Raw genomic sequence first — 144,179 nt, 5'->3', positions numbered from 1 at the left:
CACCTACCACCTCTTCACACCAGCACCTACCGCCTCTCTTCACCCGTTCACCACAGCACCTACCACCTCTCTTCACCCCAGCACCTGCCACCTCTCTTCACCCCAAGTACCTACCACCTCTCTTCACCCCAAGTACCTACCACCTCTCTTCACCCCAGCACCTACCACCTCTCTTCACCCCAGTACCTACCACTTCCCTTCACCCCAGCACCTACCACCTCTCTTCACCCAGCACCTACCACCTCTTCACACCAGCACCTACCGCCTCTCTTCACCCGTTCACCACAGCACCTACCACCTCTCAACACCCCAGCACCTACACCTCTCTTCACCCCAGCACCTACCGCCTCTCTTCACCCCAGCACCTAGTGCCTCTCTTCACCCCAGCACCTACCCCCTTTCTTCACCCGTTCACCCCAGCACCTGCCACCTCCCTTCTCCCCAGCACCTACCACCTCTCTTCACCCAGCACCTACAGCCTCTCTTCACCCGTTCACCCTAGCACCTACCACCTCTCTTCACCCCAGCACCTACCACCTCTCTTCACCCCAGCACCTACAACCTCTCTTCACCCCAGCACCTACAACCTCTCTTCACCCCAGCACCTACAACCTCTCTTCACCCCAGCACCTACAACCTTTCTTTACCCCAGCACCTAACGCCTCTCTTCACTCGTTCACCCCAGCACCTACCACCTCTCTTCACCCCAGCACCTACCACCTCTCTTCACCCCAGCACCTACCACCTCTCTTCACCCCAACACCGCCTATCTTCACCCCAGCACCTACCGCCTCTCTTCACCCCAGCACCTACCGCCTCTCTTCAACCTAGCACCTACCGCCTCTCTTCACCCGTTCACCCCAGCACCTACCACCTCCCTTCACCCCAGCACCTACCACCACCCATTCACCCCAGCACCTACCACCTCTCTTCACCCAGCACCTACCGCCTCTCTTTACTCCAGCACCTACTGCCTCTCTTTACTCCAGCACCTACCGCCTCACTTCACCCCAGCACCTACCACCTCTCTTCACCCCAGCACCAACCTCCTCTCTTCACCCGTTAACCCCAGCACCTACCACCTCGCTTCACCCCAGCAACTACCACCCCAGAACCTACCACCCCTCATCAACCCAGCAACTACCGCCTCTCTTCACTCTTTCACCCCAGCACCTACCGCCTCTCTTCACTCGTTCACCCCAGCACCTACCAGCTCTCTTCTCCCCAGCACCTACCACCCTCCTTCACCCCAGCACCTGCCACCTCTTTTCACCCCAACACCAACAACTCTCTTCACCCCAGCACCTACCGCCTCTCTTCAACCCAGCACCTACCGCCTCTCTTCAACCTAGCACCTACCGCCTCTCTTCACCCGTTCACCCCAGCACCTACCACCTCCCTTCACCCCAGCACCTACCCCCTCCCTTCACCCCAGCACCTACCACCTCCCTTCACCCCAGCACCTACCACCTCTCTTCACCCCAGCACCTACCACATATCTTCACCCCAGCACCTACCACCTCTCTTCACCCCAGCACCTACCACCTCTCTTCACCCCAGATCCTACCACCTCTCTTCACCCCAGCACCTACCACCTCTCTTCACCCCAGCACCTACAACCTCTCTTCACCCCAGCACCTACCTCCTCTCTTCACTCGTTCACCCCAGAACCTACCACATCTCTTCACCCCAGCACCTACCACCTGTCTTCACCCTAGCACCTCTCTTCAACCCAGCACCTACCACCTCTCCTCACCCCAGCACCTACTGCCTCTCTTCACCCATTCACTCCAACAACTATCAGCTCTCAACACCCCAGCACCTACCACCTCTCAACACCCCAGCAGCTACCACCTCTCTTCACCCCAAGTACCTACCACCTCTCTTCACCCCAGCACCTACTGACTCTCTTCACCCCAGCACCTTCCGCCTCTCATCACCCCAGCACATATCACCTCTCTTCACCCCAGCACCTACCGCCTCTCTTCACCCCAGCACCTACCGCCTCTCTTTACCCCAACACCTGCCGCCTCTCTTTACCCCAACACATACCGCCTCTCTTCACCCCAGCAACTACCACCTCTCTTCACCCCAGCAACTACCACCTCTCTTCACCCCAGCAACTACCACCTCTCTTCACGCTAGCACCTACCGCCTCTCTTCCCCCAGCACCTACTGCCTCTCATCACCCCAGCACCTACTGCCTCTCTTCACCCGTTCACCCCAACACCTACCACCTCCCTTCACCCCAGCACCTACCACCTCTCTTCACCCAGCACCTACCGCCTCTCTTCACCCCAATACCTACCGCCTCTCTTCACCCGTTCACCCCAGCACCTACCACCTCTCCTCACGCCAGCACCTACCACCTCTCTTCACCTCAGCACCTACCACCTCTCTTCACCCCAAGTACCTACCACCTCTCTTCACCTCAGCACCTACCAACTCTCTTCACCCCAGCACCTACCACCTCTCTTCACCCCAGCACCTACAACCTCCCTTCACCCCAGCACCTACAACCTATCTTTACCCCAGCACCTACCACCTCTCTTCACTCGTTCACCCCAGCACCTACCACCTCTCTTCACCCCAGCATCTACCACCTCTCTTCACCCCAGCACCTACCACCTCTCTTCACCCCAACACCTACCACCTCTTCACACCAGCACCTACCGCCTCTCTTCACCCGTTCACCCCAGCACCTACCACCTCTCTTCACCCCAGCACCTACCACCTCTCTTCACCCCAGCACCTACCACCTCTCTTCACCCCAGCACCTACCACCTCTCTTCACCCCAGTACCTACCACTTCCCTTCACCCCAGCACCTACCACCTCTCTTCACCCAGCACCTACCACCTCTTCACACCAGCACCTACCGCCTCTCTTCACCCGTTCACCACAGCACCTACCACCTCTCTTCACCCCAGCACCTACCACCTCTCTTCACCCCAGTACCTACTGCCTCTCTTCACTCAGTCACCCCAACACCTACCACCTCTCTTCACCCCAGCACCTACCACCTCCCTTCACCCCAGCACCTACCACCTTTCTTCACCCGGCACCTACCACCTCTTCACACCAGCACCTACCGCCTCTCTTCACCCGTTCACCACAGCACCTACCACCTCTCTTCACCCCAGCACCTGCCACCTCTCTTCACCCCAAGTACCTACCACCTCTCTTCACCCCAAGTACCTACCACCTCTCTTCACCCCAGCACCTACCACCTCTCTTCACCCCAGTACCTACCACTTCCCTTCACCCCAGCACCTACCACCTCTCTTCACCCAGCACCTACCACCTCTTCACACCAGCACCTACCGCCTCTCTTCACCCGTTCACCACAGCACCTACCACCTCTCTTCACCCCAGCACCTACCACCTCTCTTCACCCCAGTACCTACTGCCTCTCTTCACCCATTCACCCCAACACCTACCACCTCTCAACACCCCAGCACCTACCACCTCTCAACACCCCAGCACCTACACCTCTCTTCACCCCAGCACCTACCGCCTCTCTTCACCCCAGCACCTACCGCCTCTCTTCACCCCAGCACCTAGTGCCTCTCTTCACCCCAGCACCTACCCCCTTTCTTCACCCGTTCACCCCAGCACCTGCCACCTCCCTTCTCCCCAGCACCTACCACCTCTCTTCACCCAGCACCTACAGCCTCTCTTCACCCGTTCACCCTAGCACCTACCACCTCTCTTCACCCCAGCACCTACCACCTCTCTTCACCCCAGCACCTACAACCTCTCTTCACCCCAGCACCTACAACCTCTCTTCACCCCAGCACCTACAACCTTTCTTTACCCCAGCACCTAACGCCTCTCTTCACTCGTTCACCCCAGCACCTACCACCTCTCTTCACCCCAGCACCTACCACCTCTCTTCACCCCAGCACCTACCACCTCTCTTCACCCCAACACCGCCTCTCTTCACCCCAGCACCTACCGCCTCTCTTCACCCCAGCACCTACCGCCTCTCTTCAACCTAGCACCTACCGCCTCTCTTCACCCGTTCACCCCAGCACCTACCACCTCCCTTCACCCCAGCACCTACCACCACCCATTCACCCCAGCACCTACCACCTCTCTTCACCCAGCACCTACCGCCTCTCTTTACTCCAGCACCTACTGCCTCTCTTTACTCCAGCACCTACCGCCTCACTTCACCCCAGCACCTACCACCTCTCTTTACCCCAGCACCAACCTCCTCTCTTCACCCGTTAACCCCAGCACCTTCCACCTCGCTTCACCCCAGCAACTACCACCCCAGAACCTACCACCCCTCATCAACCCAGCAACTACCGCCTCTCTTCACTCTTTCACCCCAGCACCTACCGCCTCTCTTCACTCGTTCACCCCAGCACCTACCACCTCTCTTCTCCCCAGCACCTACCACCTCTCTTCACCCCAGCACCTGCCACCTCTTTTCACCCCAACACCAACAACTCTCTTCACCCCAGCACCTACCGCCTCTCTTCAACCCAGCACCTACCGCCTCTCTTCAACCTAGCACCTACCGCCTCTCTTCACCCGTTCACCCCAGCACCTACCACCTCCCTTCACCCCAGCACCTACCCCCTCCCTTCACCCCAGCACCTCTCTTCAACCCAGCACCTACCACCTCTCCTCACCCCAGCACCTACTGCCTCTCTTCACCCATTCACTCCAACACCTATCAGCTCTCAACACTCCAGCACCTACCACATCTCAACACCCCAGCAGCTACCACCTCTTTTCACCCCAGCACCTACCACCTCTCTTCACCCCAGCACCTACCACCTCTCTTCACCCCAGCACCTACCACCTCTCTTCACCCCAACACCTACCGCCTCTCTTCACTCCAGCACCTACCGCCTCTCTTAACCCCAGCACCTACCGCCTCTCTTCATCCCAGCACCTACTGCCTCTCTTCACCCGTTCACCCCAGAACCTACCACCTCTCTTCACCCCAGCACCTACCACCTCTCTTCACCCAGCACCTTCCGCCTCTCTTCACCCCAGCACCTACCGCCTCTCTTCATCCGTTCACCCCAGCACCTACCACCTCTCCTCACCCCAGCACCTACCACCTCTCTTCACCTCAGCACCTACCACCTCTCTTCACCCCAAGTACCTACCACCTCTTTTCACCCCAGCACCTACCGCCTCTCTTCACTCGTTCACCCCAGCACCTACCACCTCTCTTCACCCCAGCACCTACCACCTCTCTTCACTCCAGCACCTACCACCTGTCTTCACCCCAACGCCTCTCTTCACCCCAGCACCTACCGCCTCTCTTCACCCCAGCACCTACCGCCTCTCTTCAACCTAGCACCTACCGCCTCTCTTCACCCGTTCACCCCAGCACCTACCACCTCCCTTCACCCCAGTACCTACCACCACCCATTCACCCCAGCACCTACCACCTCTCTTCACCCAGCACCTACCCCCTCTCTTTACTCCAGCACCTACTGCCTCTCTTTACTCCAGCACCTACCACCTCTCTTCACCCCAGCACCAACCTCCTCTCTTCACCCGTTAACCCCAGCACCTACCAGCTCGCTTCACCCCAGCATCTACCACCCCAGAACCTACCACCCCTCATCAACCCAGCACCTACCGCCTCTCTTCACTCTTTCACCCCAGCACCTACCGCCTCTCTTCACTCGTTCACCCCAGCACCTACCACCTCTCTTTACCCCAGCACCTACCACCTCTCTTCACCCCAGCACCTACCACCTCTTTTCACCCCAACACCAACGCCTCTCTTCACCCCAGCACCTACCGCCTCTCTTCACCCCAGCATCTACCGCCTCTCTTCAACCTAGCACCTACCGCCTCTCTTCACCCGTTCACCCCAGCACCTACCACCTCCCTTCACCCCAGCACCTACCACCTCTCTTCACCCCAGCACCTACCACCTCTCTTCACCCCAGCACCTACGGCCTCTCTTCACTCGTTCACCCCAGCACCTACCACATCTCTTCACCCCAGCACCTACCACCTCTCTTCACTCCTGCACCGACCGCCTCTCTTTACTCCAGCACCTACCGCCTCTCTTCACCCCAGCACCTACCACCTCTCTTCCCCCCAACATCTACCACCCCTCATCACCCCAGCACCTACTGCCTCTCTTCACTCTTTCACCCAAGCACCTACCGCCTCTCTTCAGTTGTTCACCCCAGCACCTACGAACTCTCTTAACCCCAGCACCTACCACCTCTCTTCACACTAGCACCTCTCTTCACCCCAGCACCTCTCTTCACCCCAGCACCTACCACCTCTCTTCACCCCAGCACCTACTGCCTATCTTCACCCATTCACACCAACACCTACCAACTCTCAACACCCCATCACCTACCACCTCTCTTCACCCCAAGTACCTACCACCTCTCTGCACCCCAAGTACCTACCACCTTTCTTCACCCCAGCACCTACCGCCTCTCTTCACACCAGCACCTATCACCTCTCCTCACCCTAGCACCTATCACCTACCACCTCTCTTCACCGCAGAACCTACCACATACCTTCACCCCAGCACCTACCACCTCTCTTCACCCCAGTACCTACCACCTCTCTTCACCCCTGCACCTACCACCTCTCTTCACCCCAGAACCTACCACCTCTCTTCACCCCAGCACCTACCACCTCTCTTTACCCCAGCACCTACAACCTCTCTTCACCCCAGCACCTACCTCCTCTCTTCACTCGTTCACCCCAGAACCTACCACATCTCTTCACCCCAGCACCTACCACCTGTTTTCACCCTAGCACCTCTCTTCAACCCAGCACCTACCACCTTTTCTCACCCCAGCAGCTACTGCCTCTCTTCACCCATTCACTCCAACACCTACCAGCTCTCAACACCCCAGCACCTACCACCTCTCAGCACCCCAGCAGCTACCACCTCTCTTCACCCGAAGGACCTACCACCTCTCTTCACCCCAGCACCTACCGCCTCTCTTCACCCCAGCACCTACCGCCTCTCATCACCCCAGCACATATCACCTCTCTTCAAACCAGCACCTATCGCCTCTCTTCACCCCAGCACCTACCACCTCTCTTCACCCCAGCACCTACCGCCTCTCTTCACCCCAGCACCTACTGCCTCTCTTTACCCCAACACCTGCCGCCTCTCTTTACCCCAACACGTACCGCCTCTCTTCACCCCAGCACCTACTGCCTCTCTTCACCCCAGCACCTACTGCCTCTCTTCACCCCAGCACCTACCGCCTCTCTTTACCCCAACACCTGCCGCCTCTCTTTACCCCAGCACCTACAGCCTCTCTTCACCCCAGCACCTACTGCCTCTCTTCACCCGTTCACCCCAGCACCTACCACCTCCCTTCACCCCAGCACCTACCACCTCTCTTCACCCAGCACCTACCGCCTTTCACCCCAGCACCTACCGCCTCTCTTCATCTGTTCACCCCAGCACCTACCACCTCTCCTCACCCCAGCACCTACCACCTCTCTTCACCTCAGCACCTACCACCTCTCTTCACCCCAAGTACCTACCACCACTCTTCACCCCAGCACCTACCAACTCTCTTCACCCCAGCACCTACCACCTCTCTTCACCTCAGCACCTACCACCTCTCTTCACCCCAGCACCTACAACCTCTCTTCACCCCAGCACCTACAACCTCTCTTTACCCCAGCACCTACCGCCTCTCTTCACTCGTTCACTCCAGCACCTACCACCTCTCTTCACCCCAGCACCTACCACCTCTCTTCACCCCAGCACCTACCACCTCTCTTCACCCCAACACCAACGCCCCTTCACCCCAGCACCTACCGCCTCTCTTCACCCCAGCACCTACCGCCACTCTTCAACCTAGCACCTACCGCCTCGCTTCACCCATTCACCCCAGCACCTACCACTTCCCTTCACCCCAGCACCTTCCACCACCCATTCACCCCAGCACCTACCACCTCTCTTCACCCAGCACCTACCGCCTCTCTTTACTCCAGCACCTACTGCCTCTCTTTACTCCAGCACCTACCGCCTCACTTCACCCCAGCACCTACCACCTCTCTTCACCCCAGCACCAACCTCCTCTCTTCACCCGTTAACCCCAGAACCTACCACCCCTCATCAACCCAGCACCTACCGCCACTCTTCACTCTTTCACCCCAGCACCTACCGCCTCTCTTCACTCGTTCACCCCAGCACCGACCACCTCTCTTCACCCCAGCACCTACCACCTCTCTTCACCCCAGCACCTACCACCTCTTTTCACCCCAACACCAACGCCTCTCTTCACCCCAGCACCTACCGCCTCTCTTCACCCCAGCACCTACCGCCTCTCTTCAACCTAGCACCTACCGCCTCTCTTCACCCGTTCACCCCAGCACCTACCACCTCCCTTCATCCCAGCACCTACCACCTCCCTTCACCCCAACACCTACCACCTCTCTTCACCCCAGCACCTACCACATATCTTCACCCCAGCACCTACCACCTCTCTTCACCCCAGCACCTACCACCTCTCTTCACCCCAACACCAACGCCTCTCTTCACCCCAGCACCTACCGCCTCTCTTCACCCCAGCACCTACCGCCACTCTTCAACCTAGCACCTACCGCCTCTCTTCACCCATTCACCCCAGCACCTACCACCTCCCTTCACCCCAGCACCTACCACCACCCATTCACCCCAGCACCTACCACCTCTCTTCACCCAGCACCTACCGCCTCTCTTTACTCCAGCACCTACTGCCTCTCTTTACTCCAGCACCTACCGCCTCACTTCACCCCAGCACCTACCACCTCTCTTCACCCCAGCACCAACCTCCTCTCTTCACCCGTTAACCCCAGCACCTACCACCTCGCTTCACCCCAGCATCTACCACCCCAGAACCTACCACCCCTCATCAACCCAGCACCTATCGCCTCTCTTCACTCTTTCACCCCAGCACCTACCGCCTCTCTTCACTCGTTCACCCCAGCACCGACCACCTCTCTTCACCCCAGCACCTACCACCTCTCTTCACCCCAGCACCTACCACCTCTTTTCACCCCAACACCAACGCCTCTCTTCACCCCAGCACCTACCGCCTCTCTTCAACCTAGCACCTACTGCCTCTCTTCACCCGTTCACCCCAGCACCTACCACCTCCCTTCATCCCAGCACCTACCACCTCCCTTCACCCCAGCACCTACAACCTCTCTTCACCCCAGCACCTACCTCCTCTCTTCACTCGTTCACCCCAGAACCTACCACATCTCTTCACCCCAGCACCTACCACCTATCTTCACCCTAGCACCTCTCTTCAACCCAGCACCTACCACCTCTCCTCACCCCAGCACCTACTGCCTCTCTTCACCCATTCACTCCAACACCTACCAGCTCTCAACACCCCAGCACCTACCACCTCTCTTCACCCCAAGTACCTACCACCTCTCTTCACCCCAGCACCTACCGCCTCTCTTCACCCCAGCACCTACCGCCTCTCATCACCCCAGCACATATCACCTCTCTTCACCCCAGCACCTACCGCCTCTCTTCACCCCAGCACCTATCGCCTCTCGTCACCCCAGCACCTACCACCTCTCTTCACCCAGCACCTACCGCCTCTCTTTACTCCAGCACTTACTGCCTCTCTTTACTCCAGCACCTACCGCCTCAGTTCACCCCAGCACCTACCACCTCTCTTCACCCCAGCACCAACCTCCTCTCTTCACCCGTTCACCCCAGCACCTACCACCTCGCTTCACCCCAGCAGCTACCACCCCAGAACCTACCACCCCTCATCAACCCAGCAACTACCGCCTCTCTTCACTCTTTCACCCCAGCACCTACCGCCTCTCTTCACTCGTTCACCCCAGCACCTACCACCTCTCTTCACCCCAGCACCTACCACCTCTCTTCACCCCAGCACCTACCACCTCTTTTCACCCCAACACCAACGACTCTCTTCACCCCAGCACCTACCCCCTCTCTTCACCCCAGCACCTACCGCCTCTCTTCAACCTAGCACCTACCGCCTCTCTTCACCCGTTCACCCCAGCACCTACCACCTCCCTTCACCCCAGCACCTACCACCTCCCTTCACCCCAGCACCTACCACCTCTCTTCACCCCAGCACCTACCACATATCTTCACCCCAGCACCTACCACCTCTCTTCACCCCAGCACCTACCACCTCTCTTCACCCCAGAACCTACCACCTCTCTTCACCCCAGCACCTACCACCTCTCTTCACCCCAGCAACTACAACCTCTCTTCACCCCAGCACCTACCTCCTCTCTTCATTCGTTCACCCCAGAACCTACCACATCTCTTCACCCCAGCACCTACCACCTGTCTTCACCCTAGCACCTCTCTTCAACCCAGCACCTACCACCTCTCCTCACCCCAGCACCTACTGCCTCTCTTCACCCATTCACTCTAACACCTATCAGCTCTCAACACTCCAGCACCTACCACCTCTCAACACCCCAGCAGCTACCACCTCTTTTCACCCCAAGTACCTACCACCTCTCTTCATCCCAGCACCTACCGCCTCTCTTCACCCCAGCACCTACCGCCTCTCATCACCCCAGCACATATCACCTCTCTTCACCCCAGCACCTACCGCCTCTCTTCACCCCAGCACCTATCGCCTCTCTTCACCTCAGCACTTACCGCCTCTCTTCACTCGTTCACCCCAGCACCTACCACATCTCTTCACCCCAGCACCTACCACATCTCTTCACCCCAGCACCTACCACCTCTCTTCACCCCAGCACCTACCACCTCTCTTCACCCCCGCACCTACCACCTCTCTTCACCCTAGCACCTACCGCCTCTCTTCACCCGTTCACCCCAGCACCTACCACCTCCCTTCACCCCAGCACCTACCACCTCCCTTCACCCCAGCACCTACCACCTTTCTTCACCCAGCACCTACCACCTCTTCACACCAGCACCTACCGCCTCTCTTCACCCGTTCACCCCAGCACCTACCACCTCTCTTCACCCCAGCACCTACCACCTCTCTTCACCCCAAGTACCTACCACCTCTCTTCACCCCAGCACCTACCACCTCTCTTCACCCCAGCACCTACCACCTCTCTTCACCCCAGTACCTACCACTTCCCTTCACCCCAGCACCTACCACCTCTCTTCACCCAGCACCTACCACCTCTTCACATCAGCACCTACCGCCTCTCTTCACCCGTTCACCACAGCACCTACCACCTCTCTTCACCCCAGTACCTACTGCCTCTCTTCACCCATTCACCCCAGCACCTACCACCTCTCTTCACCCAGCACCTACCGCCTCTCTTTACTCCAGCACCTACTGCCTCTCTTTACTCCAGCACCTACCGCCTCACTTCACCCCAGCACCTACCACCTCTCTTCACCCCAGCACCAACCTCCTCTCTTCACCCGTTAACCCCAGCACCTACCACCTCGCTTCACCCCAGCATCTACCACCCCAGAACCTACCACCCCTCATCAACCCAGCACCTATCGCCTCTCTTCACTCTTTCACCCCAGCACCTACCGCCTCTCTTCACTCGTTCACCCCAGCACCGACCACCTCTCTTCACCCCAGCACCTACCACCTCTCTTCACCCCAGCACCTACCACCTCTTTTCACCCCAACACCAACGCCTCTCTTCACCCCAGCACCTACCGCCTCTCTTCAACCTAGCACCTACTGCCTCTCTTCACCCGTTCACCCCAGCACCTACCACCTCCCTTCATCCCAGCACCTACCACCTCCCTTCACCCCAGCACCTACAACCTCTCTTCACCCCAGCACCTACCTCCTCTCTTCACTCGTTCACCCCAGAACCTACCACATCTCTTCACCCCAGCACCTACCACCTATCTTCACCCTAGCACCTCTCTTCAACCCAGCACCTACCACCTCTCCTCACCCCAGCACCTACTGCCTCTCTTCACCCATTCACTCCAACACCTACCAGCTCTCAACACCCCAGCACCTACCACCTCTCTTCACCCCAAGTACCTACCACCTCTCTTCACCCCAGCACCTACCGCCTCTCTTCACCCCAGCACCTACCGCCTCTCATCACCCCAGCACATATCACCTCTCTTCACCCCAGCACCTACCGCCTCTCTTCACCCCAGCACCTATCGCCTCTCGTCACCCCAGCACCTACCACCTCTCTTCACCCAGCACCTACCGCCTCTCTTTACTCCAGCACTTACTGCCTCTCTTTACTCCAGCACCTACCGCCTCAGTTCACCCCAGCACCTACCACCTCTCTTCACCCCAGCACCAACCTCCTCTCTTCACCCGTTCACCCCAGCACCTACCACCTCGCTTCACCCCAGCAGCTACCACCCCAGAACCTACCACCCCTCATCAACCCAGCAACTACCGCCTCTCTTCACTCTTTCACCCCAGCACCTACCGCCTCTCTTCACTCGTTCACCCCAGCACCTACCACCTCTCTTCACCCCAGCACCTACCACCTCTCTTCACCCCAGCACCTACCACCTCTTTTCACCCCAACACCAACGACTCTCTTCACCCCAGCACCTACCGCCTCTCTTCACCCCAGCACCTACCGCCTCTCTTCAACCTAGCACCTACCGCCTCTCTTCACCCGTTCACCCCAGCACCTACCACCTCCCTTCACCCCAGCACCTACCACCTCCCTTCACCCCAGCACCTACCACCTCTCTTCACCCCAGCACCTACCACATATCTTCACCCCAGCACCTACCACCTCTCTTCACCCCAGCACCTACCACCTCTCTTCACCCCAGAACCTACCACCTCTCTTCACCCCAGCACCTACCACCTCTCTTCACCCCAGCAACTACAACCTCTCTTCACCCCAGCACCTACCTCCTCTCTTCACTCGTTCACCCCAGAACCTACCACATCTCTTCACCCCAGCACCTACCACCTGTCTTCACCCTAGCACCTCTCTTCAACCCAGCACCTACCACCTCTCCTCACCCCAGCACCTACTGCCTCTCTTCACCCATTCACTCTAACACCTATCAGCTCTCAACACTCCAGCACCTACCACCTCTCAACACCCCAGCAGCTACCACCTCTTTTCACCCCAAGTACCTACCACCTCTCTTCACCCCAGCACCTACCGCCTCTCTTCACCCCAGCACCTACCGCCTCTCATCACCCCAGCACATATCACCTCTCTTCACCCCAGCACCTACCGCCTCTCTTCACCCCAGCACCTATCGCCTCTCTTCACCTCAGCACTTACCGCCTCTCTTCACTCGTTCACCCCAGCACCTACCACATCTCTTCACCCCAGCACCTACCACATCTCTTCACCCCAGCACCTACCACCTCTCTTCACCCCAGCACCTACCACCTCTCTTCACCCCCGCACCTACCACCTCTCTTCACCCTAGCACCTACCGCCTCTCTTCACCCGTTCACCCCAGCACCTACCACCTCCCTTCACCCCAGCACCTACCACCTCCCTTCACCCCAGCACCTACCACCTTTCTTCACCCAGCACCTACCACCTCTTCACACCAGCACCTACCGCCTCTCTTCACCCGTTCACCCCAGCACCTACCACCTCTCTTCACCCCAGCACCTACCACCTCTATTCACCCCAAGTACCTACCACCTCTCTTCACCCCAGCACCTACCACCTCTCTTCACCCCAGCACCTACCACCTCTCTTCACCCCAGTACCTACCACTTCCCTTCACCCCAGCACCTACCACCTCTCTTCACCCAGCACCTACCACCTCTTCACATCAGCACCTACCGCCTCTCTTCACCCGTTCACCACAGCACCTACCACCTCTCTTCACCCCAGTACCTACTGCCTCTCTTCACCCATTCACCCCAGCACCTACCACCTCTCAACACACCAGCACCTACCACCTCTCAACACCCCAGCACCTACACCTCTCTTCACCCCAGCACCTACCGCCTCTCTTCACCCCAGCACCTACCGCCTCTCTTCACCCCAGCACCTACCGCCTCTCTTCACCCCAGCACCTACTGCCTTTCTTCACCCGTTCACCCCAGCACCTGCCACCTCCCTTCTCCCCTGCACCTACCACCTCTCTTCACCCAGCACCTACCGCCTCTCTTCATCCCAGCACCTACCACCTCTCTTCACCCGTTCACCCTAGCACCTACCACCTCTCTTCACCCCAGCACCTACCACCTCTCTTCACCCCAGCACCTACAACCTCTCTTCACCCCAGCACCTACAACCTCTCTTTGCCCCAGCACCTACCGCCTCTCTTCACTCATTCGCCCCAGGACCTACCGCCTCTCTTCACTCGTTCACCCCAGCACCTACCACCTCTCTTCACCCCAGCACCTACTACCTCTCTTCACCCCAGCACCTACCACCTCTCTGCACCCCAACACCAACGCCTCTCTTCACCCCAGCACCTACCGCCTCTCTTCACCCCAGCACCTACCGCCACTCTTCAACCTAGCACCTACCGCCTCTCTTCACCCATTCACCCCAGCACCCACCACCTCCCTTCACCCCAGCACCTACCACCACCCATTCACCCCAGCACCTACCACCTCTCTTCACCCAGCACCTACCGCCTCTCTTTACTCCAGCACCTACTGCCTCTCTTTACTCCAGCACCTACCGCCTCACTTCACCCCAGCACCTACCGCCTCACTTCACCCCAGCACCTACCACCTCTCTTCACCCCAGCACCAACCTCCTCTCTTCACCCGTTAACCCCAGCACCTACCACCTTGCTTCACCCCAGCATCTACCACCCCAGAACCTACCACCCCTCATCAACCCAGCACCTATCGCCTCTCTTTCACCCCAGCACCTACCGCCTCTCTTCACTCGTTCACCCCAGCACCGACCACCTCTCTTCACCCCAGCACCTACCACCTCTCTTCACCCCAGCACCTACCACCTCTTTTCACCCCAACACCAACGCCTCTCTTCACCCCAGCACCTACCGCCTCTCTTCAACCTAGCACCTACCGCCTCTCTTCACCCGTTCACCCCAGCACCTACCACCTCCCTTCATCCCAGCACCTACCACCTCCCTTCACCCCAGCACCTACAACCTCTCTTCACCCCAGCACCTACCTCCTCTCTTCACTCGTTCACCCCAGAACCTACCACATCTCTTCACCCCAGCACCTACCACCTGTCTTCACCCTAGCACCTCTCTTCAACCCAGCACCTACCACCTCTCCTCACCCCAGCACCTACTGCCTCTCTTCACCCATTCACTCCAACACCTACCAGCTCTCAACACCCCAGCACCTACCACCTCTCTTCACCCCAAGTACCTACCACCTCTCTTCACCCCAGCACCTACCGCCTCTCTTCACCCCAGCACCTACCGCCTCTCATCACCCCAGCACATTTCACCTCTCTTCACCCCAGCACCTACCGCCTCTCTTCACCCCAGCACCTATCGCCTCTCGTCACCCCAGCACCTACCACCTCTCTTCACCCAGCACCTACCGCCTCTCTTTACTCCACCACTTACTGCCTCTCTTTACTCCAGCACCTACCGCCTCAGTTCACCCCAGCACCTACCACGTCTCTTCACCCCAGCACCAACCTCCTCTCTTCACCCGTTCACCCCAGCACCTACCACCTCGCTTCACCCCAGCACCTACCACATCTCTTCACCCCAGCACCTACCACCTCTCTTCACCCCAGCACCTACCACCTCTCTTCACCCCCGCACCTACCACCTCTCTTCACCCTAGCACCTACCGCCTCTCTTCACCCGTTCACCCCAGCACCTACCACCTCCCTTCACCCCAGCACCTACCACCTCCCTTCACCCCAGCACCTACCACCTTTCTTCACCCAGCACCTACCACCTCTTCACACCAGCACCTACCGCCTCTCTTCACCCGTTCACCCCAGCACCTACCACCTCTCTTCACCCCAGCACCTACCACCTCTCTTCACCCCAAGTACCTACCACCTCTCTTCACCCCAGCACCTACCACCTCTCTTCACCCCAGCACCTACCACCTCTCTTCACCCCAGTACCTACCACTTCCCTTCACCCCAGCACCTACCACCTCTCTTCACCCAGCACCTACCACCTCTTCACATCAGCACCTACCGCCTCTCTTCACCCGTTCACCACAGCACCTACCACCTCTCTTCACCCCAGTACCTACTGCCTCTCTTCACCCATTCACCCCAACACCTACCACCTCTCAACACACCAGCACCTACCACCTCTCAACACCCCAGCACCTACACCTCTCTTCACCCCAGCACCTACCGCCTCTCTTCACCCCAGCACCTACCGCCTCTCTTCACCCCAGCACCTAGTGCCTCTCTTCACCCCAGCACCTACTGCCTTTCTTCACCCGTTCACCCCAGCACCTGCCACCTCCCTTCTCCCCTGCACCTACCACCTCTCTTCACCCAGCACCTACCGCCTCTCTTCATCCCAGCACCTACCACCTCTCTTCACCCGTTCACCCTAGCACCTACCACCTCTCTTCACCCCAGCACCTACCACCTCTCTTCACCCCAGCACCTACAACCTCTCTTCACCCCAGCACCTACAACCTCTCTTTACCCCAGCACCTACCGCCTCTCTTCACTCGTTCACCCCAGCACCTACCACCTCTCTTCACCCCAGCACCTACCACCTCTCTTCACCCCAGCACCTACCACCTCTCTTCACCCCAACACCAACGCCTCTCTTCGCCCCAGCACCTACCGACTCTCTTCACCCCAGCACCTACCGCCACTCTTCAACCTAGCACCTACCGCCTCTCTTCACCCATTCACCCCAGCACCTACCACCTCCCTTCACCCCAGCACCTACCACCACCCATTCACCCCAGCACCTACCACCTCTCTTCACCCAGCACCTACCGCCTCTCTTTACTCCAGCACCTACTGCCTCTCTTTACTCGAGCACCTACCGCCTCACTTCACCCCAGCACCTACCGCCTCACTTCACCCCAGCACCTACCACCTCTCTTCACCCCAGCACCAACCTCCTCTCTTTACCCGTTAACCCCAGCACCTACCACCTCGCTTCACCCCAGCATCTACCACCCCAGAACCTACCACCCCTCATCAACCCAGCACCTATCGCCTCTCTTTCACCCCAGCACCTACCGCCTCTCTTCACTCGTTCACCCCAGCACCGACCACCTCTCTTCACCCCAGCACCTACCACCTCTCTTCACCCCAGCACCTACCACCTCTTTTCACCCCAACACCAACGCCTCTCTTCACCCCAGCACCTACCGCCTCTCTTCAACCTAGCACCTACCGCCTCTCTTCACCCGTTCACCCCAGCACCTACCACCTCCCTTCATCCCAGCACCTACCACCTCCCTTCACCCCAGCACCTACAACCTCTCTTCACCCCAGCACCTACCTCCTCTCTTCACTCGTTCACCCCAGAACCTACCACATCTCTTCACCCCAGCACCTACCACCTGTCTTCACCCTAGCACCTCTCTTCAACCCAGCACCTACCACCTCTCCTCACCCCAGCACCTACTGCCTCTCTTCACCCATTCACTCCAACACCTACCAGCTCTCTTCACCCCAAGTACCTACCAACTCTCTTCACCCCAGCACCTACCGCCTCTCTTCACCCCAGCACCTACCGCCTCTCATCACCCCAGCACATATCACCTCTCTTCACCCCAGCACCTACCGCCTCTCTTCACCCCAGCACCTATCGCCTCTCGTCACCCCAGCACCTACCACCTCTCTTCACCCAGCACCTACCGCCTCTCTTTACTCCAGCACTTACTGCCTCTCTTTACTCCAGCACCTACCGCCTCAGTTCACCCCAGCACCTACCACCTCTCTTCACCCCAGCACCAACCTCCTCTCTTCACCCGTTCACCCCAGCACCTACCACCTCGCTTCACCCCAGCAGCTACCACCCCAGAACCTACCACCCCTCATCAACCCAGCAACTACCGCCTCTCTTCACTCTTTCACCCCAGCACCTACCGCCGCTCTTCACTCGTTCACCCCAGCACCTACCACCTCTCTTCACCCCAGCACCTACCACCTCTCTTCACCCCAGCACCTACCACCTCTTTTCACCCCAACACCAACGACTCTCTTCACCCCAGCACCTACCGCCTCTCTTCACCCCAGCACCTACCGCCTCTCTTCAACCTAGCACCTACCGCCTCTCTTCACCCGTTCACCCCAGCACCTACCACCTCCCTTCACCCCAGCACCTACCACCTCTCTTCACCCCAGAACCTACCACCTCTCTTCACCCCAGCACCTACCACCTCTCTTCACCCCAGCACCTACAACCTCTCTTCACCCCAGCACCTACCTCCTCTCTTCACTCGTTCACCCCAGAACCTACCACATCTCTTCACCCCAGCACCTACCACCTGTCTTCACCCTAGCACCTCTCTTCAACCCAGCACCTACCACCTCTCCTCACCCCAGCACCTACTGCCTCTCTTCACCCATTCACTCTAACACCTATCAGCTCTCAACACTCCAGCACCTACCACCTCTCAACACCCCAGCAGCTACCACCTCTTTTCACCCCAAGTACCTACCACCTCTCTTCACCCCAGCACCTACCGCCTCTCTTCACCCCAGCACCTACCGCCTCTCATCACCCCAGCACATATCATCTCTCTTCACCCCAGCACCTACCGCCTCTCTTCACCCCAGCACCTATCGCCTCTCTTCACCCCAGCACCTACCACCTCTCTTCACCCCAGCACCTACCGCCTCTCTTTACCCCAGCACCTACCACCTCTCTTCACCCCAGAACCTACAACCAATCTTCAGCCCAGCACCTACAACCTCTCTTCACCTCAGCACTTACCGCCTCTCTTCACTCGTTCACCCCAGCACCTACCACATCTCTTCACCCCAGCACCTACCACATCTCTTCACCCCAGCACCTACCACCTCTCTTCACCCCAGCACCTACCACCTCTCTTCACCCCAGCACCTACCACCTCTCTTCACCCCCGCACCTACCACCTCTCTTCACCCTAGCACCTACCGCCTCTCTTCACCCGTTCACCCCAGCACCTACCACCTCCCTTCACCCCAGCACCTACCACCTCCCTTCACCCCAGCACCTACCACCTTTCTTCACCCAGCACCTACCACCTCTTCACACCAGCACCTACCGCCTCTCTTCACCCATTCACCCCAGCACCTACCACCTCTCTTCACCCCAGCACCTACCACCTCTCTTCACCCCAGCACCTACCACCTCTCTTCACCCCAAGTACCTACCACCTCTCTTCACCCCAGCACCTACCACCTCTCTTCACCCCAGTACCTACCACTTCCCTTCACCCCAGCACCTACCACCTCTCTTCACCCAGCACCTACCACCTCTTCACATCAGCACCTACCGCCTCTCTTCACCCGTTCACCACAGCACCTACCACCTCTCTTCACCCCAGTACCTACTGCCTCTCTTCACCCATTCACCCCAACACCTACCACCTCTCAACACACCAGCACCTACCACCTCTCAACACCCCAGCACCTACACCTCTCTTCACCCCAGCACCTACCGCCTCTCTTCACCCCAGCACCTACCGCCTCTCTTCACCCCAGCACCAAGTGCCTCTCTTCACCCCAGCACCTACTGCCTTTCTTCACCCGTTCACCCCAGCACCTGCCACCTCCCTTCTCCCCTGCACCTACCACCTCTCTTCACCCAGCACCTACCGCCTCTCTTCATCCCAGCACCTACCACCTCTCTTCACCCGTTCACCCTAGCACCTACCACCTCTCTTCACCCCAGCACCTACCACCTCTCTTCACCCCAGCACCTACAACCTCTCTTCACCCCAGCACCTACAACCTCTCTTTACCCCAGCACCTACCGCCTCTCTTCACTCATTCACCCCAGCACCTACCACCTCTCTTCACCCCAGCACCTACCACCTCTCTTCACCCCAGCACCTACCACCTCTCTTCACCCCAGCACCTACCACCTCTCTTCACCCCAGCACCTACCGCCTCTCTTCAACCTAGCACCTACCGCCTCTCTTCACGCATTCACCCCAGCACCTACCACCTCCCTTCACCCCAGCACCTACAACCTCTCTTCACCCCAGCACCTACCTCCTCTCTTCACTCGTTCACCCCAGAACCTACCACATCTCTTCACCCCAGCACCTACCACCTGTCTTCACCCTAGCACCTCTCTTCAACCCAGCACCTACCACCTCTCCTCACCCCAGCACCTACTGCCTCTCTTCACCCATTCACTCCAACACCTACCAGCTCTCAACACCCCAGCACCTACCACCTCTCTTCACCCCAAGTACCTACCACCTCTCTTCACCCCAGCACCTACCGCCTCTCTTCACCCCAGCACCTACCGCCTCTCATCACCCCAGCACATTTCACCTCTCTTCACCCCAGCACCTACCGCCTCTCTTCACCCCAGCACCTATCGCCTCTCGTCACCCCAGCACCTACCACCTCTCTTCACCCAGCACCTACCGCCTCTCTTTACTCCACCACTTACTGCCTCTCTTTACTCCAGCACCTACCGCCTCAGTTCACCCCAGCACCTACCACGTCTCTTCACCCCAGCACCAACCTCCTCTCTTCACCCGTTCACCCCAGCACCTACCACCTCGCTTCACCCCAGCACCTACCACATCTCTTCACCCCAGCACCTACCACCTCTCTTCACCCCAGCACCTACCACCTCTCTTCACCCCCGCACCTACCACCTCTCTTCACCCTAGCACCTACCGCCTCTCTTCACCCGTTCACCCCAGCACCTACCACCTCCCTTCACCCCAGCACCTACCACCTCCCTTCACCCCAGCACCTACCACCTTTCTTCACCCAGCACCTACCACCTCTTCACACCAGCACCTACCGCCTCTCTTCACCCGTTCACCCCAGCACCTACCACCTCTCTTCACCCCAGCACCTACCACCTCTCTTCACCCCAAGTACCTACCACCTCTCTTCACCCCAGCACCTACCACCTCTCTTCACCCCAGCACCTACCACCTCTCTTCACCCCAGTACCTACCACTTCCCTTCACCCCAGCACCTACCACCTCTCTTCACCCAGCACCTACCACCTCTTCACATCAGCACCTACCGCCTCTCTTCACCCGTTCACCACAGCACCTACCACCTCTCTTCACCCCAGTACCTACTGCCTCTCTTCACCCATTCACCCCAACACCTACCACCTCTCAACACACCAGCACCTACCACCTCTCAACACCCCAGCACCTACACCTCTCTTCACCCCAGCACCTACCGCCTCTCTTCACCCCAGCACCTACCGCCTCTCTTCACCCCAGCACCTAGTGCCTCTCTTCACCCCAGCACCTACTGCCTTTCTTCACCCGTTCACCCCAGCACCTGCCACCTCCCTTCTCCCCTGCACCTACCACCTCTCTTCACCCAGCACCTACCGCCTCTCTTCATCCCAGCACCTACCACCTCTCTTCACCCGTTCACCCTAGCACCTACCACCTCTCTTCACCCCAGCACCTACCACCTCTCTTCACCCCAGCACCTACAACCTCTCTTCACCCCAGCACCTACAACCTCTCTTTACCCCAGCACCTACCGCCTCTCTTCACTCGTTCACCCCAGCACCTACCACCTCTCTTCACCCCAGCACCTACCACCTCTCTTCACCCCAGCACCTACCACCTCTCTTCACCCCAACACCAACGCCTCTCTTCGCCCCAGCACCTACCGACTCTCTTCACCCCAGCACCTACCGCCTCTCTTCAACCTAGCACCTACCGCCTCTCTTCACCCATTCACCCCAGCACCTACCACCTCCCTTCACCCCAGCACCTACCACCACCCATTCACCCCAGCACCTACCACCTCTCTTCACCCAGCACCTACCGCCTCTCTTTACTCCAGCACCTACTGCCTCTCTTTACTCGAGCACCTACCGCCTCACTTCACCCCAGCACCTACCGCCTCACTTCACCCCAGCACCTACCACCTCTCTTCACCCCAGCACCAACCTCCTCTCTTTACCCGTTAACCCCAGCACCTACCACCTCGCTTCACCCCAGCATCTACCACCCCAGAACCTACCACCCCTCATCAACCCAGCACCTATCGCCTCTCTTTCACCCCAGCACCTACCGCCTCTCTTCACTCGTTCACCCCAGCACCGACCACCTCTCTTCACCCCAGCACCTACCACCTCTCTTCACCCCAGCACCTACCACCTCTTTTCACCCCAACACCAACGCCTCTCTTCACCCCAGCACCTACCGCCTCTCTTCAACCTAGCACCTACCGCCTCTCTTCACCCGTTCACCCCAGCACCTACCACCTCCCTTCATCCCAGCACCTACCACCTCCCTTCACCCCAGCACCTACAACCTCTCTTCACCCCAGCACCTACCTCCTCTCTTCACTCGTTCACCCCAGAACCTACCACATCTCTTCACCCCAGCACCTACCACCTGTCTTCACCCTAGCACCTCTCTTCAACCCAGCACCTACCACCTCTCCTCACCCCAGCACCTACTGCCTCTCTTCACCCATTCACTCCAACACCTACCAGCTCTCTTCACCCCAAGTACCTACCAACTCTCTTCACCCCAGCACCTACCGCCTCTCTTCACCCCAGCACCTACCGCCTCTCATCACCCCAGCACATATCACCTCTCTTCACCCCAGCACCTACCGCCTCTCTTCACCCCAGCACCTATCGCCTCTCGTCACCCCAGCACCTACCACCTCTCTTCACCCAGCACCTACCGCCTCTCTTTACTCCAGCACTTACTGCCTCTCTTTACTCCAGCACCTACCGCCTCAGTTCACCCCAGCACCTACCACCTCTCTTCACCCCAGCACCAACCTCCTCTCTTCACCCGTTCACCCCAGCACCTACCACCTCGCTTCACCCCAGCAGCTACCACCCCAGAACCTACCACCCCTCATCAACCCAGCAACTACCGCCTCTCTTCACTCTTTCACCCCAGCACCTACCGCCGCTCTTCACTCGTTCACCCCAGCACCTACCACCTCTCTTCACCCCAGCACCTACCACCTCTCTTCACCCCAGCACCTACCACCTCTTTTCACCCCAACACCAACGACTCTCTTCACCCCAGCACCTACCGCCTCTCTTCACCCCAGCACCTACCGCCTCTCTTCAACCTAGCACCTACCGCCTCTCTTCACCCGTTCACCCCAGCACCTACCACCTCCCTTCACCCCAGCACCTACCACCTTTCTTCACCCCAGAACCTACCACCTCTCTTCACCCCAGCACCTACCACCTCTCTTCACCCCAGCACCTACAACCTCTCTTCACCCCAGCACCTACCTCCTCTCTTCACTCGTTCACCCCAGAACCTACCACATCTCTTCACCCCAGCACCTACCACCTGTCTTCACCCTAGCACCTCTCTTCAACCCAGCACCTACCACCTCTCCTCACCCCAGCACCTACTGCCTCTCTTCACCCATTCACTCTAACACCTATCAGCTCTCAACACTCCAGCACCTACCACCTCTCAACACCCCAGCAGCTACCACCTCTTTTCACCCCAAGTACCTACCACCTCTCTTCACCCCAGCACCTACCGCCTCTCTTCACCCCAGCACCTACCGCCTCTCATCACCCCAGCACATATCATCTCTCTTCACCCCAGCACCTACCGCCTCTCTTCACCCCAGCACCTATCCTCCTCTTCACCCCAGCACCTACCACCTCTCTTCACCCCAGCACCTACCGCCTCTCTTTACCCCAGCACCTACCACCTCTCTTCACCCCAGAACCTACAACCAATCTTCAGCCCAGCACCTACAACCTCTCTTCACCTCAGCACTTACCGCCTCTCTTCACTCGTTCACCCCAGCACCTACCACATCTCTTCACCCCAGCACCTACCACATCTCTTCACCCCAGCACCTACCACCTCTCTTCACCCCAGCACCTACCACCTCTCTTCACCCCAGCACCTACCACCTCTCTTCACCCCCGCACCTACCACCTCTCTTCACCCTAGCACCTACCGCCTCTCTTCACCCGTTCACCCCAGCACCTACCACCTCCCTTCACCCCAGCACCTACCACCTCCCTTCACCCCAGCACCTACCACCTTTCTTCACCCAGCACCTACCACCTCTTCACACCAGCACCTACCGCCTCTCTTCACCCATTCACCCCAGCACCTACCACCTCTCTTCACCCCAGCACCTACCACCTCTCTTCACCCCAGCACCTACCACCTCTCTTCACCCCAAGTACCTACCACCTCTCTTCACCCCAGCACCTACCACCTCTCTTCACCCCAGTACCTACCACTTCCCTTCACCCCAGCACCTACCACCTCTCTTCACCCAGCACCTACCACCTCTTCACATCAGCACCTACCGCCTCTCTTCACCCGTTCACCACAGCACCTACCACCTCTCTTCACCCCAGTACCTACTGCCTCTCTTCACCCATTCACCCCAACACCTACCACCTCTCAACACACCAGCACCTACCACCTCTCAACACCCCAGCACCTACACCTCTCTTCACCCCAGCACCTACCGCCTCTCTTCACCCCAGCACCTACCGCCTCTCTTCACCCCAGCACCAAGTGCCTCTCTTCACCCCAGCACCTACTGCCTTTCTTCACCCGTTCACCCCAGCACCTGCCACCTCCCTTCTCCCCTGCACCTACCACCTCTCTTCACCCAGCACCTACCGCCTCTCTTCATCCCAGCACCTACCACCTCTCTTCACCCGTTCACCCTAGCACCTACCACCTCTCTTCACCCCAGCACCTACCACCTCTCTTCACCCCAGCACCTACAACCTCTCTTCACCCCAGCACCTACAACCTCTCTTTACCCCAGCACCTACCGCCTCTCTTCACTCATTCACCCCAGCACCTACCACCTCTCTTCACCCCAGCACCTACCACCTCTCTTCACCCCAGCACCTACCACCTCTCTTCACCCCAGCACCTACCACCTCTCTTCACCCCAGCACCTACCGCCTCTCTTCAACCTAGCACCTACCGCCTCTCTTCACGCATTCACCCCAGCACCTACCACCTCCCTTCACCCCAGCACCTACCACCACCCATTCACCCCAGCACCAACCACCCCTCTTCACCCACCACCTACCGCCTCTCTTTACTCCAGCACCTACCGCCTCACTTCACCCCAGCACCTACCACCTCTCTTCACCCCAGCACCAACCTCCTCTCTTCACCCGTTAACCCCAGCACCTACCACCTCGCTTCACCCCAGCATCTACCACCCCAGAACCTACCACCCCTCATCAACCCAGCAACTACCGCCTCTCTTCACTCTTTCACCCCAGCACCTACCGCCTCTCTTCACTCGTTCACCCCAGCACCTACCACCTCTCTTCTCCCCAGCACCTACCACCTCTCTTCACCCCAGCACCTACCACCTCTTTTCACCCCAACACCAACGACTCTCTTCACCCCAGCACCTACCGCCTCTCTTCACCCCAGCACCTACCGCCTCTCTTCAACCTAGCACCTACCGCCTCTCTTCACCCGTTCACCCCAGCACCTACCACCTCCCTTCACCCCAGCACCTACCACCTCCCTTCACCCCAGCACCTACCACCTTCCTTCACCCCAGCACCTACCACCTCTCTTCACCCCAGCACCTACCACCTCTCTTCACCCCAGCACCTACCACATATCTTCACCCCAGCACCTACCACCTCTCTACACCCCAGCACCTACCACCTCTCTTCACCCCAGATCCTACCACCTCTCTTCACCCCAGCACCTACCACCTCTCTTCACCACAGCACCTACAACCTCTCTTCACCCCAGCACCTACCTCCTCTCTTCACTCGTTCACCCCAGAACCTACCACATCTCTTCACCCCAGCACCTACCACCTGTCCTCACCCTAGCACCTCTCTTCAACCCAGCACCTACTACCTCTCCTCACCCCAGCACCTACCGCCTCTCTTCACCCCAGCACCTACCGCCTCTCTTCACCCCAGCACCTACTGCCTATCTTCACCCCAGCACCTACTGCCTCTCTTCACCCCAGCACCTACCGCCTCTCTTTACCCCAACACCTGCCGCCTCTCTTTACCCCAACACCTGCCGCCTCTCTTTACCCCAACACATACCGCCTCTCTTCACCCCAGCACCTACTGCCTCTCTTCACCCCAGCACCTACTGCCTATCTTCACCCCAGCACCTACTGCCTCTCTTGACCCCAGCACCTACCGCCTCTCTTTACCCCAACACCTGCCGCCTCTCTTTACCCCAACACCTACCGCCTCTCTTCTCCCCAGCACCTACCACCTCACTTCACCCCAGCAACTACCACCTCTGTTCACCCCAGCAACTACCACCTCTCTTCACCCCAGCAACTACCGCATCTCTTAACCCCAGCACCTACGGCCTCTCCTCACACTAGCATCGATCACCTACCACCTCTCTTCACCGCTGAACCTTCCACATATTTTCACCCCAGCACCTACCACCTCTCTTCACGCTAGCACCTACCGCCTCTCTTCCCCCCAGCACCTACCGCCTCTCTTCACCCCAGCACCTACTGCCTCTCTTCACCCGTTCACCCCAACACCTACCACCTCCCTTCACCCCAGCACCTACCACCTCTCTTCACCCAGCACCTACTGCCTCTCTTCACCCCAGCACCTACCGCCTCTCTTCACCCGTTCACCCCAGCACCTACCACCTCTCCTCACACCAGCACCTACCACCTCTCTTCACCTCAGCACCTACCACCTCTCTTCACCCCAAGTACCTACCACCTCTCTTCACCCCAGCACCTACCAACTCTCCTCACCCCAGCACCTACCACCTCTCTTCACCCCAGCACCTACAACCTCCCTTCACCCCAGCACCTACAACCTATCTTTACCCCAGCACCTACCACCTCTCTTCACTCGTTCACCCCAGCACCTACCACCTCTCTTCACCCCAGCATCTACCACCTCTCTTCACCCCAGCACCTACCACCTCTCTTCACCCCAACACCTACCACCTCTTCACACCAGCACCTACCGCCTCTCTTCACCCGTTCACCCCAGCACCTACCCCCTCTCTTCACCCCAGCACCTACCACCTCTCTTCACCCCAAGTACCTACCACCTCTCTTCACCCCAGCACCTACCACCTCTCTTCACCCCAGCACCTACCACCTCTCTTCACCCCAGTACCTACCACTTCCCTTCACCCCAGCACCTACCACCTCTCTTCACCCAGCACCTACCACCTCTTCACACCAGCACCTACCGCCTCTCTTCACCCGTTCACCACAGCACCTACCACCTCTCTTCACCCCAGCACCTACCACCTCTCTTCACCCCAGTACCTACTGCCTCTCTTCACTCAGTCACCCCAACACCTACCACCTCTCTTCACCCCAGCACCTACCACCTCCCTTCACCCCAGCACCTACCACCTTTCTTCACCCGGCACCTACCACCTCTTCACACCAGCACCTACCGCCTCTCTTCACCCGTTCACCACAGCACCTACCACCTCTCTTCACCCCAGCACCTGCCACCTCTCTTTACCCCAAGTACCCACCACCTCTCTTCACCCCAAGTACCTACTACCTCTCTTCACCCCAGCACCTACCACCTCTCTTCACCCCAGTACCTACCACTTCCCTTCACCCCAGCACCTACCACCTCTCTTCACCCAGCACCTACCACCTCTTCACACCAGCACCTACCGCCTCTCTTCACCCGTTCACCACAGCACCTACCACCTCTCAACACCCCAGCACCTACACCTCTCTTCACCCCAGCACCTACCGCCTCTCTTCACCCCAGCACCTAGTGCCTCTCTTCACCCCAGCACCTACCCCCTTTCTTCACCCGTTCACCCCAGCACCTGCCACCTCCCTTCTCCCCAGCACCTACCACCTCTCTTCACCCAGCACCTACAGCCTCTCTTCACCCGTTCACCCTAGCACCTACCACCTCTCTTCACCCCAGCACCTACCACCTCTCTTCACCCCAGCACCTACAACCTCTCTTCACCCCAGCACCTACAACCTCTCTTCACCCCAGCACCTACAACCTCTCTTCACCCCAGCACCTACAACCTTTCTTTACCCCAGCACCTAACGCCTCTCTTCACTCGTTCACCCCAGCACCTACCACCTCTCTTCACCCCAGCACCTACCACCTCTCTTCACCCCAGCACCTACCACCTCTCTTCACCCCAACACCGCCTATCTTCACCCCAGCACCTACCGCCTCTCTTCACCCCAGCACCTACCGCCTCTCTTCAACCTAGCACCTACCGCCTCTCTTCACCCGTTCACCCCAGCACCTACCACCTCCCTTCACCCCAGCACCTACCACCACCCATTCACCCCAGCACCTACCACCTCTCTTCACCCAGCACCTACCGCCTCTCTTTACTCCAGCACCTACTGCCTCTCTTTACTCCAGCACCTACCGCCTCACTTCACCCCAGCACCTACCACCTCTCTTCACCCCAGCACCAACCTCCTCTCTTCACCCGTTAACCCCAGCACCTACCACCTCGCTTCACCCCAGCAACTACCACCCCAGAACCTACCACCCCTCATCAACCCAGCAACTACCGCCTCTCTTCACTCTTTCACCCCAGCACCTACCGCCTCTCTTCACTCGTTCACCCCAGCACCTACCACCTCTCTTCTCCCCAGCACCTACCACCCTCCTTCACCCCAGCACCTGCCACCTCTTTTCACCCCAACACCAACAACTCTCTTCACCCCAGCACCTACCGCCTCTCTTCAACCCAGCACCTACCGCCTCTCTTCAACCTAGCACCTACCGCCTCTCTTCACCCGTTCACCCCAGCACCTACCACCTCCCTTCACCCCAGCACCTACCCCCTCCCTTCACCCCAGCACCTACCACCTCCCTTCACCCCAGCACCTACCACCTCCCTTCACCCCAGCACCTACCACCTCTCTTCACCCCAGCACCTACCACATATCTTCACCCCAGCACCTACCACCTCTCTTCACCCCAGCACCTACCACCTCTCTTCACCCCAGATCCTACCACCTCTCTTCACCCCAGCACCTACCACCTCTCTTCACCCCAGCACCTACAACCTCTCTTCACCCCAGCACCTACCTCCTCTCTTCACTCGTTCACCCCAGAACCTACCACATCTCTTCACCCCAGCACCTACCACCTGTCTTCACCCTAGCACCTCTCTTCAACCCAGCACCTACCACCTCTCCTCACCCCAGCACCTACTGCCTCTCTTCACCCATTCACTCCAACAACTATCAGCTCTCAACACCCCAGCACCTACCACCTCTCAACACCCCAGCAGCTACCACCTCTCTTCACCCCAAGTACCTACCACCTCTCTTCACCCCAGCACCTACTGACTCTCTTCACCCCAGCACCTTCCGCCTCTCATCACCCCAGCACATATCACCTCTCTTCACCCCAGCACCTACCGCCTCTCTTCACCCCAGCACCTACCGCCTCTCTTTACCCCAACACCTGCCGCCTCTCTTTACCCCAACACATACCGCCTCTCTTCACCCCAGCAACTACCACCTCTCTTCACCCCAGCAACTACCACCTCTCTTCACCCCAGCAACTACCACCTCTCTTCACCCCAGCAACTACGGCCTCTCCTCACACTAGCATTGATCACCTACCAGCTCTCTTCACCGCTGAACCTTCCACATATTTTCACCCCAGCACCTACCACCTCTCTTCACGCTAGCACCTACCGCCTCTCTTCCCCCAGCACCTACTGCCTCTCATCACCCCAGCACCTACTGCCTCTCTTCACCCGTTCACCCCAACACCTACCACCTCCCTTCACCCCAGCACCTACCACCTCTCTTCACCCAGCACCTACCGCCTCTCTTCACCCCAGCACCTACCGCCTCTCTTCACCCGTTCACCCCAGCACCTACCACCTCTCCTCACGCCAGCACCTACCACCTCTCTTCACCTCAGCACCTACCACCTCTCTTCACCCCAAGTACCTACCACCTCTCTTCACCTCAGCACCTACCAACTCTCTTCACCCCAGCACCTACCACCTCTCTTCACCCCAGCACCTACAACCTCCCTTCACCCCAGCACCTACAACCTATCTTTACCCCAGCACCTACCACCTCTCTTCACTCGTTCACCCCAGCACCTACCACCTCTCTTCACCCCAGCATCTACCACCTCTCTTCACCCCAGCACCTACCACCTCTCTTCACCCCAACACCTACCACCTCTTCACACCAGCACCTACCGCCTCTCTTCACCCGTTCACCCCAGCACCTACCACCTCTCTTCACCCCAGCACCTACCACCTCTCTTCACCCCAGCACCTACCACCTCTCTTCACCCCAGCACCTACCACCTCTATTCACCCCAGTACCTACCACTTCCCTTCACCCCAGCACCTACCACCTCTCTTCACCCAGCACCTACCACCTCTTCACACCAGCACCTACCGCCTCTCTTCACCCGTTCACCACAGCACCTACCACCTCTCTTCACCCCAGCACCTACCACCTCTCTTCACCCCAGTACCTATTGCCTCTCTTCACTCAGTCACCCCAACACCTACCACCTCTCTTCACCCCAGCACCTACCACCTCCCTTCACCCCAGCACCTACCACCTTTCTTCACCCGGCACCTACCACCTCTTCACACCAGCACCTACCGCCTCTCTTCACCCGTTCACCACAGCACCTACCACCTCTCTTAACCCCAGCACCTGCCACCTCTCTTCACCCCAAGTACCTACCACCTCTCTTCACCCCAAGTACCTACCACCTCTCTTCACCCCAGCACCTACCACCTCTCTTCACCCCAGTACCTACCACTTCCCTTCACCCCAGCACCTACCACCTCTCTTCACCCAGCACCTACCACCTCTTCACACCAGCACCTACCGCCTCTCTTCACCTGTTCACCACAGCACCTACCACCTCTCTTCACCCCAGCACCTACCACCTCTCTTCACCCCAGTACCTACTGCCTCTCTTCACCCATTCACCCCAACACCTACCACCTCTCAACACCCCAGCACCTACCACCTCTCAACACCCCAGCACCTACACCTCTCTTCACCCCAGCACCTACCGCCTCTCTTCACCCCAGCACCTACCGCCTCTCTTCACCCCAGCACCTAGTGCCTCTCTTCACCCCAGCACCTACCCCCTTTCTTCACCCGTTCACCCCAGCACCTGCCACCTCCCTTCTCCCCAGCACCTACCACCTCTCTTCACCCAGCACCTACAGCCTCTCTTCACCCGTTCACCCTAGCACCTACCACCTCTCTTCACCCCAGCACCTACCACCTCTCTTCACCCCAGCACCTACAACCTCTCTTCACCCCAGCACCTACAACCTCTCTTCACCCCAGCACCTACAACCTTTCTTTACCCCAGCACCTAACGCCTCTCTTCACTCGTTCACCCCAGCACCTACCACCTCTCTTCACCCCAGCACCTACCACCTCTCTTCACCCCAGCACCTACCACCTCTCTTCACCCCAACACCGCCTCTCTTCACCCCAGCACCTACCGCCTCTCTTCACCCCAGCACCTACCGCCTCTCTTCAACCTAGCACCTACCGCCTCTCTTCACCCGTTCACCCCAGCACCTACCACCTCCCTTCACCCCAGCACCTACCACCACCCATTCACCCCAGCACCTACCACCTCTCTTCACCCAGCACCTACCGCCTCTCTTTACTCCAGCACCTACTGCCTCTCTTTACTCCAGCACCTACCGCCTCACTTCACCCCAGCACCTACCACCTCTCTTCACCCCAGCACCAACCTCCTCTCTTCACCCGTTAACCCCAGCACCTACCACCTCGCTTCACCCCAGCAACTACCACCCCAGAACCTACCACCCCTCATCAACCCAGCAACTACCGCCTCTCTTCACTCTTTCACCCCAGCACCTACCGCCTCTCTTCACTCGTTCACCCCAGCACCTACCACCTCTCTTCTCCCCAGCACCTACCACCTCTCTTCACCCCAGCACCTGCCACCTCTTTTCACCCCAACACCAACAACTCTCTTCACCCCAGCACCTACCGCCTCTCTTCAACCCAGCACCTACCGCCTCTCTTCAACCTAGCACCTACCGCCTCTCTTCACCCGTTCACCCCAGCACCTACCACCTCCCTTCACCCCAGCACCTACCCCCTCTCTTCACCCCAGCACCTACCACCTCCCTTCACCCCAGCACCTACCACCTCTCTTCACCCCAGCACCTACCACATATCTTCACCCCCCAGTACCTACCACCTCTCTTCACCCCAGCACCTACCACCTCTCTTCACCCCAGATCCTACCACCTCTCTTCACCCCAGCACCTACCACCTCTCTTCACCCCAGCACCTACAACCTCTCTTCACCCCAGCACCTACCTCCTCTCTTCACTCGTTCACCCCAGAACCTACAACATCTCTTCACCCCAGCACCTACCACCTGTCTTCACCCTAGCACCTCTCTTCAACCCAGCACCTACCACCTCTCCTCACCCCAGCACCTACTGCCTCTCTTCACCCATTCACTCCAACACCTATCAGCTCTCAACACCCCAGCACCTACCACCTCTCAACACCCCAGCAGCTACCACCTCTCTTCACCCCAAGTACCTACCACCTCTCTTCACCCCAGCACCTACTGACTCTCTTCACCCCAGCACCTTCCGCCTCTCATCACCCCAGCACATATCACCTCTCTTCACCCCAGCACCTACCGCCTCTCTTCACCCCAGCACCTATCGCCTCTCTTCACCCCAGCACCTACCGCCTCTCTTCACCCCAGAACCTACCGCCTCTCTTCACCCCAGCACCTACCGCCTCTCTTTACCCCAACACCTGCCGCCTCTCTTTACCCCAACACATACCGCCTCTCTTCACCCCAGCAACTACCACCTCTCTTCACCCCAGCAACTACCACCTCTCTTCACCCCAGCAACTACCACCTCTCTTCACCCCAGCAACTACGGCCTCTCCTCACACTAGCATTGATCACCTACCACCTCTCTTCACCGCTGAACCTTCCACATATTTTCACCCCAGCACCTACCACCTCTCTTCACGCTAGCACCTACCGCCTCTCTTCCCCCCAGCACCTACTGCCTCTCTTCACCCCAGCACCTACTGCCTCTCTTCACCCGTTCACCCCAACACCTACCACCTCTCTTCACCCCAGCAACTACGGCCTCTCCTCACACTAGCATTGATCACCTACCACCTCTCTTCACCGCTGAACCTTCCACATATTTTCACCCCAGCACCTACCACCTCTCTTCACCCCAGCACCTACCGCCTCTCTTCACCCGTTCACCCCAGCACCTACCACCTCTCCTCACGCCAGCACCTACCACCTCTCTTCACCTCAGCACCTCCCACCTCTCTTCACCCCAAGTACCTACCACCTCTCTTCACCCCAGCACCTACCAACTCTCTTCACCCCAGCACCTACCACCTCTCTTCACCCCAGCACCTACCACCTCTCTTCACCACAGCACCTACAACCTCTCTTCACCCCAGAACCTACAACCTATCTTTACCCCAGCACCTACCACCTCTCTTCACTCGTTCACCCCAGCACCTACCACCTCTCTTCACCCAAGAATCTACCACCTCTCTTCACCCCAGCACCTACCACCTCTCTTCACCCCAACACCTACCACCTCTTCACACCAGCACCTACCGCCTCTCTTCACCCGTTCACCCCAGCACCTACCACCTCTCTTCACCCCAGCACCTACCACCTCTCTTCACCCCAGTACCTACCACTTCCCTTCACCCCAGCACCTACCACCTCTCTTCACCCAGCACCTACCACCTCTTCACACCAGCACCTACCGCCTCTCTTCACCCGTTCACCACAGCACCTACCACCTCTCTTCACCCCAGCACCTACCACCTCTCTTCACCCCAGTACCTACTGCCTCTCTTCACTCATTCACCCCAACACCTACCACCTCTCTTCACCCCAGCACCTACCACCTCCCTTCACCCCAGCACCTTGTTGCAGGGATTCTGCTTTTGCACAGAACTATGCGCAGGAGACCAGGACCTCAGAGAATTGTGGTGTACCAGAAAATCCTCCTCAGAACCCAGAACCCCTTATCCGACTAGCTTAGTATCTCATTCGTTAACCTAGATCTAGCTAGGTGGTCCCAATGTATAGACAAACCAGAACAAGCGACTTAGATATTTCTCAGGAGTGGTGGGAAGCTGAAATACCTGTTCGTACTTATTTATTAGTCCACAACTGAATAATACAGACACGGTAAAGTTTAAAGAGTTTATTTTATAAACCTCGCGTCCTAAGATGCAGTACTTTGGCTAACACCAGCAGACTAACAATACAGATCAGAATCATGAACATTATTACAATACCATATATAATGAAAGGAGCAATCATACTATTAATGACAGTGGTATATGGCCACACTCCTTTCACTATAATCTAATACATTATTATTATTAGACTATTAGAAGGTCTCTTAGGCTAAAAGGGGGGACCCCATACCGTATAGATCAGCTTAGTCGAATCACATCAAAGGATCAGCTCTCACAGCATGCATCAGCTCTTCTTGTTCGAATGAATGTAAAACCAAACTGTTCTGCAATATTAAAGACGCTCGTCCTTCAAACATTGGCAGCTGTATGCATGATATGTCTAACAAGTGGTACGATCAATCTAAACACAACACTCTGTACCTTCTAGTGACCCAGACGCGTTCTTTGCATGATGTACAGACCAAGGGCACATTTCACGGTTAAGAATGTGTAACAACCGTTTGTTATTCTGTAGGGCAAAGACGAGTCAGCATTTTACAAAATGAATAACACATAACAACAGTGTCGTGTGCAGCGCAGCAGAAACGACAAGCTTGCTTGTTAACCATGATCTCGGTTATGCTAACTTAGTGTTGTAAATAGGGCGTGGCTTAGTCCATCTCACACCCCCCCATGATCGGAGCACTAACCAATAGGGATACATTTATCAAGAACGCAGAGTTCAAATGACTTAGAACGGACTCAAGGACATACAAGATAAATGTAAAGTCCGATAATAAAAAATGTTTGTTTAAAAAAAATGAAAAAATATCGTGGCAAAAAGTAAGCCAAATTATTGTAGAAATTTTACAATTCTGGATGCAAGCTGCATTGACAATGTCAATCAGTCAATCCATGAAGGTATATGCACCGTAAGTTGCGACTGCTTCCAAGAGGAAATCATTGGAGCGCCCCGCAAAAGTATCAGCCATCCAGTTGAGCAAGTGAAAGGAGCATACATGTTCGTCAACCATCGGAGCATCCAGCACCATGATAGGACAACTGCCCGTCTCCTCAATATAACTCCTTTCAAGGAAATCAATAGCTGCCTCTCCGATATCCCAATTTCCACGGACTCCGTGTGCCGCACCCAAAGCCATAAACGCGACACCAGAACAGTCGAATTCATGAGCCACTAAGGGACACATTAGTTCATCAAAATCCGGGTCAGGCGACGCCAAGTTTGACAGGCACAAGTCCAGAGCCCATTGGAAGGGACAATCTAGGCAATGAAAAACAGGTTGCACACACGTAAAAAAGGGAAACCGGAAAGACAATCCATACTTCACGCTTAATACCGCCAATGGTAAGGTGCCATAGAAATCAAGCATCCGGCTACGAAGATGGAGCAAGCGCAGCATTCTGTCTTGCAGCTCCCGGTGTGCAGCCATAGCGAAGAGCGCAAATCAACAAAAGGATCCCAGCCACCAAAGCGAGGAGCAAGGGTAACCCTCCGAAGACACTCGAAAAAATAGAATGTAAAAATGCGGGGATCACACCAAAAACAGACTGGAAAGATGTCACGAGGCCGGAGCCCACAATTTTAAAAAAATGAACAAGGCCAGTCGTAGACGAAGCATTAAAGATAGTTTGAATCAAAGTTCCAAAATGGAGGGGGAGGTCTGTATTTAAAAGAGCTTGTACCTCAGTTCGTGTGTTTGCAACATTAAGAAGAAATGTTTCACGGGATGAAGTTAACGCAACCTCCTTTTTAGACAAAAGAGCCCTTATTCTGCTCATCCTATTGAACTCTGCGTTCAAGGTTGGAATCGCTGGCCAGATGGATATATCGAGTCGGCCTTGCGGGGGTGGGAAAATGACGTTATTACAGCAAACTACTTTTTGTGTAACAGTCACTATGTAAGGAATACCCACTAGCATCCCACAGCAAGCTTCATTATTTAAAAGCAAATAACTACTGTTGGCAAGCAGCTTAAAAGAAGACGTTATAACTGGCATTGGAATCCCCTTTAAGACACAAGCTAAATTAGGAGCGTGTATATTGCAAGCGCCATGTAATTGTATATGTCTGCAAACAACAGAGTGATCAGGAGCGGAACTGCATTCTTCACCTTTTAAGTAAACTTCCTTGCCATCCCTTACGCATCTGTAAGTGAACGGAAGTGACCAAACTTCATGCAGAAACGCATCACCAAGTTGTTCGTATCTGCCGATAGCTTAATGTTTCATACACGAACTAAACCTAAACAAACTGAACGGTAAAGTTACTAATCCGTGTACTAGCCACACGGCTGAATTTAACTCAGCTATAGAAAAAGGTAAAGGTTCTAATTTTTCAATGTGCAGCAATGCATAAGTAGCATCTTTCATGGACATGAACTGCTGCTTGTCAGTCAAATTAAATGGAAGGAACAACGAAGAAATATTCATGTAATCCCAAGGGACTTTCCCTGCTTTTAACGTTTGCAATGTCCATGCAAACTGCATAATTGAACGCAATTGATTTTGACCATGATACATAACAGATACATCATCGTGCACAATGTCTACAACAGAAGAAACGATATTATCTAATGTATAAATTCTTGAAGACAACGTATTAATACTATTATCTATCACAGCCAATACTTTTTCCATATTGGCCTGGTCAATAGCACGTAGTCTAGAAGCAGCCTCAATTTGCGACAACTTCCAAACTTCATTGTAAATAGCATAAGCCCATCGTTTAGATCTACCATTAACAGGACCCTTAATGAAATCATTCAAATCTATTTTTTCATTTAAGCGTGACAAATGAAGTTTAACTGAAGTTAAGGTGGAATGTTGCAACCATGACTGACATAACTTACCTACAGAGTAGGTAGTCACTGTTAGAGTCGGGGATCTCTGGTTGGCGCAAGGTTGCCCTTGTGTCAAGCAGGAACCCTCTCCTCTACGTCAGGGCGCAGGATAACCCCTCGTGAATGACCCTTGCTCACCCTCTAGGTGCGTGGCGTGAGCAGCCAAGGCGATTCCTCAGACGTTGTTGGTTAAGCACTTACCATCATACACACAGTAAATACATCAATCCCCCCAGAAACGGACACCAGACTTGGATATGTAGAAAAATACGCTTCTTTATGTAAAAATAGGTATATATATCTCAGCAGACTTATCACAAGACCAATAACGTTTTCGCTATGCCACCAGGTTGTAAAGCAGGCAAATGTTCTTTGTTCGTAGCTTCAAATGGATACTTTGTAGTCTCTTGCAAATGTTACTTGTGGTTCCAGTACTTACAGAGATCGACTCCTGTGAACGGGGAAATAAGGCGTTGCGGGCCCCGAGCCCGATACTGGAACTTCTTCAGTGATGTGGAGAGTCACAGGTCGGTGCGACTCTCAGCTTGGGAAGTGGTCTTGGGTCCTCGATCAGCGGGTGTGGGCAGGTAGGCAGGCGCGGCCAGCGACCCTCAGCACGGCGGTGCAGGGGCGGTCTCCACAGCGGGGGCGGCGCGGCCTGAGGTTTCCGGGGATAGCGAAGCAGGGTCACAGGGCACGGTCAGTGCAGCTGGATGACCCGGCGTAGATCACAGTCGTCGGACGGTTTCCGGCGGGAGGGGTGATAGCGCGTTCAGCGCGCTCCAGTGGCAGGCAGTGACAGGGGCGCAGGCGGCCTAGCCCGGGGACAGAGAGCGGCTCCGGACGGAGCGGGGCTCTCACGGGGTTGCGGCAGGCAAGCTCCTGAGTGTCACGGCCCTTAGGAGGGGCGATGAGGGGCGCAGTCTCTTTCCAGCGGGATGCACACACGGCTCGAATCGGAGGACGAGCAAAAGCACAGAGAACCCACTGGTCCTGGGGTTCAGTTCAGGGGGCAAGCTCAGATCAAGCCCTTGGAGAATGTTTAAAGCACAAAGTAGCAAAGTCTTTTCAGTAGTCTCTTCCTCTCCTTTCTCAGCAAGGCAAGCAGCAGGCCAGCTCCTCCAGCGTCTTCTTCTCCTTCTAGTCGGGCAGAGGTTCTTTGTGGTAAAACAGGATTCTGATTTCTTAGGAGCCAGGCTCCTACTTTTATACCATGATTCTTTTGTTCTTTAGCGCCAGCAGGCCTGGGCCTGGCTCAGTCCAGTTCTGGAGCACTTTGTTATGGTGACTCTGCTCTTTCCTTTCAGCAGCAGGGCAGAGACATCAGCCGCTCCACAGGGGGCGGCGCCGGCTTTGTGGTGGCAGAGCACAGGTCTATTCAAGAGTCAAGGTGTACTCCTCCCACCCATCCTGGTGTCACCTCTCTACCCACCACCTGGCAGCCAACCTGTCTCTGGGGATTCCCCAACCCTGCTCCTTACTGTTGCTAGGCAGAACACACACAGCAGAGGCGGACTGAAATGGCCAGGTCAGTAAATACTAACTTTCTAAAAGTAGTATTTACAAACCCAGGATATTAAAATAAACTTGACTACAAGAAGTATTTTATTATTCTGAGTTCAGGCATACTAAACTTGACATTCTACCATGCTCTCTGAGTCCACTGGGGTCACAGCGTGTAGTGACTCCAGCAGCCCATTCTGGACTATGGAGAGCAGGTAGCCTACAATAGTGAAAAACGAAAATGGCTGTAATTCACTACTAAGACATGCCACACACATCAGGGCATGTCCTACCTTAGGCCTACAATGCACCCTGCCCTTGGGCCTACCAGAGGGGTGGCTAATATGTAGGTAAGGGAAGGTTTAGAGACTGGCAAGTGGGGGCACTTGCGCAGTCAGCGCGACGGTCCCAGACCACGCACAGGGTCTGCGGTGGCAGACCCTAGACACATTTTACAAGGCCGCTTTCTGTGGGTGGCGCAACCAGCGCTGCAAGCCCACCAGCAGCATTGGCATTCACAAGCCCTGGCACCCCTGGTGCACTTTACTGGGGACTGACAGTGAATCCAATAAACCAATCATGAACGTCAATTACAGGTACACTTTACCTAGGGAGCACTTGCACTGCGGCACGGATTAGCCGTGGCGCAGTGCCCTGAGCGGACAACACCAGAAAAACAATCGAGGCACACCATCAAAAAGTGGAAGGGAAACTCACGCCAAGGTGCCAGGTCTAACACGTGTCCCCTCCAGCTGAAATGTGGGGAGAACTACCCTTGCCCAGGGGGTTCCTCGTCACTAAGGCGGAAATACCTGGACAGACCGTCAGCGTTGGCGTGATCTGTACCAGGACGGTGTTCCACCGTAAAGTCCATACCCTGTAGGGAGATGGACCACCTCAACAGCTTCGGGTTCTCACCCCTCATTTGCATCAACCATCTGAGGGGCCTGTGGTCCGTCTGAACCCGGAAGTGAGTCCCAAACAAGTAAGGTCTTAGCTTCTTCAGCGCCCAGACCACAGCAAATGCTTCTCGCTCAATTGCACTCCACCTACTTTCCCGTGGAAGTAACCTCCTACTGATGAAGGCTACGGGTTGGTCCCAGCCCTCCTCAGTCATCTGTGAGAGAACAGCCCCTACACCATGCTCTGAAGCGTCTGTCTGCACTAGGAATTCCTTGGAGAAGTCAGGGGCCAAGAGCACGGGCGCCGTGCACATGGCAGTCTTCAGGGTGTCGAAAGCTTTCTGACAGGTGTCAGTCCAGATCATGTTCCTGGGCTGCTTCTTAGAAGTCAGCTCTGTCAAGGGGGCAACGATCGTTCCATAGCCCTTGACAAACCTTCTGTAGTACCCAGTGAGCCCCAGGAAGGCCCTCACTGCGGTCTGCGTCTTGGGGGGTTCCCAAGCCAGGATGGTCTCAATTTTGGGTTGCAAGGGTGCCACCTTGCCACTCCCCACTTGGTGTCCCAAGTACACCACGGAACCCTGCCCGATCTGGCACTTGCTTGCCTTGATCGTGAGGCCTGCTCGGCGCAGAGCCATCAACACTTCCCAGAGGTGGCGCAGGTGTTCGGGCCAGGTGGCACTGAACACTGCGATGTCATCCAGGTAGGCGGCACTGAACGCATCCAGCCCAACCAGTACCTGGTTGACCAACCTCTGAAAGGTGGCAGGGGCATTCTTCATTCCAAATGGCATGACTCGGAACTGGAAGTGCCCATCTGGTGTAGAGAATGCTGACCTCTCTTTGGCCCCATCGGTCAAGGCGATCTGCCAGTACCCAGACGTTAAATCAAACGTGCTGAGGAACCGGGCAGCCCCCAGCCGATCAATGAGCTCATCAGCTCTGGAGATGGGGTGCGCGTCAGTCTTAGTTACTGAATTGAGTCCTCTGTAGTCCACACAGAACCGGAGTTCAGGTGTGGCTCCCGGCGCAGCAGCTTTGGGGACCAAGACCACGGGGCTGGACCAAGGACTGCTGGAGGACTCAACCACCCCTAGCGCAAGCATTTTGGAGACCTCCTCCTTGATGCAAGCTCTGACCCTGTCAGTTACCGTGTAGGCCTTGTGCTTCACAGGTAAGCTGTCTCCTGTGTCCACATCATGGACGCACCAATCTGTGACACCAGGCACCAGGGAGAACCTATCGGGAAACTGCCCCAGCAAGTGGCGGCAATCTTCCTGTTGTTCGGGCGTCAGGGTGGGTGAGAGGTTAACTCCATCCACTGACCCATCTTTCTCAGAGGCTACTAAGAGGTCAGGAAGAGGCTCGGTCTCCTCTTCCATTCCATCATCAGTGGCCAGCAGCATGCCCACTTCGGTCCTCTCTAAGTGGGGCTTAAGGCGGTTAACATGTAGGACCCTCAAAGGGTTCCTGGGAGACTGCATGTCCACCAAGTAGGTGATAGGACTTTTGCGCTCCACAACCTCAAATGGACCTGTCCACTTATCCTGAAGTGCACAAGGCTCCACTGGGGCCAAGACCCACACCTTTTGTCCAGGTTGAAGCTCTACCAGAGTGGCATTCTGGTCGCACCACCGCTTCATCTCCTCCTGGCTGGCTTCCAGATTACCTCAGCAAGTTGCCTGAAACGCCTAGTCTGGTTTCGGAAGGCCAGCATGTAACTGTATACATTCTGGGGAGGTTTCCTGGGAGATTGCTCCCAGCCTTCCTTTACCAAACTCAGAGGTCCTCTTACCGGGTGACCATACAGAAGCTCAAAGGGGCTGAACCCTAGAGACTTCTGTGGCACCTCTCGGTAAGCGAAGAGCAGGCATGGCAAGAGGACGTCCCACTTACGCCTCATTGGACCGTCCAGGCCCATGATCATGCCTTTGAGGGTTCGGTTGAATCTTTCAACCAACCCATTTCCTTGGGGGTGGTAAGGAGTGGTGAACTTGTAAGTTACCCCACACTCCTTCCACAGGGATTTCATATATGTGGATATGAAATTGGTCCCCCTGTCGCTCACCACCTCTAGAGGGAATCCCACTCGGGAGAAAATTCCCATCAGTGCTCGTCCCACCACGGGGGCCGTCACTGTCCTCAGAGGGATGGCTTCAGGGTACCGGGTGGCATGGTCCACCAAGACCAGGATGAACCTGTTGCCCAGGGCTGTCTTGGGGTCCAGAGGCCCCACAATATCAATACCCACTCGCTGGAATGGCGTACAGACCACGGGGAAGGGCTGCAGAGGAGCCTTGTGCTTCCCTCCGCTCTTACCACTTGCCTGGCAAGTCTGACAGGTTCTGCAGTAGGAATCTGAATTCTTGTGCATTTGGGGCCAGTAAAAGTGGGTGACAAGCCTGTCATAGGTCTTGTCCATCCCCAAATGTCCTGCTAAAGGCACATCATGAGCCAGCCCCAGTAGGAAGGTTCTGAACTTCTGGGGTACCACCAGCACACGGGCTGACCCAGGTTCAGCAGCCTTAGGCTCGGAATACAGGAGGTCACTCTCCCAGTACACGTAGTGTGTTTTGGCCTGAACACCATTGGCCTGGTCTGCAGCCTGCTGCCGCATACCCACGAGAGAAGGGCATTCTTTCTGCTCCCTGCAGAATTCCTCCCTGGAGGGACCTCCTTCTTGCTGCCAATGGGTCAGCTCAGGCAGGTCTCCCAGTTCGGCAATCTGTTCCCCGGTAGGCTCCAGAGCATCCCCCTCAGGGTCCGCTTCCTCCTGGGCCGTGGGAACTTCGGGGGCCGGTTTCCCACGCCTCCTGCGCCTTCTCCCTAAGGCCGGTTCCTGGACCTCTCCCTCAGGCTCCAGGACCCTCTCAACACCCCTACTGGCTGCCATGGACCGGGTGGTCACGCATGCCCAGTCGGGTAGACCCACCATCCTCAGATGCGTGGTCTTCTCCACCTTTTCCCAAGGGGAGCTCTCCGGGTCGTTCCCTAGCAGACAGTCTACAGGCATGTCAGTTCTCACAGCGACTTGTAGAGTACCAGAGACCTCCCCCCACTCAAAGGGAACTTGAGCCATTGGACAACGACTCTCTATGTTGTCAGCATTGACAACCCTACAGTAGGCATTGGGTACAATCTGCTCTTGAGACACCAGGTGTTGCCTCACCGAGGTCACGCTGGCTCCTGTATCTCTAAGAGCCTCAACCTTCTTTCCATTGATGGTCACTACTTGCCCATATTTCTTAGTGTTAGAGGGTAAGTAGGTTTCAGGGACCATCTCACTGTCTCCTAGCGAGACTAGGGTCATATGCGTGGGACCCCCACCCCCCTGGGCTGCTACCTCCTCCCCAAAATTAACATTAGCTACTTGCCGGGGTGGAGCACCAGTGGGTGCTGTCTTACCAAACAGGCGACACTTAGGATCAGAGGCAATGTGACCCGGGTCACCACACCTGTAACAATTGAAGGGCCCCTTTGGAACAGGTCTACCTGTCGGGGCCCCGTTCTGCTGCGGGGGTGGGGGAGGCTGAGAACCCTTCTGTTGGTTCCCTTGGGGATTACTTTGGGGGCCTTTTTGGAACCCTTTCTGTTTACCCCTGTCCCCCCCACTCTTCTGCTGGGGACCCTGCCCACCTTTGGCGGAGTCTCCCACTTGACCCTTGTGGACCCTGGTGCTGAGCCAGCGGTCCGCCTCCTCAGCAAGCTTCCTCGGGTTGGACAGCTTGCTATCAATCAGGTGCTGGCGTAGCTCAGGAAAACATTGACTGGACAAGTGCTCCCATGCAATTAAATCAAGCAGCCCTTGATAATCATTCACCTTGCTACCCTTCACCCAACCATCCAGTGCTCTGCAGAAAAAAGTTACATACTCCACATACGTACTCTCAGGGATCTTCTTAGTCTCCCTGAACCTCTGTCTATATAGCTCAGGAGTTAACCCATACCTGGTCATTAAAGCTTCCTTCATATGGGGGTATGAGGCTTGGAGATCTAAGGGTAAATCTAACAGTGTGTCACGCCCTTCAGCAAGGAACCTTCCCCACAACCCCGCTCCCCAGTCTTTCTCAGGGACCCGGTGTGAAGACATGGCCACCTCATAGGCTCTAAACCACTGCCCTATGTCATCCTTTCTAAAATACTCCTTTACTACATCTTTGGGGATGTACACCTTGGACTCTACCTGCACCGGTGGAGTGCTGCCACCAGAAGGAGCGGTGTCCAAACTTTTCGCCTTCAGCTCCAACTCCTTCAATCTTATATCATGATCCATTTGGCGTTGTTGTGCCTCCAAGGCCAACTTCTGCTTTTCCATTTCCATTTGTCCTGCCAACTTTGCCATCTCCATTGCATGCGCCCTGTCTGCCAGCTCCTCTGGCGACAGGACTCTGCTGGGCTCTCCAAGGTTGTCGGGTGGAACGATGTCCCCCGCATTCTGTGGGTCTCTTGACTCCTTCCAGGCTCTCAACGCCTTGTTGTACTGGATCTTCTTCTTGAATCCAGCATGGGGAACTCTGAATTTTACACTGTAGCCTTTCAATTGCTCCGCTGTGTAACCTTCCAGTCTCTCCCAATCCACCTCATCTATTCCAGAAATCACAGAGAGTGCTCTTCCAGCAGGGAGTGAGCCAGGCATGGTTGCAGTAATGGTCGATGTCTCAACACTTCAAAAATGAAAACCTGGTGGCTGCGTTACTTGGTCTGCTCTCACTATCTGGTGATTAATAATTCACTGTATGCAAATTACGAATGCAAATCCGAAATCCCAGCTGCTGCCAACAATGTTACAGTCGGGGATCTCTGGTTGGCGCAAGGTTGCCCTTGTGTCAAGCAGGAACCCTCTCCTCTACGTCAGGGCGCAGGATAACCCCTCGTGAATGACCCTTGCTCACCCTCTAGGTGCGTGGCGTGAGCAGCCAAGGCGATTCCTCAGGCGTTGTTGGTTAAGCACTTACCATCATACACACAGTAAATACATCAATCCCCCCAGAAACGGACACCAGACTTGGATATGTAGAAAAATACGCTTCTTTATGTAAAAATAGGTATATATATCTCAGCAGACTTATCACAAGACCAATAACGTTTTCGCTATGCCACCAGGTTGTAAAGCAGGCAAATGTTCTTTGTTCGTAGCTTCAAATGGATACTTTGTAGTCTCTTGCAAATGTTACTTGTGGTTCCAGTACTTACAGAGATCGACTCCTGCGAACGGGGAAATAAGGCGTTGCGGGCCCCGAGCCCGATACTGGAACTTCTTCAGTGATGTGGAGAGTCGGCACAGGTCGGTGCGACTCTCAGCTTGGGAAGTGGTCTTGGGTCCTCGATCAGTGGGTGTGGGCAGGTAGGCAGGCGCGGCCAGCGACCCTCAGCACGGCGGTGCAGGGGGGGTCTCCACAGCGGGGGCGGCGCGGCCTGAGGTGTCCGGGGATAGCGAAGCGGGGTCACAGGGCACGGTCAGTGCAGCTGGATGACCCAGCGTAGATCACAGTCGTCGGACGGTTTCCGGCGGGAGGGGTGATAGCGCGTTCAGCGCGCTCCAGTGGCAGGCGGTGACAGGGGCGCAGGCGGCCTAGCCCGGGGACAGAGAGCGGCTCCGGACGGAGCGGGGCTCTCACAGGGTTGCGGCAGGCAAGCTCCTGAGTGTCATGGCCCTAGGAGGGGCGATGAGGGGCGCAGTCTCTTTCCAGCGGGATGCACACACGGCTCGAATCGGAGGACGAGCCGTGTTAAGTTCAGGGGGCAAGCTCAGATCAAGCCCTTGGAGAATGTTTAAAGCACAAAGTAGCAAAGTCTTTTCAGTAGTCTCTTCCTCTCCTTTGTCAGCAAGGCAAGCAGCAGGCCAGCTCCTCCAGCGTCTTCTTCTCCTTCTAGTCGGGCAGAGGTTCTTTGTGGTAAAACAGGATTCTGATTTCTTAGGAGCCAGGCTCCTACTTTTATACCATGATTCTTTTGTTCTTTAGCGCCAGGAGGCCTGGGCCTGGCTCGGTCCAGTTCTGGAGCACTTGTTATGGTGACTCTGCTCTTTCCTTTCAGCAGCAGGGCAGAGACATCAGCCGCTCCACAGGGGGCGGCGCCGGCTTTGTGGTGGCAGAGCACAGGTCTATTCAAGAGTCAAGGTGTACTCCTCCCACCCATCCTGGTGTCACCTCTCTACCCACCACCTGGCAGCCAACCTGTCTCTGGGGATTCCCCAACCCTGCTCCTTACTGTTGCTAGGCAGAACACACACACACAGCAGAGGCGGACTGAAATGGCCAGGTCAGTAAATACTAACTTTCTAAAAGTAGTATTTACAAACCCAGGATATTAAAATAAACTTGACTACAAGAAGTATTTTATTATTCTGAGTTCAGGCATACTAAACTTGACATTCTACCATGCTCTCTGAGTCCACTGGGGTCACAGCGTGTAGTGACTCCAGCAGCCCATTCTGGCCTATGGAGAGCAGGTAGCCTTCAATAGTGAAAAACGAAAATGGCTGTAATTCACTACTAAGACATGCCACACACATCAGGGCATGTCCTACCTTAGGCCTACAATGCACCCTGCCCTTGGGCCTACCAGAGGGGTGGCTAATATGTAGGTAAGGGAAGGTTTAGGGACTGGCAAGTGGGGGCACTTGCGCAGTCAGCGCGACGGTCCCAGACCGCGCACAGGGTCTGCGGTGGCAGACCCTAGACACATTTTACAAGGCCGCTTTCTGTGGGTGGCGCAACCAGCGCTGCAAGCCCACCAGCTGCATTGGCATTCACAAGCTCTGGCACCCCTGGTGCACTTTACTGGGGACTGACAGTGAATCCAATAAACCAATCATGAACGTCAATTACAGGTACACTTTACCTAGGGAGCACTTGCACTGCGGCACGGATTAGCTGTGGCGCAGTGCCCTGAGCGGACAACACCAGAAAAACAATCGAGGCACACCATCAAAAAGTGGAAGGGAAACTCACGCCAAGGTGCCAGGTCTAACAGTCACCGTGTGTGAAGATGTGAAACGAGGGTCAACCCTAAGTTGTGTATACCCCGGGGTCAAATCCAGAAACCAACGTTGACAGGAATCTGAGCTTGTTTGCCATACTAGCCAACCCTCAGGATTCAATGTTGAAATATTGAAGGTGCCATTGGAAACAAGCGACTGCAACCCAGTAAGGGACAGACCTGAGTGATTTTCCCAACCAGGATAAGCGCCCAGATCAGGGATCGAGGGGGAAATTATTTTTTTAGATATAGCCAATCCAAAACAGGTTGTCTGAAAAATAGATGAATTTAAAAATAAAATATGGTTAGGGATAAGACAGGCACGATGTAAAGCTTCTGTTCCTTGTACCTGCCACGGTTTAGTTCCCCAAACCGATTTAAGATCGATAGTAGCTTTCCATACGTCATAACCTCCAATAGCCAATTCCTCCATAAAGGATTTGGAATATAATAATTTTGTGTGTGTCAGTCTGACTTTAGAAGAGGGTTCTCCCGCCACCTTAAAGTAAAAAGACTCAGGGTTTGACACACTAAAATCTGAAAAATATGTGAATTTTTTCAATAAAGTGGCCGAGCTGCCAGGCACAGGGGCAGGACAATGTTCCCATTAGGTGTAATTAACAAAATTTCTGAAAGTATTCGCTCTGTGTAGGAAATGTGTGCCATAATGTTGAAAACAATACTGCTCATCATAGTTTGCAGTATTTAAATACAGATCCTCAGCATCAAATGCAGCATAATATGTTAAATCAGAAAACAGTGCTTCTATTGCTTGTACATCCCAATCATCTGAGCGGATGTTTTGTTTAACTACATCACCCATAGAAACACGAAAAACAGTTGGCACATTAATAACTTCGGTGGGACCATGAATTTGAAAGTTCACTGCATCCCAAGCAATCCCATCACGTACAGGCCAGGCGGTGATGTTCACAAACGTCTGGTCTCTTTTCATGATGTGCGATGAGGAATGGGGGGCCAAAGTTCCATCAATTAATTGAATTGTAGAACGCTCATTCAGGTAGTGTCCATTGATAAGTCTAAAAAACACTACCACAAAGCCAATTGTCATGAATAAAAAAATACAAATCAGCACCAACCAGATGTAAGTCCAAGGTGCAACCAAAAAATGTCTCTTGAACCAGGCAAAAAATATAGAGATTTTGGAAGGGACAGTGGAAGTCAATGATTCAGTTTCAAAGGAAGACTGGGACTGGGCAAGTGTTGTTGTATTTAAAAGGGGCAAAGCAACTTCTGTAGGATAAGCATACTCAGGATCAGCGGGCAAACCACCAGCAGTAGGTGGCGGACCATTAACTGTTATCATCTCAATGTAAACATCAGGCACGATGACAGAGGGTGGCACCACAGCAGAGTTTCTCAGCATTGAAGGGCACGAAACCGAAGGTGTCATACTATGGAGAATCGGCCACCCTGTGTAGCTTGACATTTTCAATTGAAATGTACCTTTTTTCTTTGCGACCAGGAAGTGGTGGTAAAACAACTGTACGTGTACCCAATACTCCTAGCACTGGGACCGGTGCACGATAAGAGGGGCCAAACTCCTTCTTGTTCTCCACCTTCTCACGGACCAGATCACCAACTCGAGGCAGCCAGCCGACCACCGGAATCAGGAACGCTTCTTCTGATGCAGAGGGCACGTGTTCTTTTGCCAGAGTGTCTCTTGCTTCTTGTAGATTCTGCAATACAGCACAGTGGTCATCGAGGTCAAAAGGGGCGGCAGCCGCCGCCATGTCTAGACCATCAAGGTCCGGAACAAACATTCTCACTCCAAAGAGCATCATGTAAGGGGTCCTCCCACCCAGAGACCTTCTAGGGAGATTATTAAGTGCACGTTGGACGTCATACAAGTGGGCAAGCCAGTTCCGGCCTGTACCTAACACCTTGGCTGTCAACGATTGCTTTAGGTCACGGTTCATCCGTTCCACAACACTATTGCCCTCAGGCCGGTATGGAGACGAAAATTTGACTTGGACCCCCAAACTTCTCATAGCCTCTTTGTAAGCCTTAGAGGCGAACGCCGGGCCCTGATCAGAGTGAAGGGTACCACACGCAAAACTCCCTATAAAGACACGCAATGCTTTGATGACAGTCCTGGCATCAGCACTCCTTTGTGGCCACACCCACAGAAAACGTGTGCACGAATCCACTGCAACCAAGATGTACTTGTACGCAGTATCAGAGGTAAAAGGACCGCAGTGATCTAAATAAACACACGCTAGTGGTTGATTAGATATATGCAGCTGCGTTGGAGGTGGACGCGCAACAGAAGAAGGTTTGATCTGCTGGCAAATGTCACAATCAAGTACATAGGCCCGCGCTTGTTTATACAAACCATACCACCAGTAACGTTGCTGCAAAAAAGAAACAGTCGCTGACACTCCAGCGTGCGCAGACGCAACACCTTCGTGAGCAGCTGTTATCAGATTTGGTCTGCAGTCCACGTTGGGAATCAATCTATCACCAACGTCGTTAATCCTCACTAACGGGACGTTATCAGGACTTAAGTGATAATGGTATTGAGACGGGAAACCTCTAGGGAAGTTTTTCCCTGTCTCTGTTGCCGCAATAGCTGCTAAGATGTCTGCATCTATCTTTGATTTTGATCTTGTAACTGCTGCTACTAAATATGTTGCCACTGCTGTTTTAGCTGCCTCGTCAGCCAAACTGTTACCGACAGCATGGACACCAACTCGTTGGTGACCCAGAGTGTGAATTACATCCACTAGTGGCAAACTCCCTTTGAGTTCTGACACTCGTGCCCAAATTGTTTTATGCTTTACTGAGCAACCTTTGGAGTCACGAAAACCATTCATAATCCAAAAAAGTATATTTTCGTTGTAAGATTGAACACAGTAGTAAGAGTCACTCACTATAAGAGTAGTGACTCGGTGATCAGCAAACTCCAGTGCAAGCACCAGAGCACGTAGCTCCGCCAGTTGCGCGGTACAATCACCCAATGACTGCGTATGCACTGCATCAGATTTGAACTCTCCATTCACGAAAGTACCGACTACAATTGCGCAAGCCGCTGAATAAGCGTGCCTTGATCCAGTTGCGGGTTGCGCCGACCCGTCAGTGTATATGACACAATGGTATTCCTCGATAGGGCGCAACGACTGTGGAGCTGGATGAACGAATTCATACTCCAAACTCTCTTGAGTCTGCAACGCTGCGTCAAAGATATATTCGACGTCAGGCGAAGCCAAGGAGGTCGCCCATTGTATCCACCTCGGATGCAAAGACTTAGAATTTGGTACACTAGCCTTAGTGACTGCTTCGAGAGCAGGAAACGGTGTTACCACCAGCATGCGCTTTCCTTGCGATAGCGCTCGTTCTTTCAGGATCGCCATCTGAACTGCTGTCAAAACTTTTTCAACAGTGGAAAATCTCAGCTCAGCCGAAGTGTACAGATGAGATTTGTAAGCAATGGGGACTGTGTCACCCTCATTGAACGTTAAGTCCGTGAAACCTTCCGCGCCTGGAACAATTCTAATGACCAGGTTGGTGTGATTGTCACGAGTTTTGAGATATTTAGCTGTAAGAAGATCAGTTTGCAAAGTATATAATGCCAACGAGTGCTCTGGCAGCCAGCAAGACCTGGTATAAGTTGGTTGTATCAAGGCATAAAGTGTCTTGATATGCTGGGCATAATCAGGAATGTAGGATCGACCGAAATTCAGAAAACCCAGCAAGGATTGTAATTTTTTCAGTGTCGTAGGGATACGAAGGTTTGCGCATTTCTCAAGGAACTGCGGTGCCAAGCCTCGACCTTCATTATTGAGTTCGTACCCCAAGAACAACACTGTAAATTCAGCAATGTGCGACTTCTTAAAGTTAAACTTGTAACCAAAGTCTGCAAACATAGTCACTATGTTATCCACACGAGCAAGGTGTGGAAGCAACTCGTCGTCTGTCAGATAGATGTCATCGACATACGAGTATGCTTCCGGGTCTACCATCTCTAAGAGAGAGACCACGCGAGCGGCAAAAACTCCAGGGCTGTTCTTATAGCCCATCGGGAGCCTCTTGAACAATTTTTGTTTACCACCCGAGGTAAATGCTGTCCACTCATAACTGAGAGGGGACAGATTATGGCAATAAAAGCCATTGGATAAGTCGAGCGTAGTTTTGAAACGTTTTCTCACAAGACTATCTACGAGAGCCGAACTATGAGTATTCTGTACCGCACACGTCCGGCAATGTGAGTTTAACTGCCGGTAATCCAAAACTAGGCGGTACGATCCGTCAGGCTTCGTTACAGTGAATAAAGGATTATTCATGGGTGACACACATGTCTCAATTACTCCTTGATACTCCAATTGCTCAAGGATTGACGCGACGTGAGGTCTAGCCTCGCGACGCATGGGATATTGGGGTTGTGGCTGGGGATCGGATCGCAATGGAATCTCATGATTGGGAGAGCATTTGTCCCAGCCAACCTGATTACGATATAACGCAGGCGCAAGCACCTGCGCCCACTCCCCGGCCAACCTAGTAGACTCCTCCGTGGGCACTACGTGCCCAAAGGAAGGAAGTATAACTTCCTCTCCCCTAGGGGCGTCTAAAATGAAAGCCGGAGGCCAATCTTTCTCCGCCAAAAGAATGGTAAGATTATCCCAAAAAACCGCTTTAATTTTGCGCTGTATGTCACCCTCAATATTAAGGTCTATTTCAAATAATCTTTCTGGGGGGGCTACGCGAGTATCAGCAGTTTCGACTGTCACATAAATGTCAGTTGCTGTCGCCTCCAGAAATGGACGCAATGCTTCCCGCACTACTGTAACTTCCGCCGCGCTGTCGAGCAGCGTTAGTGCCCATGTCAGGTTCCGAAGCTGTGTCCTGACCATCTGAGGCATATCTCGCTGAGATAGCAGCAACTTTCTTTTTCTGAAACGGTGGACGTGGTCTGGCAGCGTCTTCCTGCTTGCCTTTACCGTCAGTCTGGCGGGGCTGGTCTCGACTTTGAGTGCCCCGTCCTCTTCCACGTTCTCCACCACCAGAGTGCGAAATTGATGTTTCCTGTGAAGAACGAGGAGAGCGTTGTTCAGAAACCTGAAACCTATCAGGTGACTTAATACGAGTACGATCGCGCAAATCATAAGTGTGTTCACTATACGACTGAACTGGTGAGGCAGGACGAGAAACCTGTTTGTTGCTGCTTCTCTTGTTTTTTGGCTCGCCAACTTTGTTTAGGAAAGTTGGGCTTTTCGTCTTTTGTAGACGAACTCACCTTAGTTTGTTGTACTACATCAGGAATTTTGATGGTGGGCTTTACTCCTAAGGCACTACGTCCAACCATCCTGTAGGCTTTCGCAATAATTTTTGCGAATTGCCGAGGCTTGTCTTCATCCGCCAGACGCTCCAGCATATTGCCAACTTGGAACTGCATGGCATCTCCTTTGAGGTTGCCCATTACCATGGAACATACCACATCGAAACTGTCGACAAGCCTCATTCCCAACTCAATAGCTGCCTCCGCACCATGACTTTCTTGAACTTTCTTGATGACGGAGGGTAGTACAGCCATAGACGGAGTGCCGTAGCACTTCGAATTTGTCGCCGCAAACATCTTGCCCCAATTGTCACAATCAACAAGCTCAGGGACCAGGTCTTTGGGCAAAGTAATGGTGAGTATCCTGTGTTTATCCACAGGTGTAGTGTTTGGAAACACGGCTTCTAATTGATCAAATTTTCTGCAAGCCAGTAAGGAAATTCATCCTTACTGAGGGGGCGCTTGCCGACAACCGCGTTAACCATAACAGGGCTTATCACCACCGCGTGATGGTGATCCGCCCCGTGTCCAGCAACCGCAGGTGTTCCCACCTGAACTGTGCGTGACACATACTGCACTAAAGCCCTATGGACCGTAATCAGGGCAGTGTGTAGTATTCTTAAATCACCCACTCCCACCGTCAGGTAGCGTGGGTGTGGAGTATATCCGGCCAGTACCGGCCATGTAGCTCCCGCAATTGATAACGGGCCCATTCTCGCCGGTACGACCTCATGGGGGAGGGCGCCATTAAACCAAATTGTATGCTGCCAGGCTGTAATAGGAATTTCCAGAGTCCGATATGGGGCATAAGCCGCAGGCACAGCCGAGGCTGTATATTCGTGGAACAAATTATCGTCTGCATCCACCTCCGCAAAGATCACCCATGAGTAAAACAACTCATACGGGTAGGTGGTATCAGCACTGACCACAAAAACTACGGACATCCCGTCATCAGGTACCCCATACGCCCTCAGATGAGTGCGCAAAGGAACCCGACTATGAGCGGGAATATTAACCGCCATAAGGACTCCTAAAAGAAGAACAACGATCTACTCAGTAGCACTTGGGCTCAAAATTTATAACCTTTTTAATTTTCAAGCTTGATAGAACCTTTAGTCTAAACCTAGGTAGGTTAAACCGTCACCCAAGTTTTCCGGAAACGAGAGCGAGGGTTGTTGTGGACTAAAATCAGCACTACTAAAGCGTCTCAGACGTTAAGACCAAACGTTTGGTGCGCCATGTTGCAGGGATTCTGCTTTTGCACAGAACTATGCGCAGGAGACCAGGACCTCAGAGAATTGTGGTGTACCAGAAAATCCTCCTCAGAACCCAGAACCCCTTATCCGACTAGCTTAGTATCTCATTCGTTAACCTAGATCTAGCTAGGTGGTCTCAATGTATAGACAAACCAGAACAAGCGACTTAGATATTTCTCAGGAGTGGTGGGAAGCTGAAATACCTGTTCGTACTTATTTATTAGTCCACAACTGAATAATACAGACACGGTAAAGTTTAAAGAGTTTATTTTATAAACCTCGCGTCCTAAGATGCAGTACTTTGGCTAACACCAGCAGACTAACAATACAGATCAGAATCATGAACATTATTACAATACCATATATAATGAAAGGAGCAATCATACTATTAATGACAGTGGTATATGGCCACACTCCTTTCACTATAATCTAATACATTATTATTATTAGACTATTAGAAGGTCTCTTAGGCTAACAGGGGGGACCCCATACCGTATAGATCAGCTTAGTCGAATCACATCAAAGGATCAGCTCTCACAGCATGCATCAGCTCTTCTTGTTCGAATGAATGTAAAACCAAACTGTTCTGCAATATTAAAGACGCTCGTCCTTCAAACATTGGCAGCTGTATGCATGATATGTCTAACAAGTGGTACGATCAATCTAAACACAACACTCTGTACCTTCTAGTGACCCAGACGCGTTCTTTGCATGATGTACAGACCAAGGGCACATTTCACGGTTAAGAATGTGTAACAACCGTTTGTTATTCTGTAGGGCAAAGACGAATCAGCATTTTACAAAATGAATAACACATAACAACAGTGTCGTGTGGAGCGCAGCAGAAACGACAAGCTTGCTTGTTAACCATGATCTCGGTTATGCTAACTTAGTGTTGTAAATAGGGCGTGGCTTAGTCCATCTCACAACCTACCACCTTTCTTCACCCAGCACCTACCACCTCTTCACACCAGCACCTACCGCCTCTCTTCACCCGTTCATCCCAGCACCTACCACCTCTCTTCACCCCAGCACCTGCCACCTCTCTTCACCCCAAGTACCTACCACCTTTCTTCACCCCAAGTACCTACCACCTCTCTTCACCCCAGCACCTACCACCTCTCTTCACCCCAGCACCTACCACCTCTCTTCACCCCAGTACCTACCACTTCCCTTCACCCCAGCACCTACCACCTCTCTTAGCCCAGCACCTACCACCTCTTCACACCAGCACCTACCGCCTCTCTTCACCCGTTCACCACAGCACCTACCACCTCTCTTCACTCCAGCACCTACCACCTCTCTTCACACCAGTACCTACTGCCTCTCTTCACTCATTCACCCCAACACCTACCACCTCTCAACACCCCAGCACCTACCACCTCTCAACACCCCAGCACCTACCGCCTCTCTTCACCCCAGCACCTACCGCCTCTCTTCAACCCAGCACCTACCGCCTCTCTTCACCCCAGCACCTAGTGCCTCTCTTCACCCCAGCACCTACCGCCTTTCTTCACCCGTTCACCCCAGCACCTGCCACCTCCCTTCTCCCCAGCACCTACCACCTCTCTTCACCCAGCACCTACCGCCTCTCTTCATCCCAGCACCTACCGCCTCTCTTCGCCCGTTCACCCTAGCACCTACCACCTCTCTTCTCCCCAGCACCTACCACCTCTCTTCACCCCAGCACCTACAACCTCTCTTCACCCCAGCACCTACAACCTCTCTTCACCCCAGCACCTACAACCTCTCTTTACCCCAGCACCTACCGCCTCTCTTCACTCGTTCACCCCAGCACCTACCACCTCTCTTCACCCCAGCACCTACCACCTCTCTTCACCCCAACACCAACGCCTCTCTTCACCCCAGCACCTACCGCCTCTCTTCACCCCAGCACCTACCGCCTCTCTTCAACCTAGCACCTACCGCCTCTCTTCACCCGTTCACCCCAGCACCTACCACCTCCCTTCACCCCAGCACCTACCACCACCCATTCACCCCAGCACCTACCACCTCTCTTCACCCAGCACCTACCGCCTCTCTTTACTCCAGCACCTACTGCCTCTCTTTACTCCAGCACCTACCGCCTCACTTCACCCCAGCACCTACCACCTCTCTTCACCCCAGCACCAACCTCCTCTCTTCACCCGTTAACCCCAGCACCTACCACCTCGCTTCACCCCAGCAACTACCACCCCAGAACCTACCACCCCTCATCAACCCAGCAACTACCGCCTCTCTTCACTCTTTCACCCCAGCACCTACCGCCTCTCTTCACTCGTTCACCCCAGCACCTACCACCTCTCTTCTCCCCAGCACCTACCACCTCTCTTCAACCCAGCACCTACCACCTCTTTTCACCCCAACACCAACGACTCTCTTCACCCCAGCACCTACCGCCTCTCTTAACCCCAGCACCTACCGCCTCTCTTCAACCTAGCACCTACCGCCTCTCTTCACCCCAGCACCTCTAGCATCTGCCACCTCTCTTCACCCCAGAACCAACCCCCTCTGTTCACCCCAGCACCTACCGCCTCTCTTTACCCCAGCACCTACCGCCTCTCTTCACCCCAGCACCTCTAGCATCTGCCACCTCTCTTCACCCCAGCACCTACCACCTCTGTTCACCCCAGCACCTACCACCTCTCTTCACCCCAGCACCTACCACATTTCTTCACTCCAGCACCTACCAACTCTTGTGACCCCAGCACCTACCACCTCTCTTCACCCCAACACCTACCACATCTCTTCACACCAGCACCTGCAACCTCTCTTCACCATAGCACCTACCACGAACCACCTCTCTTCATGGCACCACCTACCACCTCTTTTCACCCCAGCGCCTACCACCTCTCTTTACCCCAGCACTTACCACATTTTTTCACCCCAGCACTACCCACCTCTCTTCACCCCAGCACCTACCACCTCTCTGCACCCCAGCACCAGCCACATCTCTTCACACCAGCACCTGCCAACTCTCTTCACCCTAGCACCTGTCTTCATCCCAGCACCTACCACCTCTCCTCACACAAGCACCTAACGCCTCTCTTCACCCCAGCACCTACCATCTCTCTTTACCCCAGCACCTACCACTTCTCTTTACCCCAACACCTACCGCCTCTCATGACCCCAGCAACTACCGCCTCTCTTCACTGCAGCACCAACCACCTCTTTTCACCCCAGCACCTACAACCTCTCCTCGCCCTATCACCTACCACCTCTCTTTACCCCAGCACCTACCACTTCTCTTTACCCCATCAACTACCACCTCCTTCCCCAGGCACCTACCGCCTCTCTACACCTCAGCACCTACCACCTCTCTTCTCCCCAGCACCTACCGCCTCTCTTCACCCCAGCACCTACCGCCTCTCTTCACCCCAGCACCTCTAGCATCTGCCACCTCTCTTCACCCCAGCACCTACCACCTCTGTTCACCCCAGCACCTACCACCTCTCTTCACCCCAGCACCTACCACATTTCTTCACTCCAGCACCTTCCAACTCTTGTGACCCCAGCACCTACCACCTCTCTTCACCCCAACACCTACCACATCTCTTCACACCAGCACCTGCAAACTCTCTTCACCCTAGCACCTGTCTTCATCCCAGCACCTACCACCTCTCCTAACACAAGCACCTTACGCCTCTCTTCACCCCAGCACCTACCACCTCTGTTCACCGCAGCACCTATAACCTCCTTTCACCCCAGCACCTACAACCTCTACACCTCAGCACCTACCACCTCTCTTCTCCCCAGCACCTACCGCCTCTCTTCACCCCAGCACCTACCGCCACTCCTTACCCGTTCAACCCAGCATCTACCACCTCTCTTCACCCCAGCACCTACCACCTCTCTTCACCCCAGCACTTACTGCTTCTCTTCACCCATTCACCCCAACACCTACCACCACTCTTCTCCCCAGCACCTACCACCTCTCTTCACCCCAGCACCTACAACCCCTCTTCACCCCAGCACCTACAACCTCTCTTCACCCCAGCACCTACCACCTCTCTTCACCCTAGCACCTACCACTTCTCTTCACTGCAGCACCTACAACCTCTCTTCACCCCAGCACCTACCACCTCTCCTCGCCCTAGCACCTATCTCCTCTCTTTACCCCAGCACCTACCACTTCTCTTTACCCTAGCACCTACCGCCTCTCATGACCTCAGCAACTACCGCCCCTCTTCACCCAAGCACCAACCACCTCTCTTCACCTCAGCTCCTACCACCTCTCCTCACCCTAGCACCTACCACCTCTCTTTACCCCAGCACCTACCACCTCTCTTTACCCCAGCACCTACCACCTCTTACCCCAGGCACCTACGGCCTCTCTTCACCCCAGCACCTACCCCCTCTCTTCACCCCAGCACCTACCGCCTCCCTTCACCCCAGCACCTACCGCCTTTCTTCACCCCATCACCTACCGCCTCTCTTTACCCCAGCACCTACCGCCTCTCTTCACACCAGCACCTCCAGCATCTACCACCTCTCTTCACTCCAGCACCTACCACCTCTCTTCACTCCAGCACCTACCACCTCTCTTCACCCCAGCACCTACCACCTCTCTTCACCCTAACACCTACCACCTACCACTTCTCTTCACCGCAGCACCTACCACTTCTCTTCACCCTAGCACCTACCACCTCTCCTCGCCCTAGCACCTACCATCTCTCTTTACCCCAGCACCTACGACTTCTCTTTACCCCAGCACCTACCACCTCTTATGACCCCAGCAACTACCGCCTCTCTTCACTGCAGCACCAACCACCTCTCTTCACCCCAGCACCTACCGCCTCTCTTCACCCCAGCACCTCCAGCATCTACCACCTCTCTTCACTCCAGCACCTACCACCTCTCTTCACCCCAGCACCTACCACCTCTCTTTACCCCAGCACCTACCACCTCTTTCCCCAGGCACCTACCACCTCTCTTCAACCCAGCACCTACCCCCTCTCTTCACCCCAGCACCTACCGCCTCTCTTCACCCCAGCACCTACCGCCTCTCTTTACCCCAGCACCTACCACCTCTCATGACCACAGCAACTACCGCCTCTCTTCACCCCAGCTCCTACCACCTCTCCTCGCCCTAGCACCTACCCCCTCTCTTTACCCCAGCACCTACCACCTCTCTTTACCCCAGCACCTACCACCTCTTTCCGCAGGAACCTACCGCCTCTCTTCACCCCAGCACCTACCCCCTCTCTTCACCCCAGCACCTACCACCTCTCTTCACCCCAGGACCTACCGCCTCTCTTCACCCCAGCGCCTACCGCCTCTCTTTACCCCAGCATCTACCACCTCTCTTCACTACAGCACCTACCACCTCTCTTCACCCCAGCACCTACCACCTCTCTTCACCCTAGCACATATAACCTACCACTTCTCTTCACCGCAGCACCTACCACCTCTCTTCACCCCAGCACCTACCACCTCTCCTCGCCCTAGCACCTACCATCTCTCTTTACCCCAGCACCTACCACTTCTCTTTGCCCCAGCACCTACCGCCTCTCATGACCCCAGCAACTACCGCCTCTCTTCACCGCAGCGCCAACCACCTCTCTTCACCCCAGCACCTACCACCTCTCCTCGCCCTAGCACCTACCACCTCTCTTTACCCCAGCACCTACCACCTCTCTTTACCCCAGCACCTACCACCTCCATCCCCAGGCACCTACCGCCTCTCTTCCCCCAGCACCTACCCCCTCTCTTCACCCCAGCACCTACCGCCTCTCTTCACCCCAGCACCTACCACCTCTCTTCACTCCAGCACCTACTGCCTCTCTTCACCCCAGCACCTCCAGCATCTGCCACCTCTCTTCACCCCAGCAGCTACCACATCTGTTCACCCCAGCACCTACCACCTCTCTTCACCCCAGCACCCACCACATTTCTTCACTCCAGCACCTACCAACTCTCGTGACCCCAGCACCTACCACCTCTCTTCACACCAGCACCTACCACATCTCTTCACACCAGCATCTGCCACCTCTCTTCACCCCAGCACCTACCACCTTTTTTCACCCCAGCGACTACCACCTCTCTTTACCCCAGCACTTACCACATTTTTTCACCCCAGCACTACCCACCTCTCTTCAGCCCAGCACCTACCCCCTCTCTTCACCCCAGCACCTACCACCTCTCTTCACCCCAGCACCAGCCACATCTCTTCACACCAGCACCAGCCACATCTCTTCACACCAGCACCTGCCAACTCTCTGCACCCTAGCACCTGACTTCATCCCAGCACCTACCACCTCTACTCACACAAGCACCTACCGCCTCTCTTCACCCCAGCACCTACCACCTCTCCTCGCCCTAGCACCTACCACCTCTCTTTACCCCAGCCCCTACCGCCTCTCATGACCACAGCAACTACCGCCTCTCTTTACCCCAGCACCTACCGCCTCTCTTCACCCCAGCACCTCCAGCATCTACCACCTCTCTTCACTCCACCACCTACCACCTCTCTTCACCCCAGCACCTACCACCTCTATTCACCCTAGCACATACCACCTACCACTTCTCTTCACCGCAGCACCTACCACCTCTCTTCACCCCAGCACCTACCACCTCTCCTCGCCCTAGCACCTACCATCTCTCTTTACCCCAGCACGTACCACTTCTCTTTACCCCAGCACCTACCGCCTCTCATGACCCCAGCAACTACCGCCTCTCTTCACCGCAGCGCCAACCACCTCTCTTCATCCCAGCACCTACCACCTCTCCTCGCCCTGGCACCTACCACCTCTCTTTACCCCAGCACCTACCACCTCTCTTTACCCCAGCACCTACCACCTCCTTCCCCTGGCACCTACCGCCTCTCTTCACCCAGCACCTACCCCCTCTCTTCACCCCAGCACCTACCGCCTCTCTTCACCCTAGCACCTACATCCTCTCTTCACTCCAGCACCTACTGCCTCTCTTTACCCCAGCACCTCCAGCATCTGCCACCTCTCTTCACCCCAGCACCTACCACCTCTGTTCACCCCAGCACCTACCACCTCTGTTCACCCCAGCACCTACCACATGTTTTCTCTCCAGCACCTACCAACTCTCGTGACCCCAGCACCTACCACCTCTCTTCACCCCAGCACCTACCACCTCTCTTCGCCCCAGCACCTACCACATCTCTTCACACCAGCATCTGCCACCTCTCTTCACCCCAGCACCTACCACCTCTCTGCAGCCTAGCACCTGTCTTCATCCCAGCACCTACCACCTCTCCTCACACAAGCACCTACTGCCTCTCTTCACCCCAGAACCTACCACCTCTGTTCACCCCAGCACCTACAACCTCTCTTCACCTCAGCACCTATAACCTCTATTCACCCCAGCAACCAACAACCTCTACACCTCAGCACCTACCACCTCTCTTCTCCCCAGCACCTACCGCCTCTCTTCACCCCAGCACCTACCGCCACTCCTTACCCGTTCAACCCAGCATCTACCACCTGTCTTCACCCCAGCACCTACCACCTCTCTTCACCTCAGCACTTACTGCTTCTCTTCACCCATTCACCCCAACAGCTACCACCACTCTTCACCCCAGCACCTACCACCTCTCTTCACCCCAGCACCTACCACCTCTCCTTGCCCTAGCACCTCTCTTTGCCCTAGCACCTAGCACCTCTCTTTACCCCAGCACCTACCACCTCTCTTTACCCCAGCACCTACCACCTCTTTCCCCAGGCACCTACCGCCTCTCTTCACCCCAGCACCTACCCCCTCTCTTCACCCCAGCACCTACCCCCTCTCTTCACCCCAGCACCTACCGCCTCTCTTTACCCCAGCACCTACCGCCTCTCTTTACCCCAGCACCTACGGCCTCTCTTCACCCCAGCACCTCCAGCATCTACCACCTCTCTTCACTCCAGCACCTACCACCTCTCTTCACCCCTGCACCTACCACCGCTCTTCACCCTAGCACCTAGCACCTACCACTTCTCTTCACCGCAGCACCTACCACCTCTCTTCACCCCAGCACCTACCACCTCTCCTCGCCCTAGCACCTACCATCTCTCTTTACCCCAGCACCTACCACTTCTCTTTACCCCAACACCTACTGCCTCTCATGACCCCAGCAACTACCGCCTCTCTTCACCGCAGCACCAACCACCTCTTTTCACCCCAGCACCTACCACCTCTCCTCGCCCTACCACCTACCACCTCTCTTTACCCCAGCACCTACCACCTCTCTTTACCCCAGCACCTACCACCTCCTTCCCCAGGCACCTACCCCCTCTCTTCACCCCAGCACCTACCGCCTCTCTTCACCCAAGCACCTACCGCCTCTCTTCACCCAAGCACCTACCGCCTCTCTTCAACCCAGCACCTACTGCCTCTTCACCCCAGCACCTCTAGCATCTGCCACCTCTCTTCACCCCAGAACCAACCACCTCTGTTCACCCCAGCACCTACCACCTCTCTTCACCCCAGCACCTACCACATTTCTTCACTCCAGCACCTACCAACTCTTGTGACCCCAGCACCTACCACCTCTCTTCACCCCAGCACCTACCACCTCTCTTCACCCCAGCACCTACCACATCTCTTCACACCAGCACCTGCAACCTCTCTTCACCATAGCACCTACCACCAACCACCTCTCTTCATGGCACCACCTACCACCTCTTTTCACCCCAGCGCCTACCACCTCTCTTTACTCCAGCACTTATCAAATTTTTTCACCCCAGCACTACCCACCTCTCTTCACACCAGCACCTACCACCTCTCTTCACCCTAGCACCTACCACCTCTCTGCACCCCAGCACCAGCCACATCTCTTCACACCTGCACCTGCCAACTCTCTTCACCCTAGCACCTGTCTTCATCCCAGCACCTACCACCTCTCCTCACACAAGCACCTAACGCCTCTCTTCACCCCAACACCTACTACCACTCTTCACCCCAGCACCTACCACCTCTCTTCACCACAGCACCTACAACCTCTCTTCACCCCAGCACCTACCACCTCTCTTCACCTTAGCACCTACCACTTCTCTTCACCGCAGCACCTACCACCTCTCTTCACCCCAGCACCTACCACCTCTCCTCGTCCTAGCACCTACCACCTCTCTTTACCCCAGCACCTACCACTTCTCTTTACCCCAGCACCTACCGCCTCTCTTCACCCCAGCACCAACCACATCTCTTCACCCCAGGTCGTACTACCTCTCCTCGCCCTTGCACCTACCACCTCTCTTTACCACAGCACCTACCACCTCTCTTTACCCCAGCACCTACCACCTCTTTCCCCAGGCACCTACCGCCTCTCTTCACCACAGCACCTACCCCCTCTCTTCACCCCAGCACCTACCGCCTCTCTTCACCCCAACACCTATCGCCTCTCTTCACCCCAGCACCTCCAGTATCTACAACCTCTCTTCACTCCAGCACCTACCACCTCTCTTCACCCCAGCACCTACTACCTCTCTTCACCCTAGCACCTACCACTTCTCTTCACCGCAGCATCTACCACCTCTCTTCACCCCAGCACTTACCACCTCTCTTTACCCCAGCACTTACTGCTTCTCTTCACCCATTCACCCCAACACCTAAAACCACTCTGTACCCCAGCACCTACCACCTCTCTTCACCCCAGCACCTACAACCTCTCTTCACCGCAGCACCTACCACCTCTCTTCACCCCAGCACCTACCACCTCTCCTCGCCCTAGCACCTACCACCTCTCTTTACCCCAGCACCTACCACTTCTTTTTACCCCAGCAACTACCGCCTCTCATGACCCCAGCAACTACCGCCTCTCTTCACCCCAGCACCAACCACCTCTCTTCACCCCAGCTCCTACCACCTCTCCTCGCCCTAGCACCTACCACCTCTCTTTGCCCCAGCACCTACCACCTCTCTTCACCCCAGCACCTACCACCTCTTTCCCCAGGCACCTACCGCCTCTCTTCACCCCAGCACCTACCCTCTCTCTTCATCCCAGCACCTACCGCCTCTCTTCACCCCAGCACCTACCGCCTCTCTTTACCCCAGCACCTACCACTTCTCTTTACCCCAGCACCTACCGCCTCTCATGACCACAGCAACTACCGCCTCTCTTTACCCCAGCACCTACCGCCTCTCTTCACCTCAGCACCTACTGACTCTGTTCACCCCAGCACCTACCGCCTCTCTTTACCCCAGCACCTACCGCCTCTCTTCACCCCAGCACCTCCAGAATCTACCACCTCTCTTCACTCCAGCACCTACCACCTCTCTTCACCCCAGCACCTACCACCTCTCTTCACCCTAGCACCTACCACCTACCACTTCTCTTCACCGCAGCATCTACCACCTCTCTTCACCCCAGCACCTACCACCTCTCTTTACCCCAGCAGTTACTGCTTCTCTTCACCCATTCACCCCAACACCTACCACCACTCTGTACCCCAGCACCTACTACCTCTCTTCACCCCAGCACCTACAACATCTCTTCACCCCAGCACCTATAACCTCCCTTCCCCCAGCACCTACAACCTCTACACCTCAGCACCTACCACCTCTCTTCTCCCCAACACCTACCGCCTCTCTTCACCCTAGCACCTACCACCTACTATCTCTCTTCACCCTAGCACCTACCACCTACCACTTCTCTTCACCGCAGCATCTACCACCTCTCTTCACCCCAGCACCTACCACCTCTCTTTACCCCAGCACCTACAACCTCTCTTCACCCCAGCACCTACAACCTCTCTTCACCCCAGCACCTACCACCTCTCCTCGCCCTAGCACCTACCACCTCTCTTTACCCCAGCAACTACCACTTCTTTTTACCCCAGCACCTACCGCCTCCCATGACCGCAGCAACTACCGCCTCTCTTCACCCCAGCACCAACCACCTCTCTTCACCCCAGCTCCTACCACCTCTCCTCGCCCTAGCACCTACCACCTCTCTTTGCCCCAGCACCTACCACCTCTCTTTACCCCAGCACCTACCACCTCTTTCCCCAGGCACCTACCGCCTCTCTTCACCCCAGCACCTACCCCCTCTCTTCACCCCAGCACCTACCGCCTCTCTTCACCCCAGCACCTACCGCCTCTCTTTACCCCAGCACCTACCACTTCTCTTTACCCCAGCACCTACCGCCTATCATGACCACAGCAACTACCGCCTCTCTTTACCCCAGCACCTACCGCCTCTCTTCACCCCAGCACCTCCAGCATCTACCACCTCTCTTCACTCCAGCACCTACCACCTCTCTTCACCCCAGCACCTACCACCTCTCTTCACCCTAGCACATACCACCTACCACTTCTCTTCACCGCAGCACCTACCACCTCTCTTCACCCCAGCACCTACCACCTCTCCTCGCCCTAGCACCTACCATCTCTCTTTACCCCAGCACATACCACCTCCTTCCCCTGGCACCTACCACCTCTGTTCACCCCAGCACGTACCACCTCTCTTCACCCCAGCACCTACCACCTCTCCTCGCCCCAGCACCTACCACTTCTCTTTACCCCAGCACCTACCACCTCTCATGACCCCAGCAACTACCGCCTCTCTTCACCGCAGCGCCAACCACCTCTCTTCATCCCAGCACCTACCACCTCTCCTCGCCCTAGCACCTACCACCTCTCTTTACCCCAGCACCTACCACCTCTCTTTACCCCAGCACATACCACCTCCTTCCCCTGGCACCTACCGCCTCTCTTCACCCCAGCACCTACCGCCTCTCTTCACTCCAGCACCTACTGCCTCTCTTTACCCCAGCACCTCCAGCACCTACCACCTCTCTTTACCCCAGCACATACCACCTCCTTCCCCTGGCACCTACCACCTCTGTTCACCCCAGCAAGTACCACCTCTCTTCACCCCAGCACCTACCACATTTCTTCACTCCAGCACCTACCAACTCTTGTGACCCCAGCACCTACCACCTCTCTTCACCCCAGCACCTACCACATCTCTTCACACCAGCATCTGCCACCTCTCTTCACCCCAGCACCTACCACCTCTCTGCAGCCTAGCACCTGTCTTCATCCCAGCACCTACCACCTCTCCTCACACAAGCACCTACTGCCTCTCTTCACCCCAGCACCTACCACCTCTGTTCACCCCAGCACCTACAACCTCTCTTCACCTCAGCACCTATAACCTCTATTCACCCCAGCAACCAACAACCTCTACACCTCAGCACCTACCACCTCTCTTCTCCCCAGCACCTACCGCCTCTCTTCACCCCAGCACCTACCGCCACTCCTTACCCGTTCAACCCAGCATCTACCACCTGTCTTCACCCCAGCACCTACCACCTCTCTTCACCTCAGCACTTACTGCTTCTCTTCACCCATTCACCCCAACAGCTACCACCACTTTTCACCCCAGCACCTACCACCTCTTCACCCCAGCACCTACCACCTCTCTTCACCCCAGCACCTACCACCTCTCCTTGCCCTAGCACCTAGCACCTCTCTTTGCCCTAGCACCTAGCACCTCTCTTTACCCCAGCTTACCCCAGCACCTACCGTCTCTCATGACCCCAGCAACTACCGCCTCTCTTCACCCCAGCACCAACCACCTCTCCTCGCCCTCGCACCTACCACCTCTCTTTACCCCAGCACCTACCACCTCTCTTTACCCCAGCACCTACCACCTCTTTCCCCAGGCACCTACCGCCTCTCTTCACCCCAGCACCTACCCCCTCTCTTCACCCCAGCACCTATCGCCTCTCTTCACCCCAGCACCTACCACCTCTCTTCACCCCAGCACCTACAACCTCTCTTCACCTCAGCACCTATAACCTCTATTCACCCCAGCAACCAACAACCTCTACACCTCAGCACCTACCCCCTCTCTTCACCCCAGCACCTACCGCCTCTCTTTACCCCAGCACCTACCACTTCTCTTTACCCCAGCACCTACCGCCTCTCATGACCACAGCAACTACCGCCTCTCTTTACCCCAGCACCTACCGCCTCTCTTCACCTCAGCACCTACTGACTCTGTTCACCCCAGCACCTACCTCCTCTCTTTACCCCAGCACCTACCGCCTCTTTCCCCAGGCACCTACCGCCTCTCCAGCATCTACCACCCCTCTTCACTCCAGCACCTACCACCTCTCTTCACCCCAGCACCTACCACATCTCTTCACCCTAGCACCTACCACCTACCACTTCTCTTCACCGCAGCATCTACCACCTCTCTTCACCCCAGCACCTACCACCTCTCTTTACCCCAGCACTTACTGCTTCTCTTCACCCATTCACCCCAACACCTACCACCTCTCTTTACCCCAGCACCTACCAATTCTTTTTACCCCAGCACCTACCGCCTCCCATGACCGCAGCAACTACCGCCTCTCTTCACCCCAGCACCAACCACCTCTCTTCACCCCAGCTCCTACCACCTCTCCTCGCCCTAGCACCTACCACCTCTCCTTGCCCCAGCACCTACCACCTCTCTTTACCCCAGCACCTACCACCTCTTTCCCCAGGCACCTACCGCCTCTCTTCACCCCAGCACCTACCCCCTCTCTTCACCCCAGCACCTACCGCCTCTCTTCACCCCAGCACCTACCGCCTCTCTTTACCCCAGCACCTACCACTTCTCTTTACCCCAGCACCTACCGCCTCTCATGACCACAGCAACTACCGCCTCTCTTTACCCCAGCACCTACCGCCTCTCTTCACCCCAGCACCTCCAGCATCTACCACTTCTCTTCACCCCAGCACCTACCACCTCTCTTCACCCTAGCACATACCACCTACCACTTCTCTTCACCGCAGCTACCACCTCTCTTCACCCCAGCACCTATCACCTCTCCTCGCCCTAGCACCTACCATCTCTCTTTAACCCAGCACCTACCACTTCTCTTTACCCCAGCACCTACCGCCTCTCATGACCCCAGCAACTACCGCCTCTCTTCACCGCAGCTCCAACCACCTCTCTTCATCCCAGCACCTACCACCTCTCCTCGCCCTAGCACCTACCACCTCTCTTTACCCCAGCACCTACCACCTCTCTTTACCCCAGCACCTACCACCTCCTTCCCCTGGCACCTACCGCCTCTCTTCACCCAGCACCTACCCCCTCTCTTCACCCCAGCACCTACCGCCTCTCTTCACCCTAGCACCTACCGCCTCTCTTCACTCCAGCACCTACTGCCTCTCTTTACCCCAGCACCTCCAGCATCTGCCATCTCTCTTCACCCCAGCACCTACCACCTCTGTTCACCCCAGCACCTACCACCTCTCTTCACCCCAGCACCTACCACATTTCTTCACTCCAGCACCTACCAACTCTCGTGACCCCAGCACCTACCACCTCTCTTCACCCCAGCAGCTACCACATCTCTTCACACCAGCATCTGCCACCTCTCTTCACCCCAGCACCTACCACCTCTCTGCAGCCTAGCACCTGTCTTCATCCCAGCACCTACCACCTCTCCTCACACAAGCACCTACTGCCTCTCTTCACCCCAGAACCTACCACCTCTGTTCACCCCAGCACCTACAACCTCTCTTCACCTCAGCACCTATAACCTCTATTCACCCCAGCAACCAACAACCTCTACACCTCAGCACCTACCACCTCTCTTCTCCCCAGCACCTACCGCCTCTCTTCACCCCAACACCTACCGCCACTCCTTACCCGTTCAACCCAGCATCTACCACCTGTCTTCACCCCAGCACCTACCACCTCTCTTCACTCCAGCACCTACCACCTCTCTTCACCCCAGCACCTACCACCTCTCCTTGCCCTAGCACCTAGCACCTCTCTTTGCCCTAGCACCTAGCACCTCTCTTTACCCCAGCACCTACCACTTCTCTTTACCCCAGCACCTACTGTCTCTCATGACCCCAGCAACTACCGCCTCTCTTCACCCCAGCACCAACCACCTCTCCTCGCCCTCGCACCTACCACCTCTCTTTACCCCAGCACCTACCACCTCTCTTTACGCCAGCACCTACCACCTCTTTCCCCAGGCACCTACCACCTCTCTTCACCCCAGCACCTACCCCCTCTCTTCACCCCAGCACCTACCGCCTCTCTTCACCCCAGCACCTACCACCTCTCTTCACCCCAGCACCTACCGCCTCTCTTCACCCCAGCACCTACCGCCTCTCTTTACCCCAGCACCTATCGCCTCTCTTTACCCCAGCACCTACCGCCTCTCTTCATCCCAGCACCTCCAGCATCTACCACCTCTCTTCACTCCAGCACCTACCACCTCTCTTCACCCCAGCACCTACCACCTCTCTTCACCCTAGCACCTACCACCTACCACTTCTCTTCACCGCAGCACCTACCACCTCTCTTCACCCCAGCACCTACCACCTCTCCTCGCCCTAGCACCTACCATCTCTCTTTACCCCAGCACCTACCACTTCTCTTTACCCCAACACCTACTGCCTCTCATGACCCCAGCAACTACCGCCTCTCTTCACCGCAGCACCAACCACCTCTTTTCAATCCAGCACCTACCACCTCTCCTCGCCCTACCACCTACCACCTCTCTTTACCCCAGCACCTACCACCTCTCTTTACCCCAGCACCTACCACCTCCTTCCCCAGGCACCTACCCCCTCTCTTCACCCCAGCACCTACTGCCTCTCTTCACCCAAGCACCTACCGCCTCTCTTCACCCCAGCACCTACTGCCTCTTCACCCCAGCACCTCTAGCATCTGCCACCTCTCTTCACCCCAGAACCAACCACCTCTGTTCACCCCAGCACCTACCACCTCTCTTCACCCCAGCACCTACCACATTTCTTCACTCCAGCACCTACCAACTCTTGTGACCCCAGCACCTACCACCTCTCTTCACCCCAGCAAATACCACCTCTCTTCACCCCAGCACCTACCACATCTCTTCACACCAGCACCTGCAACCTCTCTTCACCATAGCACCTACCACCAACCACCTCTCTTCATGGCACCACCTACCACCTCTTTTCACCCCAGCGCCTACCACCTCTCTACCCCAGCACTTATCAAATTTTTTCACCCCAGCACTACCCACCTCTCTTCACACCAGCACCTACCACCTCTCTTCACCCTAGCACCTACCACCTCTCTGCACCCCAGCACCAGCCACATCTCTTCACACCAGCACCTGGCAACTCTCTTCACCCTAGCACCTGTCTTCATCCCAGCACCTACCACCTCTCCTCACACAAGCACCTAACGCCTCTCTTCACCCCAGCACCTACCACCTCTGTTCACCCCAGCACCTACAACCTCTCTTCACCCCAGCACCTATAACCTCCCTTCACCCCAGCACCTACAACCTCTACACCTCAGCACCTACCACCTCTCTTCTCCCCAGCACCTACCGTCTCTCTTCACCCCAGCACCTACCGCCAATCCTTACCCGTTCAACCCAGCATCTACCACCTGTCTTTACCCCAGCACCTACCACCTCTCTTCACCCCAGCACTTTGCTTCTCCTCACCCATTCACCCCAACACCTACTACCACTCTTCACCCCAGCACCTACCACCTCTCTTCACCCCAGCACCTACAACCTCTCTTCACCCCAGCACCTACCAACTCTCTTCACCTTAGCACCTACCACTTCTTTTCACCGCAGCACCTACCACCTCTCTTCACCCCAGCACCTACCACCTCTCCTCGTCCTAGCACCTACCACCTCTCTTTACCCCAGCACCTACCACTTCTCTTTACCCCAGCACCTACCGCCTCTCATGACCCCAGCAACTACCGCCTCTCTTCACCTCAGCACCAACCACATCTCTTCACCCCAGGTCGTACCACCTCTCCTCGCCCTTGCACCTACCACCTCTCTTTACCCCAGCACCTACCACCTCTCTTTACCCCAGCACCTACCACCTCTTTCCCCAGGCACCTACCGCCTCTCTTCACCACAGCACCTACCCCCTCTCTTCACCCCAGCACCTACCACCTCTCTTCACCCCAACACCTATTGCCTCTCTTCAACCTAGCACCTACCACCTACCACTTCTCTTCACCGCAGCACCTACCACCTCTCTTCACCCCAGCATCTACCACCTCTCCTCGCCCTAGCACCTACCATCTCTCTTTACCCCAGCACCTACCACTTCTCTTTACCCCAACACCTACCGCCTCTCATGACCCCAGCAACTACCGCCTCTCTTCACTGCAGCACCAACCACCTCTTTTCACCCCAGCACCTACAACCTCTCCTCGCCCTATCACCTACCACTTCTCTTTACCCCAGCACCTACCACTTCTCTTTACCCCATCAACTACCACCTCCTTCCCCAGGCACCTACCGCCTCTCTTCACCCCAGCACCTACCCCCTCTCTTCACCCCAGCACCTACCGCCTCTCTTCACCCCAGCACCTACCGCCTCTCTTCACCCCAGCACCTCTAGCATCTGCCACCTCTCTTCACCCCAGCACCTACCACCTCTGTTCACCCCAGCACCTACCACCTCTCTTCACCCCAGCACCTACCACATTTCTTCACTCCAGCACCTACCAACTCTTGTGACCCCAGCACCTACCACCTCTCTTCACCCCAACACCTACCACATCTCTTCACACCAGCACCTGCAACCTCTCTTCACCATAGCACCTACCACGAACCACCTCTCTTCATGGCACCACCTGCCACCTCTTTTCACCCCAGCGCCTACCACCTCTCTTTACCCCAGCACTTACCACATTTTTTCACCCCAGCACTACCCACCTCTCTTCACCCCAGCACCTACCACCTCTCTGCACCCCAGCACCAGCCACATCTCTTCACACCAGCACCTGCCAACTCTCTTCACCCTAGCACCTGTCTTCATCCCAGCACCTACCACCTCTCCTCACACAAGCACTACCCACCTCTCTTCACCCCAGCACCTACCACCTCTCTGCACCCCAGCACCAGCCACATCTCTTCACACCAGCACCTGCCAACTCTCTTCACCCTAGCACCTGTCTTCATCCCAGCACCTACCACCTCTCCTCACACAAGCACCTAACGCCTCTCTTCACCCCAGCACCTACCACTTCTCTTTACCCCAGCACCTACCACTTCTCTTTACCCCAACACCTACCGCCTCTCATGACCCCAGCAACTACCGCCTCTCTTCACTGCAGCACCAACCACCTCTTTTCACCCCAGCACCTACAACCTCTCCTCGCCCTATCACCTACCACCTCTCTTTACCCCAGCACCTACCACTTCTCTTTACCCCATCAACTACCACATCCTTCGCCAGGCACCTACCGCCTCTCTACACCTCAGCACCTACCACCTCTCTTCTCCCCAGCACCTACCGCCTCTCTTCACCCCAGCACCTACCGCCTCTCTTCACCCCAGCACCTCTAGCATCTGCCACCTCTCTTCACCCCAGCACCTACCACCTCTGTTCACCCCAGCACCTACCACCTCTCTTCACCCCAGCACCTACCACCTCTCTTCACCCCAGCACCCACCACATTTCTTCACCCCAGCACCTACCGCCTTTCTTCACCCCATCACCTACCGCCTCTCTTTACCCCAGCACCTACCGCCTCTCTTCACACCAGCACCTACCGCCTCTCTTCACCCCAGCACCTACCGCCTTTCTTCACCCCATCACCTACCGCCTCTCTTTACCCCAGCACCTACCGCCTCTCTTCACACCAGCACCTCCAGCATCTACCACCTCTCTTCACTCCAGCACCTACCACCTCTCTTCACTCCAGCACCTACCACCTCTCTTCACCCCAGCACCTACCACATCTCTTCACACCAGCACCTGCAACCTCTCTTCACCATAGCACCTACCACGAACCACCTCTCTTCATAGCACCACCTACCACCTCTTTTCACCCCAGCGCCTACCACCTCTCTTTACCCCAGCACTTACCACATTTTTTCACCCCAGCACTACCCACCTCTCTTCACCCCAGCACCTACCACCTCTCTGCACCCCAGCACCAGCCACATCTATTCACACCAACACCTGCCAACTCTCTTCACCCTAGCACCTGTCTTCATCCCAGCACCTACCACCTCTCCTCACACAAGCACCTAACGCCTCTCTTCACCCCAGCACCTACCACCTCTCTTCACCCCAGCACCTACAACCTCTCTTCACACCAGCACCTACAACCTCTCTTCACCCCAGCACCTACCGCCTCTCTTCACTCGTTCACCCCAGCACCTACCACCTCTCTTCACCCCAGCACCTACCTCCTCTCTTCACCCCAGCACCTACCACCTCTCTTCACCCCAACTGTTACCGCCTCTCTTCACCCCAGCACCTACCGCCTCTCTTCAACCTAGCACCTACCACCTCTCTTCACCCCAAGTACCTACCACCTCTCTTCACCCCAGCACCTCCCACCTCTCTTCAACCCAGCACCTACCGCCTCTCTTCACACCAGCACCTACCACCTCTCTTCACCCCAGCACCTACAACCTAACTTCACCCCAGCACCTACTGCCTCTCTTCACTCGTTCACCCCAGAACCTACTAAATCTCTTCACCCCAGCACCTACCACCTCTCTTCACCCCAGCACCTACCACCTCTCCTCGCCCTAGCACCTACCACTTCTCTTCACCGCAGCACCTACCACCTCTCTTCACCCCAGCACCTACCACCTCTCCTCGCCCTAGCACCTACCATCCCTCTTTACCCCAGCACCTACCACTTCTCTTTACCCCAGCACCTACCGCCTCTCATGACCCCAGCAACTACCGCCTCTCTTCACTGCAACGCCAACCACCTCTCTTCACCACAGCACCTACCACCTCTCCTCGCCCTAGCACCTACCACCTCTCTTTACCCCAGCACCTACCACCTCCTTCCCCAGGCACCTACCGCCTCTCTTCACCCCAGCACCTACCCCCTCTCTTCACCCCAGCACCTACCGCCTCTCTTCACCCCAGCACCTACCACATCTCTTCACACCAGCATCTGCCACCTCTCTTTACCCCAGCACCTACCACCTTTTTTCACCCCAGCGACTACCACCTCTCTTTACCCCAGCACTTACCACATTTTTTCACCCCAGCACTACCGACCTCTCTTCACCCCAGCACCTACCCCCTCTCTTCACCCCAGCACCTACCACCTCTCTTCACCCCAGCACCAGCCACATCTCTTCACACCAGCACCTGCCAACTCTCTGCACCCTAGCACCTGACTTCATCCCAGCACCTACCACCTCTACTCACACAAGCACCTACCGCCTCTCTATACCCCAGCACCTACCGCCTCTCATGACCACAGCAACTACTGCCTCTCTTCACCCCAGCTCCTACCACCTCTCCTCGCCCTAGCACCTACCACCTCTCTTTACCCCAGCACCTACCGCCTCTCATGACCACAGCAACTACCGCCTCTCTTTACCCCAGCACCTACCGCCTCTCTTCACCCCAGCACCTCCAGCACCTACCACCTCTCTTCACCCCAGCACCTACCACCTCTCTTCACCCTAGCACATACCACCTACCACTTCTCTTCACCGCAGCACCTACCACCTCTCTTCACCCCAGCACCTACCACCTCTCCTTGCCCTAGCACCTACCATCTCTTTACCCCAGCACCTACCACTTCTCTTTACCCCAGCACCTACCGCCTCTCATGACCCCAGCAACTACCGCCTCTCTTCACCGCAGCGCCAACCACCTCTCTTCATCCCAGCACCTACCACCTCTCCTCGCCCTAGCACCTACCACCTCTCTTTACCCCAGCACCTACGACCTCTCTTTACCCCAGCACCTACCACCTCCTTCCCCTGGCACCTACCGCCTCTCTTCACCCAGCACCTACCCCCTCTCTTCACCCCAGCACCTACCGCCTCTCTTCACCCTAGCACCTACCGCCTCTCTTCACTCCAGCACCTACTGCCTCTCTTTACCCCAGCACCTCCAGCATCTACCACCTCTCTTCACTCCAGCACCTACCACCTCTCTTCACCCCAGCACCTACCACCTCTCTTTACCCCAGCACCTACCACCTCTTTCCCCAGGCACCTACCCCCTCTCTTCACCCCAGCACCTACCCCCTCTCTTCACCCCAGCACCTACCGCCTCTCTTCACCCCAGCACCTACCGCCTCTCTTCACCCCAGCACCTACCGCCTCTCTTTACCCCAGCACCTACCACCTCTCATGACCACAGCAACTACCGCCTCTCTTCACCCCAGCTCCTACCACCTCTCCTCGCCCTAGCACCTACCCCCTCTCTTTACCCCAGCACCTACCCCCTCTCTTTACCCCAGCACCTACCACCTCTCTTTACCCCAGCACCTACCCCCTCTTTCCGCAGGAACCTACCGCCTCTCTTCACCCCAGCACCTACCCCCTCTCTTCACCCCAGCACCTACCACCTCTCTTCACCCCAGCACCTACCGCCTCTCTTCACCCCAGCGCCTACCGCCTCTCTTTACCCCAGCACCTCCAGCATCTACCACCTCTCTTCATTCCAGCACCTACCACCTCTCTTCACCCCAGCACCTACCACCTCTCTTCACCCTAGCACATACCACCTACCACTTCTCTTCACCGCAGCACCTACCACCTCTCTTCACCCCAGCACCTACCACCTCTCCTTGCCCTAGCACCTACCATCTCTCTTTACCCCAGCACCTACCACTTCTCTTTACCCCAGCACCTACCGCCTCTCATGACCCCAGCAACTACCGCCTCTCTTCACTGCAGCGCCAACCACCTCTCTTCACCCCAGCACCTACCACCTCTCCTCGCCCTAGCACCTACCACCTCTCTTTACCCCAGCACCTACCACCTCTCTTTACCCCAGCACCTACCACCTCCTTCCCCAGGCACCTACCGCCTCTCTTCACCCCAGCACCTACCCCCTCTCTTCACCCCAGCACCTACCGCCTACCGAAATGGATTACCATCTGGCTTAACCCGGATTTACACTTGAACCACACCATCTTGAGAGATTGTCTCTCGCTCGATCATGGTTTGTATATACCCTGGTTGAAATACATTTGGACCCTGGCCAAAAATCTCGGGAGACCAGAGCTGTATCTTTCTCCCGAGACCCTGGTAAAAGGGGACATCAACTGGTGCAAAGAAACTTATAGTTGCATATCCACTTTGGCAAGGGAAGAGAAGGAGTTGGTTAAGGGTTCCGTTAGGAGCCACCAGCTCTGTAAAACAACACCTCTTATGGAACCTTATCTTGGATATGTAACAAATCCAAATCACCGTTTTCTTTTAACCAGATCTAGATAGCACCGTCTCTCATGACCCCAGCAACTACCGCCTCTCTTCACCCCAGCACCAACCACCTCTCCTCGCCCTCGCACCTACCACCTCTCTTTACCCCAGCACCTACCACCTCTCTTTACCCCAGCACCTACCACCTCTTTCCACAGGCACCTACCGCCTCTCTTCACCCCAGCACCTACCCCCTCTCTTCACCCCAGCACCTACCGCCTCTCTTCACCCCAGCACCTACCGCCTCTCTTCACCCCAGCACCTACCGCCTCTCTTTACCCCAGCACCTACCGCCTCTCTTTACCCCAGCACCTACTGCCTCTCTTCACCCCAGCACCTCCAGCATCTACCACCTCTCTTCACTCCAGCACCTACCACCTCTCTTCACCCCAGCACCTACCACCTCTCTTCACCCTAGCACCTACCACCTACCACTTCTCTTCACCGCAGCACCTACCACCTCTCTTCACCCCAGCACCTACCACCTCTCCTCGCCCTAGCACCTACCATCTCTCTTTACCCCAGCACCTACCACTTCTCTTTACCCCAACACCTACTGCCTCTCATGACCCCAGCAACTACCGCCTCTCTTCACCGCAGCACCAACCACCTCTTTTCACCCCAGCACCTACCACCTCTCCTCGCCCTACCACCTACCACCTCTCTTTACCCCAGCACCTACCACCTCTCTTTACCCCAGCACCTACCACCTCCTTCCCCAGGCACCTACCCCCTCTCTTCACCCCCAGCACCTACCGCCTCTCTTCACCCAAGCACCTACCGCCTCTCTTCACCCAAGCACCTACCGCCCCTCTTCACCCCAGCACCTACTGCCTCTTCACCCCAGCACCTCTAGCATCTGCCACCTCTCTTCACCCCAGAACCAACCACCTCTGTTCACCCCAGCACCTACCACCTCTCTTCACCCCAGCACCTACCACATTTCTTCTCTCCAGCACCTACCAACTATTGTGACCCCAGCACCTACCACCTCTCTTCACCCCAGCACCTACCACCTCTCTTCACCCCAGCACCTACCACATCTATTCACACCAGCACCTGCAACCTCTCTTCACCATAGCACCTACCACCAACCACCTCTCTTCATGGCACCACCTACCACCTCTTTTCACCCCAGCGCCTACCACCTCTCTTTACCCCAGCACTTATCAAATTTTTTCACCCCAGCACTACTCACCTCTCTTCACACCAGCACCTACCACCTCTCTTCACCCTAGCACCTACCACCTCTCTGCACCCCAGCACCAGCCACATCTCTTCACACTAGCACCTCCCAACTCTCTTCACCCTAGCACCTGTCTTCATCCCAGCACCTACCACCTCTCCTCACACAAGCACCTAACGCCTCTCTTCACCCCAGCACCTACCACCTCTGTTCACCCCAGCACCTACAACCTCTCTTCACCCCAGCACCTATAACCTCCCTTCACACCAGCACCTACAACCTCTACACCTCAGCACCTACCACCTCTCTTCTCCCCAGCACCTACCGTCTCTCTTCACCCCAGCACCTACCGCCAATCCTTACCCATTCAACCCAGCATCTACCACCTGTCTTCACCCCAGCACCTACCACCTCTCTTCACCCCAGCACTTTGCTTCTCTTCACCCATTCACCCCAACACCTACTACCACTCTTCACGCCAGCACCTACCACCTCTCTTCACCCCAGCACCTACAACCTCTCTTCACCCCAGCACCTACCACCTCTCTTCACCTTAGCACCTACCACTTCTCTTCACCGCAGCACCTACCACCTCTCTTCACCCCAGCACCTACCACCTCTCCTCGTCCTAGCACCTACCACCTCTCTTTACCCCAGCACCTACCACTTCTCTTTACCCCAGCACCTACCGCCTCTCATGACCCCAGCAACTACCGCCTCTCTTCACCCCAGCACCAACCACATCTCTTCACCCCAGGTCGTACCACCTCTCCTCGCCCTTGCACCTACCACCTCTCTTTACCCCAGCACCTACCACCTCTCTTTACCCCAGCACCTACCACCTCTTTCCCTAGGCACCTACCGCCTCTCTTCACCACAGCACCTACCCCCTCTCTTCACCCCAGCACCTACCGCCTCTCTTCACCCCAACACCTATCGCCTCTCTTCACCCTAGCACCTACCACCTACCACTTCTCTTCACCGCAGCACCTACCACCTCTCTTCACCCCAGCACCTACCACCTCTCCTCGCCCTAGCACCTACCATCTCTCTTTACCCCAGCAACTACCACTTCTCTTAACCCCAACACCTACCGCCTCTCATGACCCCAGCAACTACCGCCTCTCTTCACTGCAGCACCAACCACCTCTTTTCACCCCAGCACCTACAACCTCTCCTCGCCCTATCACCTACCACCTCTCTTTACCCCAGCACCTACCACTTCTCTTTACCCCATCAACTACCACCTCCTTCCCCAGGCACCTACCTTCAGTCTCTGCATCCGGGGTGTGTGCCACCCCTCGTCCAGGGCATCCGGGGCTTTATCCAATGAAAGGGTCATGACGTTGTTGGTAGGCGGGGCCTCAGGCTGATTCTGGTTCGGGTTAAAGGGACCGCGTTGACTCTCATGGGGAAATGCCGTCTCCCATTCGTCTGGGCTTTCTTTCCAGGCGTCCTGGTGAGGAGAACACAGAGGGGCGAAAGGGGAACATGCTGACCACCAGTCGGTAGAGCCCGTAGTACTAAGGCCTGACGAGGCCTCCTTGCTACACACCTCTCTTCACCCCAGCACCTACCACATTTCTTCACTCCAGCACCTACCAACTCTTGTGACCCCAGCACCTACCACCTCTCTTCACCCCAACACCTACCACATCTCTTCACACCAGCACCTGCAACCTCTCTTCACCATAGCACCTACCACGAACCACCTCTCTTGATGGCACCACCTACCACCTCTTTTCACCCCAGCGCCTACCACCTCTCTTTACCCCAGCACTTACCACATTTTTTCACCCCAGCACTCTTCACCTCTCTTCACCCCAGCACCTACCACCTCTCTGCACCCCAGCACCAGCCACATCTCTTCACACCAGCACCTGCCAACTCTCTTCACCCTAGCACCTGTCTTCATCCCAGCACCTACCACCTCTCCTCACACAAGCACTACCCACCTCTCTTCACCCCAGCACCTACCACCTCTCTGCACCCCAGCACCAGCCACATCTCTTCACACCAGCACCTGCCAACTCTCTTCACCCTAGCACCTGTCTTCATCCCAGCACCTACCACCTCTCCTCACACAAGCACCTAACGCCTCTCTTCACCCCAGCACCTACCATCTCTCTTTACCCCAGCACCTACCACTTCTCTTTACCCCAACACCTACCGCTTCTCATGACCCCAGCAACTACCGCCTCTCTTCACTGCAGCACCAACCACCTCTTTTCACCCCCCTCACCTACAACCTCTCCTCGCCCCAACACCTACCACATCTCTTCACACCAGCGCCTACCACCTCTCTTTACCCCAGCACTTACCACATTTTTTCACCCCAGCACTACCCACCTATCTTCACCCCAGCACCTACCCCCTCTCTGCACCCCAGCACCTACCACCTCTCTGCACCCCAGCACCAGCCACATCTCTTCACACCAGCACCTGCCAACTCTCTTCACCCTAGCACATGTCTTCATCCCAGCACCTACCACCTCTCCGCACACAAGCACCTAACGCCTCTCTTCACCCCAGCACCTACCACCTCTGTTCACCGCAGCACCTATAACCTCCTTTCACCCCAGCACCTACAACCTCTACACCTCAGCACCTACCACCTCTCTTCTCCCCAGCACCTACCGCCTCTCTTCACCCCAGCACCTACCGCCACTCCTTACCCGTTCAACCCAGCATCTACGACCTCTCTTCACCCCAGCACCTACCACCTCTCTTCACCCCAGCACTTACTGCTTCTCTTCACCCATTCACCCCAACACCTACCACCACTCTTCTCCCCAGCACCTACCACCTCTCTTCACCCCAGCACCTACAACCCCTCTTCACCCCAGCACCTACAACCTCTCTTCACCCCAGCACCTACCACCTCTCTTCACCCTAGCACCTACCACTTCTCTTCACTGCAGCACCTACAACCTCTCTTCACCCCAGCACCTACCACCTCTCCTCGCCCTAGCACCTATCTCCTCTCTTTACCCCAGCACCTACCACTTCTCTTTACCCTAGCACCTACCGCCTCTCATGACCCCAGCAACTACCGCCCCTCTTCACCCAAGCACCAACCACCTCTCTTCACCTCAGCTCCTACCACCTCTCCTCGCCCTAGCACCTACCACCTCTCTTTACCCCAGCACCTACCACCTCTCTTTACCCCAGCACCTACCACCTCTTTCCCCAGGCACCTACGGCCTCTCTTCATCCCAGCACCTAACCCCTCTCTTCACCCCAGCACCTACCTCCTCTCTTCACCCCAGCACCTACCGCCTTTCTTCACCCCATCACCTACCACCTCTCTTTACCCCAGCACCTACCGCCTCTCTTCACACCAGCACCTCCAGCATCTACCACCTCTCTTCACTCCAGCACCTACCACCTCTCTTCACTCCAGCACCTACCACCTCTCTTCACCCCAGCACCTACCACCTCTCTTCACCCTAACACCTACCACCTACCACTTCTCTTCACCACAGCACCTACCAACTCTCTTCACCCTAGCACCTACCACCTCTCCATGCCCTAGCACCTACCATCTCTCTTTACCCCAGCACCTACCACTTCTCTTTACCCCAGCACCCACCACCTCTCATGACCCCAGCAACTACCGCCTCTCTTCACCGCAGCACCAACCACCTCTATTCACCCCAGCACCTACCGCCTCTCTTCACCCCAGCACCTCCAGCATCTACCACCTCTCTTCACTCCAGCACCTACCACCTCTCTTCACCCCAGCACCTACCACCTCTCTTTACCCCAGCACCTACCACCTCTTTCCCCAGGCACCTACCACCTCTCTTCAACCCAGCACCTACCCCCTCTCTTCACCCCAGCACCTACCGCCTCTCTTCACCTCAGCACCTACCGCCTCTCTTTACCACAGCACCTACCACCTCTCATGACCACAGCAACAACCGCCTCTCTTCACCCCAGCTCCTACCACCTCTCCTCGCACTAGCACCTACCCCCTCTCTTTACCCCAGCACCTACCACCTCTCTTTACCCCAGCACCTACCACCTCTTTCCGCAGGAACCTACCTTCTCTCTTCACCCCAGCACCTACCCCCTCTCTTCACCCCAGCACCTACCACCTCTCTTCACCCCAGGACCTACCGCCTCTCTTCACCCCAGCGCCTACCGCCTCTCTTTACCCCAGCACCTCCAGCATCTACCACCTCTCTTCACTCCAGCACCTACCACCTCTCTTCACCCCAGCACCTACCACCTCTCTTCACCCTAGCACATACCACCTACCACTTCTCTTCACCGCACCACCTATCACCTCTCTTCACCCCAGCACCTACCACCTCTCCTCGCCCTAGCACCTACCATCTTTCTTTACCCCAGCACCTACCACTTCTCTTTACCCCAGCACCTACCGCCTCTCATGACCCCAGCAACTACCGCCTCTTTTCACCGCAGCGCCATCCACCTCTCTTCACCCCAGCACCTACCACCTCTCCTCGCCCTAGCACCTACCACCTCTCTTTACCCCAGCACCTACCCCCTCTCTTCACCCCAGCACCTACCGCCTCTCTTCAGCCCAGCACCTACCGCCTCTCTTCACTCCAGCACCTACTGCCTCTCTTCACCCCAGCACCTCCAGCATCTGCCACCTCTCTTCACCCCAGCACCTACCACATCTGTTCACCCCAGCACCTACCACCTCTCTTCACCCCAGCACCCACCACATTTCTTCACTCCAGCACCTACCAACTCTCGTGACCCCAGCACCTACCACCTCTCTTCACCCCAGCACCTACCACATCTCTTCACACCAGCATCTGCCACCTCTCTTCACCCCAGCACCTACCACCTTTTTTCACCCCAGCGACTACCACCTCTCTTTACCCCAGCACTTACCACATTTTTTCACCGCAGCACTACCCACCTCTCTTCACCCCAGCACCTACCCCCTCTCTTCACCCCAGCACCTACCACCTCTCTTCACCCCAGCACCAGCCACATCTCTTCACACCAGCACCTGCACACTCTCTGCACCCCAGCACCTGACTTCATCCCAGCACCTACCACCTCTACTCACACAAGCACCTACCGCCTCTCTATACCCCAGCACCTACCGCCTCTCATGACCACAGCAACTACTGCCTCTCTTCACCCCAGCTCCTACCACCTCTCCTCGCCCTAGCACCTACCACCTCTCTTTACCCCAGCACCTACCACCTCTCTTTACTCCAGCACCTACCACCTCTTTCCGCAGGAACCTACCGCCTCTCTTCACCCCAGCACCTACCCCCTCTCTTCACCCCAGCACCTACCACCTCTCTTCACCCCAGCACCTACCGCCTCTCTTCACCCCAGCACCTACCACCTCTCTTCACCCCAGCACCTACCACCTCTCTTCACCCCAGCACCTACCACCTCTCTTCCCACCAGCACCTGCCAACTCTCTGCACCCTAGCACTAGTCTTCATCCCAGCACCTACCACCTCTCCTCACACAAGCACCTACCGCCTCTCTTCACCCCAGCACCTACCGCCTCTCATGACCACAGCAACTACCGCCTCTCTTCACCCCAGCTCCTACCACCTCTCCTCGCCCTAGCATCTACCACCTCTCTTTACCCCAGCACCTACCACCTCTCTTTACCCCAGCACCTACCACCTCCTTCCCCAGTCACCTACCGCCTCTCTTCACCCCAGCACCTACCCCCTCTCTTCACCCCAGCACCTACCGCCGCTCTTCACCCCAGCACGTACCGCCTCTCTTCACTCCAGCACCTACTGCCTCTCTTCACCCCAGCACCTCCAGCATCTGCCACTTCTTTTCACTCCAGCACCTACCACCTCTCTTCACCCCAGCACCTACCACCTCTCTTCACCCCAGCACCTACCACATTTCTTCACTCCAGCACCTACTAACTCTCATGACCACAGCACCTACCACCTCTCTTCACCCCAGCACCTACCACATCTCTTCACACCAGCATCTGCCACCTCTCTTCACCCCAGCACCTACCCCCTCTCTTCACCCCAGCACCTACCACCTCTCTTCACCCCAGCACCAGCCACATCTCTTCACACCAGCACCTGCCAACTCTCTGCACCCTAGCACCTGTCTTCATCCCAGCACCTACCACCTCTCCTCACACAAGCACCTACTGCCTCTCTTCACCCCAGCACCTACCACTTCTGTTCACCCCAGCGCCTACAACCTCTCTTCACCTCAGCACCTATAACCTCTATTCACCCCAGCAACCAACAACCTCTACACCTCAGCACCTACCACCTCTCTTCTACCGAGCACCTACCGCCTCTCTTCACCCCAGCACCTACCGCCACTCCTTACCCGTTCAACCCAGCATTTACCACCTCTCTTCACCCCAGCACTTACTGCTTCTCTTCACCCATTCACCCCAACACCTACCACCACTCTTCACCCCAGCACCTTCCACCTCTCTTCACCCCAGGACCTACAACCTCTCTTCACCCCAGCACCTACAACCTCTCTTCACCCCAGCACCTACCACCTCTCCTCGCCCTAACACCTACCTCCTCTCTTTACCCCAGCACCTACCACTTCTCTTTAGCCCAGCACCTACCGCCTCTCATGACCCCAGCAACTACCGCCTCTCTTCACCCCAGCACCAACCACCTCTCTTCACCCCAGCTCCTACCACCTCTCCTCGCCCTAGCACCTACCACCTCTCTTTACCCCAGCACCTACCAACTCTCTTTACCCCAGCACCTACCACCTCTTTCCCCAGGCACCTACCGCCTCTCTTCACCCCAGCACCTACCCCCTTTCTTCACCCCAGCACCTACCGCCTTTCTTCACCCCAGCACCTACCGCCTTTCTTCACCCCAGCACCTACCGCCTTTCTTCACCCCAGCACCTACCGCCTCTCTTTACCCCAGCACCTACTGCCTCTCTTCACCCCAGCACCTCCAGCATATTCCACCTCTCTTCACTCCAGCACCTACCACCTCTCTTCACCCCAGCACCTACCACCTCTCTTCACCCTAGCACCTAGCCCCTACCACTTCTCTTCACCGCAGCACCTACCACCTCTCTTCACCCCAGCACCTACCACCTCTCCTCGCCCTAGCACCTACCATCTCTCTTTACCCCAGCACCTACCACTTATCTTTGCCCCTTCACCTACCGCCTCTCATGACCCCAGCAACTACCGCCTCTCTTCACCGCAGCACCAACCACCTCTCTTCACCCCAGCACCTACCACCTCTCCTCGCCCTAGCACCTACCGCCTCCCTTTACCCCAGCACCTACTGCCTCTCTTCACCCCAGCACCTCCAGCATCTACCACCTCTCTTCACTCCAGCACCTACCACCTCTCTTCAACCCAGCACCTACCACCTCTCTTTACCCCAGCACCTACTACCTTTTTCCCCAGGCACCTACCACCTCTCTTCAACCCAGCACCTACCCCCTCTCTTCACCCCAGCACCTACCGCCTCTCTTCACCCCAGCACCTACCGCCTCTCTTCACCCCAGCACCTACTGCCTCTCTTTACCCCAGCACCTACCGCCTCTCTTCACCCCAGCACCTCCAGCATCTACCACCCCTCTTCACTCCAGCACTTACCACCTCTCTTCACCCCAGCACCTACCACCTCTCTTCACCCCAGCACCTACCACATCTCTTCACCCCAGCACCTACCACATCTCTTCACACCAGCACCTGCAACCTCTCTTCACCATAGCACCAACCACCTCTCTTCATGGCACCACCTACCACCTCTTTTCACCCCAGCGCCTACCACCTCCATTTACCCCAGCACTTACCACATTTTTTCACCCCAGCACTACCCACCTCTCTTCACCCCAGCACCTGCCACCTCTCTTCACCCCAGCACCTACCACCTCTCTTCACCCCAGCACCAGCCACATCTCTTCACACCAGCACCTGCCAACTCTCTTCACCCTAGCACCTGTCTTCATCCCAGCACCTACCACCTCTCGTCACACAAGCACCTACTGCCTCTCTTCAGCCCAGCACCTACCACCTCTGTTCACCCCAGCACCTACAACCTCTCTTCAACCCAGCACCTACAACCTCTCTTCACCCCAGCACCTACCGCCTCTCTTCAACCCAGCACCTACCGCCTCTATTCAACCCAGCACCTACCACCTCTCTTCAACCCAGCACCTACCACCTCTGTTCAACCCAGCCCCTACCACCTCTCTTCAAACCAGCCCCTACCACCTCTCTTCATCCCAGCACCTACCACCTCTCTTCAACCAGGCACTTGCCACCTCTGTTCACCCCAGCACCTACCACCTCTCTTCAACCCAGCACCTACCACCTCTCTTCAACCAGGCACTTACCACCTCTCTTCACCCCAGCACCTACCACTTCTCATCGCCCCAACACCTACCACCTCACTTCACCCCAGCACTGTTAGAATCCGGGGTCTCTGGTTGGCGCAGGTATGCACTTGCGACAAGCAGGGACCCTTTCCTCTAAGTCAGGGCAAAGGATTACTCTGGGAAAATAACCCCTGATCACCCTCTAGGTAACGTGGCGCGAACAGTCAGGCTAGATTCGAGAGGGCATTAGGTTAAGCATTCAAGATGTCCCACCCAACAACCACCAACCCACCACACAGAGACACAAGGCTGTATTTTGTAAAAATAAACTCTTTATATAAAAGGTTTCTTCAAGCAGGCTTTAAAAATACAGTTCTTCACTTCAAATGAGGTTCCAGTTACTTGTAATGACTTTTCAGGGGTCCACAGTTCTTAAAATGGCAATTCTTGGTTCAAAATGCGCTTCTTTGAGGTCTGTGCGCTTCGTGGCGCTTTCCGTACGCTTTGTACCGCTATTTGGACGCGTCGTGCCGTTTTTCACGCTTCTCGCGTGAGCACGCGTACGAGGACTTGAGCCGTACGGACCGTACCCTCGTAGGTACGCGTCGTACAAGTCCGGTACGCCTCTTGCCAAACCTCACGCTTCCCGCGTGAGCAACGTCTATATATTCTCAATTGTACGAACCGTACCTTCGCTGGGACGCTCCGTACAGCTGAGGTAAACCGTACCAAAGCTCACGCTTCACGCGTGAATAGCGTAGCGCGACGCCAGCGCTGGTACGGACCGTACGAAGGCAAGTATGGTTCGTACGAGGGCGCTCTCAATTCACGGTACCTTGGGTCTTTGTAGGGAGTTCGTGGCGGCCTCAGCAGTCCCGCAAAGGGCGTCCCGCGTCGCGCTGCAGTCCCGGCTCTTCAGTGGACGGCGATGCTTCGGCGGCGCTCGGCGATGTCTCAGCACACCACGGAGGTCAGGAGGAGGAGGGGCCGCTCGGGGGTGATTCTCAGCGCGTCGCACTGTCGGCAGACACCAGGTTCGCCGAACAGTGCACCTTGGGTCCTTACAGTGGTCTCAGCGGCTCAGGGTCGCAGAGGCTCGGCGCTTGGACGCAGGTCGTCTCCCTTCACATTGCGAGCTACGGCTCGAGGGGGCAGTTGTTTGCTTTGGTCAGGCCAGGCGGGCTGGTCTTCACGGTGCTCACAGCAGCCCGGGCAGCCAGAGGTCACGGTGCTCAGCGAGATGGGGGCACACAGGTTCTCTGGGGTCAGCGTTGCAGGGTCACCCACAGCAGCTTCCTCTTCTTCCAGGGAAAGGTAGCTCCCACTGTTCCTGGGGCGCAGTTCAGGGGGCAAGTTCACACGCAAGCCCTTGGAGATTGTTTGTAAAGCACAGGTTGAATAAAGGTCTTTTCTTCAGTCTTCTCCTCTCCTTTCAGCAGCAAGGCACCCACCACAGGCCAGTCTCTCAGGCTTAGAGACAGTACTCCTCCATGCAGCTTTCCCAGGTCCTTTTCTTCAGGCAGAGTTTCTTCTTGGCGCAAACAGGATCTGATTTCTTAGGAGCAGGGCTCCTTCTTTTATACAGCAATTCTTTTGTTCTTTGTCGCCAGGGGGCCTGGCTCAGTCCGGTTTTGGAGCACTTTGTTGTGGTGACTCTGCTCTTTCCTTTCAGCAGCAGGGCAGGGACATCAGCCGCTCCACAGGGGGCGGAGCCGGCATTGTGGTGGCAGAGCACAGGTCTATTCAGAGTCAAGGTGTAATCCTCCCACCCATCCTGGTGTAATCTCTCTACCCACCACCTGGCAGCCAGCCTGTCTCCGTGAATTCCCCAGCCCTGCCCCTCACTGAAACTAGGCAGCACACACACACAGCAGAGGCGGACTGACATGGCTAAGCAAGTAAATACTAACTTTCTAAAAGTAGTATTTACAAACACAGGATATTAAAATAAACTTTACTAAAAGAAGTATTTTATTATTCTGAGTTCAGGCATACTAAACTTGACTTTCTACCATGCTCTATGAGTCCACTGGGATTACAGCGTGTAGTAATTCCAGTAGCCCATTCTGGCCTATGGAGAGCAGGTAGCCTTAAATAGTGAAAAACGAAAATGGCTGTAATTCACTATTAAGACATGCCACACACATCAGGGCATGTCCTACCTTATGCCTACAATGCACCCTGCCCATGGGCCTACCAGAGGGGTGACTAATATGTAGTTAAGGGAAGTGTTGGACTTGGCCCTTTTTGCAGGGTCATCCCTAAACTTTTTGCCTTCCTCCTGTATTTTTTCTGACCTGGTGTTGGCTGTTTTATGACTCTGGGCACCTTACCACTGCTGACCAGTGCTAAGGTGCATATGCTTTCCCTATGGGAAAATGTATTATGTGAATTGACTTCCATGTTTGGCTTATTTGGTTTACTATCAGTCCCTAGTAGAGTGCACCAGGGGTGCCAAGGGCTTGTATATCCAAATGCTGCTAGTGGGCTTGCAGCACCGGTTGTGCCACCCACAGAAGCAGCGGGGTAAAAGGTGTCTAAGGTCTGCCATTGCAGAACCTGCATGCAGTCTGGTACTGTCATGCTGACTGGGCAAGTGTCCCCACTTGCCAGTCCCTAAACCTTCCCTTACCTTCATGTTAGTCACCCCTAAGGTAGGCCCTAGGGCAGGGTGCATTGTAAGGATAAGGTGGGACATGCCCTGAGGTGTGTGGCATGTCCTAATAGTGAATTACAGTCATTTTCGTTTTTCACTATTGTAAGGCTACCTGCTCTCCATAGGCCAGAATGGGCTGCTAGGTTATAACACTCTATAATCCTAGCAGGCTCAGGAAGCATGGTAGAAATTCATGTTTAGTATGCCTGAACTCAGAATAATAGAATACATCTTTTAGTAAAGGTTATTTTAATATCCTGGGTTTGCAAATGCTACTTTTAGAAGTTAGCCTTTGCGTGCCTAACCATTTCAGTCCGCCTCTGGAGGGGAGGGCTATCTTCTTTGTGTGTAGCTTGAGTGACAGGGCTGGGAAGTTCCAGGAGACAGGCTGGGGCTGCCAGGTGGTGAATAGAGAGATTACACCAGGATGGGTGGGAGGAGTGCACCTTGACTCTGAATAGGGCAGTGCTCTGCCTCCACAATGCTGGCTCCACCCCCTGGAGAGCGTCTGATGTCTCTGCCCTGCCTGCTGAAAGAAGAAGCCAGAGTCCCAACAACAAATTGCTCCTCACTGAAAAGAACTGGACTGGTATTATGTAAAGGCCCCCCTGGCCTGTAAAGACAAAAGAAACTTGGTATAAATGTAGGAGCCCTGCTCCTAAGAAATCAGATCCTGATTGAACCACGAAGGAACTCTGCCTGACTAGAAGGACCTGGAAGAAGCTGAAGGAGGAGTAACTTTCCCTGACCTGGGGGATTGGCCTGCAGTTGGTGCCTTGCTGAGAAAGGAGAGGAAAAGACTGAAAGAGACTTTGCACTTTGTTTTTCAACTATCTAAAAGGGCCGTGACACCCAGAAGCCTGGCCGCCTCCACTCGCCGAGAGCCCCGCTCTACCTGAGTCGCTCTTGATCCATCGGGTCTGGCCGCCCCGCTTCCCTGTCACCTGCCTGCTACTGGAGCGTGCTTGGTGCCCCCTCGCCCTCCCGCCGGATTTCTACTCGGAACGCGAGTTCAAGCCCCGGACGGCCACCCGTACGTCGTAACGTATCCGGCCGCCCCGCTTCGCCTCCAAGAAAGATTCAGACCGCGCCACCCCCTGAAGTGACCTCCCGCACAGTCCGTGTCGGAGGCCCTGGGCCACGCCTGTCTACCGAAAGCCGCCCACTGGTTCTAGATCCGGAGTCCCTCGAGGTGCAGAACCTGCACCCCCCACCGAAGACTCGTCCAACACATCGTACGCTCCCAGGTACAGTGAACTCTCTCTCGGACTCGGGGTCCGCAACGCTCTGATTTCCCCGCATCACTGTACCTCGGGTGCGCTGCGCGTCCCCGTGACTGGACAAACTCGAAAGAGCGCTACGAAGCGCCAGTAACAGAAGAGCCTACCAAAAAAGAGAACAGTGCCTAACTATCATCTTGTGGCTCCCATTCCGCAACCGTTATTTATGGTCTTGTACTAAGCCTGCATAACAAAGAAGCTTTTATATAAAGTATACGTATTTTTGATACAACTTACGCCTGTTGTCCATTTGTGGGGGATCTTTGTGATTTACTGTGTGTCATCATAAATGCTTAACTGACGTAGCGCCCTGAAGTTTAGCCCTGACTGCTCGCGCCACACTACCTATAGGGTGAGCAGGGGTTGTTCTGAAGGGGTAATTCTCTTGCCCTAAATGGAAGAAGGGACCACTGCATGTCACAAGTAACCACCTGTGCCAACCAGAGGTTCCCCATTCTAACAGGAAAGTTTAGGGACTGGCAAGTGGGTGCACTTGTGCAGTCAGCGCGACAGTACCAGACTGCACGCACGTTCTGCAGTGGCAGACCTTAGACACATTTTACTAGGCCGCTTCTGTGGGTGGCACAACCAGTGCTGCAAGCCCACCAGCAGCATTTGTATTTACAAGCCCTGGCACTCCTGGTGCACTTTACTAGGGGCTGATAGTAAACCAAATAAGCCAAACATGGACACCAATCAATGTATACATTTTTCATAAGGGAGCACTTGCACTGTGGCACTGATTGGCAGTGGCACAGTGCTCTGAGCAGCCAACACCAACAAAACACATAACTCACATCAGCAAAAAGTGGAAGGGAAACTCACGCCAAGGTGCCAGGTCTAACAAGCACCTACCACATCTCTTCACACCAGCACCTGCCACATTTCTTCACTCCAGCACCTACTGCCTCTCTTCACCCCAGCACATACCACCTCTCTTCACCCCAGCACCTACCACCTCTCTTCACTCCAGCACCTACCGCCTCTCTTCACCCCAGCACCTACCGCCTCTCTTCACCCCAGCACCTACCCCCTTTCTTCACCCCAGCACCTACCACCTTTCTTCACCCCACCAATTCCAGCATCTACCACCTCCCTTCACCATAGCACCTCTCTTCACCCCAGTACCGATCACCTTTCCTCACACCAGCACCTACTGCCTATCTTTACCCCAGCACCTACCACCTCTCCTCACCCTAGCACCTACCACCTCTGTTTACCCAAGCACCTACCACCTCTCTTCACCCTAGAACCTACCAACTCTCTTCGCCCCTGCACCTACCAACTCTGTTCACCCCAGCACCTACCAACTCTCTTCACCCCAGCACCTACCAACACTCTTCACCCCAGAACCTACCACCTTTCTTCACCCTAGCACCTCCAGCATCTACCACCTTTCTTCACCCCAGCACCTCCATCTTTTACCACCTCTCTTCACCCCAGCACCTACAACCTCTCTTCACCCCAGCACCTACCACCTCTCTTCACCCTAGCACCTACCACCTACCACTTCTCTTCACCGCAGCACCTACCACCTCTCCTCGCCCTAGCACCTACCACCTCTCTTTACCCCAGCACCTACCACTTCTTTTTACCACTGCCCCTACCGCCTCTCATGACCCCAGCAACTACCGCCTCTCTTCACCCCAGCACCAACCACCTCTCTTCACCCCAGCTCCTACCACCTCTCCTCGCCCTAGCAACTACCACCTCTCCTCGCCCTAGCACCTACCACCTCTCTTTGCCCCAGCACCTACCACCTCTCTTTACCCAAGCACCTACCACCTCTTTCCCCAGGCACCTACCGCCTCTCTTCACCCCAGCACCTACCCCCTCTCTTCACCCCAGCACCTACCGCCTCTCTTCACCCCAGCACCTACCGCCTCTCTTTACCCCAGCACCTACCACCTCTCTTTACCCAAGCACCTACCACCTCTTTCCCCAGGCACCTACCGCCTCTCTTCACCCCAGCACCTACCCCCTCTCTTCACCCCAGCACCTACCGCCTCTCTTCACCCCAGCACCTACCGCCTCTCTTTACCCCAGCACCTACCACTTCTCTTTACCCCAGCACCTACCGCCTCTCATGACCACAGCAACTACCGCCTCTCTTTACCCCAGCACCTACCGCCTCTCTTCACCTCAGCACCTACTGACTCTGTTCACCCCAGCACCTACCGCCTCTCTTTACCCCAGCACCTACCGCCTCTCTTCACCCCAGCACCTCCAGAATCTACCACCTCTCTTCACTCCAGCACCTACCACCTCTCTTCACCCCAGCACCTACCACCTCTCTTCACCCTAGCACCTACCACCTACCACTTCTCTTCACCGCAGCATCCACCACCTCTCTTCACCCCAGCACCTACCACCTCTCTTTACCCCAGCACTTACTGCTTCTCTTCACCCATTCACCCCAACACCTACCACCACTCTGTACCCCAGCACCTACTACCTCTCTTCACCCCAGCACCTACAACATCTCTTCACCCCACCACCTATAACCTCCCTTCACCCCAGCACCTACAACCTCTACACCTCAGCACCTACCACCTCTCTTCTCCCCAACACCTACCGCCTCTCTTCACCCTAGCACCTACCACCTACTATCTCTCTTCACCCTAGCACCTACCACCTACCACTTCTCTTCACCGCAGCATCTACCACCTCTCTTCACCCCAGCACCTACCACCTCTCATTACCCCAGCACTTACTGCTTCTCTTCACCCATTCACCCATTCACCCCAACACCTACCACCACTCTGTACCCCAGCACCTACTACCTCTCTTCACCCCAGCACCTACAACCTCTCTTCACCCCAGCACCTTCAACCTCTCTTCACCCCAGCACCTACCACCTCTCCTCGCCCTAGCACCTACCACCTATCTTTACCCCAGCACCTACCACTTCTTTTTACCCCAGCACCTACCGCCTCCCATGACCGCAGCAACTACCGCCTCTCTTCACCCCAGCACCAACCACCTCTCTTCACCCCAGCTCCTACCACCTCTCCTCGCCCTAGCACCTACCACCTCTCTTTGCCCCAGCACCTACCACCTCTCTTTACCCCAGCACCTACCACCTCTTTCCCCAGGCACCTACCGCCTCTCTTCACCCAAGCACCTACCCCCTCTCTTCACCCCAGCACCTACCGCCTCTCTTCACCCCAGCACCTACCGCCTCTCTTTACCCCAGCACCTACCACTTCTCTTTACCCCAGCACCTACCGCCTATCATGACCACAGCAACTACCGCCTCTCTTTACCCCAGCACCTACCGCCTCTCTTCACCCCAGCACCTCCAGCATCTACCACCTCTCTTCACTCCAGCACCTACCACCTCTCTTCACCCCAGCACCTACCACCTCTCTTCACCCTAGCACATACCACCTACCACTTCTCTTCACCGCAGCACCTACCACCTCTCTTCACCCCAGCACCTACCACTTCTCTTTACCCCAGCACCTACCGCCTCTCATGACCCCAGCAACTACCGCCTCTCTTCACCGCAGCGCCAACCACCTCTCTTCATCCCAGCACCTACCACCTCTCCTCGCCCTAGCACCTACCACCTCTCTTTACCCCAGCACCTACCACCTCTCTTTACCCCAGCACATACCACCTCCTTCCCCTGGCACCTACCGCCTCTCTTCACCCCAGCACCTACCCCCTCTCTTCACCCCAGCACCTACCGCCTCTTTTCACTCCAGCACCTACTGCCTCTCTTTACCCCAGCACCTCCAGCATCTGCCACCTCTCTTCACCCCAGCACCTACCACCTCTGTTCACCCCAGCACCTACCACCTCTCTTCACCCCAGCACCTACCACATTTCTTCACTCCAGCACCTACCAACTCTTGTGACCCCAGCACCTACCACCTCTCTTCACCCCAGCACCTATCACATCTCTTCACACCAGCATCTGCCACCTCTCTTCACCCCAGCACCTACCACCTCTCTGCAGCCTAGCACCTGTCTTCATCCCAGCACCTACCACCTCTCCTCACACAAGCACCTACTGCCTCTCTTCACCCCAGCACCTACCACCTCTGTTCACCCCAGCACCTACAACCTCTCTTCACCTCAGCACCTATAACCTCTATTCACCCCAGCAACCAACAACCTCTACACCTCAGCACCTACCACCTCTCTTCTCCCCAACACCTACCGCCTCTCTTCACCCCAGCACCTACCGCCACTCCTTACCCATTCAACCCAGCATCTACCACCTGTCTTCACCCCAGCACCTACCACCTCTCTTCACCTCAGCACTTACTGCTTCTCTTCACCCATTCACCCCAACAGCTACCACCACTCTTCACCCCAGCACCTACCACCTCTTCACCCCAGCACCTACCACCTCTCTTCACCCCAGCACCTACCACCTCTCCTTGCCCTAGCACCTAGCACCTCTCTTTGCCCTAGCACCTAGCACCTCTCTTTACCCCAGCACCTACCACTTCTCTTTACCCCAGCACCTACCGTCTCTCATGACCCCAGCAACTACCGCCTCTCTTCACCCCAGCACCAACCACCTCTCCTCGCCCTCGCACCTACCACCTCTCTTTACCCCAGCACCTACCACCTCTCTTTACCCCAGCAACTACCACCTCTTTCCCCAGGCACCAACCGCCTCTCTTCACCCCAGCACCTACCACCTCTCTTCACCCCATCACGTACCGCCTCTCTTCACCCCAGCACCTACCACCTCTCTTCACCCCAGCACCTACAACCTCTCTTCACCTCAGCACCTATAACCTCTATTCACCCCAGCAACCAACAACCTCTACACCTCAGCACCTACCACCTCTCTTCTCCCCAGCACCTACCGCCTCTGTTCACCCCAGCACCTACCACCACTCCTTACCCATTCAACCCAGCATCTACCACCTGTCTTCACCCCAGCACCTACCACCTCTCTTCACCCCAGCACTTACTGCTTCTCTTCACCCATTCACCCCAACAGCTACCACCACTCTTCACCCCAGCACCTACCACCTCTGTTCACCCCGGCACCTACCACCTCTGTTCACCCCGGCACCTACCACCTCTCTTTAACCCAGCACCTACCACCTCTGTTTACCCAAGCACCTACCACCTCTCTTCACCCTAGAACCAACCAACTCTCTTCGCCCCTGCACCTACCAACTCTGTTCACCCCACCACCTACCAACTCTCTTCACCCCAGCACCTACCAACACTCTTCACCCCAGAACCTACCACCTTTCTTCACCCTAGCACCTCCAGCATCTACCACCTTTCTTCACCACAGCACCTCCATCTTTTACCACCTCTCTTCACCCCAGCACCTACAACCTCTCTTCACCCCAGCACCTACCACCTCTCTTCACCCTAGCACCTACCACCTACCACTTCTCTTCACCGCAGCACCTACCACCTCTCTTCACCCCAGCACCTACCACCTGTCTTCACCCTAGCACATACCACCTACCACTTCTCTTCACCGCAGCACCTACCACCTACCATCTCTCTTTACCCCAGCACCTACCACTTCTCTTTACCCCAGCACCTACCGCCTCTCATGACCCCAGCAACTACCGCCTCTCTTCACCGCAGCGCCAACCACCTCTCTTCATCCCAGCACCTACCACCTCTCCTCGCCCTAGCACCTACCACCTCTCTTTACCCCAGCACCTACCACCTCTCTTTACCCCAGCACATACCACCGCCTTCCCCTGGCACCTACCGCCTCTCTTCACCCCAGCACCTACCCCCTCTCTTCACCCCAGCACCTACCGCCTCTCTTCACTCCAGCACCTACTGCCTCTCTTTACCCCAGCACCTCCAGCATCTGCCACCTCTCTTCACCCCAGCACCTACCACCTCTCTTTACCCCAGTACATACCACCTCCTTCCCCTGGCACCTACCGCCTCTCATGACCCCAGCAACTACCGCCTCTCTTCACCCCAGCTCCTACCACCTCTCCTCGCCCTAGCACCTACCACCTCTCTTTGCCCCAGCACCTACCACCTCTCTTTACCCCAGCACCTACCACCTCTTTCCCCAGGCACCTACTGCCTCTCTTCACCCCAGCACCTACCCCCTCTCTTCACCCCAGCACCTACCGCCTCTCTTCAGCCCAGCACCTACCGCCTCTCTTCACCCCAGCACCTACCGCCTCTCTTTACCCCAGCACCTACCACTTCTCTTTACCCCAGCACCTACCGCCTCTCATGACCACAGCAACTACCGCCTCTCTTTACCCCAGCACCTACCGCCTCTCTTCACCTCAGCACCTACTGACTCTGTTCACCCCAGCACCTACCGCCTCTCTTTACCCCAGCACCTACCGCCTCTCTTCACCCCAGCACCTCCAGCATCTACCACCCCTCTTCACTCCAGCACCTACCACCTCTCTTCACCCCAGCACCTACCACCTCTCTTCACCCTAGCACCTACCACCTACCACTTCTCTTCACCGCAGCATCTACCACCTCTCTTCACCCCAGCACCTACTACCTCTCTTTACCCCAGCACTTACTGCTTCTCTTCACCCATTCACCCCAACACCTACCACCTCTCTTTACCCCAGCACCTACCACCTCTCTTTACCCCAGCACCTACCACCTCTTTCCCCAGGCACCTACCGCCTCTCTTCACCCCAGCACCTACCCCCTCTCTTCACCCCAGCACCTACCGCCTCTCTTCACCCCAGCACCTACCGCCTCTCTTTACCCCAGCACCTACCACTTCTCTTTACCCCAGCACCTACCGCCTCTCTTCACCCAGCACCTCCAGCATCTACCACCTCTCTTCACCCCAGCACCTACCACCTCTCTTCACCCTAGCACATACCACCTACCACTTCTCTTCACCGCAGCTACCACCTCTCTTCACCCCAGCACCTACCACCTCTCCTCGCCCTAGCACCTACCATCTCTCTTTAACCCAGCACCTACCACTTCTCTTTACCCCAGCACCTACCGCCTCTCATGACCCCAGCAACTACCGCCTCTCTTCACCGCAGTGCCAACCACCTCTCTTCATCCCAGCACCTACCACCTCTCCTCGCCCTAGCACCTACCACCTCTCTTTACCCCAGCACCTACCACCTCTCTTTACCCCAGCACCTACCACCTCCTTCCCCTGGCACCTACCGCCTCTCTTCACCCAGCACCTACCCCCTCTCTTCACCCCAGCACCTACCGCCTCTCTTCACCCTAGCACCTACCGCCTCTCTTCACTCCAGCACCTACTGCCTCTCTTTACCCCAGCACCTCCAGCATCTGCCACCTCTCTTCACCCCAGCACCTACCACCTCTGTTCACCCCAGCACCTACCACCTCTCTTCACCCCAGCACCTACCACATTTCTTCACTCCAGCACCTACCAACTCTCGTGACCCCAGCACCTACCACCTCTCTTCACCCCAGCAGCTACCACATCTCTTCAAACCAGCATCTGCCACCTCTCTTCACCCCAGCACCTACCACCTCTCTGCAGCCTAGCACCTGTCTTCATCCCAGCACCTACCACCTCTCCTCACACAAGCACCTACTGCCTCTCTTCACCCCAGAACCTACCACCTCTGTTCACCCCAGCACCTACAACCTCTCTTCACCTCAGCACCTATAACCTCTATTCACCCCAGCAACCAACAACCTCTACACCTCAGCACCTACCACCTCTCTTCTCCCCAGCACCTACCGCCTCTCTTCACCCCAGCACCTACCGCCACTCCTTACCCGTTCAACCCAGCATCTACCACCTGTCTTCACCCCAGCACCTACCACCTCTCTTCACCTCAGCACTTACTGCTTCTCTTCACCCATTCACCCCAACAGCTACCACCACTCTTCACCCCAGCACCTACCACCTCTTCACCCAAGCACCTACCACCTCTCTTCACCCCAGCACCTACCACCTCTCCTTGCCCTAGCACCTCTCTTTGCCCTAGCACCTAGCACCTCTCTTTACCCCAGCACCTACCACTTCTCTTTACCCCAGCACCTACCGTCTCTCATGACCCAGCAACTACCGCCTCTCTTCACCCCAGCACCAACCACCTCTCCTCGCCCCGCACCTACCACCTCTCTTTACCCCAGCACCTACCACCTCTCTTTACCCCAGCACCTACCACCTCTTTCCCCAGGCACCTACCGCCTCTCTTCACCCCAGCACCTACCCCCTCTCTTCACCCCAGCACCTACCGCCTCTCTTCACCCCAGCACCTACCACCTCTCTTGACCCCAGCACCTACAACCTCTCTTCACCTCAGCACCTATAACCTCTATTCACCCCAGCAACCAACAACCTCTACACCTCAGCACCTACCACCTCTCTTCTCCCCAGCACCTACCGCCTCTGTTCACCCCAGCACCTACCGCCACTCCTTACCCATTCAACCCAGCATCTACCACCTGTCTTCACCCCAGCACCTACCACCTCTCTTCACCCCAGCACTTACTGCTTCTCTTCACCCATTCACCCCAACAGCTACCACCACTCTTCACCCCAGCACCTACCACCTCTCTTTACCCCAGCACCTACCACTTCTCTTTAACCCAGCACCTACCGCCTCTCATGACCCCAGCAACTACCGCCTCTCTTCACCCCAGCACCTACCACCTCTCTTTACCCCAGCACCTACCACCTCTTTCCCCAGGCACCTACCGCCTCTCTTCACCCCAGCACCTACCCCCTCTCTTCACCCCAGCACCTACCGCCTCTCTTCACCCCAGCACCTACTGACTCTGTTCACCCCAGCACCTACCGCCTCTCTTTACCCCAGCACCTACCACCTCTCTTTACCCCAGCACCTACCACCTCTTTCCCCAGGCACCTACCGCCTCTCTTCACCCCAGCACCTACCCCCTCTCTTCACCCCAGCACCTACCGCCTCTCTTCACCCCAGCACCTACTGACTCTGTTCACCCCAGCACCTACCGCCTCTCTTTACCCCAGCACCTACCGCCTCTCTTCACCCCAGCACCTCCAGTATCTACAACCTCTCTTCACTCCAGCAACTACCGCCTCTCTTCACCCCAGCACCAACCAACTCTCCTCGCCCCCGCACCTACCACCTCTCTTTACCCCAGCACCTACCACCTCTCTTTACCCCAGCACCTACCACCTCTTTCCCCAGGCACCTACCGCCTCTCTTCACCCCAGCACCTACCCCCTCTCTTCACCCCAGCACCTACCGCCTCTCTTCACCCCAGCACCTACCACCTCTCTTGACCCCAGCACCTACAACCTCTCTTCACCGCAGCACCTATAACCTCTATTCACCCCAGCAACCAACAACCTCTACACCTCAGCACCTACCACCTCTCTTCTCCCCAGCACCTACCGCCTCTGTTCACCCCAGCGCCTACCGCCACTCCTTACCCATTCAACCCAGCATCTACCACCTGTCTTCACCCCAGCACCTACCACCTCTCTTCACCCCAGCACTTACTGCTTCTCTTCACCCATTCACCCCAACAGCTACCACCACTCTTCACCCCAGCACCTACCACCTCTCTTTACCCCAGCACCTACCACTTCTCTTTAACCCAGCACCTACCGCCTCTCATGACCCCAGCAACTACCGCCTCTCTTCACCCCAGCACCAACCACTTCTCCTCGCCCTCGCACCTACCACCTCTCTTTACCCCAGCACCTACCACCTCTCTTTACCCCAGCACCTACCACCTCTTTCCCCAGGCACCTACCGCCTCTCTTCACCCCAGCACCTACCCCCTCTCTTCACCCCAGCACCTACCGCCTCTCTTCACCCCAGCACCTACTGACTCTGTTCACCCCAGCACCTACCGCCTCTCTTTACCCCAGCACCTACCGCCTCTCTTCACCCCAGCACCTCCAGTATCTACAACCTCTCTTCACTCCAGCACCTACCACCTCTCTTCACCCCAGCACCTACCACCTCTCTTCACCCTAGAACCTACCACCTACCACTTCTCTTCACCGCAGCATCTACCACCTCTCTTCACCCCAGCACTTACCACCTCTCTTTACCCCAGCACTTACTGCTTCTCTTCACCCATTCACCCCAACACCTAAAACCACTCTGTACCACAGCACCTACCACCTCTCTTCACCCCAGCACCTACAACCTCTCTTCACCCCAGCACCTACCACCTCACTTCACCCTAGCACCTAGCACCTACCACTTCTCTTCACCGCAGCACCTACCACCTCTCTTCACCCCAGCACCTACCACCTCTCCTCGCCCTAGGACCTACCACCTCTCTTTACCCCAGCACCTACCACTTCTTTTTACCCCAGCACCTACCGCCTCTCATGACCCCAGCAACTACCGCCTCTCTTCACCCCAGCACCAACCACCTCTCTTCACCCCAGCTCCTACCACCTCTCCTCGCCCTAGCAACTACCACCTCTCCTCGCCCTAGCACCTACCACCTCTCTTTGCCCCAGCACCTACCACCTCTCTTTACCCAAGCACCTACCACCTCTTTCCCCAGGCACCTACCGCCTCTCTTCACCCCAGCACCTACCCCCTCTCTTCACCCCAGCACCTACCGCCTCTCTTCACCCCAGCACCTACCGCCTCTCTTTACCCCAGCACCTACCACTTCTCTTTACCCCAGCACCTACCGCCTCTCATGACCACAGCAACTACCGCCTCTCTTTACCCCAGCACCTACCGCCTCTCTTCACCTCAGCACCTACTGACTCTGTTCACCCCAGCACCTACCGCCTCTCTTTACCCCAGCACCTACCGCCTCTCTTCACCCCAGCACCTCCAGAATCTACCACCTCTCTTCACTCCAGCACCTACCACCTCTCTTCACCCCAGCACCTACCACCTCTCTTCACCCTAGCACCTACCACCTACCACTTCTCTTCACCGCAGCATCCACCACCTCTCTTCACCCCAGCACCTACCACCTCTCTTTACCCCAGCACTTACTGCTTCTCTTCACCCATTCACCCCAACACCTACCACCACTCTGTACCCCAGCACCTACTACCTCTCTTCACCCCAGCACCTACAACATCTCTTCACCCCACCACCTATAACCTCCCTTCACCCCAGCACCTACAACCTCTACACCTCAGCACCTACCACCTCTCTTCTCCCCAACACCTACCGCCTCTCTTCACCCTAGCACCTACCACCTACTATCTCTCTTCACCCTAGCACCTACCACCTACCACTTCTCTTCACCGCAGCATCTACCACCTCTCTTCACCCCAGCACCTACCACCTCTCATTACCCCAGCACTTACTGCTTCTCTTCACCCATTCACCCATTCACCCCAACACCTACCACCACTCTGTACCCCAGCACCTACTACCTCTCTTCACCCCAGCACCTACAACCTCTCTTCACCCCAGCACCTTCAACCTCTCTTCACCCCAGCACCTACCACCTCTCCTCGCCCTAGCACCTACCACCTATCTTTACCCCAGCACCTACCACTTCTTTTTACCCCAGCACCTACCGCCTCCCATGACCGCAGCAACTACCGCCTCTCTTCACCCCAGCACCAACCACCTCTCTTCACCCCAGCTCCTACCACCTCTCCTCGCCCTAGCACCTACCACCTCTCTTTGCCCCAGCACCTACCACCTCTCTTTACCCCAGCACCTACCACCTCTTTCCCCAGGCACCTACCGCCTCTCTTCACCCAAGCACCTACCCCCTCTCTTCACCCCAGCACCTACCGCCTCTCTTCACCCCAGCACCTACCGCCTCTCTTTACCCCAGCACCTACCACTTCTCTTTACCCCAGCACCTACCGCCTATCATGACCACAGCAACTACCGCCTCTCTTTACCCCAGCACCTACCGCCTCTCTTCACCCCAGCACCTCCAGCATCTACCACCTCTCTTCACTCCAGCACCTACCACCTCTCTTCACCCCAGCACCTACCACCTCTCTTCACCCTAGCACATACCACCTACCACTTCTCTTCACCGCAGCACCTACCACCTCTCTTCACCCCAGCACCTACCACTTCTCTTTACCCCAGCACCTACCGCCTCTCATGACCCCAGCAACTACCGCCTCTCTTCACCGCAGCGCCAACCACCTCTCTTCATCCCAGCACCTACCACCTCTCCTCGCCCTAGCACCTACCACCTCTCTTTACCCCAGCACCTACCACCTCTCTTTACCCCAGCACATACCACCTCCTTCCCCTGGCACCTACCGCCTCTCTTCACCCCAGCACCTACCCCCTCTCTTCACCCCAGCACCTACCGCCTCTCTTCACTCCAGCACCTACTGCCTCTCTTTACCCCAGCACCTCCAGCATCTGCCACCTCTCTTCACCCCAGCACCTACCACCTCTGTTCACCCCAGCACCTACCACCTCTCTTCACCCCAGCACCTACCACATTTCTTCACTCCAGCACCTACCAACTCTTGTGACCCCAGCACCTACCACCTCTCTTCACCCCAGCACCTATCACATCTCTTCACACCAGCATCTGCCACCTCTCTTCACCCCAGCACCTACCACCTCTCTGCAGCCTAGCACCTGTCTTCATCCCAGCACCTACCACCTCTCCTCACACAAGCACCTACTGCCTCTCTTCACCCCAGCACCTACCACCTCTGTTCACCCCAGCACCTACAACCTCTCTTCACCTCAGCACCTATAACCTCTATTCACCCCAGCAACCAACAACCTCTACACCTCAGCACCTACCACCTCTCTTCTCCCCAACACCTACCGCCTCTCTTCACCCCAGCACCTACCGCCACTCCTTACCCGTTCAACCCAGCATCTACCACCTGTCTTCACCCCAGCACCTACCACCTCTCTTCACCTCAGCACTTACTGCTTCTCTTCACCCATTCACCCCAACAGCTACCACCACTCTTCACCCCAGCACCTACCACCTCTTCACCCCAGCACCTACCACCTCTCTTCACCCCAGCACCTACCACCTCTCCTTGCCCTAGCACCTAGCACCTCTCTTTGCCCTAGCACCTAGCACCTCTCTTTACCCCAGCACCTACCACTTCTCTTTACCCCAGCACCTACCGTCTCTCATGACCCCAGCAACTACCGCCTCTCTTCACCCCAGCACCAACCACCTCTCCTCGCCCTCGCACCTACCACCTCTCTTTACCCCAGCACCTACCACCTCTCTTTACCCCAGCAACTACCACCTCTTTCCCCAGGCACCAACCGCCTCTCTTCACCCCAGCACCTACCACCTCTCTTCACCCCATCACGTACCGCCTCTCTTCACCCCAGCACCTACCACCTCTCTTCACCCCAGCACCTACAACCTCTCTTCACCTCAGCACCTATAACCTCTATTCACCCCAGCAACCAACAACCTCTACACCTCAGCACCTACCACCTCTCTTCTCCCCAGCACCTACCGCCTCTGTTCACCCCAGCACCTACCACCACTCCTTACCCATTCAACCCAGCATCTACCACCTGTCTTCACCCCAGCACCTACCACCTCTCTTCACCCCAGCACTTACTGCTTCTCTTCACCCATTCAACCCAACAGCTACCACCACTCTTCACCCCAGCACCTACCACCTCTGTTCACCCCGGCACCTACCACCTCTGTTCACCCCGGCACCTACCACCTCTCTTTAACCCAGCACCTACCACCTCTGTTTACCCAAGCACCTACCACCTCTCTTCACCCTAGAACCAACCAACTCTCTTCGCCCCTGCACCTACCAACTCTGTTCACCCCACCACCTACCAACTCTCTTCACCCCAGCACCTACCAACACTCTTCACCCCAGAACCTACCACCTTTCTTCACCCTAGCACCTCCAGCATCTACCACCTTTCTTCACCCCAGCACCTCCATCTTTTACCACCTCTCCTCACCCCAGCACCTACAACCTCTCTTCACCCCAGCACCTACCACCTCTCTTCACCCTAGCACCTACCACCTACCACTTCTCTTCACCGCAGCACCTACCACCTCTCTTCACCCCAGCACCTACCACCTGTCTTCACCCTAGCACATACCACCTACCACTTCTCTTCACCGCAGCACCTACCACCTACCATCTCTCTTTACCCCAGCACCTACCACTTCTCTTTACCCCAGCACCTACCGCCTCTCATGACCCCAGCAACTACCGCCTCTCTTCACCGCAGCGCCAACCACCTCTCTTCATCCCAGCACCTACCACCTCTCCTCGCCCTAGCACCTACCACCTCTCTTTACCCCAGCACCTACCACCTCTCTTTACCCCAGCACATACCACCGCCTTCCCCTGGCACCTACCGCCTCTCTTCACCCCAGCACCTACCCCCTCTCTTCACCCCAGCACCTACCGCCTCTCTTCACTCCAGCACCTACTGCCTCTCTTTACCCCAGCACCTCCAGCATCTGCCACCTCTCTTCACCCCAGCACCTACCACCTCTCTTTACCCCAGTACATACCACCTCCTTCCCCTGGCACCTACCGCCTCTCATGACCCCAGCAACTACCGCCTCTCTTCACCCCAGCTCCTACCACCTCTCCTCGCCCTAGCACCTACCACCTCTCTTTGCCCCAGCACCTACCACCTCTCTTTACCCCAGCACCTACCACCTCTTTCCCCAGGCACCTACTGCCTCTCTTCACCCCAGCACCTACCCCCTCTCTTCACCCCAGCACCTACCGCCTCTCTTCAGCCCAGCACCTACCGCCTCTCTTCACCCCAGCACCTACCGCCTCTCTTTACCCCAGCACCTACCACTTCTCTTTACCCCAGCACCTACCGCCTCTCATGACCACAGCAACTACCGCCTCTCTTTACCCCAGCACCTACCGCCTCTCTTCACCTCAGCACCTACTGACTCTGTTCACCCCAGCACCTACCGCCTCTCTTTACCCCAGCACCTACCGCCTCTCTTCACCCCAGCACCTCCAGCATCTACCACCCCTCTTCACTCCAGCACCTACCACCTCTCTTCACCCCAGCACCTACCACCTCTCTTCACCCTAGCACCTACCACCTACCACTTCTCTTCACCGCAGCATCTACCACCTCTCTTCACCCCAGCACCTACCACCTCTCTTTACCCCAGCACTTACTGCTTCTCTTCACCCATTCACCCCAACACCTACCACCTCTCTTTACCCCAGCACCTACCACCTCTCTTTACCCCAGCACCTACCACCTCTTTCCCCAGGCACCTACCGCCTCTCTTCACCCCAGCACCTACCCCCTCTCTTCACCCCAGCACCTACCGCCTCTCTTCACCCCAGCACCTACCGCCTCTCTTTACCCCAGCACCTACCACTTCTCTTTACCCCAGCACCTACCGCCTCTCTTCACCCCAGCACCTCCAGCATCTACCACCTCTCTTCACCCCAGCACCTACCACCTCTCTTCACCCTAGCACATACCACCTACCACTTCTCTTCACCGCAGCTACCACCTCTCTTCACCCCAGCACCTACCACCTCTCCTCGCCCTAGCACCTACCATCTCTCTTTAACCCAGCACCTACCACTTCTCTTTACCCCAGCACCTACCGCCTCTCATGACCCCAGCAACTACCGCCTCTCTTCACCGCAGTGCCAACCACCTCTCTTCATCCCAGCACCTACCACCTCTCCTCGCCCTAGCACCTACCACCTCTCTTTACCCCAGCACCTACCACCTCTCTTTACCCCAGCACCTACCACCTCCTTCCCCTGGCACCTACCGCCTCTCTTCACCCAGCACCTACCCCCTCTCTTCACCCCAGCACCTACCGCCTCTCTTCACCCTAGCACCTACCGCCTCTCTTCACTCCAGCACCTACTGCCTCTCTTTACCCCAGCACCTCCAGCATCTGCCACCTCTCTTCACCCCAGCACCTACCACCTCTGTTCACCCCAGCACCTACCACCTCTCTTCACCCCAGCACCTACCACATTTCTTCACTCCAGCACCTACCAACTCTCGTGACCCCAGCACCTACCACCTCTCTTCACCCCAGCAGCTACCACATCTCTTCAAACCAGCATCTGCCACCTCTCTTCACCCCAGCACCTACCACCTCTCTGCAGCCTAGCACCTGTCTTCATCCCAGCACCTACCACCTCTCCTCACACAAGCACCTACTGCCTCTCTTCACCCCAGAACCTACCACCTCTGTTCACCCCAGCACCTACAACCTCTCTTCACCTCAGCACCTATAACCTCTATTCACCCCAGCAACCAACAACCTCTACACCTCAGCACCTACCACCTCTCTTCTCCCCAGCACCTACCGCCTCTCTTCACCCCAGCACCTACCGCCACTCCTTACCCGTTCAACCCAGCATCTACCACCTGTCTTCACCCCAGCACCTACCACCTCTCTTCACCTCAGCACTTACTGCTTCTCTTCACCCATTCACCCCAACAGCTACCACCACTCTTCACCCCAGCACCTACCACCTCTTCACCCAAGCACCTACCACCTCTCTTCACCCCAGCACCTACCACCTCTCCTTGCCCTAGCACCTCTCTTTGCCCTAGCACCTAGCACCTCTCTTTACCCCAGCACCTACCACTTCTCTTTACCCCAGCACCTACCGTCTCTCATGACCCCAGCAACTACCGCCTCTCTTCACCCCAGCACCAACCACCTCTCCTCGCCCCGCACCTACCACCTCTCTTTACCCCAGCACCTACCACCTCTCTTTACCCCAGCACCTACCACCTCTTTCCCCAGGCACCTACCGCCTCTCTTCACCCCAGCACCTACCCCCTCTCTTCACCCCAGCACCTACCGCCTCTCTTCACCCCAGCACCTACCACCTCTCTTGACCCCAGCACCTACAACCTCTCTTCACCTCAGCACCTATAACCTCTATTCACCCCAGCAACCAACAACCTCTACACCTCAGCACCTACCACCTCTCTTCTCCCCAGCACCTACCGCCTCTGTTCACCCCAGCACCTACCGCCACTCCTTACCCATTCAACCCAGCATCTACCACCTGTCTTCACCCCAGCACCTACCACCTCTCTTCACCCCAGCACTTACTGCTTCTCTTCACCCATTCACCCCAACAGCTACCACCACTCTTCACCCCAGCACCTACCACCTCTCTTTACCCCAGCACCTACCACTTCTCTTTAACCCAGCACCTACCGCCTCTCATGACCCCAGCAACTACCGCCTCTCTTCACCCCAGCACCTACCACCTCTCTTTACCCCAGCACCTACCACCTCTTTCCCCAGGCACCTACCGCCTCTCTTCACCCCAGCACCTACCCCCTCTCTTCACCCCAGCACCTACCGCCTCTCTTCACCCCAGCACCTACTGACTCTGTTCACCCCAGCACCTACCGCCTCTCTTTACCCCAGCACCTACCACCTCTCTTTACCCCAGCACCTGCCACCTCTTTCCCCAGGCACCTACCGCCTCTCTTCACCCCAGCACCTACCCCCTCTCTTCACCCCAGCACCTACCGCCTCTCTTCACCCCAGCACCTACTGACTCTGTTCACCCCAGCACCTACCGCCTCTCTTTACCCCAGCACCTACCGCCTCTCTTCACCCCAGCACCTCCAGTATCTACAACCTCTCTTCACTCCAGCAACTACCGCCTCTCTTCACCCCAGCACCAACCAACTCTCCTCGCCCCCGCACCTACCACCTCTCTTTACCCCAGCACCTACCACCTCTCTTTACCCCAGCACCTACCACCTCTTTCCCCAGGCACCTACCGCCTCTCTTCACCCCAGCACCTACCCCCTCTCTTCACCCCAGCACCTACCGCCTCTCTTCACCCCAGCACCTACCACCTCTCTTGACCCCAGCACCTACAACCTCTCTTCACCTCAGCACCTATAACCTCTATTCACCCCAGCAACCAACAACCTCTACACCTCAGCACCTACCACCTCTCTTCTCCCCAGCACCTACCGCCTCTGTTCACCCCAGCGCCTACCGCCACTCCTTACCCATTCAACCCAGCATCTACCACCTGTCTTCACCCCAGCACCTACCACCTCTCTTCACCCCAGCACTTACTGCTTCTCTTCACCCATTCACCCCAACAGCTACCACCACTCTTCACCCCAGCACCTACCACCTCTCTTTACCCCAGCACCTACCACTTCTCTTTAACCCAGCACCTACCGCCTCTCATGACCCCAGCAACTACCGCCTCTCTTCACCCCAGCACCAACCACTTCTCCTCGCCCTCGCACCTACCACCTCTCTTTACCCCAGCACCTACCACCTCTCTTTACCCCAGCACCTACCACCTCTTTCCCCAGGCACCTACCGCCTCTCTTCACCCCAGCACCTACCCCCTCTCTTCACCCCAGCACCTACCGCCTCTCTTCACCCCAGCACCTACTGACTCTGTTCACCCCAGCACCTACCGCCTCTCTTTACCCCAGCACCTACCGCCTCTCTTCACCCCAGCACCTCCAGTATCTACAACCTCTCTTCACTCCAGCACCTACCACCTCTCTTCACCCCAGCACCTACCACCTCTCTTCACCCTAGAACCTACCACCTACCACTTCTCTTCACCGCAGCATCTACCACCTCTCTTCACCCCAGCACTTACCACCTCTCTTTACCCCAGCACTTACTGCTTCTCTTCACCCATTCACCCCAACACCTAAAACCACTCTGTACCACAGCACCTACCACCTCTCTTCACCCCAGCACCTACAACCTCTCTTCACCCCAGCACCTACCACCTCACTTCACCCTAGCACCTAGCACCTACCACTTCTCTTCACCGCAGCACCTACCACCTCTCTTCACCCCAGCACCTACCACCTCTCCTCGCCCTAGGACCTACCACCTCTCTTTACCCCAGCACCTACCACTTCTTTTTACCCCAGCACCTACCGCCTCTCATGACCCCAGCAACTACCGCCTCTCTTCACCCCAGCTCCTACCACCTCTCCTCGCCCTAGCACCTACCACCTCTCTTTGCCCCAGCACCTACCACCTCTCTTTACCCCAGCACCTACCACCTCTTTCCCCAGGCACCTACCGCCTCTCTTCACCCCAGCACCTACCCCCTCTCTTCACCCCAGCACCTACCGCCTCTCTTCACCCCAGCACCTACCGCCTCTCTTCACCCCAGCACCTACCGCCTCTCTTTACCCCAGCACCTACCACTTCTCTTTACCCCAGCACCTACCGCCTCTCATGACCACAGCAACTACCGCCTCTCTTTACCCCAGCACCTACCGCCTCTCTTCACCTCAGCACCTACTGACTCTGTTCACCCCCGCACCTACCGCCTCTCTTTACCCCAGCACCTACCGCCTCTCTTCACCCCAGCACCTCCAGCATCTACCACCCCTCTTCACTCCAGCACCTACCACCTCTCTTCACCCCAGCACCTACCACCTCTCTTCACCCTAGCACCTACCACCTACCACTTCTCTTCACCGCAGCATCTACCACCTCTCTTCACCCCAGCACCTACCACCTCTCTTTACCCCAGCACTTACTGCTTCTCTTCACCCATTCACCCCAACACCTACCACCTCTCTTTACCCCAGCACCTACCAATTCTTTTTACCCCAGCACCTACCGCCTCCCATGACCGCAGCAACTACCGCCTCTCTTCACCCTAGCACCAACCATCTCTCTTCACCCCAGCTCCTACCACCTCTCCTCGCCCTAGCACCTACCACCTCTCTTTGCCCCAGCACCTACCACCTCTCTTTACCCCAGCACCTACCACCTCTTTCCCCAGGCACCTACCGCCTCTCTTCACCCCAGCACCTACCCCCTCTCTTCACCCCAGCACCTACCGCCTCTCTTCACCCCAGCACCTACCGCCTCTCTTTACCCCAGCACCTACCACTTCAATTTACCCCAGCACCTACCGCCTCTCTTCACCCCAGCACCTCCAGCATCTACCACCTCTTTTCACCCCAGCACCTACCACCTCTCTTCACCCTAGCACATACCACCTACCACTTCTCTTCACCGCAGCTACCACCTCTCTTCACCCCAGCACCTACCACCTCTCCTCGCCCTAGCACCTACCATCTCTCTTTAACCCAGCACCTACCACTTCTCTTTACCCCAGCACCTACCGCCTCTCATGACCCCAGCAACTACCGCCTCTCTTCACCGCAGCGCCAACCACCTCTCTTCATCCCAGCACCTACCACCTCTCCTCGCCCTAGCACCTACCACCTCTCTTTACCCCAGCACCTACCACCTCTCTTTACCCCAGCACCTACCACCTCCTTCCCCTGGCACCTACCGCCTCTCTTCACCCAGCACCTACCCCCTCTCTTCACCCCAGCACCTACCGCCTCTCTTCACCCTAGCACCTACCGCCTCTCTTCACTCCAGCACCTACTGCCTCTCTTTACCCCAGCACCTCCAGCATCTGCCACCTCTCTTCACCCCAGCACCTACCACCTCTGTTCACCCCAGCACCTACCACCTCTCTTTACCCCAGCACCTACCACATTTCTTCACTCCAGCACCTACCAACTCTCGTGACCCCAGCACCTACCACCTCTCTTCACCCCAGCAGCAACCACATCTCTTCACACCAGCATCTGCCACCTCTCTTCACCCCAGCACCTACCACCTCTCTGCAGCCTAGCATCTGTCTTCATCCCAGCACCTACCACCTCTCCTCACACGAGCACCTACTGCCTCTCTTCACCCCAGAACCTACCACCTCTGTTCACCCCAGCACCTACAACCTCTCTTCACCTCAGCACCTATAACCTCTATTCACCCCAGTAACCAACAACCTCTACACCTCAGCACCTACCACCTCTCTTCTCCCCAGCACCTACCGCCTCTCTTCACCCCAGCACCTACCGCCACTCCTTACCCGTTCAACCCAGCATCTACCACCTGTCTTCACCCCAGCACCTACCACCTCTCTTCACCTCAGCACTTACTGCTTCTCTTCACCCATTCACCCCAACAGCTACCACCACTCTTCACCCCAGCACCTACCACCTCTCCTTGCCCTAGCACCTAGCACCTCTCTTTGCCCTAGCACCTAGCACCTCTCTTTACCCCAGCACCTACCACTTCTCTTTACCCCAGCACCTACTGTCTCTCATGACCCCAGCAACTACCGCCTCTCTTCACCCCAGCACCAACCACCTCTCCTCGCCCTCGCACCTACCACCTCTCTTTACCCCAGCACCTACCACCTCTCTTTACCCCAGCACCTACCACCTCTTTCCCCAGGCACCTACCGCCTCTCTTCACCCCAGCACCTACCCCCTCTCTTCACCCCAGCACCTACCGCCTCTCTTCACCCCAGCACCTACCGCCTCTCTTCACCCCAGCACCTACCGCCTCTCTTTACCCCAGCACCTACCACTTCTCTTTACCCCAGCACCTACCGCCTCTCATGACCACAGCACCTACAACCTCTCTTCACCCCAGCACCTACCACCTCACTTCACCCTAGCACCTAGCACCTACCACTTCTCTTCACCGCAGCACCTACCACCTCTCTTCACCCCAGCACCTACCACCTCTCCTCGCCCTAGCACCTACCACCTCTCTTTGCCCCAGCACCTACCACCTCTCTTTACCCCAGCACCTACCACCTCTTTCCCCAGGCACCTACCGCCTCTCTTCACCCCAGCACCTACCCCCTCTCTTCACCCCAGCACCTACCGCCTCTCTTTACCCCAGCACCTACCACTTCTCTTTACCCCAGCACCTACCGCCTCTCATGACCACAGCAACTACCGCCTCTCTTTACCCCAGCACCTACCGCCTCTCTTCACCTCAGCACCTACTGACTCTGTTCACCCCAGCACCTACCGCCTCTCTTTACCCCAGCACCTACCGCCTCTCTTCACCCCAGCACCTCAGCATCTACCACCCCTCTTCACTCCAGCACCTACCACCTCTCTTCACCCCAGCACCTACCACCTCTCTTCACCCTAGCACCTACCACCTACCACTTCTCTTCACCGCAGCATCTACCACCTCTCTTCACCCCAGCACCTACCACCTCTCTTTACCCCAGCACTTACTGCTTCTCTTCACACATTCACCCCAACACCTACCACCTCTCTTTACCCCAGCACCTACCAATTCTTTTTACCCCAGCACCTACCGCCTCCCATGACCGCAGCAACTACCGCCTCTCTTCACCCCAGCACCAACCACCTCTCTTCACCCCAGCTCCTACCACCTCTCCTCGCCCTAGCACCTACCACCTCTCTTTGCCCCAGCACCTACCACCTCTCTTTACCCCAGCACCTACCACCTCTTTCCCCAGGCACCTACCGCCTCTCTTCACCCCAGCACCTACCCCCTCTCTTCACCCCAGCACCTACCGCCTCTCTTCACCCCAGCACCTACCGCCTCTCTTTACCCCAGCACCTACCACTTCTCTTTACCCCAGCACCTACCGCCTCTCATGACCACAGCAACTACCGCCTCTCTTTACCCCAGCACCTACCGCCTCTCTTCACCCCAGCACCTCCAGCATCTACCACCTCTCTTCACCCCAGCACCTACCACCTCTCTTCACCCTAGCACATACCACCTACCACTTCTCTTCACCGCAGCTACCACCTCTCTTCACCCCAGCAACTACCACCTCTCCTCGCCCTAGCACCTACCATCTCTCTTTAACCCAGCACCTACCACTTCTCTTTACCCCAGCACCTACCGCCTCTCATGACCCCAGCAACTACCGCCTCTCTTCACCGCAGCGCCAACCACCTCTCTTCATCCCAGCACCTACCACCTCTCCTCGCCCTAGCACCTACCACCTCTCTTTACCCCAGCACCTACCACCTCTCTTTACCCCAGCACCTACCACCTCCTTCCCCTGGCACCTACCGCCTCTCTTCACCCAGCACCTACCCCCTCTCTTCACCCTAGCACCTACCGCCTCTCTTCACTCCAGCACCTACTGCCTCTCTTTACCCCAGCACCTCCAGCATCTGCCACCTCTCTTCACCCCAGCACCTACCACCTCTGTTCACCCCAGCACCTACCACCTCTCTTCACCCCAGCACCTACCACATTTCTTCACTCCAGCACCTACCAACTCTCGTGACCCCACCACCTACCACCTCTCTTCACCCCAGCAGCTACCACATCTCTTCACACCAGCATCTGCCACCTCTCTTCACCCCAGCACCTACCACCTCTCTGCAGCCTAGCACCTGTCTTCATCCCAGCACCTACCACCTCTCCTCACACAAGCACCTACTGCCTCTCTTCACCCCAGAACCTACCACCTCTGTTCACCCCAGCACCTACAACCTCTCTTCACCTCAGCACCTATAACCTCTATTCACCCCAGCAACCAACAACCTCTACACCTCAGCACCTACCACCTCTCTTCTCCCCATCACCTACCGCCTCTCTTCACCCCAGCACCTACCGCCACTCCTTACCCGTTCAACCCAGCATCTACCACCTGTCTTCACCCCAGCACCTACCACCTCTCTTCACCTCAGCACTTACTGCTTCTCTTCACCCATTCACCCCAACAGCTACCACCACTCTTCACCCCAGCACCTACCACCTCTCTTCACTCCAGCACCTACCACCTCTCTTCACCCCAGCACCTACCACCTCTCCTTGCCCTAGCACCTAGCACCTCTCTTTGCCCTAGCACCTAGCACCTCTCTTTACCCCAGCACCTACCACTTCTTTTTACCCCAGCACCTACCACCTCTTTCCCCAGGCACCTACCGCCTCTCTTCACCCCAGCACCTACCGCCTCTCTTTACCCCAGCACCTACCGCCTCTCTTTACCCCAGCACCTACCACCTCTCTGCAGCCTAGCACCTGTCTTCATCCCAGCACCTACCACCTCTCCTCACACAAGCACCTACTGCCTCTCTTCACCCCAGAACCTACCACCTCTGTTCACCCCAGCACCTACAACCTCTCTTCACCTCAGCACCTATAACCTCTATTCACCCCAGCAACCAACAACCTCTACACCTCAGCACCTACCACCTCTCTTCTCCCCAGCACCTACCGCCTCTCTTCACCCCAGCACCTACCGCCACTCCTTACCCGTTCAACCCAGCATCTACCACCTGTCTTCACCCCAGCACCTACCACCTCTCTTCACCTCAGCACTTACTGCTTCTCTTCACCCATTCACCCCAACAGCTACCACCACTCTTCACCCCAGCACCTACCACCTCTCCTTGCCCTAGCACCTAGCACCTCTCTTTGCCCTAGCACCTAGCACCTCTCTTTACCCCAGCACCTACCACTTCTCTTTACCCCAGCACCTACTGTCTCTCATGACCCCAGCAACTACCGCCTCTCTTCACCCCAGCACCAACCACCTCTCCTCGCCCTCGCACCTACCACCTCTCTTTACCCCAGCACCTACCACCTCTCTTTACCCCAGCACCTACCACCTCTTTCCCCAGGCACCTACCGCCTCTCTTCACCCCAGCACCTACCCCCTCTCTTCACCCCAGCACCTACCGCCTCTCTTCACCCCAGCACCTACCGCCTCTCTTCACCCCAGCACCTACCGCCTCTCTTCACCCCAGCACCTACCGCCTCTATTTACCCCAGCACCTACCACTTCTCTTTACCCCAGCACCTACCGCCTCTCATGACCACAGCACCTACAACCTCTCTTCACCCCAGCACCTACCACCTCACTTCACCCTAGCACCTAGCACCTACCACTTCTCTTCACCGCAGCACCTACCACCTCTCTTCACCCCAGCACCTACCACTTCTCTTTACCCCAGCACCTACTGCCTCTCATGATCCCAGCAACTACCGCCGCTCTTCACCGCAGCACCAACCACCTCTTTTCACCCCAGCACCTACCACCTCTCCTCGCCCTACCACCTACCACCTCTCTTTACCCCAGCACCTACCACCTCTCTTTACCCCAGCACCTACCACCTCCTTCCCCAGGCACCTACCCCCTCTCTTCACCCCAGCACCTACTGCCTCTCTTCACCCAAGCACCTACCGCCTCTCTTCACCCCAGCACCTACTGCCTCTTCACCCCAGCACCTCTAGCATCTGCCACCTCTCTTCACCCCAGAACCAACCACCTCTGTTCACCCCAGCACCTACCACCTCTCTTCACCCCAGCACCTACCACATTTCTTCACTCCAGCACCTACCAACTCTTGTGACCCCAGCACCTACCACCTCTCTTAACCCCAGCACCTACCACCTCTCTTCACCCCAGCACCTACCACATCTCTTCACACCAGCACCTGCAACCTCTCTTCACCATAGCACCTACCACCAACCACCTCTCTTCATGGCACCACCTACCACCTCTTTTCACCCCAGCGCCTACCACCTCTCTACCCCAGCACCTACCACCTCTCTGCACCCCAGCACCAGCCACATCTCTTCACACCAGCACCTGCCAACTCTCTTCACCCTAGCACCTGTCTTCATCCCAGCACCTACCACCTCTCCTCACACAAGCACCTAACGCCTCTCTTCACCCCAGCACCTACCACCTCTGTTCACCCCAGCACCTACAACCTCTCTTCACCCCAGCACCTATAACCTCCCTTCACCCCAGCACCTACAACCTCTACACCTCAGCACCTACCACCTCTCTTCTCCCCAGCACCTACCGTCTCTCTTCACCCCAGCACCTACCGCCAATCCTTACCCGATCAACCAAGCATCTACCACCTGTCTTTACCCCAGCACCTACCACCTCTCTTCACCCCAGCACTTTGCTTCTCTTCACCCATTCACCCCAACACCTACTACCACTCTTCACCCCAGCACCTACCAACTCTCTTCACCCCAGCACCTACAACCTCTCTTCACCCCAGCACCTACCACCTCTCTTCACCTTAGTACCTACCACTTCTCTTCACCGCAGCACCTACCACCTCTCTTTACCCCAGCACCTACCACCTCTCCTCGTCCTAGCACCTACCACCTACCACCTCTCTTTACCCCAGCACCTACCACTTCTCTTTACCCCAGCACCTACCGCCTCTCATGACCCCAGCAACTACCGCCTCTCTTCACCCCAGCACCAGCCACATCTCTTCACCCCAGGTTGTACCACCTCTCCTCGCCCTTGCACCTACCACCTCTCTTTACCCCAGCACCTACCACCTCTCTTTACCCCAGCACCTACCACCTCTTTCCCCAGGCACCTACCGCCTCTCTTCACCACAGCACCTACCCCCTCTCTTCACCCCAGCACCTACCGCCTCTCTTCACCCCAACACCTATCGCCTCTCTTCAACCTAGCACCTACCACCTACCACTTCTCTTCACCGCAGCACCTACCACCTCTCTTCACCCCAGCAACTACCACCTCTCCTCGCCCTAGCACCTACCATCTCTCTTTACCCCAGCACCTACCACTTCTCTTTACCCCAACACCTACCGCCTCTCATGACCCCAGCAACTACCGCCTCTCTTCACTGCAGCACCAACCACCTCTTTTCACCCCAGCACCTACAACCTCTCCTTATCACCTACCACCTCTCTTTACCCCAGCACCGACCACTTCTCTTTACCCCATCAACTACCACCTCCTTCCCCAGGCACCTACCGCCTCTCTTCACCCCAGCACCTACCCCCTCTCTTCACCCCAGCACCTACTGCCTCTCTTCACCCCAGCACATACTGCCTCTCTTCACCCCAGCACCTACCGCCTCTCTTCACACCAGCACCTCTAGCATCTGCCACCTCTCTTCACCCCAGCACCTACCACCTCTGTTCACCCCAGCACCTACCACCTCTCTTCACCCCAGCACCTACCACATTTCTTCACTCCAGCACCTACCAACTCTTGTGACCCCAGCACCTACCACCTCTCTTCACCCCAACACCTACCACATCTCTTCACACCAGCACCTGCAACCTCTCTTCACCATAGCACCTACCACGAACCACCTCTCTTCATGGCACCACCTACCACCTCTTTTCACCCCAGCGCCTACCACCTCTCTTTACCCCAGCACTTACCACATTTTTTAACCCCAGCACTACCCACCTCTCTTCACCCCAGCACCTACCACCTCTCTGCACCCCAGCACCAGCCACATCTCTTCACACCAGCACCTGCCAACTCTCTTCACCCTAGCACCTGTCTTCATCCCAGCACCTACCACCTCTCCTCACACAAGCACTACCCACCTCTCTTCACCCCAGCACCTACCACCTCTCTGCACCCCAGCACCAGCCACATCTCTTCACACCAGCACCTGCCAACTCTCTTCACCCTAGCACCTGTCTTCATCCCAGCACCTACTACCTCTCCTCACACAAGCACCTAACGCCTCTCTTCACCCCAGCACCTACCACTTCTCTTTACCCCAGCACCTACCACTTCTCTTTACCCCAACACCTACCGCCTCTCATGACCCCAGCAACTACCGCCTCTCTTCACTGCAGCACCAACCACCTCTTTTCACCCCAGCACCTACAAACTCTCCTCGCCCTATCACCTACCACCTCTCTTTACCCCAGCACCTACCATTTCTCTTTACCCCATCAACTACCACTTCCTTCTCCAGGCACCTACCGCCTCTCTACACCTCAGCACCTACCACCTCTCTTCTCCCCAGCACCTACCGCCTCTCTTCACCCCAGCACGTACCGCCTCTCTTCACCCCAGCACCTCTAGCATCTGCCACCTCTCTTCACCCCAGCACCTACCACCTCTGTTCACCCCAGCACCTACCACCTCTCTTCACCCCAGCACCTACCACATTTCTTCACTCCAGCACCTACCAACTCTTGTGACCCCAGCACCTACCACCTCTCTTCACCCCAACACCTACCACATCTCTTCACACCAGCACCTGCAACCTCTCTTCACCATAGCACCTACCACGAACCACCTCTCTTCATAGCACCACCTACCACCTCTTTTCACCCCAGCGCCTACCACCTCTCTTTACCCCAGCACTTACCACATTTTTTCACCCCAGCACTACCCACCTCTCTTCACCCCAGCACCTACCACCTCTCTGCACCCCAGCACCAGCCACATCTATTCACACCAGCACCTGCCAACTCTCTTCACCCTAGCACCTGTCTTCATCCCAGCACCTACCACCTCTCTTCACACAAGCACCTAACGCCTCTCTTCACCCCAGCACCTACCACCTCTGTTCACCGCAGCACCTATAACCTCCTTTCACCCCAGCACCTACAACCTCTACACCTCAGCACCTACCACCTCTCTTCTCCCCAGCACCTACCGCCTCTCTTCACCCCAGCACCTACCGCCACTCCTTTCCCGTTCAACCCAGCATCTACCACCTCTCTTCACCCCAGCACCTACCACCTCTCTTCACCCCAGCACTTACTGCTTCTCCTCACCCATTCACCCCAACACCTACCACCACTCTTCTCCCCAGCACCTACCACCTCTCTTCACCCCAGCACCTACAACCCCTCTTCACCCCAGCACCTACAACCTCTCTTCACCCCAGCACCTACCACCTCTCTTCACCCTAGCACCTACCACTTCTCTTCACTGCAGCACCTACAACCTCTCTTCACCCCAGCACCTACCACCTCTCCTCGCCCTAGCACCTATCTCCGCTCTTTACCCCAGCACCTACCACTTCTCTTTACCCTAGCACCTACCGCCTCTCATGACCCCAGCAACTACCGCCCCTCTTCACCCAAGCACCAACCACCTCTCTTCACCTCAGCTCCTACCACCTCTCCTCGCCCTAGCACCTACCACCTCTCTTTACCCCAGCACCTACCACCTCTCTTTACCCCAGCACCTACCACCTCTTTCCCCAGGCACCTACGGCCTCTCTTTACCCCAGCACCTACCCCCTCTCTTCACCCCAGCACCTACCGCCTCTCTTCACCCCAGCACCTACCGCCTTTCTTCACCCCAGCACCTACCGCCTCTCTTTACCCCAGCACCTACCGCCTCTCTTCACACCAGCACCTCCAGCATCTACCACCTCTCTTCACTCCAGCACCTACCACCTCTCTTCACTCCAGCACCTACCACCTCTCTTCACCCCAGCACCTACCACCTCTCTTCACCCTAACACCTACCACTTCTCTTCACCGCAGCACCTACCACCTCTCTTCACCCTAGCACCTACCACCTCTCCTCGCCCTATCACCTACCATCTCTCTTTACCCCAGCACCTACCACTTCTCTTTACCCCAGCACCTACCACCTCTCATGACCCCAGCAACTACCGCCTCTCTTCACCGCAGCACCAACCACCTCTCTTCACCCCAGCACCTACCGCCTCTCTTCACCCCAGCACCTCCAGCATCTACCACCTCTCTTCACTCCAGCACCTACCACCTCTCTTCACCCCAGCACCTACCACCTCTCTTTACCCCAGCACCTACCACCTCTTTCCCCAGGCACCTACCACCTCTCTTTAACCCAGCACCTACCCCCTCTCTTCACCCCAGCACCTACCGCCTCTCTTCACCCCAGCACCTACCGCCTCTCTTTACCCCAGCACCTACCACCTCTCATGACCACAGCAACTACTGCCTCTCTTCACCCCAGCTCCTACCACCTCTCCTCGCCCTAGCACCTACCCCCTCTCTTTACCCCAGCACCTACCACCTCTCTTTACCCCAGCACCTACCCCCTCTTTCCGCAGGAACCTACCGCCTCTCTTCACCCCAGCACCTACCCCCTCTCTTCACCCCAGCACCTACCACCTCTCTTCACCCCAGGACCTACCGCATATCTTCACCCCAGCGCCTACCGCCTCTCTTTACCCCAGCACCTCCAGCATCTACCACCTCTCTTCACTCCAGCACCTACCACCTCTCTTCACCCCAGCACCTACCACCTCTCTTCACCCTAGCACATACCACCTACCACTTCTCTTCACCGCAGCACCTACCACCTCTCTTCACCCCAGCACCTACCACCTCTCCTCGCCCTAGCACCTACCATCTCTCTTTACCCCAGCACCTACCACTTCTCTTTACCCCAGCACCTACCGCCTCTCATGACCCCAGCAACTACCGCCTCTCTTCACTGCAGTGCCAACCACCTCTCTTCACCCCAGCACCTACCACCTCTCCTCGCCCTAGCACCTACCACCTCTCTTTACCCCAGCACCTACCACCTCTCTTTACCCCAGCACCTACCACCTCCTTCCCCAGGCACCTACCGCCTCTCTTCACCCCAGCACCTACCCCCTCTCTTCACCCCAGCACCTACCGCCTCTCTTCACCCCAGCACCTACCGCCTCTCTTCACTCCAGCACCTACTGCCTATCTTCACCCCAGCACCTCCAGAATCTGCCACCTCTCTTCACCCCAGCACCTACCACATCTGTTCACCCCAGCACCTACCACCTCTCTTCACCCCAGCACCCACCACATTTCTTCACTCCAGCACCTACCAACTGTCGTGACCCCAGCACCTACCACCTCTCTTCACCCCAGCACCTACCACATCTCTTCACACCAGCATCTGCCAATTCTCTTCACCCCAGCACCTACCACCTTTTTTCACCCCAGCGACTACCACCTCTCTTTACCCCAGCACTTACCACATTTTTTCACCCCAGCACTACCCACCTCTCTTCACCCCAGCACCTACCCCCTCTCTTCACCCCAGCACCTACCACCTCTCTTCACCCCAGCACCAGCCACATCTCTTCACACCAGCACCTGCCAACTCTCTGCACCCTAGCACCTGACTTCATCCCAGCACCTACCACCTCTACTCACACAAGCACCTACCGCCTCTCTATACCCCAGCACCTACCGCCTCTCATGACCACAGCAACTACTGCTTCTCTTCACCCCAGCTCCTACCACCTCTCCTCGCCCTAGCACCTACCACCTCTCTTTACCCCAGCACCTACCGCCTCTCATGACCACAGCAACTACCGCCTCTCTTTACCCCAGCACCTACCGCCTCTCTTCACCCCAGCACCTCCAGCACCTACCACCTCTCTTCACCCCAGCACCTACCACCTCTCTTCACCCTAGCACATACCACCTACCACTTCTCTTCACCGCAGCACCTACCACCTCTATTCACCCCAGCACCTACCACCTCTCCTCGCCCTAGCACCTACCATCTCTCTTTACCCCAGCACCTACCACTTCTCTTTACCCCAGCACCTCCCGCCTCTCATGACCCCAGCAACTACCGCCTCTCTTCACCGCAGCGCCAACCACCTCTCTTCATCCCAGCACCTACCACTTCTCCTCGCCCTAGCACCTACCACCTCTCTTTACCCCAGCACCTACCACCTCTCTTTACCCCAGCACCTACCACCTCCTTCCCCTGGCACCTACCGCCTCTCTTCACCCAGCACCTACCCCCTCTCTTCACCCCAGCACCTACCGCCTCTCTTCACCCTAGCACCTACCGCCTCTCTTCACTCCAGCACCTACTGCCTCTCTTCACCCCAGCACCTCCAGCATCTACCACCTCTCTTCACTCCAGCACCTACCACCTCTCTTCACCCCAGCACCTACCACCTCTCTTTACCGCAGCACCTACCACCTCTTTCCCCAGGCACCTACCACATCTCTTTAACCCAGCACCTACCCCCTCTTTTCACCCCAGCACCTACCGCCTCTCTTCACCCCAGCACCTACCGCCTCTCTTTACCCCAGCACCTACCACCTCTCATGACCACAGCAACTACCGCCTCTCTTCACCCCAGCTCCTACCACCTCTCCTCGCCCTAGCACCTACCCCCTCTCTTTACCCCAGCACCTACCCCCTCTCTTTACCCCAGCACCTACCACCTCTCTTTACCCCAGCACCTACCCCCTCTTTCCGCAGGAACCTACCGCCTCTCTTCACCCCAGCACCTACCCCCTCTCTTCACCCCAGCACCTACCACCTCTCTTCACCCCAGGACCTACCGCCTCTCTTCACCCCAGCGCCTACCGCCTCTCTTTACCCCAGCACCTCCAGCATCTACCACCTCTCTTCATTCTAGCACCTACCACCTCTCTTCACCCCAGCACCTACCACCTCTCTTCACCCTAGCACATACCACCTACCACTTCTCTTCTCAGCAGCACCTACCACCTCTCTTCACCCCAGCACCTACCACCTCTCCTCGCCCTAGCACCTACCATCTCTCTTTACCCCAGCACCTACCACTTCTCTTTACCCCAGCACCTACCGCCTCTCATGACCCCAGCAACTACCGCCTCTCTTCACTGCAGCGCCAACCACCTCTCTTCACCCCAGCACCTACCACCTCTCCTCGCCCTAGCACCTACCACCTCTCTTTACCCCAGCACCTACCACCTCTCTTTACCCCAGCACCTACCACCTCCTTCCCCAGGCACCTACCGCCTCTCTTCACCCCAGCACCTACCGCCTCTCTTCACCCCAGCACCTACCGCCTCTCTTCACTCCAGCACCTACTGCCTCTCTTCACCCCAGCACCTCCAGCATCTGCCACCTCTCTTCACCCCAGCACCTACCACATCTGTTCACCCCAGCACCTACCACCTCTCTTCACCCCAGCACCCACCACATTTCTTCACTCCAGCACCTACCAACTCTCGTGACCCCAGCACCTACCACCTCTCTTCACCCCAGCACCTACCACATCTCTTCACACCAGCATCTGCCACCTCTCTTCACCCCAGCACCTACCACCTTTTTTCACCCCAGCGACTACCACCTCTCTTTACCCCAGCACTTACCACATTTTTTCACCCCAGCACTACCCACCTCTCTTCACCCCAGCACCTACCCCCTCTCTTCACCCCAGCACCTACCACCTCTCTTCACCCCAGCACCAGCCACATCTCTTCACACCAGCACCTGCCAACTCTCTGCACCCTAGCACCTGACTTCATCCCAGCACCTACCACCTCTACTCACACAAGCACCTACCGCCTCTCTATACCCCAGCACCTACCGCCTCTCATGACCACAGCAACTACTGCCTCTCTTCACCCCAGCTCCTACCACCTCTCCTCGCCCTAGCACCTACCACCTCTCTTTACCCCAGCACCTACCGCCTCTCATGACCACAGCAACTACCGCCTCTCTTTACCCCAGCACCTACCGCCTCTCTTCACCCCAGCACCTCCAGCATCTACCACCTCTCTTCACTCCAGCACCTACCACCTCTCTTCACCCTAGCACCTACCACCTCTCTTCACCCTAGCACATACCACCTACCACTTCTCTTCACCGCAGCACCTACCACCTCTCTTCACCCCAGCACCTACCACCTCTCCTCGCCCTAGCACCTACCATCTCTCTTTACCCCAGCACCTACCACTTCTCTTTACCCCAGCACCTACCGCCTCTCATGACCCCAGTAACTACCGCCTCTCTTCACCGCAGCGCCAACCACCTCTCTTCATCCCAGCACCTACCACCTCTCCTCGCCCTAGCACCCACCACCTCTCTTTACCCCAGCACCTACCACCTCTCTTTACCCCAGCACCTACCACCTCTCTTTACCCCCAGCACCTACCACCTCCTTCCCCTGGCACCTACCGCCTCTCTTCACCCAGCACCTACCCCCTCTCTTCACCCCAGCACCTACCGCCTCTCTTCACCCTAGCACCTACCGCCTCTCTTCACTCCAGCACCTACTGCCTCTCTTTACCCCAGCACCTACCACCTCTCCTTGCCCTAGCACCTGGCACCTCTCTTTGACCTAGCACCTAGCACCTCTCTTTACCCCAGCACCTACCACTTCTCTTTACCCCAGCACCTACCGTCTCCCATGACCCCAGCAACTACCGCCTCTCTTCACCCCAGCACCAACCACCTCTCCTCGCCCTCGCACCTACCACCTCTCTTTACCCCAGCACCTACCACCTCTCTTTACCCCAGCACCTACCACCTCTTTCCCCAGGCACCTACCGCCTCTCTTCACCCCAGTACCTACCCCCTCTCTTCACCCCAGCACCTACCGCCTCTCTTCACCCCAGCACCTACCACCTCTCTTCACCCCAGCACCTACCGCCTCTCTTTACCCCAGCACCTACCGCCTCTCTTTACCCCAGCACCTACCGCCTCTCTTCACCCCAGCACCTCCAGCATCTACCACCTCTCTTCACTCCAGCACCTACCACCTCTCTTCACCCCAGCACCTACCACCTCTCTTCACCCTAGCACCTACCACCTACCACTTCTCTTCACCGCAGCACCTACCACCTCTCTTCACCCCAGCACCTACCACCTCTCCTCGCCCTAGCACCTACCATCTCTCTTTACTCCAGCACCTACCACTTCTCTTTACCCCAACACCTACTGCCTCTCATGACCCCAGCAACTACCGCCTCTCTTCACCGCAGCACCAACCACCTCTTTTCACCCCAGCACCTACCACCTCTCCTCGCCCTACCACCTACCACCTCTCTTTACCCCAGCACCTACCACCTCTCTTTACCCCAGCACCTACCACCTCCTTCCCCAGGCACCTACCCCCTCTCTTCACCCCCAGCACCTACCGCCTCTCTTCACCGAAGCACCTACCGCCTCTCTTCACCCAAGCACCTACCGCCTCTCTTCACCCCAGCACCTACTGCCTCTTCACCCCAGCACCTCTAGCATCTGCCACCTCTCTTCACCCCAGAACCAACCACCTCTGTTCACCCCAGCACCTACCACCTCTCTTCACCCCAGCACCTACCACATTTCTTCACTCCAGCACCTACCAACTATTGTGACCCCAGCACCTACCACCTCTCTTCACCCCAGCACCTACCACCTCCTTCCCCTGGCACCTACCGCCTCTCTTCACCCAGCACCTACCCCCTCTCTTCACCCCAGCACCTACCGCTTCTCTTCACCCTAGCACCTACCGCCTCTCTTCACTCCAGCACCTACTGCCTCTCTTTACCCCAGCACCTCCAGCATCTGCCACCTCTCTTCACCCCAGCACCTACCACCTCTCTTCACCCCAGCACCTACCACCTCTCCTTGCCCTAGCACCTAGCACCTCTCTTTACCCCAGCACCTACCACTTCTCTTTACCCCAGCACCTACCGTCTCTCATGACCCCAGCAACTACCGCCTCTCTTCACCCCAGCACCAACCACCTCTCCTCGCCCTTGCACCTACCACCTCTCTTTACCCCAGCACCTACCACCTCTCTTTACCCCAGCACCTACCACCTCTTTCCCCAGGCACCTACCGCCTCTCTTCACCCCAGCACCTCCCCCTCTCTTCACCCCAGCACCTACCGCCTCTCTTCACCCCAGCACCTACCGCCTCTCTTCACCCCAGCACCTACCCCCTCTCTTCACCCCAGCACCTACCACCTCTCTTCACCCCAGCACCAGCCACATCTCTTCACACCAGCACCTGCCAACTCTCTGCACCCTAGCACCTGACTTCATCCCAGCACCTACCACCTCTACTCACACAAGCACCTACCGCCTCTCTATACCCCAGCACCTACCGCCTCTCATGACCACAGCAACTACTGCCTCTCTTCACCCCAGCTCCTACCACCTCTCCTCGCCCTAGCACCTACCACCTCTCTTTACCCCAGCACCTACCGCCTCTCATGACCACAGCAACTACCGCCTCTCTTTACCCCAGCACCTACCGCCTCTCTTCACCCCAGCACCTCCAGCATCTACCACCTCTCTTCACTCCAGCACCTACCACCTCTCTTCACCCTAGCACCTACCACCTCTCTTCACCCTAGCACATACCACCTACCACTTCTCTTCACCGCAGCACCTACCACCTCTCTTCACCCCAGCACCTACCACCTCTCCTCGCCCTAGCACCTACCATCTCTCTTTACCCCAGCACCTACCACTTCTCTTTACCCCAGCACCTACCGCCTCTCATGACCCCAGTAACTACCGCCTCTCTTCACCGCAGCGCCAACCACCTCTCTTCATCCCAGCACCTACCACCTCTCCTCGCCCTAGCACCCACCACCTCTCTTTACCCCAGCACCTACCACCTCTCTTTACCCCAGCACCTACCACCTCTCTTTACCCCCAGCACCTACCACCTCCTTCCCCTGGCACCTACCGCCTCTCTTCACCCAGCACCTACCCCCTCTCTTCACCCCAGCACCTACCGCCTCTCTTCACCCTAGCACCTACCGCCTCTCTTCACTCCAGCACCTACTGCCTCTCTTTACCCCAGCACCTACCACCTCTCCTTGCCCTAGCACCTGGCACCTCTCTTTGACCTAGCACCTAGCACCTCTCTTTACCCCAGCACCTACCACTTCTCTTTACCCCAGCACCTACCGTCTCCCATGACCCCAGCAACTACCGCCTCTCTTCACCCCAGCACCAACCACCTCTCCTCGCCCTCGCACCTACCACCTCTCTTTACCCCAGCACCTACCACCTCTCTTTACCCCAGCACCTACCACCTCTTTCCCCAGGCACCTACCGCCTCTCTTCACCCCAGTACCTACCCCCTCTCTTCACCCCAGCACCTACCGCCTCTCTTCACCCCAGCACCTACCACCTCTCTTCACCCCAGCACCTACCGCCTCTCTTTACCCCAGCACCTACCGCCTCTCTTTACCCCAGCACCTACCGCCTCTCTTCACCCCAGCACCTCCAGCATCTACCACCTCTCTTCACTCCAGCACCTACCACCTCTCTTCACCCCAGCACCTACCACCTCTCTTCACCCTAGCACCTACCACCTACCACTTCTCTTCACCGCAGCACCTACCACCTCTCTTCACCCCAGCACCTACCACCTCTCCTCGCCCTAGCACCTACCATCTCTCTTTACTCCAGCACCTACCACTTCTCTTTACCCCAACACCTACTGCCTCTCATGACCCCAGCAACTACCGCCTCTCTTCACCGCAGCACCAACCACCTCTTTTCACCCCAGCACCTACCACCTCTCCTCGCCCTACCACCTACCACCTCTCTTTACCCCAGCACCTACCACCTCTCTTTACCCCAGCACCTACCACCTCCTTCCCCAGGCACCTACCCCCTCTCTTCACCCCCAGCACCTACCGCCTCTCTTCACCGAAGCACCTACCGCCTCTCTTCACCCAAGCACCTACCGCCTCTCTTCACCCCAGCACCTACTGCCTCTTCACCCCAGCACCTCTAGCATCTGCCACCTCTCTTCACCCCAGAACCAACCACCTCTGTTCACCCCAGCACCTACCACCTCTCTTCACCCCAGCACCTACCACATTTCTTCACTCCAGCACCTACCAACTATTGTGACCCCAGCACCTACCACCTCTCTTCACCCCAGCACCTACCACCTCCTTCCCCTGGCACCTACCGCCTCTCTTCACCCAGCACCTACCCCCTCTCTTCACCCCAGCACCTACCGCTTCTCTTCACCCTAGCACCTACCGCCTCTCTTCACTCCAGCACCTACTGCCTCTCTTTACCCCAGCACCTCCAGCATCTGCCACCTCTCTTCACCCCAGCACCTACCACCTCTCTTCACCCCAGCACCTACCACCTCTCCTTGCCCTAGCACCTAGCACCTCTCTTTACCCCAGCACCTACCACTTCTCTTTACCCCAGCACCTACCGTCTCTCATGACCCCAGCAACTACCGCCTCTCTTCACCCCAGCACCAACCACCTCTCCTCGCCCTTGCACCTACCACCTCTCTTTACCCCAGCACCTACCACCTCTCTTTACCCCAGCACCTACCACCTCTTTCCCCAGGCACCTACCGCCTCTCTTCACCCCAGCACCTCCCCCTCTCTTCACCCCAGCACCTACCGCCTCTCTTCACCCCAGCACCTACCGCCTCTCTTCACCCCAGCACCTACCGCCTCTCTTTACCCCAGCACCTACCGCCTCTCTTTACCCCAGCACCTACCGCCTCTCTTCACCCCAGCACCTCCAGCATCTACCACCTCTCTTCACCCCAGCACCTACCCCCTCTCTTCACCCCAGCACCTACCGCCTCTCTTCACCCCAGCACCTACCGCCTCTCTTCACTCCAGCACCTACTGCCTCTCTTCACCCCAGCACCTCCAGAATCTGCCACCTCTCTTCACCCCAGCACCTACCACATCTGTTCACCCCAGCACCTACCACCTCTCTTCACCCCAGCACCCACCACATTTCTTCACTCCAGCACCTACCAACTCTCGTGACCCCAGCACCTACCACCTCTCTTCACCCCAGCACCTACCACATCTCTTCACACCAGCATCTGCCACCTCTCTTCACCCCAGCACCTACCACCTTTTTTCACCCCAGCGACTACCACCTCTCTTTACCCCAGCACTTACCACATTTTTTCACCCCAGCACTACCCACCTCTCTTCACCCCAGCACCTACCCCCTCTCTTCACCCCAGCACCTACCACCTCTCTTCACCCCAGCACCAGCCACATCTCTTCACACCAGCACCTGCCAACTCTCTGCACCCTAGCACCTGACTTCATCCCAGCACCTACCACCTCTACTCACACAAGCACCTACCGCCTCTCTATACCCCAGCACCTACCGCCTCTCATGACCACAGCAACTACTGCCTCTCTTCACCCCAGCTCCTACCACCTCTCCTCGCCCTAGCACCTACCACCTCTCTTTACCCCAGCACCTACCGCCTCTCATGACCACAGCAACTACCGCCTCTCTTTACCCCAGCACCTACCGCCTCTCTTCACCCCAGCACCTCCAGCATCTACCACCTCTCTTCACTCCAGCACCTACCACCTCTCTTCACCCTAGCACCTACCACCTCTCTTCACCCTAGCACATACCACCTACCACTTCTCTTCACCGCAGCACCTACCACCTCTCTTCACCCCAGCACCTACCACCTCTCCTCGCCCTAGCACCTACCATCTCTCTTTACCCCAGCACCTACCACTTCTCTTTACCCCAGCACCTACCGCCTCTCATGACCACAGCAACTACCGCCTCTCTTCACCGCAGCGCCAACCACCTCTCTTCATCCCAGCACCTACCACCTCTCCTCGCCCTAGCACCCACCACCTCTCTTTACCCCAGCACCTACCACCTCTCTTTACCCCAGCACCTACCACCTCTCTTTACCCCAGCACCTACCACCTCCTTCCCCTGGCACCTACCGCCTCTCTTCACCCAGCACCTACCCCCTCTCTTCACCCCAGCACCTACCGCCTCTCTTCACCCTAGCACCTACCGCCTCTCTTCACTCCAGCACCTACTGCCTCTCTTTACCCCAGCACCTACCACCTCTCCTTGCCCTAGCACCTGGCACCTCTCTTTGCCCTAGCACCTAGCACCTCTCTTTACCCCAGCACCTACCGTCTCCCATGACCCCAGCAACTACCGCCTCTCTTCACCCCAGCACCAACCACCTCTCCTCGCCCTCGCACCTACCACCTCTCTTTACCCCAGCACCTACCACCTCTCTTTACCCCAGCACCTACCACCTCTTTCCCCAGGCACCTACCGCCTCTCTTCACCCCAGTACCTACCCCCTCTCTTCACCCCAGCACCTACCGCCTCTCTTCACCCCAGCACCTACCACCTCTCTTCACCCCAGCACCTACCGCCTCTCTTTACCCCAGCACCTACCGCCTCTCTTTACCCCAGCACCTACCGCCTCTCTTCACCCCAGCACCTCCAGCATCTACCACCTCTCTTCACTCCAGCACCTACCACCTCTCTTCACCCCAGCACCTACCACCTCTCTTCACCCTAGCACCTACCACCTACCACTTCTCTTCACCGCAGCACCTACCACCTCTCTTCACCCCAGCACCTACCACCTCTCCTCGCCCTAGCACCTACCATCTCTCTTTACCCCAGCACCTACCACTTCTCTTTACCCCAACACCTACTGCCTCTCATGACCCCAGCAACTACCGCCTCTCTTCACCGCAGCACCAACCACCTCTTTTCACCCCAGCACCTACCACCTCTCCTCGCCCTACCACCTACCACCTCTCTTTACCCCAGCACCTACCACCTCTCTTTACCCCAGCACCTACCACCTCCTTCCCCAGGCACCTACCCCCTCTCTTCACCCCCAGCACCTACCGCCTCTCTTCACCGAAGCACCTACCGCCTCTCTTCACCCAAGCACCTACCGCCTCTCTTCACCCAAGCACCTACTGCCTCTTCACCCCAGCACCTCTAGCATCTGCCACCTCTCTTCACCCCAGAACCAACCACCTCTGTTCACCCCAGCACCTACCACCTCTCTTCACCCCAGCACCTACCACATTTCTTCACTCCAGCACCTACCAACTATTGTGACCCCAGCACCTACCACCTCTCTTCACCCCAGCACCTACCACCTCCTTCCCCTGGCACCTACCGCCTCTCTTCACCCAGCACCTACCCCCTCTCTTCACCCCAGCACCTACCGCTTCTCTTCACCCTAGCACCTACCGCCTCTCTTCACTCCAGCACCTACTGCCTCTCTTTACCCCAGCACCTCCAGCATCTGCCACCTCTCTTCACCCCAGCACCTACCACCTCTCTTCACCCCAGCACCTACCACCTCTCCTTGCCCTAGCACCTAGCACCTCTCTTTGCCCTAGCACCTAGCACCTCTCTTTACCCCAGCACCTACCACTTCTCTTTACCCCAGCACCTACCGTCTCTCATGACCCCAGCAACTACCGCCTCTCTTCACCCCAGCACCAACCACCTCTCCTCGCCCTCGCACCTACCACCTCTCTTTACCCCAGCACCTACCACCTCTCTTTACCCCAGCACCTACCACCTCTTTCCCCAGGCACCTACCGCCTCTCTTCACCCCAGCACCTACCCCCTCTCTTCACCCCAGCACCTACCGCCTCTCTTCACCCCAGCACCTACCGCCTCTCTTCACCCCAGCACCTACCGCCTCTCTTCACCCCAGCACCTCCAGCATCTACCACCTCTCTTCACTCCAGCACCTACCACCTCTCTTCACCCTAGCACCTACCACCTCTCTTCACCCTAGCACATACCACCTACCACTTCTCTTCACCGCAGCACCTACCACATCTCTTCACCCCAGCACCTACCACCTCTCCTCGCCCTAGCACCTACCATCTCTCTTTACCCCAGCACCTACCACTTCTCTTTACCCCAGCACCTACCGCCTCTCATGACCACAGCAACTACCGCCTCTCTTCACCGCAGCGCCAACCACCTCTCTTCATCCCAGCACCTACCACCTCTCCTCGCCCTAGCACCCACCACCTCTCTTTACCCCAGCACCTACCACCTCTCTTTACCCCAGCACCTACCACCTCTCTTTACCCCAGCACCTACCACCTCCTTCCCCTGGCACCTACCGCCTCTCTTCACCCAGCACCTACCCCCTCTCTTCACCCCAGCACCTACCGCCTCTCTTCACCCTAGCACCTACCGCCTCTCTTCACTCCAGCACCTACTGCCTCTCTTTACCCCAGCACCTACCACCTCTCCTTGCCCTAGCACCTGGCACCTCTCTTTGCCCTAGCACCTAGCACCTCTCTTTACCCCAGCACCTACCGTCTCCCATGACCCCAGCAACTACCGCCTCTCTTCACCCCAGCACCAACCACCTCTCCTCGCCCTCGCACCTACCACCTCTCTTTACCCCAGCACCTACCACCTCTCTTTACCCCAGCACCTACCACCTCTTTCCCCAGGCACCTACCGCCTCTCTTCACCCCAGTACCTACCCCCTCTCTTCACCCCAGCACCTACCGCCTCTCTTCACCCCAGCACCTACCACCTCTCTTCACCCCAGCACCTACCGCCTCTCTTTACCCCAGCACCTACCGCCTCTCTTTACCCCAGCACCTACCGCCTCTCTTCACCCCAGCACCTCCAGCATCTACCACCTCTCTTCACTCCAGCACCTACCACCTCTCTTCACCCCAGCACCTACCACCTCTCTTCACCCTAGCACCTACCACCTACCACTTCTCTTCACCGCAGCACCTACCACCTCTCTTCACCCCAGCACCTACCACCTCTCCTCGCCCTAGCACCTACCATCTCTCTTTACCCCAGCACCTACCACTTCTCTTTACCCCAACACCTACTGCCTCTCATGACCCCAGCAACTACCGCCTCTCTTCACCGCAGCACCGACCACCTCTTTTCACCCCAGCACCTACCACCTCTCCTCGCCCTACCACCTACCACCTCTCTTTACCCCAGCACCTACCACCTCTCTTTACCCCAGCACCTACCACCTCCTTCCCCAGGCACCTACCCCCTCTCTTCACCCCCAGCACCTACCGCCTCTCTTCACCGAAGCACCTACCGCCTCTCTTCACCCAAGCACCTACCGCCTCTCTTCACCCCAGCACCTACTGCCTCTTCACCCCAGCACCTCTAGCATCTGCCACCTCTCTTCACCCCAGAACCAACCACCTCTGTTCACCCCAGCACCTACCACCTCTCTTCACCCCAGCACCTACCACATTTCTTCACTCCAGCACCTACCAACTATTGTGACCCCAGCACCTACCACCTCTCTTCACCCCAGCACCTACCACCTCCTTCCCCTGGCACCTACCGCCTCTCTTCACCCAGCACCTACCCCCTCTCTTCACCCCAGCACCTACCGCTTCTCTTCACCCTAGCACCTACCGCCTCTCTTCACTCCAGCACCTACTGCCTCTCTTTACCCCAGCACCTCCAGCATCTGCCACCTCTCTTCACCCCAGCACCTACCACCTCTCTTCACCCCAGCACCTACCACCTCTCCTTGCCCTAGCACCTAGCACCTCTCTTTGCCCTAGCACCTAGCACCTCTCTTTACCCCAGCACCTACCACTTCTCTTTACCCCAGCACCTACCGTCTCTCATGACCCCAGCAACTACCGCCTCTCTTCACCCCAGCACCAACCACCTCTCCTCGCCCTCGCACCTACCACCTCTCTTTACCCCAGCACCTACCACCTCTCTTTACCCCAGCACCTACCACCTCTTTCCCCAGGCACCTACCGCCTCTCTTCACCCCAGCACCTACCCCCTCTCTTCACCCCAGCACCTACCGCCTCTCTTCACCCCAGCACCTACCGCCTCTCTTCACCCCAGCACCTACCGCCTCTCTTTACCCCAGCACCTACCGCCTCTCTTTACCCCAGCACCTACCGCCTCTCTTCACCCCAGCACCTCCAGCATCTACCACCTCTCTTCACTCCAGCACCTACCACCTCTCTTCACCCCAGCACCTACCACCTCTCTTCACCCTAGCACCTACCACCTACCACTTCTCTTCACCGCAGCACCTACCACCTCTCTTCACCCTAGCACCTACCACCTACCACTTCTCTTCACCGCAGCACCTACCACCTCTCTTCACCCCAGCACCTACCACCTCTCCTCGCCCTAGCACCTACCATCTCTCTTTACCCCAGCACCTACCACTTCTCTTTACCCCAACACCTACTGCCTCTCATGACCCCAGCAACTACCGCCTCTCTTCACCGCAGCACCAACCACCTCTTTTCACCCCAGCACCTACCACCTCTCCTCGCCCTACCACCTACCACCTCTCTTTACCCCAGCACCTACCACCTCTCTTTACCCCAGCACCTACCACCTCCTTCCCCAGGCACCTACCCCCTCTCTTCACCCCCAGCACCTACCGCCTCTCTTCACCCAAGCACCTACCGCCTCTCTTCACCCAAGCACCTACCGCCTCTCTTCACCCCAGCCCCTACTGCCTCTTCACCCCAGCACCTCTAGCATCTGCCACCTCTCTTCACCCCAGAACCAACCACCTCTGTTCACCCCAGCACCTACCACCTCTCTTCACCCCAGCACCTATCACATTTCTTCACTCCAGCACCTACCAACTATTGTGACCCCAGCACCTACCACCTCTCTTCACCCCAGCACCTACCACCTCTCTTCACCCCAGCACCTACCACATCTCTTCACACCAGCACCTGCAACCTCTCTTCACCATAGCACCTACCACCAACCACCTCTCTTCATGGCACCACCTACCACCTCTTTTCACCCCAGCGCCTACCACCTCTCTTTACCCCAGCACTTATCAAATTTTTTCACCCCAGCACTACTCACCTCTCTTCACACCAGCACCTACCACCTCTCTTCACCCTAGCACCTACCACCTCTCTGCACCCCAGCACCAGCCACATCTCTTCACACCAGCACCTGCCAACTCTCTTCACCCTAGCACCTGTCTTCATCCCAGCACCTACCACCTCTCCTCACACAAGCACCTAACGCCTCTCTTCACCCCAGCACCTACCACCTCTCTTTACCCCAGCACCTACCACCTCTTTCCCCAGGCACCTACCGCCTCTCTTCACCCCAGCACCTACCCCCTCTCTTCACCCCAGCACCTACCGCCTCTCTTCACCCCAGCACCTACCGCCTCTCTTCACCCCAGCACCTACCGCCTCTCTTTACCCCAGCACCTACCGCCTCTCTTTACCCCAGCACCTACCGCCTCTCTTCACCCCAGCACCTCCAGCATCTACCACCTCTCTTCACTCCAGCACCTACCACCTCTCTTCACCCCAGCACCTACCACCTCTCTTCACCGTAGCACCTACCACCTACCACTTCTCTTCACCGCAGCACCTACCACCTCTCTTCACCCCAGCACCTACCACCTCTCCTCGCCCTAGCACCTACCATCTCTCTTTACCCCAGCACCTACCACTTCTCTTTACCCCAACACCTACTGCCTCTCATGACCCCAGCAACTACCGCCTCTCTTCACCGCAGCACCAACCACCTCTTTTCACCCCAGCACCTACCACCTCTCCTCGCCCTACCACCTACCACCTCTCTTTACCCCAGCACCTACCACCTCTCTTTACCCCAGCACCTACCACCTCCTTCCCCAGGCACCTACCCCCTCTCTTCACCCCCAGCACCTACCGCCTCTCTTCACCCAAGCACCTACCGCCTCTCTTCACCCAAGCACCTACCGCCTCTCTTCACCCCAGCACCTACTGCCTCTTCACCCCAGCACCTCTAGCATCTGCCACCTCTCTTCACCCCAGAACCAACCACCTCTGTTCACCCCAGCACCTACCACCTCTCTTCACCCCAGCACCTACCACATTTCTTCACTCCAGCACCTACCAACTATTGTGACCCCAGCACCTACCACCTCTCTTCACCCCAGCACCTACCACCTCTCTTCACCCCAGCACCTACCACATCTCTTCACACCAGCACCTGCAACCTCTCTTCACCATAGCACCTACCACCAACCACCTCTCTTCATGGCACCACCTACCACCTCTTTTCACCCCAGCGCCTACCACCTCTCTTTACCCCAGCACTTATCAAATTTTTTCACCCCAGCACTACTCACCTCTCTTCACACCAGCACCTACCACTTCTCTTCACCCTAGCACCTACCACCTCTCTGCACCCCAGCACCAGCCACATCTCTTCACACCAGCACCTGCCAACTCTCTTCACCCTAGCACCTGTCTTCATCCCAGCACCTACCACCTCTCCTCACACAAGCACCTAACGCCTCTCTTCACCCCAGCACCTACCACCTCTGTTCACCCCAGCACCTACAACCTCTCTTCACCCCAGCACCTATAACCTCCCTTCACCCCAGCACCTACAACCTCTACACCTCAGCACCTACCACCTCTCTTCTCCCCAGCACCTACCGTCTCTCTTCACCCCAGCACCTACCGCCAATCCTTACCCATTCAACCCAGCATCTACCACCTGTCTTCACCCCAGCACCAACCACCCCTCTTCACCCCAGCACTTTGCTTCTCTTCACCCATTCACCCCAACACATACTACCACTCTTCACCCCAGCACCTACCACCTCTCTTCACCCCAGCACCTACAACCTCTCTTCACCCCAGCACCTACCACCTCTCTTCACCGCAGCACCTACCACTTCTCTTCACCGCAGCACCTACCACCTCTCTTCACCCCAGCACCTACCACCTCTCCTCGTCCTAGCACCTACCACCTCTCTTTACCCCAGCACCTACCACTTCTCTTTACCCCAGCACCTACCGCCTCTCATGACCCCAGCAACTACCGCCTCTCTTCACCCCAGCACCAACCACATCTCTTCACCCCAGGTCGTACCACCTCTCCTCGCCCTTGCACCTACCACCTCTCTTTACCCCAGCACCTACCACCTGTCTTTACCCCAGCACCTACCACCTCTTTCCCTAGGCACCTACCGCCTCTCTTCACCACAGCACCTACCCCCTCTCTTCACCCCAGCACCTACCGCCTCTCTTCACCCCAACACCTATCGCCTCTCTTCACCCTAGCACCTACCACCTACCACTTCTCTTCACCGCAGCACCTACCACCTCTCTTCACCCCAGCACCTACCACCTCTCCTCGCCCTAGCACCTACCATCTCTCTTTACCCCAGCACCTACCACTTCTCTTTACCCCAACACCTACCGCCTCTCATGACCCCAGCAACTACCGCCTCTCTTCACTGCAGCACCAACCACCTCTTTTCACCCCAGCACCTACAACCTCTCCTCGCCCTATCACCTACCACCTCTCTTTACCCCAGCACCTACCACTTCTCTTTACCCCATCAACTACCACCTCCTTCCCCAGGCACCTACCGCCTCTCTTCACCCCAGCACCTACCCCCTCTCTTCACCCCAGCACCTACCGCCTCTCTTCATCCCAGCACATACTGCCTCTCTTCACCCCAGCACCTACTGCCTCTCTTCACCCCAGCACCTCTTTCATCTGCCACCTCTCTTCACCCCAGCACCTACCACCTCTGTTCACCCCAGCACCTACCACCTTGTCGGGTTGGGGCAGTGAAGAGGCGTAGACCTGGTTTGCGGATATAAGGTTTTATTCCCTTGTATTTTCTTTTTACATGCAAGAGTCTTGGTTTGTTCAGTTCTGTAGAGGGGTCCGTCTTCCTTGACGTCCTGCTCTGGTCAGTAGTCCTGTTCTTCGTAAGGGCCGCGGACCTTTCTTCCTATTCTTGGACAGGGTGCGTAGTCGCAGTAGGGAGAACCTCTGCCGTCCTGGGGTCGAATCAAGTCCTCCGGGCAGTCCCTCACGAGGCAGAGAAAAGGACAAAAAAGGACAGGGGTCAGTGGCGGTTGAGTGCTATAACCTATGATTCCTAAGGGACCGGGAGTGAGGGAATACACCCAGAGTGAACACACTTCCTACACGTGCAAATAATGGTGAAGTGTGCGCTTTATGAACAAGTAGGGGAGGGAAGAAGAGACGGAGCAAAGAGTGGGTGACAGTCTCAATCTCGTACGTTTCTGGTGGATTTGAAACGCCGCTATTCTGTTACCGCATTCTCCCGCCTCCCCAACACCCTTGCCATCCGCTCCCGTACCTGTAGAAGCCACGCACCCCTTGGTACGTGGCTCGGGGATGCGCCGGGTCGTTGGCCTCCTGGCTCGCCGTCTGCCGCTCCCTCTTCCATGGTGGTTCTCACCCTCGTCTTCTCCAAAGCCGGCGGCTCCTCCGGTCTCCGAAACTCCCGCTCCTCCGGTCTCTGAAACTCCCGCTCCTCCGGTCTCCGAAACTCCCGCTCCTCCGGTCTCCGAAACGCCAGCTCCTTCAGTCTCTGCATCCGGGGTGTGTGCCACCCCTCGTCCAGGGCATCCGGGGCTTTATCCAATGAAAGGGTCATGACGTTGTTGGTAGGCGGGGCCTCAGGCTGATTCTGGTTCGGGTTAAAGGGACCGCGTTGACTCTCATGGGGAAATGCCGTCTCCCATTCGTCTGGGCTTTCTTTCCAGGCGTCCTGGTGAGGAGAACACAGAGGGGCGAAAGGGGAACATGCTGACCACCAGTCGGTAGAGCCCGTAGTACTAAGGCCTGACGAGGCCTCCTTGCTACACACCTCTCTTCACCCCAGCACCTACCACATTTCTTCACTCCAGCACCTACCAACTCTTGTGACCCCAGCACCTACCACCTCTCTTCACCCCAACACCTACCACATCTCTTCACACCAGCACCTGCAACCTCTCTTCACCATAGCACCTACCACGAACCACCTCTCTTGATGGCACCACCTACCACCTCTTTTCACCCCAGCGCCTACCACCTCTCTTTACCCCAGCACTTACCACATTTTTTCACCCCAGCACTCTTCACCTCTCTTCACCCCAGCACCTACCACCTCTCTGCACCCCAGCACCAGCCACATCTCTTCACAGCAGCACCTGCCAACTCTCTTCACCCTAGCACCTGTCTTCATCCCAGCACCTACCACCTCTCCTCACACAAGAACTACCCACCTCTCTTCACCCCAGCACCTACCACCTCTCTGCACCCCAGCACCAGTCACATCTCTTCACACCAGCACCTGCCAACTCTCTTCACCCTAGCACCTGTCTTCATCCCAGCACCTACCACCTCTCCTCACACAAGCACCTAACGCCTCTCTTCACCCCAGCACCTACCATCTCTCTTTACCCCAGCACCTACCACTTCTCTTTACCCCAACACCTACCGCCTCTCATGACCCCAGCAACTACCGCCTCTCTTCACTGCAGCACCAACCACCTCTTTTCACCCCAGCACCTACAACCTCTCCTCGCCCTATCACCTACCACCTCTCTTTACCCCAGCACCTACCACTTCTCTTTACCCCATCAACTACCACCTCCTTCCCCAGGCACCTACCGCCTCTCTACACCTCAGCACCTACCACCTCTCTTCTCCCCAGCACCTACCGCCTCTCTTCACCCCAGCACCTACCGCCTCTCTTCACCCCAGCACCTCTAGCATCTGCCACCTCTCTTCACCCCAGCACCTACCACCTCTGTTCACCCCAGCACCTACCACCTCTCTTCACCCCAGCAGCTACCACATTTCTTCACTCCAGCACCTACCAACTCTTGTGACCCCAGCACCCACCACCTCTCTTCACCCCAACACCTACCACATCTCTTCACACCAGCGCCTACCACCTCTCTTTACCCCAGCACTTACCACATTTTTTCACCCCAGCACTACCCACCTATCTTCACCCCAGCACCTACCACCTCTCTGCACCCCAGCACCTACCACCTCTCTGCACCCCAGCACCAGCCACATCTCTTCACACCAGCACCTGCCAACTCTCTTCACCCTAGCACATGTCTTTATCCCAGCACCTACCACCTCTCCGCACACAAGCACCTAACGCCTCTCTTCACCCCAGGCCCTACCACCTCTGTTCACCGCAGCACCTATAACCTCCTTTCACCCCAGCACCTACAACCTCTACACCTCAGCACCTACCACCTCTCTTCTCCCCAGCACCTACCGCCTCTCTTCACCCCAGCACCTACCGCCACTCCTTACCCGTTCAACCCAGCATCTACGACCTCTCTTCACCCCAGCACCTACCACCTCTCTTCACCCCAGCACTTACTGCTTCTCTTCACCCATTCACCCCAACACCTACCACCACTCTTCTCCCCAGCACCTACCACCTCTCTTCACCCCAGCACCTACAACCCCTCTTCACCCCAGCACCTACAACCTCTCTTCACCCCAGCACCTACCACCTCTCTTCACCCTAGCACCTACCACTTCTCTTCACTGCAGCACCTACAACCTCTCTTCACCCCAGCACCTACCACCTCTCCTCGCCCTAGCACCTATCTCCTCTCTTTACCCCAGCACCTACCACTTCTCTTTACCCTAGCACCTACCGCCTCTCATGACCCCAGCAACTACCGCCCCTCTTCACCCAAGCACCAACCACCTCTCTTCACCTCAGCTCCTACCACCTCTCCTCGCCCTAGCACCTACCACCTCTCTTTACCCCAGCACCTACCACCTCTCTTTACCCCAGCACCTACCACCTCTTTCCCCAGGCACCTACGGCCTCTCTTCACCCCAGCATCTACCCCCTCTCTTCACCCCAGCACCTACCGCCTCTCTTCACCCCAGCACCTACCGCCTTTCTTCACCCCATCACCTACCACCTCTCTTTACCGCAGCACCTACCGCCTCTCTTCACACCAGCACCTCCAGCATCTACCACCTCTCTTCACTCCAGCACCTACCACCTCTCTTCACTCCAGCACCTACCACCTCTCTTCACCCCAGCACCTACCACCTCTCTTCACCCTAACACCTACCACCTACCACTTCTCTTCACCGCAGCACCTACCACCTCTCTTCACCCTAGCACCTACCACCTCTCCTCGCCCTAGCACCTACCATCTCTCTTTACCCCAGCACCTACCACTTCTCTTTACCCCAGCACCCACCACCTCTCATGACCCCAGCAACTACCGCCTCTCTTCACCGCAGCACCAACCACCTCTCTTCACCCCAGCACCTTCCGCCTCTCTTCACCCCAGCACCTCCAGCATCTACCACCTCTCTTCACTCCAGCACCTACCACCTCTCTTCACCCCAGCACCTACCACCTCTCTTTACCCAGCACCTACCACCTCTTTCCCCAGGCACCTACCACCTCTCTTCAACCCAGCACCTACCCCCTCTCTTCACCCCAGCACCTACCGCCTCTCTTCACCTCAGCACCTACCGCCTCTCTTTACCCCAGCACCTACCACCTCTCATGACCACAGCAACAACCGCCTCTCTTCACCCCAGCTCCTACCACCTCTCCTCGCACTAGCACCTACCCCCTCTCTTTACCCCAGCACCTACCACCTCTCTTTACCCCAGCACCTACCACCTCTTTCCGCAGGAACCTACCGCCTCTCTTCACCCCAGCACCTACCCCCTCTCTTCACCACAGCACCTACCACCTCTCTTCACCCCAGGACCTACCGCCTCTCTTCACACCAGCGCCTACCGCCTCTCTTTACCCCAGCACCTCCAGCATCTACCACCTCTCTTCACTCCAGCACCTACCACCTCTCTTCACCCCAGCACCTACCACCTCTCTTCACCCTAGCACATACCACCTACCACTTCTCTTCACCGCACCACCTATCACCTCTCTTCACCCCAGCACCTACCACCTCTCCTCGCCCTAGCACCTACCATCTCTCTTTACCCCAGCACCTACCACTTCTCTTTACCCCAGCACCTACCGCCTCTCATGACCCCAGCAACTACCGCCTCTTTTCACCGCAGCGCCAACCACCTCTCTTCACCCCAGCACCTACCACCTCTCCTCGCCCTAGCACCTACCACCTCTCTTTACCCCAGCACCTACCACCTCTCTTTACCCCAGCACCTACCACCTCCTTCCCCAGGCACCTACCGCCTCTCTTCACCCCAGCACCTACCGCCTCTCTTCAGCCCAGCACCTACCGCCTCTCTTCACTCCAGCACCTACTGCCTCTCTTCACCCCAGCACCTCCAGGATCTGCCACCTCTCTTCACCCCAGCACCTACCACATCTGTTCACCCCAGCACCTACCACATCTCTTCACACCAGCATCTGCCACCTCTCTTCACCCCAGCACCTACCACCTTTTTTCACCCCAGCGACTACCACCTCTCTTTACCCCAGCACTTACCACATTTTTTCACCCCAGCACTACCCACCTCTCTTCACCCCAGCACCTACCCCCTCTCTTCACCCCAGCACCTACCACCTCTCTTCACCCCAGCACCAGCCACATCTCTTCACACCAGCACCTGCACACTCTCTGCACCCCAGCACCTGACTTCATCCCAGCACCTACCACCTCTACTCACACAAGCACCTACCGCCTCTCTATACCCCAGCACCTACCGCCTCTCATGACCACAGCAACTACTGCCTCTCTTCACCCAGGCTCCTACCACCTCTCCTCGCCCTAGCACCTACCACCTCTCTTTACCCCAGCACCTACCACCTCTCTTTACTCCAGCACCTACCACCTCTTTCCGCAGGAACCTACCGCCTCTCTTCACCCCAGCACCTACCCCGTCTCTTCACCCCAGCACCTACCACCTCTCTTCACCCCAGCACCTACCGCCTCTCTTCACCCCAGCACCTACCACCTCTCTTCACCCCAGCACCTACCACCTCTCTTCACTCCAGCACCTGCCAACTCTCTGCACCCTAGCACCAGTCTTCATCCCAGCACCTACCACCTCTCCTCACACAAGCACCTACCGCCTCTCTTCACCCCAACACCTACCGCCTCTCATGACCACAGCAACTACCGCCTCTGTTCACCTCAGCTCCTACCACCTCTCCTCGCCCTAGCATCTACCACCTCTCTTTACTCCAGCACCTACCACCTCTCTTTACCCCAGCACCTACCACCTCCTTCCCCAGTCACCTACCGCCTCTCTTCACCCCAGCACCTACCCCCTCTCTTCACCCCAGCACCTACCGCCGCTCTTCACCCCAGCACCTACCGCCTCTCTTCACTCCAGCACCTACTGCCTCTCTTCACCCCAGCACCTCCAGCATCTGCCACTTCTGTTCACTCCAGCACCTACCACCTCTCTTCACCCCAGCACCTACCACCTCTCTTCACCCCAGCACCTACCACATTTCTTCACTCCAGCACCTACCAACTCTCATGACCACAGCACCTACCACCTCTCTTCACCCCAGCACCTACCACATCTCTTCACACCAGCATCTGCCACCTCTCTTCACCCCAGCACCTACCCCCTCTCTTCACCCCAGCACCTACCCCCTCTCTTCACCCCAGCACCTACCACCTCTCTTCACCCCAGCACCAGCCACATCTCTTCACACCAGCACCTGCTAACTCTCTGCACCCTAGCACCTGTCTTCATCCCAGCACCTACCACCTCTCCTCACACAAGCACCTACTGCCTCTCTTCACCCCAGCACCTACCACCTCTGTTCACCCCAGCACCTACAACCTCTCTTCACCTCAGCACCTATAACCTCTATTCACCCCAGCAACCAACAACCTCTACACCTCAGCACCTACCACCTCTCTTCTCCCGAGCACCTACCGCGTCTCTTCACCCCAGCACCTACCGCCACTCCTTACCCGTTCAACCCAGCATCTACCACCTCTCTTCACCCCAGCACTTACTGCTTCTCTTCACCCATTCACCCCAACACCTACCACCACTCTTCACCCCAGCACCTACCACCTCTCTTCACCCCAGGACCTACAACCTCTCTTCACCCCAGCACCTACAACCTCTCTTCACCCCAGCACCTACCACCTCTCCTCGCCCTAACACCTACCTCCTCTCTTTACCCCAGCACCTACCACTTCTCTTTACCCCAGCACCTACCGCCTCTCATGACCCCAGCAGCTACCGCCTCTCTTCACCCCAGCACGAACCACCTCTCTTCACCCCAGCTCCTACCACCTCTCCTCGCCCTAGCACCTACCACCTCTCTTTACCCCAGCACCTACCACCTCTCTTTACCCCAGCACCTACCACCTCTTTCCCCAGGCACCTACCGCCTCTCTTCACCTCAGCACCTACCCCCTTTCTTCACCCCAGCACCTACCGCCTTTCTTCACCCCAGCACCTACCGCCTCTCTTTACCCCAGCACCTACCGCCTCTCTTCACCCCAGCACCTCCAGCACCTCCAGCATCTACCACCTCTCTTCACTCCAGCACCTACCACCTCTCTTCACCCCAGCACCTACCACCTCTCTTCACCCTAGCACCTAGCCCCTACCACTTCTCTTCACCGCAGCACCTACCACCTCTCTTCACCCCAGCACCTACCACCTCTCCTCGCCCTAGCACCTACCATCTCTCTTTACCCCAGCACCTACCACTTATCTTTGCCCCTTCACCTACCGCCTCTCATGACCCCAGCAACTACCGCCTCTCTTCACCGCAGCACCAACCACCTCTCTTCACCCCAGCACCTACCACCTCTCCTCGCCCTAGCACCTACCGCCTCCCTTTACCCCAGCACCTACTGCCTCTCTTCACCCCAGCACCTCCAGCATCTACCACCTCTCTTCACTCCAGCACCTACCACCTCTCTTCAACCCAGCACCTACCACCTCTCTTTACCCCAGCACCTACCACCTCTTTCCCCAGGCACCTACCACCTCTCTTCAACCCAGCACCTACCCCCTCTCTTCACCCCAGCACCTACCGCCTCTCTTCACCCCAGCACCTACCGCCTCTCTTCACCCCAGCACCTACCGCCTCTCTGTACCCCAGCACCTACCGCCTCTCTTCACCCCAGCACCTCCAGCATCTACCACCCCTCTTCACTCCAGCACTTACCACCTCTCTTCACCCCAGCACCTACCACCTCTCTTCACCCCAGCACCTACCACATCTCTTCACCCCAGCACCTACCGCATCTCTTCACACCAGCACCTGCAACCTCTCTTCACGATAGCACCAACCACCTCTCTTCATGGCACCACCTACCACCTCTTTTCACCCCAGCGCCTACCACCTCCATTTACCCCAGCACTTACCACATTTTTTCACCCCAGCACTACCCACCTCTCTTCACCCCAGCACCTGCCACCTCTCTTCACCCCAGCACCTACCACATTTCTTCACCCCAGCACCAGCCACATCTCCTCGCCCTAGCACCTACCGCCTCCCTTTACCCCAGCACCTACTGCCTCTCTTCACCCCAGCACCTCCAGCATCTACCACCTCTCTTCATTCCAGCACCTACCACCTCTCTTCACTCCAGCACCTACCACCTCTCTTCAACCCAGCACCTACCACCTCTCTTTACCCCAGCACCTACCACCTCTTTCCCCAGGCACCTACCACCTCTCTTCAACCCAGCACCTACCCCCTCTCTTCACCCAGCACCTACCGCCTCTCTTCACCCCAGCACCTACCGCCTCTCTTCACCCCAGCACCTACCGCCTCTCTGTACCCCAGCACCTACCGCCTCTCTTCACCCCAGCACCTCCAGCATCTACCACCCCTCTTCACTCCAGCACTTACCACCTCTCTTCACCCCAGCACCTACCACCTCTCTTCACCCCAGCACCTACCACATCTCTTCACCCCAGCACCTACCGCATCTCTTCACACCAGCACCTGCAACCTCTCTTCACCATAGCACCAACCACCTCTCTTCATGGCACCACCTACCACCTCTTTTCACCCCAGCGCCTACCACCTCCATTTACCCCAGCACTTACCACATTTTTTCACCCCAGCACTACCCACCTCTCTTCACCCCAGCACCTGCCACCTCTCTTCACCCCAGCACCTACCACATTTCTTCACCCCAGCACCAGCCACATCTCTTCACACCAGCACCTGCCAACTCTCTTCACCCTAGCACCTGTCTTCATCCCAGCACCTACCACCTCTCCTCACACAAGCACCTACTGCCTCTCTTCAGCCCAGCACCTACCACCTCTGTTCACCCCAGCACCTACAACCTCTCTTCAACCCAGCACCTACAACCTCTCTTCACCCCAGCACCTACCGCCTCTCTTCAACCCAGCACCTGCCGCCTCTATTCAACCCAGCACCTACCACCTCTCTTCAACCCAGCACCTACCACCTCTTTTCAAACCAGCCCCTACCACCTCTCTTCATCCCAGCACCTACCACCTCTCTTCAACCAGGCACTTGCCACCTCTCTTCACCCCAGCACCTACCACCTCTCTTCAACCCAGCACCTACCACCTCTCTTCAACCAGGCACTTACCACCTCTCTTCACCCCAGCACCTACCACTTCTCATCGCCCCAACACCTACCACCTCACTTCACCCCAGCACTGTTAGAATCCGGGGTCTCTGGTTGGCGCAGGTATGCACTTGCGACAAGCAGGGACCCTTTCCTCTAAGTCAGGGCAAAGGATTACTCTGGGAAAATAACCCCTGCTCACCCTCTAGGTAACGTGGCGCGAACAGTCAGGCTAGATTCGAGAGGGCATTAGGTTAAGCATTCAAGATGTCCCACACAACAACCACCAACCCACCACACAGAGACACAAGGCTGTATTTTGTAAAAATAAACTCTTTATATAAAAGGTTTCTTCAAGCAGGCTTTAAAAATACAGTTCTTCACTTCAAATGAGGTTCCAGTTACTTGTAATGACTTTTCAGGGGTCCACAGTTCTTAAAATGGCAATTCTTGGTT

The sequence above is a fragment of the Triturus cristatus genome, chromosome 1_1, assembly GCF_964204655.1.
Source record: "Triturus cristatus chromosome 1_1, aTriCri1.1, whole genome shotgun sequence".
NCBI classification, from domain to species: Eukaryota; Metazoa; Chordata; class Amphibia; order Caudata; family Salamandridae; genus Triturus; species Triturus cristatus.
This window is presented reverse-complemented; position numbering follows the sequence as displayed.